This window comes from Pogona vitticeps, chromosome 4 (assembly GCF_051106095.1).
Source record: "Pogona vitticeps strain Pit_001003342236 chromosome 4, PviZW2.1, whole genome shotgun sequence".
Classification (NCBI taxonomy): Eukaryota; Metazoa; Chordata; class Lepidosauria; order Squamata; family Agamidae; genus Pogona; species Pogona vitticeps.
Genome location: NC_135786.1, coordinates 16,293,846 through 16,438,024, shown reverse-complemented (window position 1 = coordinate 16,438,024; position 144,179 = coordinate 16,293,846). Strand labels below are relative to the sequence as shown.

Genomic DNA, 144,179 nt, shown 5'->3' with positions numbered 1-144,179 from the left:
GGGTAAAATCAACTCATGCACAATAGTCCTAAACAGATGCTGAACAGGTCTCTAGAACAGCTTTTCTCAGAGCTAAAGGAGACTAGAGATAAGCTTCCTTGCCTGAGGCCACAGTTGTAACACAAAATAGGAAAAGTTTACAAGGAATAAAACGTTGTGAGGACAGCTGTTCTGCTGACATTTTCAAACAGGCAAAAGCAAAGAATCTTGGATGCTTATCTAAGATGTCTGACTCTATAAAGATAGGTCTTGACTTGCCACCGGTTGACCTAGGTCAACCGTTCTCAGTCAGATACCTGATGAAGAGTCCCCCACCCATGCAAGCATAATAAAGGTGCAGTAATTTCTCAGCTGTACATCTATGGATTTCGTGCAGAGTTGGAAACTTAACCAGATGACATTCTAAGTCCACTCTGAACATGCACAGCATCATGTTGTTTAATGATAGCAGTTTTCCTGGCAGTTTCTTGAGGTATGTGGTTCTTTGGGAGCTGAACAACTCTTAGACATTCCTGGTGTTTGAGAGCAGGATTCTTGTATGTTAAATTCATGCCGGGGCGGAGAAGCATGGATGAGAGGTGTAGTGGCACTCACTGGCAATGCAGGATGTCCTGTTTCTGAAGGCAAGAGACCAGGAACCAACACCACCCCCTCCTATTATTGCTGCCATCCTTTTCTTCTTCCCTGTCCCTCACTCTCCTTGCCTCTCTTCCATGTTACTGCTCAAATACCCTGGGCTGAGAACCCTTCCTCAGATCTAGGCAACAGAGGTGAGGTGGCCCTGGAGATCATTAGTGCTACATGACATGTGAAATCTCCATGGCTGCACTCACAATGCCTTGATCTGAGGAACAATGCCCTTGGACCATTCAGGTGAAACAATTTCAGACTCTTTCTGATGCCAGCACTCGTCTCCTTGACATGCTCTTGACATCTCAGACTGAGAGAACCACCCCTTCTGCTTGCCCTCACAAATCACCTGCCCAACCCTTTGAGGACAATAGGGTTGGACAGGTGACTCTTCAAGTCAAACAGCTGTGGTGGAAACTCAGCATCTGGGGTAGGCCTTTGTTCGGCAGAAGTACAGGATTCACTGCCTCTCCCAATGCACCGTGTGAAGCCGAAAGTCAAATCCACTTCTGGAGAGGGGTAGCCCTGTAGAGAAGGGGAATTGTCCTCCGCATAGGGTTTTAACAGAATATCAGACAAAAGGGAAATACTATTTTATTTAATAAAGACTATTGGTTTTTTAAAAAATGTAACTTTCCTATTGAGGCTCCAGCCTTGTCCAACTTGGGTCCCATCACAGCTGTTAGACTACATTTCCCATCATCCTTGACTACGAGGTGATCGAAACAGTAATCCAAAACTTCTCAAGGGACCAAGCTCTCAATTATCTTCAGGATGAGTTCACTTCTGCGCATGTGCATGTGAGCAATTGGGGTCCCCGCACATCAAATGGAGATCTTCACTCCCTTCAGTCAATAACAAACTGGATAGGAACAGCTTGTTTATTTTACCCTCTTTTTTTTGATTCCCATCAGCAGATATCCTTTAATTCAGTCACTTCAGCCCTGTCTTTAGAGGTAGTCGCTGTGTTTGTTTCTGTCGGCATACTGCATACTCATTACTGACCCGGAGGTAGTAATTTCTTTTTTTTAAAAAAAAACAAATAAACAAATCTTAGTGCTTTCCAGCGTCTCTGTTGTGGATTTTCTAAAGTTTACAAGAGGAACCTTGCTCTTGTCCTTTCATCTCCTGGGAAGAAACCCGCAGCAGCTGCAAATGTTATGTACTTTAAAGATAAGACAGGGCTTGCAGGTCATCAGTAGTCAAAATATTGTGCAACCCATAAAACATAACTCAGTAGAACCTGGGGCAAAAGCAGTAAGTGCGATAGGCCTATGTTGAATCATATCTTGAAGGATCTATCCATCTCTTAGATCCATATGGAGCATTCCTTTATTAGCACACCAAAAAAGCACAGAGAAGAAGCAATATAAGGTGGCCAAGATGGCACTGCTCCCAACTTATCTTGCTAAATATACATGTTGTTGTCCAGTTGAGCTCCTTGGTCATTATAAAACAGTGATAAATAACCAGAATAGTCAGAGTCCATCCAGATTCATAGGGCAGGGTGGCCAATGGCACAATCAATAGTGGAGGTGGCTTACCAGTTCTGGGTTTTGTTTCCTTCCTCTTACCTGCAATGACACTACATCCTTAACATTTAACATAAGAGTTCCACACAATCATATCTGAGTCTATGCTGTGTCATCTCTGCCACCCTTTTTAGTCATCAGATGGGGAAGTACCCCACTTTCCCTGATGAACCATCCTCCAAAATTGTATTATATTATTTTATTTATGTTTGCTTACCATTCTTCCAATAAAGGAACCCAAGACAGATTTTAAAATGATTTTTTTAAAAAACAGATGACATCCAAAAACCACACTATGTTAATTAAACATTTCATCCAGTGTCCTATCAATGGGATTTACAAAAGTATTGGTAACCTAATCACCAATTGATTCAATGGGTCTACTGTTAGTTGGGGCTAACCATAGGAGTGTAGTCAATATTATATTAAAACTGCTGAAGACTTGAAACAGTTAAAAAGTGCATCAGAAGAAACCGAAAACTACAGAATCCTCCATTATAAGACAGTTCTTAGTAGCTTGTCGCCAAAAGCCTGTCTAAAGATAAAGGTTTGAATGTACATGGAATGACAAAGGGAAGACAACAATCTGCTTCCTTTGGTAGGGTGTTCCACAGCCTGGATGTACCTACCAAAAGCACCATCCCTCATGTCCTCAACAGGTATGCCTATGAGGATGGTAAGACCAAGATAAGTACTCTCTGGAAGACTGTAAAAACTGGCAAGGCTCAGACAGGGAGATGCAGACTTTCAGCTATCTTGAAACCTAGCCACATTGGTCTTTATAGTTCATAACTAGTGCTTTGTGATATGTGAAGGATTATACAGTGGTGCCTCGCTTAACGATTACCTCGTTAAACGACGAAGCTGCTTTATGATGAAGTTTTTGTGATCACTATTGCGATTGCAAAATGATGTTCCTATGGGGAGAATTCGCTTAACGATGATCGGTTCCCTGCTTTGGGAACCGATTTTTTGCTAGATGACGATTTTAAAACCGCTGATCTGCAGCTCTAAAATAGCTGCCTGCAATGCAAAATGGCTCCCCGCTGTGCTTTAGGACGAATTCCTCGCTTTACAGGCACTGGAAAATGGCCGCCCTATGGAGGATCTTGGCAAAAAGAACAGGTATTTCACCCATTGGAACTCATTGAACCAGTTTTCAATGCATTTCAATGGGCTTTTTAATTTCGCTTGACGAGGATTTCGCTTAACAGCGATTTGAACGGAACGCATTATCCTCATCAAGTGAGGCACCACTGTATGTAAGAAGAGGTTCGAGCATTTGTCAAGTTCCATACTTCTCCCAACAGCTCTACAACCATTAGTTCCATGTACGGTAATCCTAGCAAGACCCTGGCCACAGGCCTTTAGCCTGCTGTTTGGTCCATTGCAAGGATGGATTGATTCATTTCTAAAGACAGTGACAAGACACCGTCTTTGCTGGAGTGAAACAGTCCACGCTCAGAACATTCCTACTCACTACTTTCTGAGCCTTTGTCAGGGGCTTCTACCTTCTTGGTGCAGGCAAGATCACTCTCTTTTGGTCCATGTCTAGCTCTTGTGATTATGGAAACCAAAAAGTCTTCCTTTCTACCAGTATTGTGAAGTGGCTTAATAGAGCCACTACTGGCTAATTAAATACTTCCTCTGCTCCTCAGCAGAGGAAGTGAAAAAAAATGTTATCCTCCATTAGAGCAGCAAAAAGGCACTGCACCACTTACTTAAAACAATTTACAAAAATATTTTCCCATAGCAGTTTCTTGAATAGCTGTTGAAGAAAAGGGAAAGGAGTGCATTTGTGTATTAGATATTGTGTAACAGGCTGAGGCAGGATTGATGGGACACAAACAAAATACACTTCTTTCAAGGATCACTTGTAATATACCTACCTTAGAGGCATGTACTTTAAAAAGTGAACTAAATAGGATTGCTTTAGGTCCATATGACATTTGGGTGCAAAGAAAGCACCGACTGCTGCTCAGTGGTTTGTATATTTGTCTGCGGAGACAGAGGTTGGGAATTCAATTCCCCACCGCACATCCTTGACAGAGACTCAACTTGATGATCCATAGGGTCCCTTCCAGCTCTGCAGTTCTAGGATGATGATGATGATGTATTCTCGAAGGCACAACAACCCACAACAACCATCATGATGATGATGATTAAATTGCATACCAGACCTACAAGGGACCCTATTAAGCCCACTCCAGCCCATCCTGGTAAAATAATTCATTCTAATGCAATTTACTTGTTTTTAATTACTTTTCTAATTACGGTACCTATAAACTCCCAAGTTAGGTGTGCTTTGTACTGCTGGCCAGCCTTACAGCATACTGTTTCTTTAAGTAACTAGTATCTGTTTTGTTATTTCTGAATCACAAGAAAACAAAGACGTCTCAAAACAGCAGCCTAAATCTTGTTCATTTCATACACTGGCACAAATGCCTTGGTATATATTTTAGCAGCAAATTCCTTCAAGTTGAGGAGGCAGCATAGGCATATTCTTTTGCACACCAGTGCATGACAGGAAATGCCTGCACTCCTGTCTTAACTTGCAGCAATTCACCACTGACAGTTAAGCTGACAGAGTTAAACTGGTGTAAATATGCAATGGGATTCTGGCCTAGAAGTATAATGGCAACTAACTACTTTCTGGGGACTGGCACTGTAACAAATCACCTTTTAAAAAATACCCTTCCTAACTCTTTCCTTGCTTGTCATCATCACGTAAGTAAAGCCAGAGACATTAAATATAACATGTAGATTGACCCCTAGAGAGCACACCATGCAGAAAACAGAGCTTTGAAAAGTTACCTTTTTGGACTACAGCTTTGAGAATCTCTAAACCAGCATAGTTTAGGATTGGAAGTCCAAAAATGTAACTAAGCTAGAGAAGAACTGTCCTGTTTCAGCCAAGAACAGGATAGAGGCTGACTCCACCCAGAGACAATGGAGAATAGCACTTTATTTGGCCCACAGACTGCCATGAGTCTCCAGACATGAGGACAGACATTCAGGCGCTTTCTGTTTCCAGAGTCCATTCATACCAGTGCCATTTCAACATTTTGGCATAATTACAGTTGATTTGACAGTCACACTGTCAGAGCATATGATATAGTGCTTTGGATGTTTCTTCTGCAGCTAGCAATTTGCAAAATGACAGTAATTCATACCATCTATCTTAGTGGCATTTGTGGCTTGCCAAAGGAGGATACTTCATCCAGGCTTTTCAGCAGCGTCTATATATAACGCTACGGCTGCATCAAAATTACACTTGCATCACCGTATTCTGATGCCAATATGAACATGTTCAAGTAAATAGATTAATAAAGACTGAAAGGAAACTGGAGGGAGATGGCTTGTTAAGCACAGAGAGAAGCCCAAGGTGGGACAATCCAGATAAGGGAGAACAGACCTCTTCTTTCGATTAATTTCTTTGAAATGAAGCCCAAAGCATAAGATAATCAGATAAACTGGGGAACTTGGAGGAAATTTCTTTTCTCGACTACAACCCCCAGAATCCCTCAGTCTAAGTTCTGTTTTTCCAGGTTCCAGTAAACTACTCGGACCGCTTAAGACTAGCCTCTACCCTATCACAGAGCTCCAGAGCCTTGTGAGTTAGGCCCCACTGGGAAGAATCACAGAATGCTCTGGTGCTTATCACTGAATTAATCACGCAGTTGTTAAAGAACCGTGAAGAAGAATGACAGCTCAGGGATTAGCAAAATAATTGATAACTGTCCCATTCAGGTAAGAGGAAAGCCTCAACCAAAGTCACAACATGAGTGTGCGAAGAAATGGTATTTAATGGTGACAGCACCAGAACGCTTCTCTCCAACACACTGGTTTTCTACATGCAGGTAAGTCTGAATGGATGGTGCATTCTTCCAGTTTGAGACCCACTGTGGTGCAATAGCTAGAATACTATGGTGGGCCAGATAGGTGGGGTATAAATCAAATAAATAAATAAGAAAATATGCACAGAACCGAGAAATACAAATCTGTACTTAGACAATAAATTAGCTAGGTGATTTTAGCCTGGTCGCTGTATTTCACATTAACCTACCTGACTGGATAGTGATAAAATGGGTTAATTTCCTATGGATATTGCCCACAACTACAATACAACAGGGCAAAATACATACAGTATTTCATCAATAACTTAGTGGCGGAAATCCTGCTGCACAACTTTACACCAAGTATGACATTATCGGTTGCAACATGGACAGCTGATTATGTCATCCTCATTGTGACTAGGTTACTGAGGGTATTTCCTGTGATTCTTCCAAATTTATGGTTGTATGGTTTGTAGGTTATGTAAACCACTTCAAGATGGTCCAGATAGAGTCTTGTTCTGGTGGAAGACATTCTTCAGCATCCAACTATTCAGCACAGCGTGTTCTTTTTGTTCTCCATAGGTTTAATCGATTGACGGAGTGTGGAAATTCAAAAGTGACTTAAAAATGCAGCAGATAAAAATTTAGGGACCTACAGAGCTGAATTAGAAATATCAACAACCTCAGATATGCAGATGATACCACTCTGATGGCAGAAAGTGAGGAGAAATTAAAGAACCTCTTAAGGAGGGTGAAAGAGGAGAGTGCAAAAAATGGTCAGAAGCTGAACATCAAAAAAAAAACCCTTAAAATCATGGCCACTGGTCCCAGCACCTCTTGGCAAATATATGGAGGCAGTGAGAGATTTTACTTTCTTGGGCTCCATGATCACTGCAGGTGGTGACAGCAGCCACGAAATTAAAAGATGCCTGCTTCTTGGGAGGAAAGCGATGACAAACCTTGACAGCGTCTTAAAAAGCAGAGACATCACCTTGCCAACAAAAGTCCGCATCGTCAAAGCTATGGTTTTCCCTGTAGTGATGTATGGAAGTGAGAGCTGGACCATAAAGAACGCTGGCCGCTGAAGAATGGATGCTTTTGAATTGTGGTGCTGGAGGACACTCCTGAAAGTCCCCTGGACTGCAAAGAGAACAAACCTATCCATTTTGAAATAAATCAACCCTGAGTGCTAACTGGAAGGACAGATCCTGAAGCTGTCTTAATAACTCACTCAGAGACACTAGTAAGAGAGAAGAACTTTTAAAAGCTTCCATTTACTCACAGTTCTTCATAGATCAAGACAAACAGCACTTTGTAAAAAAAAGTTAACTGATTGCATGAACAGAGCTAAATTGGTTAACTTGCTTCATAACTATCTAAATCACTTGCCAACATTACATAGTTCTAACTCTCCACAGATTGTCTGACCAAAAAAAGCTGCAAAATAAGACTTGAGTACAGAGGCATGGCCCTCTTCAAAATTCTGAGGCAGAGAGTGAACAATTGGCTGCTAACAGACTGGTTGACATTCACCTCAGTCCAGAAAGGTCCCTCCCAACCAAAGGCATCCTAATGAGGGTGTAATAATTCCAACATAATATTCTGGCTTAATATTTAGCATTTGAGATGTGTACAGAAAATGTTTCCTCAATTTTAGCCAACATCCGGGAGGTTAGTGTCCAAGAAATGTATTGTTTTGGTGCTGTATTGTCATTTCATTTGTGATTTGCCAATACCTCCCAGCCTATTTCCGGAGGGGCAATGCCAGCTGGATAATAGACGTTTTCAGCAGGGATAGGTTTCAGTCAGCCAGTAATAATCCTGCAAGATTCATTAAGGGCTAGATCCTCATGCTTAGCAAGTACTAATTTGTACTATATGACATGAACGTATTGTGCTATGGGGCAGCACAGGGACAAAGCTATTGTTTTTATTGTTTGTGAGCATGCACTCCAGTCTGACCTAACCTGTTTCCTAAGCAGGTTAGTTCCGGCAGCAACTTTACGTTATGTTATAATTGGGCAGTATAAATATATGTGCACAAAATATGTGACTATGCTTTCATGTATGAAGTTTTGAATGGCTTTCTGACTGTTATATGGCCATGAGTTAGTTACCAACTGGATTTGGTGAAATTTGAGCATATGGTCTAGAGAAATAGGAAGCTCCATTCATGTCAGTTGGCTTCATTCTCTCTGCAACTTTGCTTCCCATGAGATCGCTACTGGTGGTTTGGTGGTTTTCCCAAAGAAAGCAAAAGGTTTCATTCTCCAGCTTCTTGGATAAGTGGTCAAACCACAACGTTTTCAGAAAGCAGCACAGCTTATAAGTGTACTATAACCACACCAATGTTTTGGATTCCCCACATTGTCCAAAGATTTGGAAAACTACTCTGATAGTGGAAGGTATTGTCAACCTGATGAAAATGTGAGTGTGGAAAGATAGTTGTTGTTGTTGTTAAAAAGCACCAGGGACAGTCAATCAAAAATATTTTAAAAAATTGACAGGTATTACTGTATATAACAGATACAAATTTTAAGCAAAGTATCTGTTAAATAGCGGCAGTATGTATGCTGTTCCTAATATTGCCATTTTTGTAGCTCTGATAGTGTTATTTCTGAGATCTGCAACTGCTTATGGTACTGCATGAAATTTCTTGATATTGTTCCCAAAGCCCCGATGACTATGGGGCCACTGAAGTGTCTTTTATCCACAAGCAAGATGTTTCAATTGCCAGGTCTCTGTATTTTGATAGCTTTTCCAATTCTTTATTTTCACCTCTGGCATCCCCTGGAATTGCAATATCAATGATCCAGACATTTCTTTGTTCTGTTACTATTATGTCTGGTGTGTTATGTTCAAGGTGTCTGTCCGTTTGGATCCAGAAATCCCGCAAGATCTTGACTTCTTCATTTTCTGACATCTTCTCTACCTGATGTTCCCACATGTTTTCGGAAGACAGCAAGTTATATATTTTGCATACTGACCAGTGCACTAACTTTGCCACTCTATCATGTCTAATTTTATAATCTGTTTGTGCAGTCTTTGGACATTCACAGATGAGGTGTGACACAGTTTCATATTTTTCTTGGCAGAGTCTACATAAGCAGCTCATAGATTTCTGGTGTTCCTCTGAGCCTGGTTCATTACAGAGGAATCAACATTAAGCAATTCCTTGCTCTTGAAGGATTTCTTAATGCCCTCTGTTAGTTTGCTAGGATGCAGTTGCATTTGAAAAAACTATACATATTTTGGGAAATAACTAATGTTAACAACTTGTAAAAGGTGGGTAAACAGGTGATAGGTCAATAATATTTAGGAATGGAACAACTGGCAGATATATAAAGGATTATTCCTTGTGTGAAGATTTCTGGAATAAGATCTGGATTGCCAAGGGCTTTGGTAACAAATTTAGTCACGTGTGAGTGGGTTGAGAGGGACGTGGTGGCTTAAGTTAATTCTTTCCACCAGAAGTTACGGATCCCATCCACTTTGGGTTTTATTTCTTCTCTACTGCCTGATATACATCCCTATCTTTTATTTCACAGAAAACCGTAGGCAGGGGGCAGTAAGTTTCACGTTTATTTTGACACCAGGGGCATTTAATTTGTGTCTTGTGACACCAAACCGCAAGTTTGTCCAGTACTTCTCAGACCCTACCTCAGATGGTATAGTAGCTTTTGACTTTTCTCCTTTAAGGGACAAGCTGTGATAAAACTGTTTCTGGTACATTCATAATATAAAATACTGCAGCTTCCTTTGGTGGCCTTCACATACCTCAATAACTGGATCACTTTTGTCTTAAAATTCTATTTAAGTGACTCAAGATAGTCCATCAAATATAGAATGTTATGTTTTATTCATCTATGGTATTTCAAATTTGAAGTTAAGTTTTTTCAATACAGGACTTGTGTCCTTTCTAAAATTGTACTCCCTTTCATCACAGACAAAAAAATGTTTTTTTCCCCCCGGTTTGGCCTTGAATATCTTTTATATCTTGCTCTAATCTTAATTACCAGGTAGGCTTACCAGGCAGGCTTGTCATATGTTTTTCTTTCTCTCTTTCGTTTTGTGTTCCAGGATCATAATGGAACCTGTAACAATTCCAAGATGCTGGCTGCCGAGCTGTAAACTGTTAAGTGAATTGAACAAATTGCATTCTTTTCATACCAAAAATTGCTCAAAATCTGATTTATATTTGGAATTATATTATAAACATACTTGTTAGTACTTATTTTAGGGGGGAAACGGGTGTGGGTTGGCATGGATCTATCAACATTTGCAAGGCTGCTACAGAACACGTCTCTTATTTTCTGCAAAAAAAAATTTCCTCTATATGCAGTATAAACTGCATATAGTTTTTGCCTCCATTCACCATCTTTCTAGGTCCTAAAAGTCTTTAAAATAAAACAGGCATATTCTCCTCACTATTTTCTTCTGGTTCTTGTACCCTGTTATTTTCTTACTTATTCCTTGCATCACAATCATCATCTTCTTGGAACTCCTGACTCTGAACACAAACTTTCTCTTGAGTCTTGTTTCAGCCCACAGTCCCAGAAGATGGGTTTGCTCACAGGGAGAATGTCACTGACTCCATGGACCACCTCCTAAACCATAAACATGGCCCTTGTTAACCCAGGTGACAGATGAGCTGGTTTAAAAATTCATTTGAGACTCAACACTCATTCTGAAATACATTGCATAAGCAACTTGCCTTCTATTACAGTACCTATATTAAGTATTGTGATTGGTTGCTCTTAATCTGGGGACAGACAGAGATGGAAACTGCTCAGTCCAGGTCAGACATTGCCAGTACAGTAGTTTTCTGTTGGGATTGATGAACAGGTATTGTGAATAGTCTCCACCTTCAGCCCTTTCACAAATGTCTTCAGCCTGTGCTTCTCAGAATACCCAACTCGAGTGGCCATATTTCTGGAGCAATGCAAAAAATGAAAACTCCCTTTTGGACTACAGTTTTCGGAAACCTGTGGCCAGCACGACCGGGCCGGCTGGTGATTTTAGGAGTAGGAATTTAAAAAAACGTTTCTCCATCTCTGTTCTTGTTACCCAATCCACAGTTACGTTGTAATGTTTTGGACAGAGATACACATCTTCCATTCCTGCTGTTTGAGCCCCTGCTGTTGGTTCAAGACATTCTTCGCTTTCAATCCAAGATGGCTGCCATAATATGCTTGCCCTTTGTTTGTTTTCCAACTTTTAAATTTTGTTGTTGTTTTTTTTTTAATCTAGATATGCTCTACCATTTCTGTGCGGAATGAGCAATGGTCACTGCCCGCAGTTTGTTGTTGTTATTGTTTAAAAATCCCACCAAGCAGAAAATATGTCAATAATAATTCATTTAAAATATATATTTGGAAACAAATATGCTACGGTTGCATGATCCACTGAAACTCATAAGAGACAAATTGATTCCATCCCACACCACATGCAGCATAAACGGCAAAAATAAATGTTTGATAGCTCAAATTCATGGGCTGAGATCCAAGGGAATCCAATCTCTCCTCATCCACCCACTTCCCCCCCTTTCCAAAATAAAGATATAAATCTCAGAAAATAAATGTTTGCAATGGCAGTGCTGACAGAAAGTTAACTACAGCTTCTTAAACCCAGATGCCCTAACAGTATTTAAACATTCTCTGTATGGTATGTGAATGTTTTTCTTCGCCTTTTCTACAGTTGAATTCTTGGTAGTAATGTGAAACCAAAATAATGCATATGTTTGCCCCCACCTCACATAAGAAGGGGCACATTCTGTCATCTGCAACTTAACATGTTGTTTCGCTTTTTGTTTTCATGAAAATTTATTGTGGAAGAACTAAATTAAGTGAATTAAATGGCACCTTACACGTGCCACTCAGGCAATGCAGAGGAAGTCAGACTGGATGTTGTCATTTCAGTGGAATCCTTTCACAACGTGTTTTACAACAAACACGTTTTAAAATGTGGTTTCAACTAAAATAGGGTGAGCCAGATGAGGACTGTTCTGCTAGCAGAGAACATGGGCACTTAAAATATCAGCAAAATGGAGAATATACATTACCCACTGCAAAAAAAAAAAGAAGACACAAGAAGAAACCAATTTTCATAATATTATCTGTTAGGATGTTTTTCTGCTCGTACCCTTATTGCTAGTGTCAACTAGCGTAGCCCTGCTGAATGGGAACACTGTAGCTATTGGATGTGACAGCTGAAATTCAGCTTACTTTCAAGAAGATGCATGTTTTTGCATGGTGAAGAGTAGAGAAAGAGGACTTCCTCAGGTTTCCTAGACCCTCCTCAACCTTAGATTTCTATTTTTAGGGTTGTTGATGTCACTTCCTTTCTCTCACGCATCCCTCTTCTTTGTTGAAGGTGGAGACAACTTGCCTGTATTCTCTAGAAATAACAGGGGCAGCTGTGGTTTCTGACATCTTCAATATAGCTACCGTATTCCCCAAAAATAAGACTGGGTCTTATATTAATTTTTGCTCCAAAATACACGTTAGGGCTTATTTTCAGGGGAATTTTTTTTCATGTACAACAAACTACATTTATTCAAATACCGCCATGTCATCTTCAGGTTGCTGCACAATGGTGGAGGGCGGGGTTTCACCTAACTGGGGCTTATTGGGGGGGGGGCTTATATTACGCGCATCCTGGAAAATCATACTAGGGCTTATTTTCAGGTTAGGTCTTATTTTCATGGAAACGGAGTATAAAACAAAGATTTCTATTGCTGTTCTAATCTCAGACATATTTCTCTAATAAACACAAGCTATCTTTTTTTAAAAGAAAGAAAGAAAGAAAGAAAGAAAGAAAGAAAGAAAGAAAGAAAGAAAGAAAGAAAGAAAGAAAGAAAGAAAGAAAGAAAGAAAGAAAGAAAGAAAGAAAGAAAGAAGGGTGGACATGAAACAGGAGACAGCCCACTGTCACTCCCAGACCTCTTCAAACCTGGATCTTTGCATTGACACAGTCAGTCAGTAAAGTCATAACAACCAGAAGAACAATGCTCCTCAACTTCATAGAAGGCAATATAGGTCAACTGACCTAATCTCAGACCTAAATCTAGCACTAGTTTATTTGTTTAGTTTAAAACTAAGCATGAAAACAAATCATGGTGCATACAGTGCCAAACAGATCTCCAGTTACAAAGGCACCAGCAAAATGCAGGCCCGGCACTGCCGTTAAGCAGAGTGGTTGTATCTGCTAAATCTCCTATGGGATACAGAGTATGTTGTCTTCTTCCTGACCTGTCCTGCTGCCCTCAGCTGTGATGGAGAGTGCTATTATTCCATTGCCAGTGTTTGTCTGGAAGTCCAGTTAGTGGCTGTATTGTAGCCTTCTTGTTTTGGGCCGGCTTTGCAAAATGGGGTTTCCATTTGAATCTCTTCTGCATTCCTGCAACAGCTGGTCCATTACGGCAAATAGGCTATTGCCCCGCCTCCACCACCCTTGACCACTTTTGCCTTCCTCCTTATCAGAGGATCGCAGTCTCAACTAGGTCTCACCCACTCACTGAACTCCCAGCCCTTACTCTCTACCTGATGTGGGGGCAAGAAAATGAGGACATTTATGTGAAAGAGTAAGCCAACTGCTTTGCTTTGAAGTCAAGCAGAGAGGGAATCTGCCACAGGCAGGAACATTTTAGTTTGCGTATTTCTGTTCCTCAGTTGAACTGTGGATTGCATGCCTCTTTGGTATCATGTGTATTGTGTGAATCCCTGCTGGCTTGCTGGCTTGCTTTCTGCCTCCACGTAGGGGTGACTGTGTGAGCACCCTTTTTTGGCACCTGGTGCTCAGTAGCTTCACACACCTAGGCTACATTTCTACCCCAAGCCAGGGAATGAAGTAGTGAAGGTACCAGCCATCACTACTTCATTCCCATCTCTGACTTGGAGAAAGTTTTTTTTCTCTTTATATACCTCATAATCAGATTGCCTCAGATCCTGATTCATTTGCATTTGAATCAGACCACTTAAAATCAGGGACACTTCAGTTTGTCAAGATGAAATTTGTCCCACTGATCTGAGTAGATCTGCCCTAAGCAAGACAGAATCTGGATTCAGCTAACTGCAGATAATCTTGGGAGTCCATGGAAGACAGAAACGTGGCCTAGACATTTTAAAACAATTCAAACCATCATCTTATTGCCTAAGGCAGTGGTCCCCAACCTTGGGCCTCCAGATGTTCTTGGACTACAACTCCCAGAAGCCTTCACCACCACCTCTGCTGGCCAGGATTTCTGGGAGTTGAAGTCCAAGAACATCTGGAGGCCCAAGGTTGAGGACCACTGGCCTAAGGTCTTTGCTACACTTCTCCCTTGAATGGCGCAGATCTGAGCAGCACAGCTTTGGTGTGATTCCACCCTCACAATAAATAATATTTACATTTCTTCATCTTGGATTTTTGCATGTTCATTGGTTCTATTGTTTTTAAATTTTGTAATGCCTCCCAGAGTAGACTATTTGTCTAGATGGGCAGGGTATAAATAAATAAATAAATAAATAAATAAATAAATAAATAAATAAATAAATACATACATACATACATACATACATACATACATACATACATACACACACACACACACACACACACACACACACACACATACATACATACATACATACATACATACATACATACATACATACATACATACATACATACATACATACATACATACATACATACGGTGCTGCTGACTTGAGAAAGGTGGGCCTCAGACTTACCTGGAGCCCTGTTATTGGCCGTTTGGAGGCCCCCAACCTGATAGTGGTAGCCTGGCTGCCCCCCTCCTCTCATGACAGTACCACATGGCCACTGAGAAGGATGCTGGGGCATGCCAGGGAGACTGATGGGGGGCCAGAGGAGGTGTGTGTGTGTGTGTGTGTGTGTGTGTGTGTGTGTGTGTGTGTGTGTGTGTGAGAGAGAGAGAGAGAGAGAGAGAGAGAGAAAACTACACAGGGTACGGCACCCCTAACATCAGCATGGTTGAAGGAAGAAGTGTATATGTATTTGTTTACTTTGAGCAAATAAATACTGGTAATCTGAATGGAACTCTATTTTCTCAGTGCAATATTGTTTAGGATTGGGGCAACTATTACATCAGACACCCATGTGCTGGAGTGAAGAGGGCAAATGGTTTCAGTTGCAAAAGAACAGGGAGACAACGTAGCTGAGCTTTGACCCTTGGTAACTCATTCCAGACGCAGCATCTTTCCACTTTCACATAGTTTATGTGAAGTCATCCAAGGAACTTGACACATCAGTAGCACATTACATAGAGATAAATCCACCATCATTGAATCGTTTCCCCTCATTAGGCCAGGCCAAAGTTCATATCAGAGCCAGATAGCTTAGTTATTGGGTTAAAGGTGCTGTCGAAGAGAAACCTGGTCAAATATTCCCCAACATCAGCACTATGATAAGGTGAGCTTCCCTGTTTTCTGTGCTGGGCTCCTCATGCACCAAGTTGGAGCATTTTATTCCCTCTTGGTTCATCCAGACAGACCAGTTTTCCTTCCCACTTTGTGCTGGTCGGTACCACTTAATACCACTTAAGCACAGATCTCACTAGGATTCCAGTCTACCCTATCTCTGCTTATTTTCTTTCTTCAGAAAGAAGTCTCTCTTAAGAAATAGATCAAAACTCTTTCAAAAAGCTTGAAGAACCCCTCTATAACTTCTAAATGATCTTATCTGCTTTAGTAGATCCAGTGGCAGTTGACAAGCATTGTTAACTGACCTCAGAAATTAGCTACCTTCAAAAACCACTGTTTCCAAAATCTGGAAAAAACGCTCAAAATAATCTTTTGTGGCCTTTTCATGCTGGATGTTTTACGAGGCTTCTCTAAACAGAATAGTGGTAACTGGAAAGCTTTCTAGGGGAGAAATTTGTGATATCTGAACTTTACCTCTAGTACAAAATGAAGCAAAATTTTAAAACCAAAGCAAAACCTCCTTAAGGTGGTTTTGAAAAAATACAGAAAAGTAGGTGGTTTTGTTCCATGTTCTCACAAATGATACCAGTTTAAGCCTTGTGTCACCTGGAGGCATCAAAAAAATATTGGTATTATCAGCTTACATAAAGTGCAACAAGTCTGGATGTGCTCCGCACGTCACATTTTGCCACTAAACCCATCCATACTGAGCCAAAGCTCCAGAGTAAGCTTTTCTGCAACATTCATTGCCACTTGAAACGCTGAACGCAATAAGCCTATGCTTCAGCTACTTGCCAAAGACAGGTAAAGGTAAAGGTAAAGGTTCCCCTTGACAATTTTTGTCCAGTCGTGTTCGACTCTAGGAGGCGGTGCTCATCCCCGTTTCCAAGCCATAGAGCCAGCGTTTGTCCGAAGACAATCTTCCGTGGTCACATGGCCAGTGCAACTTAGACACAGAACACTGTTACCTTCCCACCAAAGTGGTTCCTATTTATCTACTCGCATTTGCATGCTTTCGAACCGCTAGGTGGCGGGAGCTGGGACAAGCGACGGGAGCTCACTCCGTCGCGTGGATTCGATCTTACGACTGCTTGGTCTTCTGACTCTGCAGCACAGGCTTCTGCGGTTTAGCCCGCAGCGCCACCACGTAGTGGGGATCTATTTTTGAACAGACAGAAAACAACTGGGACAAAAATGATCCCAACAAATCTACTGTGTTTCCTAGTGACATGTACATGTATATACTGTGGTTTTGAGTAGGTTGTCCCCATTCATCAAGTACGCTGGAATTTATATTGGGTTTAGGAGATGCAGGAAGTGTCAATAAACCACTAACCCTGACCCTAAACTTAATTTTATTGCTTGGCAGAGTAAGCCATGGTCAGGAGTTTGCAAGAGCTGAGCTGGGCTGTTAATGATAGAGGGAGACTGCAGCCAAGAAATCAGAAGAAGGCTGAGATTCTGAAGGGCAGCAATGAAGAAAGAAATTAGAAAAGACCATCAACAAGTGTAAGGATTTCTCACTGGAGACCAAGACTAAGATCACCTTATTCATGTGTTTCCAATCACCATGTACAGGTGTGAAAGCTGGACAGTAAAGAAAGCTGACAGGGGGGAAAAACACCTTTTGATAGAATACTTTTAGAAACTAAAGAAAAACATATTAAAACAATATACAACTTTTTACTAGAGAATGAAACATAAGAGATAAAAGACTGTATGATAAAGTGGGCTCAAAATAGAGGGTATAATATCACTATGGAACAATGGGAATCGATATGGAAATGTAATATAAAACTTACTAAATCAACAAACTTTAAAGAAAATATTTATAAAGTGTTCTACAGATGGTATGTAAATCCAACTAAATTAGCAAAAATGAACCAGAATTTCTCAAATGGGTGTTGGAAATGTAAGATCAATGAAGGCTTGTTTTATGTGGTGGACGTGTAAATCTCCTATATGGAGAATTAGCGCAGGGAAAGAACCCCAGACCCTGGCTGCGATACAAGGATATCTGCAAGCAGGATCTGAAAGTTGTTGTATATTTCTGTGAGGGTTTTTTAAATTTTATGTCACGCCCTCCCCCCCCGTTAGGCAGTCACCGGCGCTCCCCCCCTTCTCCACTTCTTCGTCCTGCTACTGGTGGTGGTGGTGGTAGTGAAGAAGGAGCCGGTGGGGGTCGTGGCTGGCGACAAGGGCTCACACGCCCCTGCTCCTCCTCCTCGGAGCCCCAGCCGGGCTAAGGAAACTCCTGGGCGGCTTCCCCGGGCTCTTGCTCTGCTTGGTGGAAAATCTGATGCAGCCCAGCCTCACCCAGATTCTGCCTCCAACAGCCCCCAGGTAAATTGAGTTTGAGACCCCTGACTTAAAGGAAGCTACATCTTTGAATCTGCAAGTGCTGAGCAGACCTGTTGAGGACAGGACATTTTGGAGATATCTCACTGTAAGTTGAAGGTGACTTGATGGTATATTACAACTGTAAGACAATAATACAATTATAATTGTATGCTGTCAGTCAATTAAAATTAATAACTGCTCTTTCCAGGGTTTTCTAGTTATGAAGTAGTGAGAGGTGGTTTAACATATCTTTCTTTTGGGGACATCCTGGGACTGTTTCCTAATGTTACTCAGGCTGGCTCTTCTCGTGGGAGACACAGCAGTGAATCAAACTCTCAGCCTCTTGTGCTGCAGCTAGATACCTAACTCACTAAAAAATAAAATACTGTAATCCCAATGGAGTGAGAGGCTACACTTCATAATATAACTGTGAGCTGTATTCTACAAGTTTATGCCAAACATGTTTGGTTAGAAAAATGGCATAGGGTATTTTTGTTGTTGTTGTTTTTCTGGCTCTTTGGCCGTGTTCTGAAGGTTGTTCTTCCTAACGTTTCGCCAGTCTCTGTGGCCGGCCATCTTCAGAGGACAGCACTCTGTGCTCTGGTGTAGTTGGCTAGGGAGTGCAGTATTTATGGCTGGGAGATAGGCTTTTGTCTTTTTCTGTAGATGGGTGATTAGTGTGTCTTGTGAGTCTATTGTTGTGCTAGGGAGAAGAGATTATCTGTCATTGTGATTGATGGGTGTCATTAGCTGGTCTTTTGTGTGTAGTGATCCCCTGTCCTTGTGGCTGGGTGGAGTTTGTTGACCTTTTGCACGCTGTATTTTTGAGAGCTGAGGGCCAAGTTTTGTTGAGCTTCACAGTTTCCTCTTTTTTGTTGAAGTTCTGCTGGTGCTTGTGGATTTCAATGGCTTCCCTGTGCAGTCTGACGTCATGATTGCTGGTGTTGTCCAGTATTTCAGTATTTTGAAATAGAATTTTATGTCCAGTTTGTTTTAGAGCATGTTCAGCTACTGCAGATTTTTCTGGTTGTTTTAGTCTGCAGTGCCTCTCATGTTCTTTGATTCTGGTGTGGATGCTTCGTTTTGTGGTTCCAATATATACCTGGCCACAACTGCAAGGTATACTCTTCCAGTGGTGAGGGGGTCCCTTCTGTCCATTGCTGACTGTAACATTTGTTGTATTTTTGTGGTGGCTTGAATACTGTTTGTAGGTTGTGTTTTTCAAAAGTTTCCCTATGCGGTCCGTGACCTCTTTGATGTATGGCAGAAATACTTTATTTGTGGGTGGCTGTTTTTCTTCTTCAGTTTGGTGTTGTTTTCTTGGTTTGATGGCTCTTGTGATTTCATTTTTGGAGTAGCCGTTTGCCTGTAGGGCCCAATTCAGATGGTTGAGTTCAGTGCTGAGAAACTGAGCTGCAGAGTTCTGATTTGCATAGTCTACCAGTGTTTTGATTACGCCTCTTTTTTGCTGTGGGTGGTGGTTGGAGTTTTTGTGTAGGTATCGGTCTGTGTGGGTGGGTTTTCCGTAGACCTTGTGTCCCAGTCGGAGGTCGGTATTTTTTTCTGCTGCAGACCTCTTATTTGTAGGTTTTGTTCTGCGTGGATTTTGCAACAAGAGGTATATCAGGAGAGTAAAATGTCCCAATGTACTGCATGAATGTCACATTGCCACATGACTCTATGCTCTTTAGGTTTAAGACACCTAACCCTGTTCCAGAAAGAGCAGTACATGTTCTGCGTGCTCACAGCGAAAAAAAAGGAATCAGTTTATTTTGATCTGTACCCAATGAGCTGCTGCAGCTGCAATAAAAGCTTCTTGCAAATGTAGACTTTTTTCTTTTGCTCCTATATCATATCCACTGTCCTTAAAAAAGGAGTGACTTCTCCAAAAATATATTATATCTACCTAAAGCAGTAAAAGGCATCAACTTCCTGCCTGAGGTTTCTCCAATGTTTTTTTTCCCTTCCCCATACATCTTTTCCCTTTTTTGTGCCTCTGTGATTTTACTGGAATGACTAAATCTTTGAGCTATGTCAGCAGTAAACAGAATTAATTCATCTCCTACTTCTTTGAAACAGCTGCTGACAGCTGTGCTCTAATCAACTGGGCATCTCTGTGTGGCTGCCAGCAGAGAATTCCCATGTTTCTCCACAGCTAACCCCCTCCTCAGCAAATTCCTACCTTTAGATTTATGTAGTTGCTGTGAATGTGGACCAGTAACCATCACAGAAAATCTGACAAGTTTGGAATAAGGTGTTATAAGCCGAAAGATGGGTAGGAGGAGGAGGTGGGCTAAGAGAGAGAATCTAAGGTGATCCATTAGGTAGATCTAGAGGCCAACAGATCCAAGCAGCAGGGAGAGCATTGAAAGTCTACTATCTGGCTGGCATTGCCCTTCCAGAAGTATGTCAAGAGGTGCTACCCTGTTTCCCCGAAAATAAGACCTAACCTGAAAATAAGCCCTATTTCCAGGATGCTCGTAATATAAGCCGTGCTCTAAAAATAAGCCCCAGTGAAGTGAAACCCCACCCTCCACCATTGTGCAGCAACCAGAAGAAGATGACATGCCTATATTTGAATAAATGTAGTTTGTTGTACATGAAAAAAAAAACACGTCCCCTGAAAATAAGCCCTAATGTGTGGGGTTTTTTTGTTTTTGTTTTTTGTTTTGTTTTGTTTTGTTTTGAAAAAAAATTAATATAAGACCCTATCTTATTTTCGGGGAAATACAGTAGCAAATAATGAACAAAAAAAAGATAATAGAGCACCAAACCCATCCACTCCATGGACACTAACCCTTTAAGACGATGGTCCAAAAGGCTTTTAAGAATTACAACTGAATCCCTGAACCCCATTTCAGCAGAAATTTTAATCTTCTTAATGCTTTCATGTTTTAATCTTTTAATTGTATTTTAAATCGTATATTGTTTATCTTTTAATATTTAACTTATGTTTTTAAATTATGTGAATTTTAATGTTTTTTAATTATTTATTTTTTAAATTTCCAAAACAAAAACAAATACAAAAATAAAAAATACTTACTAATACAATCTAAACCACAGTGCTCCCCCCCATACCCACGGGACCCTTTGGAACAATACTTTTAATACAAACTTCCTTTCCAAAATTGAATTGATTGTTGTTTAGAGGCTTTCCCCTTTCCTTTCACTAATACAAATTCAACAACTCTACCCCAAATAGCATAAAAATATTTGAACTTATTTCCCCTCTTTGCATCTTAAATTCAGTAGTCAATTGTATCATTTAATTCAATGTCCCATACTTCATTATACCAATCTTTTAATTTAATATCATTTTTATCTTTCCAGAATATAGCTATTAATATTCTAGCACTTGTCATAAAATTGGAAAGTTAAATACACTGGTGCCCCGGATAGCGATGATAATCCGTTCCGGATATATCGTCGCTATACGAAACATCGCTATACGGAAATAAAAACCCCATAGGAACGCATTAAACTCCATTTAATGCGTTCCTATGGGGGATAAACTCACCGCTAAGTGGGAATCCTCCATAAGGCTGCCATTTTCACTGGCTCGGTAAGCGAGGAATCCGCATGAAAACGCTGTGGGTGGCCATTTTGTTGATCTGGCATCCATTTTGGAAACACCGATCAGCTGTTTATGAAACATCACAATTCGATTTTCGGCCACCTAAACATCACTTTTGCGATCGCAAAATCCGCATCGCTATGCGGATTCGTCGTTAAACGGGGCGCTCGCTATGCAAGGCACCACTGTACTTAAGTGTTTTTTTGGCATAGTTCAGGGGAGACATTATGCAGCAAGGGAGTTTACCCTGATGAATGGGATGAGCTTTACAGTGGGCACAGGATCCTACAAAAGGGGACAGAGGAGTCTTTTATGAGCGGCACATTCTGTTATCTGTACAGCCCTTATATCCTGCAGTGCTTACATTTTTGAAGGGTAACTTATGACAGACCCCAAGAGCTACTGTAGAGCTCCTTAGGGACATCTGTAAAAAAGGCATGAAAATGTAGGTAGCTGCACCAATTCATTTTGAACCAACAGATCTACCATTTTTCATCTGTTCCAAGGTAGCAAATTATATTGTATATATACCTGAACCTCAGGACCACCATGCATCTGAAGTACTGGCCTATAGTCTGTGAAAGTTCAGAGTGATTCCTCTGCACAGAATTCTCTTGTCCCTACAGAACCACAGCCAGAGTCTCATAAATTTGTAGTTATTTGTGTTATTTGACTAAATTTGTCAAATTTGTGTTATTTGACCAAATGTGGAACAAGATCAAATTTTAAAAAGATTTTTTAATTTGCAGCCAAGGAGCCTGAAAAACTCACAAAAACAACTATCAGATCCCAGTCATGAAAGCCTTTGAGAATATAAAAAAAAGATTTAGCGTATTTTTCTGTGTATAAACTGACACATTTCCCTAAAATAATTAAAGGGAAAATTGAGGGTCATTTTATACTTGGAAGTAAGGGGGGAGGGATCAAAGCGCTTTAATACCTGCTTTTCCCCTCCAGATTTTGCAAAGGAAATGGAGGGGGAAAGCGATTTCTGCTTTCCTCCTACATTTTCGTTGCAAAAAGCAGTTTTTCCCCTCCCCCTCCATTTTCTTTGCGAAATGTGGAGGGGGAAAGCTGCTTTTTGCAACAAAAATGTAGGGGGAAAGCAGAAATCACTTTCCCCTTCCATTTTCTTGCAAAGTAAGCAATTTTGGGTTAGAAAATTGGGGGTCTTATACATGGAAAAATATGGTATTTTTTTGCTCCACTATTTTTAAGTAAGTATTTGGTTGATGCTTTTATATATCTATATTAATGTTGGTTATAGAGCTGACATTCTGTTCATACATATTTGAAAGTAATCCTCCATGATTGGGGGAGTTATTCCTAAGCAAATATGAAAGAAACTGGGATGCACAAAATAAAGAAGATAAAAGAAAGGCATCAGGCCACATTAAGACACAGAACAAGTAGGGTTTTTTTTAAAACCAAGTAAAACTGCAATGATTTATTTGATTTATTTATACAAACAACCATCTAAAAACAACTGCTCTAAGGGGAGGGGACCCAAAATGTATATTCCTTTTTGTAACCAACAGTTGTTAATAAATACTTTATTAAATAAGGAAACAACATGTGTTCAAAGGAGAGATGAACAGGATTTTCTTCCTGAAAGTGATTGAGAAAACGGGAAATACGAAGGCTGAAATAAATAATTTTGTTCTGCTTTTGCAAAAACTATTTACACAAACATGTACAAACAGTGGACCTTACACAGAGGTTAGTAGAAGTTCTGCCATTTATTTAGTATGTGTAGGGGTGGGTGGGGGTAGAACATAAGTAACCCCGAAAACAATAACCCCGTAGAACATTTCAAACAGTTTATGAAGTGTATCCTATCATATACAGAACAGCCACCACTACAGTCAGGAACACAAGGCACTAGAATTGATCCATACATCTTACTCACAGAGACTCAGGAGATGTCTCATATGTTACCTTTAAAAGGTATCTGAGTTCCCTAAGGAATACTCACTGAACCCCTAAAAATATACAATATCATAGTGGATTTTGTGTAACTACATAACAGATTAACTGTGCCACAGGTTTGAAGGTTCATTTTTGGACTACAACTCCCAGAATCCCCTAATCAGCATTGGCAATAACTCCCAAAGTAACTTTTCACATGTTCCTACAGGTGATTGGTACTATCCATGCAAACGTGCAGCAACCTAATAGCTGTGGCCACACTAGCTGGGGGATTCTGGAAGCTGTAGTCTAAACAAGATGTTTCCCCCCTCAGCTCTGGATTGTTCACCTTCTAATCCAGTGATTCCCAACCTCAGATCCCCAAATGTTCCTGCACTACCAATGCCAGTAATCATGGCCAGCACTCCTAGTGGTGAAGGCTTCTGGGAGTTTTAGACCGAGAACATCTGGGGACACAAGATTGGGAACCACTGTTGTAATCTGTGCTTCACTGGCTGAAGCAGGGGAGGTACCATCACAAAGTAGATTGGGAAGGAAGACTACAAACCACCAGTTCAAGGTCTTGGGAAGACCTTGGTGGGTCCTTCCATTCTTCTGACTGGATGCCAAATCCTCCCACCACACTGCCCAGAACACCGGACATGTCAATTGCTCTCCCTACTGGCATTTGAATGAGCATGAAGGATTATCCTGCCTACCTTCTGACCAGTCAGATAGGGAGAATGTACTTTTCTAACACTCAGGAAGGGTGTTGTGGGTTTTTCAGGCTCTTTGGCCATTTTCTGAAGGTTGTTCTTCCTAACGTTTCGCCAGTCTCTGTGGCCGGCATCTTCAGAGGACAGCACTCTCAGTACTCCACTCCCAAGCCAACTACACCAGAGCACAGAGTGCTGTCCTCTGAAGATGCCGGCCACAGAGACTGGTGAAACATTAGGAAGAACAACTTTTAGAAATGGCCAAAGAGCCTGTAAAACCCACAACAACCATTAGATCCCGGCCGTGAAAGCCTTCGTGAATACTCAGGAAGGTCTTACTCTTAAAAGAGGACTGGGCCTCCCCTCTGCACCAATCTGCCCAGAAGTGAACAGGTCAGCCGCTGAAGGTGCCATATCCTTGGTGATAAATTGAAAGCATACTTGACTATATCACATATGTTTTTGCCTGGGCACAAAATTTGAAAAGCCCACTATCAAGAATATGGGATAAATCCCTTTCAGTGCAGCCTTATAGTTCAACAGCTTTCTTCTACCCTCTCCATTACAGTATCTGCTTATTTACAGTCCTAAACTATAAATGAGAGTTTATTGGGGCAATACTGCCTGTCTCCAAACCAGAGTTTGGGGGGGGAAATAACTTTTTCTTAAATTACAGCTCCCAGGCTCTCCTAGCCAATGGCCACGATGGCTAGGAGATTCTGGGCACTCAACCAAACAAGCTGCATGTTCTGCTCAAAACATTCTCTCACGCATTGACAACTTCCTAATTATAAATATTAATGTTGCATTTAAGGTGTTTCAAGCAATTTTGTCTCAGAAAACATGGACATTCTAAAACCAACATATGGCCTCTCAACCCCTCTTTCTCACCAGGCCTGAGAAGTGGTAGGAAATTATTTGATACGGGTGAGCCTATTATATGCAAAGAGGATTTTTGTTCCAAGGGCCACTGCAATGGCATACAACCAGAGAGGGCTGCCATAGTTTCGCATCAGTATGCATATGCAACCAAATTACATAGCACAGATGAATTTTGAATGTTGACAACCACGTGTCCTACAGAAGTTGCTTCAGCTATTTCTGGCTGCAGAACAGATCAGCCGCTGTTGAGCAGTTGATACACAAAGTTTAGAAGATTTAGGTTCAAATAATTTCCTAAGACATAAATCTCTCACAACAATTTAGGGCATGTCACTGTTCTCTTAGATCAGCCGTTCTCCAGCCATTCTTCCTGGCACATTTGAAGAGGGCCATGGACTGGCAACAAATTTTCACACACTACCTTATAAGGTTCATTATGTAACGTACACAACCCTGATTCGGCCTATATTTCTTTCATATGGTGTTGATGGTTGAGAATGGCAGCTCTGGACTATTCTGTCTTCCAAATGGAATGACTCTGTATGACTTAAACTGCAGCCTAAAACTACTTAGTATGACTTTGTTTTCTAATACAGAAGAGAAGTAGCCATAAAAGGCAGTGGAGCCCTGTCCACAACCAGCGATAACGTTGTTCAACCACATCTTCAACACCTAGGATTTCAATAAACAATCTGTGTGCCATACTGTATTCCGAAGCTCTTCAGCTGCAAAATTGTTCATTTGAACCTCACCAATATACATAGGTGTGGAATGTTAAGTCTCCACTATTTTAACCATTTCTAAAAGCCATCTAATGATCATGAATTTATCTTCTGGCAATGAGTCCTATATACTAATGATATGCTGTGTGAAGAGGTACATTCAGTGTCCTCTCCAGAATCTACTAGAACTCAACTTCTTCAGGTGACTTCATTCTAATATTAAGAAAAGAAAGATCTCTTCCCAGGGCACAGAGAGGTTTCTATGAATACACTGTCAAATTTCCTATTTGTCATGCTTTTCCCTCTTAATAAAAAGACCCAAATGCTCTAGTGTCTTCTTGTAAGAAACATGTTCTTTTCAGTTAACCATTTTAATTGCTTTCCTTCCACCCTACAAATTTCCAGCTTCACAACAGCCTTCTTGAGGAGAAGCAACCAGAACTATGCAGTGCTAAAAATGTGGTCTCAGCAAAGATTCATATAATGACACATCAAACTTTCTGATTTATATTCAATCCCTAACAATATTGGAGGGACGACAATTCATTTCCTTTAGCCTTTCCCGAAAGTTGCCTTTGTAGCTTTCCCCCTCAAAGAATTTCCTTTGTGTCAAACCATTTTTGAACAAGTGTGGACACAACCACATTCAGCTCAAGAGCACTAATACATCTCAAAACTTAGAAAGCATTTCCCTTGTTCATGCAAACTAAGTGATATTGGACTGAATATCAATTTGCCAATTCATATTCAGTTTTATCCACTATAGCTCCCAAGACTGTTTGTCAATCACCAATTTCCCACCACTTGGAGAATATTGGGTCTTCTGAATTTAATTCCTTCCCTAGGTCAAAGTTCTAGATGAATGCTCTGTCTTCAGGGTTGCAATTCCTCTCAATTTAGTATCGTAATTATTTTTTTAACAAGCACCTTTTCCCATTGCTCACAACAGCAAGATATTTAGCTCCATGCCATTGCAGAGAGCCTTCTAATTAGACAGTATTAGTGCACAGTTCAGCCTTTCATTTGCAGTATTACTGCAGTTTTCCCCATGGCAGAGAGGATCCAAATCAGCACAACGGAACCAAAGGAACTAAGGAGGCAGTTGGGCTGCTATCCAGAAAGGTACAACCACTATTCACGTACAGTGGTGCCTCACAAGACGATTGCCTTGCAGGACAATTAATCCGCAAGATGATTAGTTTTTGCAATCGCTATGGTGGCTTGCAAGACGTTTTTTTCTCTATGGCCGTACTTCGCAAGACAGTTTTTCCCCGAGACCGATGCCTCACAAGACGACTAAATTTCATTCATCTTTCGATGTTCCTATAGGGAACATCACAAGACCATGATTTTCGCAGAACGAATTGAAATCGTCTTGTGAGGCACCACTGTACAGTTCTTCCAGATAGTAAAACACCTTAACTATTTCATATGATTGGACGTTCCTCTTCTTTACAGAGTGAATTTTATTTTTAAAAAAGAAAGGAGAAAAACTACAGTTGAGAGTAAGATTGATTTTCCTATTTTTCAGAATTAGACCCGCTTCTCTGCTGCAGCAGCTAAGTGTTGAGGACAGGAAACAAGTTTGCCTTTTCTTTTTCTTCTTTTCTGTCAATTTGCAGGAAGGTTGTATTGTCCAGAAAACAAAGGGTGCCTCAAAACATAAAGTGGTGACCTAAGTGTCCAAGCAGTTGGACAGCATAGAATTGTATGGAAGACGTGAACCTATGAGTCATATTATCCACATACGTAGTTTATATTGCCGTTCGGTTTGCTTGGATGGGAACCGGCTGCCCAGTTAAGTAGAATGTGTGTGTTCTGTACTGTTGAAATTCTTGGCTCTCTCCTGCTGCCTGTGCATTTTACAAAAAAATATACACATTGTGCTCAACAACTGGGATCTGTTTTCAAATAACGGCAAAGCTGCTTTGGCAGCGAAGTGTCCCAAACATGTGCAGTTGTGAGGAAGACAAGAATACACAGGATTTTTTTATGAAAAAAAAATGTCAGGATCCATATATCCCTAGTAATATCAGCAGAATCTGTTTCATTCAGGCAGGTTCATTGACACATTTTAATTCAAACAACTAGTTTCTCTAAAAGTAACTTTTATAAATCTGTGCATCTGTGTGGACAACACATACAGACACATACAAATTTGTTTCTCACCACAGAGATGACTATTTGTTTAAAACAGTTTGTTCCCCTTAACAAAGCACTTTCAGACAGATGGTCCTCGCCTTACGGAAGTATGGTCCCATCTGCAAAACTGGTCTCTCCTTGGTCTCTACCTTCACAGTCTGCAGGATGATGCTCATTTGCCAGCAAAAGACAAACATGGCAATGCCATTTGTATCTGGAAGTCTTTCTTGACTCAACGGCCCCTTTGGAAAGATTGATCCTAAGAACCGTGGTGTGATTTCAAGGGTGCTTCCGCTTCTCTGTAGCGATCTGTATCTTCAAGCACAGGAACAAAAATATTATCCACATCTTTTACAAGCTACCTGTCTTGCTTTCCCAATGGGGATGTTTAATGGCAGCCGCAAGCTCGAACCACCATGTTTCGATATTTCTTCAAAATAACATTGGAGCTATCGTCAAAGTAGAGGACTGAGATGGCGTTTAGCTGCGTTGGAGCACAGCAAGGCTTCGGAACAACATTTGGGTTTATAAAGTGAACCTGGTGGGGAAAACAGAAGGCATTAGGACATTTACATGGATTGATTTTAGGGAAATCTTTATACCTATCACATATTTACCAAATACCATCAGTATTAACATACAGCAATTCTGAAGAACATTTTCATTCTACAGTGGTGCCTTGAAAGACGAGCGCTCCATTTTACGACGAAATCGCATAATGATGAAGTTTTTGCAAAAGCGATCACAAAACGATGTTTCCTATGGGGGAATTATCACAAAATGATAATTTTCCTACAGCTGATTGGCGGTTTCAAAATGGCCACCGGGTAAAAAAAATGACCGCCCGCTGTTTTCTGGGACGGATTTCTCGCTGCATGGGCAGTGAAAATGGCCACGCTATGGAGGATCTTCGCTGGACGGTGAGTTTCAAGCCCATAGGAACGCATTAATCGGGTTTTAATGCGTTTCTATGGGCTTTTTAATTTCGTTTTACGACGTTTTCGTTCTACAGTGATTTCGCTGGAATGAATTAACATCGTAATGCAAGGCACCACTATACTCCAGAACTGGTACATATTAATGCATAAGCAATGTGGGTTTGTGATCTAACCATATCCAGACTATACAAACTTGGAAGTAACTAATTATAAATAACTACAGTGGTGCCTCGCATAGCGAGGTTAATCCGTTCCGGATTAACCGTCACTATGGCGAAACATCGCTGTACGGAATAGAAAAACCCATTGGAACACATTAAACTTCATTTAATGCATTCCAATAGGCCCCAAACTCACCGTTCAGTGAAGTAGCTTCATAGCGCAGGCATTTTCGCACCCTCGGTAAGCGAAGGCAGGGCGTGAAAATGGTTGTGCCGGCCATTTTGGAGCGGCCGATCAGCTGGCCAAAAATGGGGCCGGCGTTCAGGCAGGAGGACGGGGAAAGGCTCCCCCACCCTCCTCCCGAGCGCATGCCGGCTTTTTCGGCCAGCGGACCGGCTGGCGCTTGGCCAGAAGGGTGGGGGAAGGCTCCCCCACCCTCCTCCCGAGCGTGCGCCAGCTTTTCTCCAGGAAACACTTCTCCGGGAGAAGCCGAAATGCCAGCCTCTCAGCTCTTCTGAGAGGCCGGCTACCCCAGGCATGGTCGGACTCCTGAGAGTCTGACCATGCCTTGGGTAGCTGGCTGCGGGGCGGATCCAAGCCCAGATTCCTCCCACCCTACCCCTGCCGCCGGGATCCACACTGGATTCCTCCCACCCTGCCCCCGCCGCCGGGATCCAAGCGGCGGCGGGGGGGGGGGATCCAGAAGGCTTCCAGTGCTTTGCCTGGAAGCCATCCGGATCCACCATACCCTGCCCCCGCCACTGCTGAGAGCCTTCCGAGCTGTCAAAGGGCTTTCTCCAATGTCGGAGGGGGACCCTTTGAGAGCTCGGAAGGCAAATGTCAGCGGTGGGCGGTGGCTTCGGGGTCCTTCCAAGGGCGCTACCCACCGCCGACATTTTCCCCCAGCTGAGCGGCGGGGCTCCCGCTCAGCTCGGGGAAAATGCCCCCTCAAAAGCGGAATGCCTGCGGTGGCCTTGGAAGGACCCTTCGAAAGGGTCCTTCGGAGATCACCACAGGCATTTTCCCCCAGCTGAGCGGGAGCTCCCGCTGCTCAGCTGGGGGAAAATGGGGCCTATGGGGAAAAAATGGCACAGTCCCTACCCGTGTCAGAAGAATGGTGAACAGATGTTTGGCTGCTGTTCATTGTTCTGAGACTGTGACCAACCCTCAGTATCGAGGTAGCCAGCTCAGTCAGCCCTCCACTCTAAATCTGGTGCTGATGAATGCCAGGTCTGTATCCAATAAACCCCAGTTGATCTTATTCTGGAGGAGGATGCAGACCTGGCATGCATAACCGAGACGTGGATTAGTGGGGAGGGTGCCCCTCCCCTGGCTCTCATCTGCCCGCCCGGTTATGCTGTCCAGCACCAGGGTAGACTGGAGGGGCAGGGAGGGGGAGTAGCCATTGTTTACAAATCCACCTTAGAGGTTACTAGGCGCTCCTCAGTGGTAAAGCCAGGCCTAGAGGCACTCCACGTGTCGATTGGGGCCAGGGATGGTATTGGGATTTTGCTGGGTTACCGCGCTCCCCGTGCCCCAGCCATTTCCCTACCAGAGCTGGCCGACTTTGTCTCCGCGGCATTGTTGGGGTCCCCGAGGCTTTTGGTCTTGGGTGACTTCAACGTGCACGCGGGGGCAGAGACCACTGGGCCAGCTCTTGAGTTCTTGGAAACCATGGCTTCCTTGAACATGTCCCAACATGTTATCGGCCCCACCCACGTGGGTGGCCATACGTTAGACCTGGTCTTTACCACTACATGGAACGAGCGTGATCTGATGGTGACTGACCTCGTGTCGGTCCCCTTGTCATGGTCAGATCACCACCTAATAAAATGTAACCTCTCAGTGGCACTTCCCCGTCCCAGGGAGCAGGGACCTATTTCTATGGTCCGCCCTTGAAGGCTACTGGATCCGGCCGGATTCCAGGATGCCATGAGAGGTGTTACGGCTGACCTGGCCAGCGCCCCTGTCGAGGCTCTGGTTGACAGATGATCCACTGCTGCCACCAGGGCCGTAGACATGATCACGCCTAAGCGCCCTCTCCGCCGCCGAACTCTCACGGCGCCTTGGTTCAACCAGGAGCTTCGAGCAATGAAGCGATATAGGAGAAGGCTAGAGCGTAGGTGGAGGAAGAACCCGACGGATTTTAATTGGATAGCTGTCAGGGTCGCAACTAACCTTTACCTGACTAAGGTAAAGGCTGCATGTCGATCATTCTTCGCTAACCGGATAAGCGAAGCATCAAATCAGCAGGCGGAGTTGTTCCGTATAGTGCGCGACCTATCCGGAACTGGTTCGGGTGACAGGCCTCCCCCTAGTTTTTCGCCTGACCAATTTGCAGCCTTTTTTAAAGCTAAAGTGGAGGCCATCCGCCGGGACCTCTCTCCGTTTTCAAATACAGTGAGTCGAGCAGAGATGTCCAGCGCTCCGTCTTGCCCGGTGACCTTTGACTCCTTTCAGCCTGTCATCGCTGACACTGTGGCCAAGGTGCTTGATCGCTGTCGTGCCACCACCTCCTCCTTGGACACTTGCCCGGCCTGGCTAATCAAAGCAGCCAGGCCGATAACAACTGAATGGGCCACTGCAATTATAAATGGGTCTTTCCTTGAGGGCAGGTTTCCCTCTGCCCTCAAGGAGACACTCATTAGGCCCATAAGAAAGAAACCTAGTTTGGCGGCGGATGAAATTGGCAATTATAGGCCCATCGCCAATGTTTCTTTCATGAGCAAAGTGGTGGAGAGGGTGGTGGCCGACCAGCTTCAGGCATACTTGGATGAAACAGATGCCTTGGATCCATTCCAGTCGGGCTTCAGGCCGCGCCACGGTACAGAGACGGCATTGGTCGCCCTGTATGATGACCTGTTGAGGGAGGCCGACAGGGAAAAAGTGTCTCTGTTGGTCCTCCTCGACATCTCAGCGGCCTTTGATACCGTTGACCACGGTATCCTCCTGGGGAGGCTCTCCGAGTTGGGAATTGGTGGCTCGGCTCTTGCCTGGCTCCGTTCCTTCTTGGAGGACCGTCCCCAGAGAGTCCAGCTTGGGGAGAGTGTCTCAGCCCCATGGAGTCTCAATTGTGGGGTTCCACAGGGGTCGATCATCTCCCCAATGCTGTTTAACATCTATATGAGGCCGCTGGATGGGGTCATCCAGGGATGTGGGGCTTTGTGTCACCAATATGCTGATGACACCCAGCTCTACATCTCCTTTTCACCTGATGCAGGTGATGCCGTCCTGTCCCTTCAGCGCTGCCTGGAGACCATACTGGGATGGATGCAGGAGAATGGGCTGAGGCTGAACCCGGACAAGACGGAAGTTCTGAGGGTGGGTGGCCCCGTGGTTAGCGGCTTGGGGGACTCTCTCACATTTGGGGGGGCGACGCTGGCCGCGAAGAGTGGGGTCCGCAGTTTGGGCATACATCTGGACCCAACCCTCACCATGGAAACACAGGTGGCGTCGGTAGTCCGTACCGCCTTTTTCCATCTTTAGCGGATTGCCCGGCTGCGGCCCTATCTCGACACGGGGGCACTCACTACCTTGGTGCATGCACTCGTAATCTCAAGATTAGACCACTGTAACGCGCTCTATGTAGGGCTGCCTTTGAGGCTGATGCGGAAACTTCAGGTGGTGCAGAATGCTGCGGCCAGACTCCTTACCGGAGTGAGAAAATACCAACACATTTCTCCAGCGCTGGCCGCATTGCATTGGCTGCCCATCCATTTCCGCATCGACTTCAAAGTTCTAATGCTTACTTATAAGGCCCTAAACGGTTTAGGACTTCTATACTTGGCGGAACGCCTGCTCCCACCTAGGTCTACCTGGATCACCCGCGCGAGTCTGGAGGTGAGGCTGAGGAGCCTGATGCCGAGAGAGGCCCGGAAGGAGAAGACACGAAACCGGGCCTTCTCGGCGGTGGCTCCTCACCTCTGGAACAACCTTCCTCCAGAGATTCGTGCGGCCCCTACGCTGGGTGTTTTTAAAACTCAGTTAAAAACATGGTTATACATCCAGGCCTTCCCTCCAATCAATTCCTGATTCCTTTTCTAATTTCCCTTATATTCCTTTTCATATGTTGTGATTGTAATTATTATTTATGTTTATGCACATTTTGTTTTTTAATTGTATTTTATTCTTATTATATGTTGGAAGCCGCCTAGAGTGGACTTATAGTCCAGATAGGCGGGATATAAATAAATAAATAAATAAATAAATAAATAAACAAACAAACAAACAAACAAATAAATAAAAATTGCAAAGCGATTTTTCTCCATAGGCAACATCGCAATGCGATCACAAAAGCGATTGCAAAATCTGCATCGGTATGTGGATTCATCGTTAAACGGGGCACTTGTTATACAAGGCACCACTGTAGTTGGGAATAGTCGGCTAACGACTAAACAACAACAAGTTGGGAATAACTAGTTACTTGTACAGTAATATTTTTTTCAATAACTAAAGCATGACTAACATCACAGCAATACAGTAATGAGGAATAACAAGACTCTTTTTGTTATTTAATCATAACTTTGGGGACAGGGGGATGCCTCACAAAACGGTGGAGGAAGAAGAAGCCACATGTTTCAATTGCCGGATCCTCTTATGAATCATGTTGCTGGATGTTAGGACAAAAATAAACTACAGTGGTGCCTCGCTTGATGACGTTAATTTGTTCCAGCGAAATTGCTGTAGAGCGAAAATGTTGTCAAGTGAAATAAAAAGGCCCATTGAAATGCATTGAAAACTGTTCAATGCGTTCCAATGGGCTGAAAACCTGCTCGTTCAGCGAAGATCCTCCATATGGCGGCCATTTTCGGGTGCCTCTTAAGCAAAAAATGCCTCCTAAAAACAGCGGGGAGCCATTTTGAGCAGCCAGTGGCCATTTTGAAAACCCAACGATCAGCTATTTTGATCCTCGTAATGGGAAGAATCGGTTCCCGAAGCAGGGAACCAATCGTCGCAAAGTGAAAAACCCCCATTAAAACATCATTTTGCAATCGCAACTGTGATTGCAAAAACATCGTCGTGAAGCGGATTTGTCGTTATACGGGGTAATCGTTAAGCGGGGCATGCCTGTAGTTGGGAGGAGAATGTGTTCTGTGCAATGGGCCAGCGGGTTGTAGAATTCAACAACTGTTCCTCAAAGTATGTAAAATGCAACTACAGTGGTGCCTCGCTTAGCGAGGTTAATCCGTTCCGGATTAACCCTCGCTCAGCGAATCCATCGTTAAGTGAAACAAAAAAGCCCATAGGAACGTATTAAAACTGATTTAATACGTTCCTATGGACTTAAAACTCACCGTTCTGCGAGTTTCCTCCATTGCGGCGGCCATTTTGGATGCCTTGTTAGCGAGGCAAAACAGCAGTCGCCATTTTGTTTTAGCGGCGGCCATTTTGGAACCGCCTATCAGCTGTTCGCTATGCTTTGATCGCATCCGCGCGATCATCGCATAGCGAAAAAAGCCCATAGGGACCATCGCTGAGCGAACGCTCCAGCGATGGCCCGGGACCCCTCGTTGTGCGGTTTCATCGCATAGCGAAGCGTTCGCTATGCGAGGCACCACTGTATTTGCTTTTGTGAAATGGAAACAGAGGTATCTTTAAGCATTGGAACTGCAATAGTAATGGACAGATTGAGGGTCTTGAAACTGTAATTTTGCCCTGTTGCTTTTTTAAAGTAACTGTCAAAACTACTGTATCATCTGCATCACTGCCAGTCTCTTCTTGTTGTTTGTGTGTGTGTTTTTTCTTTTTTATGTCTCTGGCTGTGGAGCCAGAGGTTGGGAGTTCAGTTCCTCTCTGTGGCTCCTTGACATGGGCTTAACTCAATGATCCATAGGGCCCCTTCCAGCTCTGCATTTCTAGGATTATGGATAATGTTGTCATCGTTATTTATCTGCCTGTTCCCACCCAAGCACCAGAACAGGAGATGCTGCATCATTAACTGACAAAATGTCCGAAATCCTTCTCTGGGTTTCACCAGGCTCGGTTTAGTCTTTGTAAAAATTACCAGCTTTTCAAAGAGGTCTGAAACACGCAGATATACAGACACAAATGCATGATACACATACAATAATGTGTTTCTCTGCCCAGTGTTATACAAAATTCTAAGTACTTCCTCTCCTGTCAAAATTTCCTGCCGATGAAGGCTAGTAAAGTTAATTTTAGCATCTGTTACTGTGAAGACTGATGCACCCAGATAAGGTATATTAGACCTCCAGAGTAATACTTGATGTAGAATCCCCAGAGAACGAGATCTATTAGGTAAGTGGCATTCCATGGTATTCTTAGCTGAAGAGTTGTAATCAGTGTCCCAGATTTCTGACATTTGCCATGTACATTTTTGTTTGGTGTTTACAAGAAAAAAGGGGGAGACAGCAAAAAGTGGCCCAAGACATCTACTGGTATTTTTGTTTTTCCCATTCTGGTACTTTTATTGTCCCAACTAGGGACAAAGAATGTCCCATGTCATTTTTTTGGTGTGATGCCAAGAAACAGGAGTGGTGTGATAGCTGGATTTATGTTGCACGCGTGTGACAACATCAGCAGTGGAAAATTAACACCGATTAAAAGTAATTTTGGGATGCACATGACTTGTACACAACGCGACAAAAGTCATGTGCACCCAAAAATTAGGAATCTGTTAATCCGTGACATTTTGCCACTGCTGCTGCTGTCATCACTGTCACCCCCATTGTGCACGGAGAGCTGTGCAACAGGATTTCAAATGTTTGGGTGTTGGTAGGTCATCACATTCAGTGGGGGACATTGGCATTCTCACTTGGTTCACAAAATGCAAGAGATCCATGTATAACCCTAATCAAGCTGCTAATGTCATAGCACTGGAAATAGATTAGAATTCATTCAATAGCCAAAATCCTGTTGGCATTTATGTAAGGTTTCCATAACTTGTTGTAGTAACTGACAAAGTGGTGGTGCAAATCTCTGTTGCACAACTCGGTAAAGAGCCAAGCATGTAACTGAGACATACATGGGCACCTCATCAATTAGCTGCAATTGACCACAGCAAATTATACAAACCTCTTTGGGAACTTCTTGCAGTTCTTTTAAAAAGTGGAACAACATTGCTCATATCTAGCAAAGGGCTTACCAGTGTTTGCACAATTGCATGGTTTGTAGCATTCATATAAGAGTTCAGTGGGAAAGCACATTCTCCTTCGCAGTAATACGCAGCATAACCTTCTGGAGCAATGATCCAGTCCTGGATTAGATTGGACAAAGCAAGAAAGAGGATTTTGTAAACTGCATGGTGGAACTATTTACTCTCACCTCTTCTTAGCTAGCTCAGTATACAGGACACTAAGAGAGATTCTTACAAAAAGGGATTCATCTTACTCATCCTGACATTTTTGGACACACAGCGCATGGCCAATAAATCCAGAGCTATGCCAGGAGTCATGGGCCAAACCAGTACTCAGAATTTACGAGGAAATTAGAACCAAAGGACAAGCGAGCCAGGTATCACACCTGAGACGTGAGAGAAATACAGGAACACAGAGAGTCCCAAAAGGTCTGCTTAGCTTCTGAAATCAGACAGGATTCTGGGAGTTCAGAGTAGTGTGCTGGTAACAACTAAGAAGGTGGTGGTTCTGTGCGGTTCCTGTTCATTTCTCTGAGTCTTATTCTGGATGACGGCTGTGTCATCTATGCATTGCTGTCCATTTTTGCAACATGGAAAAAAATATGGCACTTGGAAGTTTGGCTTCAGGCACAAAAAAGCTTTGGGCTAGCCCTGATTTAGGTATTTGTAAACCAGCCTTTACTCCGGCAGGTGGGTGGAAGGACAGGCATCTGAAGCAATAAAGTCTGCTGAAAACAGTTTGCAGCAACAAGCTTTACAGACCACTGAGCCACTTGTGGCTTTTACTGCACTAGATTGCTTGCTCTCTCACTCTCCCCCACTCCACAAGTTCTAAAACCAAAGGCTCAGAAACCAGTGTTTCCCTTGGTATGAAAGATGGTATGTAAGATTATATGCTTCACCACCCCACACAAAGGGCCCTAAAATGAAGCAAACAAGTCTCCTGCAGGCCAAGAATGGACATTTTTATCTCAGTAGCTGCTGCTCATCAGGGATCTGTGGTACTTCAAATGTTTTTGGGGTGTGTGACCCCCCCTTCACCACTAGCTAGCATGGCCAATGGCAAGGGATTATTACTCCAGTCCAACCACATCTGGAATAACTCATTAAATCATCGTTTTCTTTAAATCATTACATTTTAGATACTATAATTCATAGAACTTTTCTTCAACAGATTTAAAATCTGTCAAATTACTGTATTTACCATTTCTTGTTACATCAGCAATTCTAAGTGTTCAATATTTTAACTTAATCCATTCATTTTCAGCAATCCCAAGTGACACCTGAAGGTTTAGCAGGTTTAAAAAATACAGTGGTGCCTCGCATTACGATGTTAATTCGTTCCAGCAAAATCACTGTAGAACGAAAACATCGTAAAGCGAAATTAAAAAGCCCATAGAAACGCATTAAAACCCGATTAATGCATTCCTATGGGCTTGAAACTCACCGCCCAGCGAAGATCCTCCATAGCGCATCCATTTTCGCTGCCCGTGCAGAGAGGAATCCGTCCCAGAAAACAGCGGGCGGCCGTTGTTTTTAACCCGGCGGCCATTTTGAAACTGCCGATCAGCTGTAGGAAAATCGTCGTTTTGCGAGAATCGGTTCCCGAAGCAGGCAACCGATCATTGGAAAGTGAAATCCCCCATTAGGAAACATCGTTTTGCGATCACTTTTGTGATGACCAAACTTCATCGTTATGCGATTTCGTCATAAAACGGAGAGCCCGTTAAGCGAGGCACCACTGTACTTTAAAAAATTAGATGTAAGAATATTGGTTTTGCAAGTACATCTCTGTTAGGTGTACTTTCTCATTTCATATTCTTTACACCTGACTCTATTTGGCATTCCCAGTTAAAACAAACCTATCAGCTGAAATCCTGTTGATTTGCACAAGCAGTGGGAAGCATTTTTGCCAGCCCTGTGATGCACACCTGGCTGTCTGATTGTGCAAAAGGCCACTTCTACAATTTTTCTTTTATATGCTTCTTTCTACAGCAGGAATTCAGCCGAGTCAATGGGATTACTTCAGTGTTAATTCACCATTCTGTAACCAGGTTCACGGCCCACTCGAAGTGGGACTAGAGACTTTCCCAACTCCACTGTATGAAGGCTTTAGTTCCAGTGAATTAATCCCCCACACGTAAACACCAATGTATTAGTGCTGTCCGTAAAATTTCTGAATTCTGTTCTGGAGAGCCACATATTCCCTTGTCCTGCCAGAAAACAAACCATTTCCATGCAGCTGGGAGCCTGTAGAGTTGCAAACCTCCACCTGTCTGGATGGCTTTAGCCTTTGCACTTTCAAAAGGAGACCAGGTCATGGGGTTGACATTACCACTGCAGTTAACAAAGAGCTAAAATACACCACAGATTTCAAATTCCAAGCACAGAAATGAAGTTACCTGCCAGCCAAGATCTCTGAAACTAACGTAGAGCTCATGTTTCTTACAAGCTTGCCTCTGATCACTGCTGCTGTTCTCTGACGTTGGAGAGTGTTGGGTAGAAAGGGGAAGAAAAGCAAGGCATCAACATGTTAGTTCATGTTGTTCAGCATGCACCAGTCAACATCTCATTATAAAATTATACTTTTTAAAAACTTCTACACAAACAAAAGAAGAAGCAAGCTGTTGCTCCATAAGACTTGTCGGTGTATTGTCCTATAAGCTTCAATGATATTAAGAGTATTTGACTCAATAAACATAAAACACTCTGCTTGTCTCTGGTGCAAAACCTTAAGAAACCACTTTTAACTCTACATTTATTTCTATTTTATCTAATTTTGCTTCTAGGCGTCTTCAGGTCCACATGCAGACATCTCCAGTTATAAAAGCAAGTTTTCTTCTTGGATTCAGACAAGTGAGAAAGTACAGAAAAGGAAGCAATGCTTCTGCCTTTACACAACCACAACTTTTATTTATTCAAATGCTTTCTTGTCCAAAGCTGTTTTATCTGTTAGATGGAGTAGAGCAACAATTACATTTCAGATATCAGCCAAGCTTTCTCCTCTCTCCCGAGACTGCTTGCTTGCTTACTTATTTATTTAGCAAAGTAGAGAGTACTGCTTACATACCGCCCCATAGCGCTTATAGCACTTTCTTGGCAGTTTACAATTCAATTATACAGGCTACACATTGCCCAGCCCCTGTACTCAGTTTACCAACCATGGAAAGAAGGAAAGCTGAATCAATCTTGAGACAGCTACCTGAGCCCAGGATTGAACTAATCTGCAGTCTTCACTGCAGTAGTGCAGTTTAACCACTGCATCACAAGGCTTTTACATATTTCCTCCTTCCTTCCCAATTTAAGCCCATGAGACAGCTTACAAAATGGCAGCAGGGGAAGATACATACACAATTTATTTTTTTAAATGCAGCTAAATTTCTAGGCTAGACTACCTCCAGAATTCTACAATATATTTTCAGTGAAGCATCTTGTAGCAACGAATTACTGTAAATTAAGCAGAGTAGGCATTTTCTATCATACTTTGAGCCACATGTTTGGTGTGTGATTGCAAATGCTTCCACTTAACTTGTAGCAATTCACTGCTGAAAGTTAATAGGATTCCAGTTGTAATAATATTAAATAAGATTAATAGGATTAATAGGATTTTGGCAATAATAATATTAATAATATTAACAGATGACCAAATTTATGGAACATTGTGTATACCACACAACTGCATGCCTCATGCAAGGCATATGACCTTGGTATGCTCCTTGGTACCCAACCCTAATTAAGAAGCCAAGACCATATGGTCTTTAATGACCTTTGAGATCAAGGTGAGCCACTCTAGTGAACTGGAATACCATACTGATGAGGCTGGACCACCTCCAGAATGCTTTGCTAGAGAGCTCTAGTGCACTGCATTCCCCAGAACCACAGCAAAAAATCCCAACTACTTTATCAAAATATAAATTCTAAAGTCTGTAGGATGCAGCCATGACAGTTATAGTGGTATCCAATTACCCCTCCTCAAGTCACAAAGGATGCTCTTGTCCTTAGTAGGATGCTGATCATTGTGCATAGAGCTAAAACCAGAGACGCTGTCATTATATTCCCCACTCTGTTAGTTTTATGGAAAGCACACACCTAATGTCTGCATACCTCCAAGGTTTGACACCCGAAAGGCTTCTTGGTTCTTTGGTGTCTTCGAACGGTTCTGGTTTCGCTGTTTACCTCCCGCAGAGCGGATACTACGGAGGTGAACTTCAGTAGCTTTGAAGAAGGCCACTGTGAAGGGCTGTTTGTTTTGTGGGCCATGCCTGCCAATAAGACCGGCTAATGTGGGGTTGATGCTCTGCCCTAAGAAAAGGAAAGAGAAGGAGAAAATACACAAAGACAAATTATTTCCAGAAAGGAATTTTATCTGCTTTCCATTTATACCAGGGATGTTGTTGTTGTTGTTTAGTCGTTAAATCGTGTCCGACTCTTTGTGACCCCATGGACCAGAGCACGCCAGGCTCTCCTGTCTTCCACTGCGTCCTGGAGTTGGGTCAAATTCATGCTGGTAGCTTCGATGACACTGTCCAACCATCTCATCCTCTGTCGTCCCTTTCTCCTCTTGCCGTCACACTTTCCCAACATCAGCGTCTTTTCCAGGGAGCCTTCTCTTCTCCTGAGATGGCCAAAGTATTGGAGCCTCAACTTCAGGATCTGTCCTTCCAGTGAGCACTCAGGGTTGATTTCCTTCAGAATGGATAGGTTTGTTCTCCTTGCAGTCCAGGGGACTCTCAAGAGCCTCCTCCAGTACCAGAATTCAAAAGCATCAATTCTTCAGCGGTCAGCCTTCTTTATGGTCCAGCTCTCAATTCCATACAGGAAAAGAAGATGGCATGAAACTAGAGATGGGCACAAAACGGTTCATTCCAGTTTGTAAGCACAGCGGTACAGGTGCTGCTGCTCCCCTCTCCCGCCTTCTCATCAGGCCCAGGTTGCTTGTTTTTTCCACCTCCTCAGCTAATCTCCCAGTCATGAGAAGCACAGATTTCTCGGTCCCGCCTTTTTGCCTGAGTGGCAGATAAGACAAGAAGGCGGGGCAGAGAAGCCTGAGATGTTGCTGGGATTGGAAGATCAGTTGAGAAGGTACAGGAAACTATCAGGCTGGACCTGGTGAGTGGCCGCTTGAGTCAGAGGAGGTGGGGGAGGGGAGAAGCAGTACCTATGCTGTCACCTTTACGAAACTGGGACAAACTGGTTCCCACTTGTTTCTACACGAAACCTTGCTATACATTAATGACAGAGCCTTGAAAAGTTCCTTTTTTGGACTAAAACTCCCCCAAACTACTAACCAGCATGCTGTTCGGGGATCTGAGGAGTTTTTTGCAAAGGGATTTAGGGCCTTTCAATCCAAAAAAAGCAACTTATAAAGGCTCTGTTTCAAAGAGAGCTTCATCACAGGGTCCTTAAACTAACAAGGCCACTCTTGCAAGGAATGGCTCAACATAGCAAACTTCATTTTACACGGCTGAAACAAATGCTTCAAACTGAAAGTTACATCACACCAGGTCAGCTTCGATATTAGATTTCCCTGTGCTTTCTTTCTTTCTTTTAAGAGGGGTTTCTTTGAGTTCACCTACCTATAAGTTGATGTGATCTTGTAAAAAGGCACCATAAAACCAAGCCCAGTGGAACACTAAATTTTCATTGGAAGGTTATTAGCTGAAAATAAAAATGCCTCATCTTAAGTAAAGGCGGATGCCGTTCCAGATTGATTGCATGTGAGTGCCAGCAATGGCTTTGGGCTTCTGGGAGACTTTGCTTATTGATGCAATCTTTCATATTTGATGGGCGACAGAAATTTAGTCAGGCACACACATCTAGAACTTGGTTTCTTCATAAAACAAGGCTTTGGGTGTGTGTGAGAGTGGCACAATAACCTGGACACGGCAGCTACAGCTAAGAAGTGACAAAATGCTCCCGTCATGAGCAGCCTATGGGAGGGAGCGTCTGAGGTGACGTCCAGCAGAAAGGCATCCCTATTTTGTGGCCCTGCTCTTGGCTAGTCAGAATCCTAGTATTCCTACATGCATCCATTACTCCTATATGCATCCTAGTATTCATGCATCCATTGAATTGTTAAAGCAAATGCATGTGCAGGAGGCATATGACAGCCTTGCCGATCCCCCCTCATCCTTGCTCTGCACAAGCAGAAAGCAGGAGTCTGCAAAATAAGGCATCCTGCAAGCACAGAGGCTCTCTATGCAACAGGAAACTCATTCACAATTCTTGGCTCCTCCTGCAGTAAAAAGGTACTCTTTTCCAACTTATCACTCTTCTTCTGAGGGCAGCTACAACAGAATGGCTGGAGCACCCTTCCCCTCACAGATGTCCACTTTGAATGACTGACTGGGGCTTACCAAGACTAGAATAGGCAATACAGAGCAGGGCCCAGTTATTAATGGGGGCAGGGGTGCTAATAAGAGGGGTTTCCTCCAATACATACTATAATCTCATCCCCTCCACATATACACTATCTTCCTTCATCTCCCCTTAATTGCTGTGACCGCCTGATTTTTATTTATAGCCAGACATGCTAGCAGAGAGTATATGTTTTACTCTGTGTGTGTTGAACATGTATTCCCAAATATTTCGGGCCTGAAAATACTGCCAGCAACACCGGCTGCCAAAGACGCAGGGATCAGTGTTCCTGATTATTAACAGTGCTTTGTGCCTCTCTCCCGCCTAAGCAAATAAAATCGTGAGGCTTGCACTTCTTGAAAGAGCATTATCACACAGGAAATCAAAAATATCCCTATGGCTCAATCAACAAATTCTAGTTTAGATGCTATCTGTTCTGGGGCAATAATTCAACGTTACGTATGTGGTTTGTTTGGGTTTTCAATTTGGTGCCACCAAATTTCATGAGGTCTGAAAAGCAGGCACTCAAGAGGAAGCAAAATAAAAGTTTCTTGTCAAGGAGCTCTTACCGTTTCACCTCAGTTGCCTGCCTCAACATAGTAAGAGGGTTGCAGCATAGACTCAGCACCTCCTGGAACTCCAGGCCCTGGTAAACTGGACCCTCCTCTACCTGCCCCATGTTTGGGCCCTGATCCAAAAATTTCTTACTGCCTACCAACTTTAATAGGTGAGCTTATACTTCCCCATTTCAATTCTTAGGCAGATTTGCTGGGAAATACTCTGCTACCAGTCACACGTCAGGCTACTGCTGAGATTAGCTTTGAAGCTTTGAGTGCTGTTCGCTTAAAACACTGCTCAGCCCCATGGAAACGTGTTTGCCTATGGATATGATGTTTAGAAGTCCTTTTCCAGAGGTCCTTGCCATCTTCTCAGGTGAGGTGGCCAATAAAGAAAGGGCCTTTTCTGTTGTGGCCCACTGTTCTGCAGAACCTCACTAGAAGAGAGGCAGAAATCGCCACCGGCCACACATGACCTTCCACGAATCTCCATCATGGCACCACTCTTTGTGTGTGTGTGTGTGTGTGTGTGTGTGTGTGTGTGTGTGTGTGTGTGTGTGTGTGTGTGTGTGTGTGTGTGTGTGTGTGTGTGTGTGTGTGTGTGTGTGCATTACTCCACACCTTGTTTTACCACAGATATATACACACAAAAACACAGGTGCTCTGAGGTGACCATGCCTGTCCTAAAGAGAGATGCCTAGTGCTGTGTTTGCTTGTGTGTGTGTCTGTGTCTGTGTGTCTGTGGCCTTGGAAGTAAATTCTACAAAAGTCATTGCCTAATAATCACTATAGGCTCATGGAAGTAAGATGGGTGTTTTCTCTCTTCCATAACAAGGTAGACAGAATATGAAGCAGTACATAAGACACCAAGTAAACACGATAAAGTCAGCCATTGCTCAGATATTTTTGTCAGGGAAGAAAGCATTTGAGAGCTTGGAAGATAAAGTGCCCACAGTAAAGAAATTATTTCAGCCTCTTCTGTATTGCTTCACTGCATCCAATCTTTCAAAGAGTAAGCAAAAAGCCTTTAAATTCCCTTTTCTTTGCTTGTCTTGTTAGATCTAGCTGGCAGTAAGAAACAGGGATTGATATTATTTACAAACTAATATTTTAGATATACTTTTAAGCAGCAACATTTCCAGTCACATCAGCCTAGCTTGATCCACATCTTCATGAGACAACTGAGATGGCTAACAGAGGCTGTTCTTGGTAGAGTTTTATTTGCAACCTTGCATACTATCTGAGTGACTAAGAGGGACTTTCCTGGGCTGTATATCTACGTATCCGGCGCTAACCAATTATTTCTTCCAGCCTTTCATTTCAAAGAGAGCCCCACCTCTCTTTGTATTCTTCTTTCCCTCTCTTTCCTCAGTTGGTGGCAGCTGTTTGTTGCTGTTGACCTGGCTGGTTACTTGCTAGTATGTGTGCAGTAAAGAAAGCAGTGTACACAAGTCCATACAGTAATTTCAAGCAATTGTAAGTAAAGCAAATTTTTAAATTATTTTTCCTGCAAATGTTTCAGAGTAAGTTACTGAGACTTTTAAGTACCAGCTAACGAGAAAGGAGAAGGCTCTGGGGAACTTATAGTTATTCTCCTCTGTTGATCTCTGTACTTCTACTGTGTAGCAAAAAGAGAATTTTACCAGAAATTCAAAATTCTGCAACAGTTCTCATGTTGGTCCCTGGCCTAAGGTATTACCCTATATAACAATGCTTCCTGTTCCTTCTGAATTCAGTCTGTCTAACAGAAGGATGGCGTAAAGGAAGTACATTCAGATATTTAAAAGCTAGCTTCAAACCCTCTGTTGTCATACTCCTCATGCAAAAGTGACATTTCTGAAAAGGAGACCTTGTTCTATCCACTTGCTCTACTCCTGAGCCAAAACACTGTTTTGCCCCCCACCATCACCACCACCACATTATTGACATGAGTATAGCTCACATAGATACAACTGGCTTTCTTCTTAAAGGACATCCTTTTTGTGTGCAGAAAGTGAGGAAGTGTGAGAGGGGGGTCTAGTTGCACTCCCATCCGTCAGTGTGAAATTGTTACTGTTTTTTAGTCGTTTAGTCGTGTCCGACTCTTCGTCACCCCATGGACCAGAGCACGCCAGTGTGAAATACATCTACCTTATTAACATCTGAACAGGGCAGCAATGGATACCCAGTGTGGCCTAGTGGATAGAGTAACAGACTAGGACTCAGGAGGTCCGGGTTCAAATCCCCACTCAGCCATGGAAACTCACTAGCAATGTGGAACTTGTAAAGTCACTCCTTAAATATCACACTTACCTAGAAAGCCCTATTAGGGTCTTTATAAGCTGGTTTCCACTTGACAACACATAACAACAGGACAGCAATATTCCCTAAATCAGAGCTTGGAAAAAGCATGTTTCTAGAGTACAGTCCCCAAAATCTCCAGAGTGAAAGTTTTTCACATGTTTTATAAAAATGAGGCTATGACATTCAGATTATACCTTCCCAGAGAATTGTATCCACTTTAAAATAAGATTTCTAAACTATTCTTACTGTTCTAAACAATTTCTTTGCCAAAGGGTTTGGCTGATTTTGCTTTACTGCTTCAGTTGCCTTTATCATGTGTACATTTTTAATGCTTTTGTTATATTAATATATAACAGTGGCCTTTAGTTGACATTTTTCTCGAAAGGTAGGATATAATTTTGGTCAAAATTTTAAAAAAAAACCTAGGCTCAGAAATTGCCTACAAAATAATTACAAAAGACTTCTAATATATGAAAGGATTAATTAAAAGAAAGTTTAATGAAAGGTCATATCCCTTCAGAGAATTTTTAAAAGCTAAAAAAAAAAAAAGTTTAAATAAAATGCAATCCAAAAACTAAATGAAGGCCTGAACAAGTGCTAATGGATGCCAGGATGGTTAAAGAACAAAGCTATTGTGAGTGAAGAGAAAGTAGATTTCTAGCTTCTGTTTGGTAAAACCCAAAGGTCCATCAGCCAGATCCTGGTGCCAGCAGTGGCTCAGAAAAGAGGACACATGCCATATATCCTTTTCATTACCTTAGTTCAGAAGAAATAACTTTTCATTGATGGGATTGTTTTTTAAAAAAATGCACATGCCTTCATTGATGCACACATTAAGGTCTGAGTGTTTCAAGAAAGCTGAGAACGATACCGTCAAGAAGTTGAGTTCTGTTATGACTTTTGAGTTGAAACTCCTAGCAGAGTCACCCAAGATGGAGTGGTCAACGCTGAGATAGCAAATTGTGGAAACTTACCATCTATGCTCTCCACCGATAGCTGCAAGCCAAGATTGTGTTGTGGATTTACCACCCAGTGATTACTAGTCGCAGTAATATCAAACACCAGCCAGCCTTCTTCTGCCGCCCAAATTGTCCGAGTGTCAAGTAAGAACAAATCCGACTCTCTGGAAAGACAAAGGGAAATGGAAGTGGGCAGAAAACAGCTTTCAACATGGTCACAATTTCCACATAAAATGAAGAGGACCTCACATTTTAAGCAAAAGGGCCGCAGTTAACAATATACAAACAGGCAAGAAAGATGCAATTCTTATAAATAAGAATTTATTCAATTATGTTTAAATGTACTAAGTTTTGTGAGGTTTTTTTTTTAAAAAAATAAGACTGCTCATAATAAAAATAGAAAAATAATATAAAGCAAAAATTTAAACAAAACTGATGTGAGCTCAGTGTTTTCCTTATCCCAGAGGCTACAATTACTGTCGGGGGGGGGGGGAACAAAATTAAAAAAATATCTATCAAGGTAGCTATGCTGCAGCACTATCAAAACTTGAAAAAGACATTGTCCCTACATAGTGAATCAAGTTCACTCCCAAACATCTGGAAGGCGTGGTTTCCATCCTTACATGGAATCAGCTCCCTTCTTCTTGTCAGAAAAGGCCTGTTAAATTGGGCCATTTCCCCCCCCCCCAAGTCTTCCAATAATAATGATGATGTGCCATCAAGTTGCTTCTGAATGTGAGCAACCTCTTCTGTGGTTTCCCATGTACTCAGAGGTGGTTTGCCATTCCCTTCTTCTGGGTCTATGCAGCTTCCCCAAAGCTACCCAGGCTGGCTCTTCACAATTTGCCGCATGGAGCAACTTTTTTGTTTTTCATAGTTTGAAGGGGAGAGACCAGCAACTCCTGATGGTTTATGGAAGGCTAAAAATGGTACCTGGACCATCAAAGGTTGCCTCCCCCCTCCCTCAGCACACACACTTTAAAGACTTTGCAGTGAAAGTGGGAAATTATTCTGCAAGCCAACAGGTGATGTACATGTGGATGTGAGTATGAAATTATAAGGTGACCTTTCTTCTTCATTCTTTAAGGCAACCCCTCTTTCTCCCACCTGAGATTATGAAACTGTAATTTCAGTCAGACAAAAGAAAACCTTCTCTCTCTCTCTCTCAGCAACTAAGGCAGTACATTTCCAAGGACAAGGCTTAAGGATGAACACAAGAATTTTTAGTATGTGTACATTACTGAAACAGCGACGTGTACATTGGCTTGGGCATGTCATGAGAATGGCTGATGGTTGGATTCCAAAAGATCTCCTGTATGGAGAATTAGTGCAGGGAAATCACCCCAGAGGGAGACCCCAGCTGCAATACAAGGATATCTGCAAGCAAGATCTGAAGGCCTTAGGAATGGACCTCAACAGATGGGAAACCTTGACATCTGAACGTTCAGCCTGGAGACAGGCAGTGCATCACGGCCTCTCCCAATTTGAAGAGACCCTTGTCCAGCAGGCCGAAGCAAAGAGGCAGTCCCAAAAGCAGCAAAATCAGGGAGCTGGACAGGGGACAGATTGGATTTGTCTTCAGTGTGGAAGGGATTGTCACTCTCGAATTGGCCTTCGAGACGCTGTTCCAACTCCTCCATTACCATAGTCTCTAGAGACTGAAGGATGCCTACGGTAATGTTTTGAAGAGACATGCCATGGCTAACCGATGTAATACCAGGGCATGTCTCAGTTGCATGCTGGGTCACACATGTTATTGCACTGAGATGCACCCCAGCAGTCTGTCAATTTGCAGCAATTAGCTGCAGCAAATTATACAAGCTGACATTAGCATCCTTAGGATTCTAATGAGGGAAGGAAAAGTGAATATCCTTGAATGTAATGTGAGCATCCTAGGTACCAACAGAAGAAGCAAGGCAGCCGCATAACATCTAGACACGTAACCACTTGTTCTAACTTTGAAAAATCTGTTCTTTCTAACCCTAAAATGTACCCATGTCCATCAGATACTGTTTATAGACAACGTATGCCATGTACGTATAAACATAGATATTGTGGTTGTTTGTGGAAGCTTGATAATTGAGTATGCAAATGTGCCAGCATCATTTGCAGACCTGTTACGCTGACTTGCATGTATCATCTTGTCAAACATCTTGTGAATGTTTTGCATAGACATTTGCATAACTAATTGCTCTGGATTTGTCCCAGCAAAGATAAGGCATTCTATGTGGTCATGAAACATGTGTCTCTGTGTTCCTGGTGAACTTTTGTACACCTTACCACTAATAATAATACTGCAAATCTGTGCAGAACATAAAAAACACTGCCTAGCTGATGTACTAAATCTAAATTAAGTCAATTGGTTTTACACTCTAATTGAGAGACTAGCGAAACTTGTTTTAAACAAAAGGATTAAAGTAAGAGCTGGAGGGGAAAAAGATAAACAAACCTACGTATTTATTTAAAATAATTTTTATTCATATTGGTAGAACAGTCTTCGTAAGATCTCCGAGAATAGGCAATCCTATTAACGTGGATATGAGTTTTGGGAATAGGAAGGCTACATATATAATAAATAGACAATATAACATAGCCCTATGCAGGAGTTTGTCCAAACATGTGAAGGGCTACCTTCATGGTGGGAAAATGAGTGTGCAAATAAGCCACTCCGTGCAGAGGACAGCTAGATCTTTGCCCATGGAACACAACGGTCTAAACAGGCCTGCGTAAGTGCATTCCTGATCACAGGATTTCTTTGTGCACATTTAGCGAAAGCTCCAACAGTATATTCTTCAGATCTTTGGGATCAATGCTCAAAGGCCTGTGCAGATAACCACTGTAGCTATCAAGACAACAGCTGCTATAGTCACCCAAGACCTTCTAAGGTACATCCATAATTCCTGTGTGAATTAGCTCTGCAGATCTACAGAGAGGTCAGTTAGCAAGCGTTTTAATCCAGAACTGCCATCATCAGTATCAATGGATTCAAGTAGGGTTGTACAAAAATCACTTTATTTGGTTTGGGACTTGATTCAGTGACTCATATTTAGGCCTGATTTGGTATGCACCAAGTCAAACCAAATCCTATCCCATTTGGAACCCAAAACTGAATCAAAATTCATAAATCCAAACCTGAGACTGATTTGTATTGGGAAATTAATACAGTTGAATCTCTTTTCAGCGACTTGAAAGTTAAGGAGGTGATAGCTCTCTCAGAATGGATTATTCTGACCAAATTCCAGACAAACAGATCCAGTCATTTTTATGCCAGCCCCTTTTAGACAAACTGTGGTTCCCTAATAACCAGTTTATTTCACTGTGAGCTTTTGAAGATTACTGTCCATTTCACTGTACACATGGCTCCAAGGTGTGAGGAAATGGATTGTAATCCATGAGATCCCACACTGAAATAAATCTCTTTTGTCTTTAAGGTGCCATAATACTTTTGCTTTAACTTTGGTTATATATGTGAGTATCAATAGATTGGATTTTTCTTTTGACTTTTTACATCCTTCCAACACAACAGCTGTCAGTTTCTACTTCCTGCTTTCCATCCTTTCTCCAATTACATACTGCTAAAGAACCTAATGCAGAGAAGCAGCAGGGTATGAGGAGAAGAAAGCACCTAAAGCTTTCATTTCCAAACTACCTCTCCAGGGTTCGCCGTTTGCAAACATACATCTGGAATCCCATGGGTGAGAAGAAACTTCATCGCTATGGGATGGTCATCATTTCATTTTTCACCTGCAGTGCCTAGTGTGTCCCTCTCTATCTACCAGAACAAGGCTGGGGAATGTGTGGCCTTGACTACAAATCTCATAATCCCTCACTATGGGTTACGCAGGTTACCGCTCATGTGAAGAGCAATCTGACAACATCCGGAGTGCTGCATGTCCCACATCCCCACAACCAAAGGACATCAGACTCGTGATCTTTGGGAACCCTCTTTGTAGCTACTGGCGAGCCCCTGGACATCTGGTCTGGAACCCCGAAGTACTACAGCGGATTCTGGGACTGGCTCATTGGAAAGATGAAGTAAGGTTCGAGGGGTTGTGCTTCAGTCCTCCCGCCTTCAATTAGCACGTCGTAGAATACACTGTACACCACCTGTAGTTGGGCACTGAGATAGCCGTCTCTCTTCCAGGGAAATGTCAGCAGAAGCAGACCCATTATGGCACCACTGCAGGCTTGGAACAGAAGCAGCTACGTCCATGCTGGCTTGCCTCCTTTTCTCAGATGCAGGACAGGGTCCCCACGCTACGTTTCCCTCTTGATGATCCGTCAGCCTCCTCACACTTTGTCAGAAGAGTGCCAGATTTGAAACCACACAGAAAGGGATGCAAATAGCAAGCAGGGACTTTTCTAAATTGGGGGAGGCAAGAAGGGTGCATTTCTCTTGTGGACTGAATGAATTGGGTGGGGTGGATTGGGGTGAGGCAGTGCCTATGTTTAAGTGTGCCAGGCTTTATGTGTATCTGTATGTCTGCAGGCATCCTTGTACAGGCCTACCTGCTTTTGTACAATTCCACAAACAATTGCCTGCCGTGCATTCCAGAAGCCACAGCAGACTCCAGCCACCACTAGGCAACATGTCTGCCCTTACCGATTTTTTAAATTGGGTTATCCCTGGTAAAGTACTGATTCTAGGCAAAGGTTGTTGGCTTTTTCTTTGGATGCTTTGTTTTCTTTGAATGTATACGTTTCTGTGTTGTAAGTTGTTGTTCATAATGAAGGAAACCGTATAAAAATTTTAATTTATATTGAACCCTGAGCTGAAGAGTAAGACTCAATTCAAATCAGAGGTGAACACTTTGATGCTGAATTTCACACAATCAAACCTTAGCACCTTTAGTTAAGTACCTCATAAAACCATAGAAGGATTGAGTTGGAAGTAGCCTATAAGGCCATGGAGGCTAAACTCCAGCTCAACGCAGGAGTCCAAATCAGAGCAGATCCGGCAGATGGCTGTCCAGTTCTCTCTTGAACGCCTCTGGCACTGGAGTGCTCACCGTCTCCTGAGGTAAATTGGTTCCCTTGTTGTACTCTTTTGTTAGGAAGGTTGTTCCTGATATTCAGCTGAAGTCAGGCTTCCTGTAACCTGAGCCTGTTATTGCATGCCCTGCTGTCTGGGATGATCAAGAACAGATACTGCCCTCCTGTGTGATTGAAAGATGTTTGAAAGGTGCTATCATATCTCCTCTCAGTTCTTTCAGTCTTTTTTTTTTTCACAGGGCTTGGCTTCCGGGCCCCTGATCATCCTTGTTGCCCTCCTCTGAACTTGCACCAGTTTGTTGACATCCTTCTTGAAGTGTGGTGTCCAGAACTTGGCACAGTACTCTAGTAGATGAGGCCTAACCAGGGCTGAGCAGAGGGGGAACTAGTACCTCACAGGATTTCCAAACTATACTTCTGTTAATGCAACCTAAAATAGCATTCACCTTTTTTGCAGCCACATTGCACTGGCACCTCATACTCAGCTTTTTATCTATAGCAATGACCAAAATACTTCTCACTCATAGTACTACTGAGCCAAGTATCCCCCATCTTCTCCCTGTGCATTTCTTTTTCTTTCTAAGTGTAGAATCTCCGGATTATAATGATGGGAAAGGCTTCTGCTTTGTATGAAATGAGAAATGTACGACCATGCTTGAAGAATTCACAATGTGCCTCTAGGGGGCAACAGAGATAGACCGAGCCGGTCTGGCTACCCTGGAACACATCCCTCGTTTGTCAGGTCTACTCTGTTGCTTTCTCACCTACAGAAGGATGTTCTTCCACTTGATTCCCACCCACCTCATCCTTTCTCTCTTCCTCTCAAGTCATGTGGCCAGTGACATTTTTTATCTCACCCAGACCATGTCATTTATTTTATAAAATCTCTGAGAACAGTCTTTTCCTACACACATGGTGAGGGGTTACTATCATGAACTGCCCTCCAGATACTTTGGGGACTTTCCACAACCCCTGAGCAACAGCCATGGTGGCTAAGGGTGACAAGTGTTGTAATAATAATTTTTTTTAAAACCTAGTAGGCATCAAGCGACCCAGTCTTGGAAGAGACAATACTGGACTTAAAGTGTCCAGCTTGGCACGAGACAATGATAGCTCAGTGGTTTAGATCAGTGGTTCTTAACCTGGGGTTACTCAGGTGTTTTTGGACTGCAACTCCCAGAAGCCTTCACCACCAGCTGTGCTGGCTGGGGTTTCTGGGAACTGCAGTTCAAAAAGACCTGAGTGACTCAAGGTTAAGAACCACTGGTTTAGATATCTGGCTGTGGAACCAGAGGTTGAGAGTTCAGGTCCTCACTGTGCCTCCTTGAGGCTGGACTCAGTATTCCGTAGGGTCCCTTCCAACTCTGCAGTTCTAAAATGATGATGATGACGACGATGACAACCTTGCTCACCATTCCAAAGCCAGGGCATCAGACTGCCTTCCCCTGGCCTCTACTGGTTTGCATCAAGAGACCGCACAGCTCGTTTGCCAGGTTTCTGCGACTGAAACTCTTTACAGGACTTCCAAGTTGCAACCAAAATGTGACCGAGCAACTCCCACAGGAAACACAAAGCTGAGAAAGCAGGCCCACAGACCAACATCTGATGTGGGATTCCCAGAGGTAAAAGACTCCCTTTACTGCTTGACTCAACGGTCTTCCTTCACCCTCAAACCACAGTTCATGAAAGATTTTTCTTTTCTTTTTTTAAAGAGCAGAAGTGAAGCAACTACTTCTTAAAAGCTATTGTTTTTATTATTATTACCCTTACTGAGGAAAAGACAGCTTTAAAAAAAGAAAAACCCAAATGAATGTGTGACACATCCCATTGCAAGCCATGAGTCAGAGCCGGGGAACTATATAACGCATTTGTTTTCCTGTAGTTAGTTACACTCCCGTGCAAACAACCGGTCTGGAAGGGAAACCCCCTCCAGCAAAAGAGATCAAACAGAGTCCTCCTTCCCACACATTTCTGGAACTTTCCTACCCTAATGTCCAATAATTTATGCTACAGCAATAACGAAGTACTGTACTCCCTGTTCTAGCCTCGAACAAGTGCTGGAATACAATACTGGAAGAGGAGCATCCATGCACAGGGACCTCATGCTGAACTAAACAACTCATTCATTCCATCATCCTTTTCTCTTTTTAACTGGAAAAAAAGGGGCTTGATTCATGACTAACTCATAAACATGGAAAACACAGCAGGAAATAAAATCAAAGGGGATGCAAGTCAGTAAATCATACCACAAGAAAAAACCCTGATTAATTCACAAATGAAGAAATGTGTCATAAGAACATAAGAAGAGCCCTGCTGGATTAGGCCAAGGGCCCAGTTAGTCCAGCTTCCTGTATCTCACAGTGGCCCCACCAGATGCCTCTGGGAGCACATAAGACAACTAGGTACCTGTCTCCTGATACCCCTCCCCTGCATCTGGCATTTTGAAGTACCTTCCTTTGAAGCCCAGAGATTATACATCCCCATCATGGCTTGTAACCTATAATGGATTTTTCCTCCAGGAATCTATCCAATCCCCTTTTAAAGGCATCTCAGCTAGATGTCATCACCACATCCTGTGGCAAGGAGTCCCACAGATTAACAGCACACTGGGTACATAAATATTTTTGTCTCTTCTCACTCTCCCAACACTCATTTTGAGTGGATGTCCCCTGGTTCTTTTGCTCCTGGAGGCTTCAATAAGTGACCATTTTATTGTTAGGGAAAACCACTTTTTGTTTAGTGGGATAGGAGAATCACAGAGTTCAACCTGTACACGGATACCACTGGAGGCTGCTACCATCTAGTGAGTTAATTGCACCGTGAAGCGATCATCTCAATATGTGCAACAGATCAAGCCATGCAAACAGAGTTTTAATGCACATTGCATCAACTTAAATACAGTTAGGGTTCAGGGGAAAAAATCATTTTACAGATTCAAGTAAGTGACAATGTACCTACAAGGGAATCTAAAACCAGTTTTCCCAGCCAACAGTGCATTCAATATGGCTGTAATGCCTCTTACTTTTCGATTATCAACTAAGACTGGAGCATCCTCAACAGCCACTCACCTTCCTGGGTGTTCCTGCAGGACTTGGTACACACTGATCTGGAACGTTTCATTATCAAAGCGTTCCCTGATGTAGTCTTTGTAAATCCGAAACTCAGCAGCAGTCACAGCTTCGCCCTCAGGGATGCGGGAGAGGTCGAATCGGAATTCGCGGTGGTGGCTGCGCTGGTGGAAGAACTCCTTGTCATGTTCCACTGCCAAAGGGGGAAAAAAAAACATGCTTCAGGATTTTATTTCATCTTTTGTTGACCATCCATAAGTTATCATCTGCTAGAGCTGGACTTCTGTGTGTGGACACAGACCATGCAGGAGAGGACTTCATAAGTTTCTACCAATGATAGAGACCCACTAACATTTCAGAAAACCATTTAAAAGAGGGTATGTTTGGTAATCCTGGAACCACACTGGCTCAATTGGAAGGAAAGTGCATTCTACTACCCTACCATCTGTTGCTGAGTGTCTAGATAAGAATACGGTGTCCTCTGAAACTAATCTGTAAAGTGAAACCAGGGGACATCTGTCCCTCCAGAGGTTTTGAACTTCATCTCCCATCAACCCTAGCAAACATGGTCAGTGATAAGTGACTTGGGGGAGTGGGGTTTTTTTCTGGGGTCAGATGATCCTCATCTGTGCACTATTAGAATGAAGCTGGAAGAGTTGAACTCAGAGAAGACAGAGCAATTTTCTAAGGCCAACTAGTCTTTATGTGAGACCTGAACTGGGGAATTTCTTGATCCATCTTAGATACCAGTTACCATAGTTCTCCATCTACATATTTTTGGCTCGGTTTACAGAATACCATATTTTTCACTCCATAAGACGCACCAATTTTTTAGGAGAAGAAAACAGGAAAACATAATCTGTTTTCTTTGCTCCATAAGACGCACAGACTTTCCACCCCCGTTTTGTGGGGGGAAAGTGCGTCTTATGGTGCGAAAAATACGGTACTCCTTAGGAAAAGATTTGTGGTTTTAATCCACCAAATGTCAATAGAAACAAGAGATACTCAAAACACACCTTGCATGCCAGAACTTGTTTAGGTGCCTTAGCTCTCTGTAATGAAATAAACTCAACCTAGTGTCATACATTTGAAGCTCCTATGGTATTTTTAAGGACAAAACAACAAGCTGGGCTCTAATTTGTTCCCCTCTTTACATACATAGTCTCCTCTCCCTCATACCATATTTTTCACCACTTCCAAGGACGTTCTAAGAACCAGGAATAATCAGGAGGATAGTTGCAGAAGGGAAGGTGTGGGTGGGAAGCCTTATTCTTAACCTCTGTTCCATATTTAATTTTAAAGAGTTCTTCATCCCTATTTGACACTGTGGTCATCAAGGCAGAAACCATCAGGCTTTGGAAATAAAATTCAGCAATACAAAACCAAATGTTATTAAGCCACAATCATAAACAAAAAGGACACCTAATTAAAACAGAAGAGGAAGAAATCCCAATGTCTCCACTCAATTCCAGAGTCCAAATACTACTAAACAACAATCAATGAGACAATGATAAATCAACTTTTTTGTACATCTCATTTATTCAGTGGGTCTACTTAAGTTGGGATTTTTTGTTGTTATTTAGTTGTTAAGTCGTGTCCAACTGTTTGTGAGCCCATGGACCAGAGCACGTCAGGCCATCTGGTCGTCCACTGCTTCCCGGAGTTGAGTCCAATTCATGTTGGTACTGTAGCTTCGATGACACTGTCCAACCATCTCGTTCTCTGTTGTCCCCTTCTCCTCTTTCCTTAACACTTTCCCAACATCAGGGTCTTTTCCAGGGAGTCTTCTCTTCTCATGAGATGGCCAAAGTATAAGTTAAATAAGCAGGGAGACAATATAAAGCCTTGTCATACTCCTTTCCTAATGTTGAACCAATCAGTGGTTCCATATCCAGTTCTAACTGTTGCTTCTTGTCCCACATATAGGTTTTTCAGGAGCTAGATAACATGGTCAGGCACTCCCATTTCTTTAAAAACTTGCCATAGTTTGCTGTGGTACACACAGTCAAAGGCTTTTGCGTAGTCAATGCAGCAGAAGTAGATGTTTTTCTGGAACTCTCTGGCTTGCTCCATAATCCAGCGCATGTTAGCAATTTGGTCTCTAGTTCCTCTGCCCCTTCGGAATCCAGCGTGTGCTTCTGGGAATTCTGAAGCCTACCTTGTAGGAATTTGAGCATAACCTTGCTAGCATGTGAAATGAGTGCAATTGTACGGTAGTTGGAGCATTCTTTGGCACTGCCCTTCTTTGGGATTGGGATGGAGACTGATCTTTTCCAATCCTCTGGCCACTGCTGAGTTTTCCAAATTTGCTGGCATATTGAATGTAGCACCTTAACAGTGTCATCTTTTAAGATTTTAAATAGTTCCACTAGAATGCCATCACCTCCACTGGCCTTGTTGTTAGCCATGCTTTCTAAGGCCCACTTGACTTCACTCTCCAGGATGTCCGGCTCAAGGTCAGCAACCACACTATCTGTGATAATCACAGTCATATGGGCAATTTCATAGATTCTCATCTTAGGTCCTGTAGGGATTTGCAGCTCCAAACCAGCACTTTTATTTGTGCCCAGAAACAATCTGAAAGTCCACCAGAAGCTGCTTGTCAATGGAACACCCAAATGTTAGTATGTTGGCACCCACACATCTCTGGTCATGAGCTGCCCCTGAAGCCAGTACACCTTTTTTCAGCAACAGTGAAGTATGTTCTCTGCAGGGGACTCTACTTAACAACCTGAACTCTACAACACAGACTGCGACCAGGCAACCTGAATAGCTGCTGAGTATGCTGTTCAGGTACTGCTGAGTCTGGATGGGTAACTTCTAGGTCCCTGATCTCCTTTCTCGTGGTTCTTTTTCTTTTAATCAGAGATGGACTGAACAGTCCCTCTAGCAGAAGACACCTTCACAAGGAGGGTTGTTTTCTGACAGCCTAGTCCTCAAATGGAGGACTGTCCTCTCTAAAACTGGAGAAGTGTTCGTTCTCTGCAGGGTTGCACCTAACATTCCTAGGCTGTGGAATGGATCCTTAAGTGGGAGTTGCAGCCACCTCAAGAGCAGGAAAAACACAACTGGCCTGGTCAAAATGTACCACATAACATGAGAACTTCCAGACTGCCTGCACTGAATTTCAGTTTGTTCCTTTATCTACTCAAGTACTAAACCAAGAGACCTATGAGTAAGAATTACTCGCTGACTTTTGAATATCTTATCCCTATAACTGTTTCCTCCCTCTTTAAAAAAAAACCCTTGATGAGACACAAGTGAGGCACTCATTTGTGGCAGGCTAGACAGTGTACTGATGTAAGGAAATGAGTGTGAAGTACAAAACCAAATACATGCCCACTGCTACTGGGCTGTCCGCATGTCCTCTATGACTCATGTGCACCATGAGTGCTATAATACTTGAGCCGTGGTAAATCTGTAGGGTGTGTTATGGATCTTAGCAATTCCTTTGATTCACCTAAAATTGGCTGCGTGGCTGTCTACAGTCTATCCTCTGCAGAGGATACTTGAACAGAAAAGTTATGATTATTGTTTGTTTGCTTCCTTGCGTGTTTAAAGCAAAGCCTTCCTGGTATTCAAATATACTTAAAATGGTAATGTTTATTTCTGGGATTGGTCTCTGATGACAGGGAGTTACAGACCAACAACATCTGGAATGACTGCAAGTTAATCACACCTTCAAGGCTGTATGTGGTAAATATGCCATAGAGTGTATCTACACCAACACATTTTAGTTAGAATTCTAGAGGGTTTTTTTTTAAAAAATAAATTTCAGTGATGATTACTTTGTGCAGCTTGCTTCTTCCATAAGTCCTCCTTCTAAACAATAAAAAACAACTTCTCCCTCTTGTAAGAATATATTTTCCCCTTTAAACAATAGTGATTAATTTACTGTTGATGTCTCTCTTTGATCACTCCAGATATGCAGACAAACAATCATATTTTGGTTTATTAAAGCACTCATACTCAGGCTTCCTACTGAAAAAACAGATTCCCTTCCCCTTGCAAGCCAACAGAAAAGTAAACCAAAAAAAAACACAAAATCTCACCGTCCTGAGGACCGATAAAAAACAGCAACAAATTCAAAACAGCCTGTGAATACTCCATGGATGGGGGAAAGAGAACAACTGTCCGTTCAGGTGTGTGTCCAAAACACAAGGGATTACGGGAGTTGTGATCTGGAAAATAAACTTTTCCAATCTCTTCTCTTACACAAAGATATGCAGATCAACTTTAAAAAGAAAAGGTCAGAAACAACTGTGGTAATGCTTTTCCAGATCATCCTTTAAAAAAAAAATGAAACTAGTTGTTACCCATATGTTATGTGGAAGATCCAGATGTTCTTTCTTTGTGATGTGCTTGATTGCATTTTCACACTTTGAACTGCAGTGCTTCATCCCTGAGATAATACCCCTTTCTTCCTCTCCCCTCCACCAACACGCCTACAACAGAAACTGTGACTCTATGCAATCTAGCGGTGTGTCACTTCAGCACCACTGAGTTACCTCCAAATCCCTTGATCTATGTAACACTTTCCTAAGCATGTTAATGGTGTCATGGGAAGCATTAACAGGGATGCACTCAAAGCAGAAAGAAGAAAAAAGTAACAGGGATACATTAGAAGTGGCTGCCACAGTATTTGTGTATTTCAACACACTAAGATCTGGGGTTAAGAGGAATTAAGAGCAAAAGGCATATGCAACTGAGAAATTTGCTCTCATAAGCCGACTTTCCTAATAGTCCTTCAACCCAGGTACCTTTTTCTGAAGAATTTATTCTTTCAGTACTGCATGCCAGGTGCTTTGAGGCTAGTTTACAAAGGAGTTAACCAGGAGAATGGAGACTCTGCCATCCTACCACCACTGCATCTACGTCTTATTTTGTTCTTGAAAGCAGACCCAGACATACATGACTGTCATCTGCTTTTGGCCAACGGTTCAAAACGATCCATGATTTGGACAATTCAGACTTTGGAAAACCAACCCATTGATCCCCATTTGTCCCTTACTCAGTAAATCTAGATGTGTGTGTTTTGACATACTGTTCACCATGCTTGATGCTTTACTTTAAAAAAAAAAAAAAGGATACACACAGCATACTTTTTATTTAGTTATAGACTGAGATCAAGAAAAATGCAGGGTGACACCAAATGCTGAGGGGGAAAAACAAACAAACTAAAGACTTCAGCAAGCTCTGTGGTACCACCACATGAATGTCTAGATCTCCTGGTTGTAACATCGTACAGGCGGTGCATCATGGCCTCTCCCAGTGGTTCTTAACCTTTGTTACTCGGATGCTTTTGAACTGCAACTCCCAGAAACCCCAGTCAGGACAGCTGGTGGTGAAGGCTGTCCAAAACTCCTGAGTAACCCAAGGTTAAGAACCAGTGGTCTCTCCCAATTTGAAGAGACAATTGTACAGCAGGCCGAGGCAAAGAGGCAGTCCCAAAACAAGCAAAACCAGGGAGCTGGACAGGGGACAGATTGGATTTGTCTTCAATGTGGAAGAGATTGTCACTCTCGAATTGGCCTTTTCAGCCACACTAGACGCTGTTCCAAGACCTCCATACAGAGCACGCTACCATAGTCTCTCGAGACTGAAGGATGCCTACTATGAATCTTAAAAAGTAGCTGTCCTGTGTTCTACACCAGACATTCATTTGGTTTGGTCCAGTAGGGCTCTTACCATCAATAAGTTCTTACATTCTTCAGTAATTAAAGAATGCCAACCTTAACTATGTGGCGTAAGAACAGCATGGAACAAGCTACTCACATATTAAAATGATGCAACTATTTTACATGAACATAATCTATGCAAATGGTAATAAGAGGAAAGTCACTACGGCTCTAGTAACACTTTTGTTCCCTCCACCCAACACCCGTCCACTAACCCTGTGTTCTTTAACTTGGCTCAGCTCATACTTCTCATAGATGATACATGAACCAACCCTGACTTTTGAACACTCACATGCCCACAGGAAAGCTTTCTGATCATTATTATGCCAGCTTTCTCATCTGCTAAAGCAGTAATACCACTTTACAGGTTGGGCTGGGAAAATTCATTATGAAAGCCTTTGAAGATTAAATGGGCTATGTAGGATGCAAGCAGATCTGTATTCAAAGTGAAATAGCCCCACCAGTTTCCTTCCAAAAGCCCTGGCAAAAACACACGAATGCCCCAGAGCTAAATTGACAAAGGAAACTGCCTTATACCAGGTTAATTTATGCATCTAGCTCACTATTAGTTACTGCAACTGACAGCTGCTCTTTAGCATCTCGGATAGAAGGCTTTCACACCAGCTGCAGCAACTGGACCGGCTGGACGCTGAACCTGTGTTCTTCTACATGAAGAGCAGGTTTTCTAACACTGAGCTATGCACATCCCAAAGCACAGCACGGAAGTAACCCGTTCCAAGCAATGATGTTACCACAACACTGCTAGCCTCACCTAGAGTACACACACTAAACCAACTGCTGAAGGATAAGTCAACTCTTATGTAAATCCCATTGATTCAATAGATAAGACTAGTAAATGGATCCAGGCCAATGTGTATTTTTTAAAAGTATTTAATCACTTATAAGATTATCATGTTTTTGTTAACGCATACTTTCCAATCTCTCTCTCTCTCTCTCTCTCTCTCTCTTGTATATACTGTATATATATTTTTAAGTACCTAAAAAATTAGATGTTGGGAACATTGTTGTTGTTTAGTTGTTAAGTCGTGTCCGACTCTTCCTGGCCCCATGGACCAGAGCACGTCAGGCCCTCCTGTCTTCGCAACATACCACTCTTCAAATAACAAATAATTCTAGCAGGTTGCTTTTTAAAACTAACAAGCAACAAATGAGAAACAACTTTTTCAAAGATAGTACAGTGGTGCCTCGCTAGATGATTACGTCACAAAACAGTTTATTCGCAAGACGATGAGTTTTTGCAATCGCTATAGTGCTTCGCAAAACGGTTTTCCCTATGGGTGATTTTCGCTAGATGATGTTTTGGACCGTGCTTCGTAAAATGGGTGTTTTGGGGACAGTTTTTCGCAAGACAGCAATTTTGACAGCTGATCCGTGCTTTGCAAAATGGTTTCTCTATGGGCGATTTTCGCAAGACGACAACTATTTTCCCCATTGGAACGCATTAAATAGATTTCAATGCATTCCAATGGGAAAACGCATTTCACAAGACGATGTTTTCACAAAACAGCAATTTTCGTGGAACGAATTAACATCGTCTTGCGAGGCACCACCGTATTACAGATTTTGTCCTAAACACAAGCTGGTTTCAGGTCCAGAGCAATTTGTTAGATGACCAATAGTAAGGAAGGTATAAATACGGGATTATTTTAACAGGGGGCTCTTAATAAGCAGCTACTGGATGACAGTGACTCATTTTCACCTCCTGAACTTTGTTTTTTATCTTAAGATAATCAACAATATTTGTACCTTTCAAAGTTCTATTCCCCCACACCGCCTCCAACTGTAAACACATATTTGTCTACCCAGGTTCAACTGATGTAGTAGGCTATAGTCCAGAAAAGCTTACGTTAAATAAAATGTGTTATTTTGTAAGATTCCACTAGACTTTTTTTTCTTAATCTTAAAGCTTTTTTTTTTTACTATTTTTGGTTGCCTTCAGTGCTATTTGTAGTAGGAAGGCATGGCATAAATGTCAGATGCAGAAAAACAAATAAAATAATATGCACTCTTTCACTGTGATAAATGTAAGGGGAGACAAAAACTATACCTGGCTTAACAGAGTTTGGCTCTCTTTAGTTGTATAAAGAAAAGTGAACTTAAGGCAAATGTTTTTAATTGTTTTGCACACTAATTCTAAACACTTATCCTGCCCGGGCTACTAGTGACACACATTGTACATTAAATAGGAACATCAATATGAAAAGCCTCTGTGTACTCATACACATGTATACTCTATAACAGCACAGGTATAATAGGTCAATTTTCCTCTCATCAGTTTTCACCATGCAAGCTTCTATTTAAAATCAGTGCCATTTAAAATATGGATTACAAAGAGGGCTGTGCGCTCTCCCTTCATTTGGTTCATGTTCAATACTCCCTGCATCCTTTTGGGACTCTCCTACCCAGTCTTTGTCCATGTCCATATTTTTGCATTAACAAATCTCCAGGAAAAACCCTATTTTCACACTTGGGAATATTCAAATTACTATAATTTGGTGGTGAGTGGGTACAGGATTCTTTCTGGCAGAATTATTTGCCCACTTCCGCCCCAGATGGGGGGGCGGGGAATGAAACAGTAGACACCTATTGTGGACTTTGACTATGATATCACAATAGAACAAAGAAAGAAAAAAGAAGGTGATAGGATTGTTCTGACCTCACCACTCAAAGCTCATAACAAGAATGCCAGCATTCAGAAAAAGAGAGGCAGGGGGTTGGAGAGAGGAAGGGAGAAAGGGAAGAGAGACAGAGAATCCTAGTAATATAATTTGCGAAGAGGGAATCCTTTTACTCTGTCTCAGCATGTTAGCAAAATAAAGAGCGGAAAAGAAAAACAACTCTTAGCAGTTTTATGACAGCTATGTCTGCTGGCATACCATTTATCAGCCTGCAATCTCAAATAATTAAGAGTCTGATGTTCCCATTGCTGTGTTAACACAGTGTTGCCATGGTATCTGCATCCTCGCTTATTCATGACACCTACCACCAATGGAGTACTGATAAATTTAAGAGAATGACGTGGGTCTGAAGAAGTGCATTGTCATCCACTAAAGCTCACAATGAAATAAATCTGCTACTTAAGGAAGGCAGGCAGGCAGATTCCTAATGAGCACTCATAGTTTTCCCCCTGTAACAGTGGTCCCCAACCCTGGGCCTCCAGATGTTCTTGGACTTCAGCTCCCAGAAATCCTGGCTGGCAGATGTGGCGGTGAAGGCTTCTGGGAGTGGCAGTCTGAGAACATCTGGAGGCCCAAGGCTGGGGACCACTGCCCTATAATTTTCACCATGCAAGCTGCTACTCTGTGGTATAGTGATGAATTTCGAACTGCAGGTATCTGTCGAAACAACCCTCAAAAATGTATTCCCACTGATGCTCTAAAATGCAGGTAATAGCATTTTAATTCTCCACTAAGAGCAGGCCTTTTATAAAGCTAGTCGGCCTTCATTGCCCGTTTACGACCAAGCTATCCACATAAAACAGCACATGGTTGGATGGGACAATCGGTTTCCTTCGGCCACCCCTCCATTCCCGAAAATTGCTGCTTAGCTCCAGGGGAATGAGAAGCTCTAGGACAGTAACCACCACCACCCACTTGCCACCATGGGGTTCACCACCGCCAGCCCATGGCCACCACGGCATAATTACACAGTTTTAATATTATATATTTCAAATTCTTTATAGCTCTTAACACTGTTTTTAATATTGCAAGCTTCCTTGGGTCCTTCCAGGAGAAAGGTTGAGCATAAATATTTTAAATGAATAAATAAAAATGAGAAGGGGAGGACAAAGTAGAAGAAGAGGAGGGTGGCAGAGGTGGTAGCGATAACAGCAGCCATGATAGCCTGGTGGGACGCGCAGCCATGCTCCAAAGGCAACCAGGCAGCCAGTGGTGGTAGAAACAGCTCACCACTGCCATGGGTGCGGCCACTATCCTTTCTTTCCTTCCCCTTCTTGCCCCGGTAACTGTTCCCATACAGTTTCAACATGGGGACACAAGCAGTGGGAGGTGGCAAAGAGAGGGGTAGCAGGGAGAAGTGGTGGTGCTTCTCCTCCCAGCTTGGGCAGACGTTGACAATGACAGTGTAGTTCATCTCAAGAACATTGTTCAAGCACGTCACTAGAGGTACCTTGCTTGTTTACTACAGTTTTGTAACTCTCAGGGACAGGGCACTTAATGAAATATAGTCATGTTACAGTGTAGAAATGTGGTAGTTTTTTTTTTAAGATACCGTACAGAGTCCAATAGCCAGAAAGTCTACTAATTCCCTAATGCCTTGTAGCTCCCACAGAGTTTAGCCCCTCACAGCCACGTATTTCTTCTTCCTCATAGGCAGATAATGGCTGTCAGAGTCTTCATTCTCCACCTGTATTTAACTGAAAACTCCTGTGAAGACTTTCATTTCTTGGTTAAAATTCCCCAGAATTCTGGCTGGGGGAACCCCTGGTGAATTCCAAGTGTCTGAGGTCTGAGGCTCATGAAACTCCCATGCCTATCTTGTTCTTCTGATTATGAACTTCCTTTTGCATACATCCACACCCAGAAACTTGATTATTTTGAGCTTTGGACCACATACTGTACTTGCTTTCCCAGGTTGGACGCACTTCCTCACAGAAGATTGATTGAGGGAGCTGGGTACATTTATATTGAAGACTGAGAGATGATGTGTCTAATTGGGTTGCTGGTAGTTAATTAACTTTCCTTGGATGGCTGCCTGTTCCAAGGAGTGCATATTCAAAACTTCAATAGGAGATGAGGAAGAATTCCTTGACAGTGGAGTGGAATGGACAGCTTCAGAAGGTGATGAATTCTTCTTCCTTGTAGTCTTTTAAACGGAAGTTGGATAACCAACTGTCAGAGACACATTAGCTGTGGACTTCCTGCTTTGGCAAGGGATCAGACTCCATGACCCTTAAGATCTCTTCCACATCTACAGTTCTACGATTCTACAATTCTCATCAACTTAAACAGGCAGCCAGCATCTCATCCTCTTTTCCCACTGCACCCGTAAGGCCCTGATTGCCTAGCTTTTACTCCTGGATGAAGATGGCTATGGAGAAGATTCGAATTCTAATCTATTAACTGAAATAATGGAGATTTTGTGTTAGGAGGTTTGCAGTGACTCTTAGTGGACTCTTGTCAACATTCTGTTTTCCAAATAAGAACCTTCCGGGATACCTTACTTCTGAGACACACAATAAAAAGACACAGTGAGGCACGGTTGAGGTCAAAGCCCACTAATCCATCAGTAATGAGGATGTAAGTGGATATGAAAAAACACACAAAGAAGAGGAGGCAGGGAAAGGCCTGGGGGATGTGAACGGCTTTGAAACAAAAGCAATTACTTCGAGAATAATCCTGCAAGTTTGAGAATAGGAGAAAAAAAAGAAGTCGAAAGGTGTTTGAAGGCAAGCGTCAGCTTTCAAACATCTTTAGTTATAGGGCACAATACTATGTTTAGGTATACAACAAAGAATACACTAAGGCCCTGCCAGCTAAATTTAATGGTTCCTCCTCTCTATATTCCCCCTCACTCCCGGGATGTATTTACTGACCCAGAAGTAACCAATCCTTTCAGAATGAATCTATGAGAAACACTGACCCTCAATCAGCACTGGTTAGGTGACAGCAGTACATCTTATAGTATAATTAAATGCTAAAAGAAAACTATTCTGTGAGAATGCCAAGGCACCCTGTGAACATGACACGTAGGCTCTCCAACTGCCCTGAATTTATATTGCTCTGTTCAGGCATTTTGACAAAAAGGAAATGCTTAGACACACAACCACACACTCTGTTTGGTAAGCTTAGCAAAGCCGTAACAAATCCGTCCGCTGCCATGCTCCAATCCCAACTTCAGCATGTGAGGCGTGACGGAAGTTTTAAATTTGTTCACATAACAAACAAGAAAGTCTTTCATCAGTGTGTACAGACTAGAGCACTCGGTGATGAAATCAGTGGGTATGAGAGCTGATGAAAAGATATCTTAATTCCTTCTTATTCACTCCCATTTCATAAATGACTGGAAAGACCAAAGCTGTAGCAGTAGCTTGTGTCACCAAGACCAGCACGCCCACTGGCTGTGCCCTCGCAACTCCCACATTTTAAAAATGTTTGCAAGATAAAAAATGAATTAATTAGAGATCCTTTTTAGTCAATCTGAATGTGTTTTGTGGCAAATAATCTATATTTGATCAAGTCAACATAGAAGCCCTTGAAATAAGTAAAATTTTGATATATGTTGGAAAAAAGCTAGTTCTGTACTATTTGCTGAGATGAATGGGACTTGTTAGCAGGTACGGTATTTTTCCGTGTATAAGACACCCCCACTTTTCTAATCCAAAATTAAGAAATCTAAGTAGGGATCTAAGAAATCTAAGAAAGAGATCAAAGCCCTACAGGATCACTTTGATCTCTGCTTCCCCCTCCACTTGTTTTTGTTCTCTCCTCAGCTTACTTCTGTGTATAAGACGACCCTCAATTTTTAGTCTAAAGGTTCTAGAAAAAAGTATAGTCTTATACACAGAAAAATACGGTATGTTTGCAAGTCCTTGGGTCTGAATTCCAAGTCCTTGGTACCAAGTTCTCAGTCCCAAGCTCCTATTAAAAACAAGCTTTTTCTCCCCAGAAAAAGGAAGGGGTGGGTGAATTCCAAGTCGCAAGTCAAGTCCGAGTCATTGGAAAAAAGAACCAAGTCAAGTCCAAGTCAAGTCATTGATGTGACTTAAGTCCAACTTGACAGCGAGTCCCATGACTTGAGTCCCCATCCCTGCCTGTTAGTCACCAATTATATCAGTGATTTCCACGGTTCTACTTTAGTTGGGGTGAACATTGGCATTAGCCAACACTCTGCAGCACATTATCTACCTAAATCAGTGTGTCCCAAACGTTTGATGGCTCACATGTATTTACCAGCTACATTGGTTTTTTTCTGAGTTCAAACTATGGTCTTGTTTCTCTCTTTGACCAAACAAAGATGCAGGAAAATAAGAATAAATACATGCCCTCAAGTTGGCTCTGGTGTATTGTAATGCTTTCCAGGGTGTTCTAGGGATAGAAGAGTCAAAAGCAGTTTTATCATTCTCTTCTTCTGTGCTCTGTGCTGCTTGCCCAAGGCTGGCTCTTCTACCAGTGGAAAATAGGACACCCATCCTCCGGCTCCACAGCCAGGGACCCAACTTGCAGAGCTATCCAAACTGCCTTGAAAAGATCCAAGACACCTCATAATTTCTCTCAATTGTTATCCTTCACAAATTCTCAGGGTAGCAAGATACTCAAGCACAGAGTGCTGTCCTCTGTAGATGCCAGCCACAGAGACTGGCAAAACGTTAGGAAGAACAACCTTCAGAACACAGCCAAAGAGCCCGAAAAACCCACAACCATTAGATCCCGGCTGTGAAACCCTTCGCGAATACATAGATGGTTGTACATGAAAAAAAAACATCCCTAAAAATAAGCCCTAATGTGTTTTTGGAGCAAAAATTAATATAAGACCTTATCTTATTTTTTGGGGGGAAAACATGGTCACTTTCCTTGTTGTTACATTCTATCAAGTCACTTCTGCTTACTGGCAACCCTATGAATTAGCAACCTCCAAAATATCCTATGGTTTATTGTACTAAAGGTCATGCCTTGCTTTGTTAAGTCAAGCCATCTTCTTTTAAGTCTTTCACTTTTTTTCTGCCTTCCTCTTTTCCTAGCATTACTGTCTTTTCCAGTAAGGCTTGTCTTCTCATATGTCCAAAGTACAATAGACTTGATTTAGACATTTGCCTGCCTTATCCAAACTAAAAATAATAGTTACCAGTCCACATCCCACTAGCTATTTCCTTAGGAAAAACTAGGCAACAGTCCAAAGCAGAGGTACAATTACATTGCTTGGAGCCCACAGGGCCTGCCACAGACCACTCATCTCCAGTCTCTCCATTGCACATGCTATTGTCACAAAGACTTACAGCAACCCTATGAATCAGTGACCACCAAAGTGTTCTATTCTTAACAGCCCTACTCAGGCCTTGCAAACTCAAGACTGTGGCTTTCCTTACCGAGTCAACCCATCTCCTATCTGGTCTTCCTCTTATCCTCCTGCCTTCAAGTCTTGTTAGTACTGTGCAGAAGATGGCAATGGTAAACCACTTCTGAATATTTTATTTTTTAAAGTCCTATGACTAGGCAACTAATTCCTTTTCATGAGTCACAATACACCATACATTCACCCCCAAATCAAAACCACCCTAGGAACAGCTCATTCTTTATAGCTTATTCTTCCCAGTGTGCTTATCAACAGATTCAGAGTTATAGCCTACATCTAATCACTAGTTTCTAACTAGAATAGATCGCTGAATCACTTGTTCAGTGGTGAATAAACCCAGCAGCAGCAGCAGCAGCAACAAATCATCATCCTCATAGAACTGCAGAGCTGGAAGGGATCCTGTGGATCATTGATCCCAGACCCTTGTCAAGGATGGACAGTGGGGAATCGAACTCCCAACTTATGGCTCCACAGACCTCAAAACCACTGAGCTATCCAAATTCATTTGATTCAGTAGGTCTCAGCTACTTGACTGAATTCAGACCCCCATCTCTTCTTCCCCCTTCCCTTTTGGCACTGTGTATGTGCATCCCTCCAATCTGTATACCTTACAGCAAAACAACAACAACAACAACAACTATGACTGGCATTTCAGGAAGATGTGACCTGGTACCATTTAGAAGTGCATGTCCCACATCAGCTATTTTTGATCTATATACTATGGTCTATAAGATCATATAGTATATAGATACATATATCATCACAGGCTCTCATTACTGTATCATTTTGTGAAAATAAAATTGTAAGTCTCAGGGCTGTGTAAAGCATGCAGTCAGCAGCATGCCCACTTAGGACAACAAGAACTGGCATGCAACTGGGTCACATTTAAATATGATACATGACACATGGAATTCTAACTTCCTCCTCATCATAATGAATAAACAATTTCACTAATCAATAGGAAGCAATTTTAGAGAGAGATGGACACCACCCTAGAATCTCATTTGATTAAATGTAATGTATAAATGTTTTAAAAAAAGAAGATGGGTTAAGGGCTTTAATGATGGCCCTGTTTTGGCCTCTGAACTGGGAGGTAACAAGAAAGAAAACAGACTCTTATAACAACTTGAGTCCCTTCCTAAATAACTCAATAATTAATCATCTATTCACAACTTAAATGCTTGCCTTATGCCCTACATGTGTTTGTTTGGCTTTAGCTTCTGTCCCTTGATCCCACTTACACTTCCTGTGCTGTCGATTAACAATTAACCCTGGGAAGCAACACATACATTTAGGACAAATCCCCCACTTGACCTTCTTGTTTGAGTAGTTAAACCTTAAAAAGCCATATTGATGGGTTTGCTTCCCAGAGCATGCTTGCAGAGTAATTTTTGTTTGAATGAGTTCTGTTTAAGGCCAGTCTTGTGTGCCAAGAAGAAAAGATCTTACTGACAGAAAACAAAGCAATACACTTTTAAGCTATTTCTCGGATCAAAGCAACCAGAATCCTATTGTAAATTTATTATTATATAAGGGCAACAGTGTAAGCCTTGGCAGCAAACTGGTATTCATTAATGAGTTGCTGGTTGCATTCCTGAATGTGCAAGCCCACCCAGAAGCCCAAACAGCACCTCATTAATGAGGAACAATTTGCTGTCAAGTCTTACATCTTTGACCTTATCCAAGTGCAAAGCAATAATGTACAATAAGTTACTACTGCACAGATTGCTGCTGAAGTGCCATGTGGTGTGTTCTCCATGAGATATCAAGTACAAACATATCAGAGGATAACCTCATGGAAGAATTCCATTGACAAAGAAATACATCCGAATCAATATATAACCTTTGAACATGATGGCCAGTACCCTACTGAGTTTTTGCATAAAGTCCAGCCAGTGTTGATAGCACAAGATCCTACTGCTTACACAAGCACAGCCATGCACAGTGGTGATCTCCATCAACCCACTCTCTATTTGTAAAGTGGTGTTTGATCTTGCATTACTACATTGACAGGACATTCCACTTACCAGAAGTTCAGCAGGATAGGTTGGCCTTTTAGGTAGTATTTTTTTAATATTCTCTATTGCTCCAAAATTCCTTTAGATGTTAAAGCTGGGTGTTGAATGCAGTAACTGCTGGATATTGTGAATTTCATTGTATGTGTATATACTTAAAATGACAATAAATTATTATATTATTATTATATTATCTGCACATAGCCATGAAGTACTAAGTGAACTTTGCCCATTACCAATCCTCAGCCTAAGAACTTCAGGAAGCTGCTGTGAGGATAAAACAGTGGGGGCGGGAAAATTTGCATCAGTGGTTCTAAAGAAGGGTTATATGTATCACTGGTAAAACACACAAATAGTTTAGGAGGGACACAGAATTTCATACAGTGAAATTATGGAATCATTTTTATTTGCTTTTTAGTTGTAGCGATAACATGTAATCCCAAGAAGACTACTGCAATTTTTGTTTGCTGTCTTTATAAATAAATACAATGGTGCCTCGCTAGACGATGATAATCCGTTCCACTGAAATCGCTGTTTAGCGAAATCATTGTCTAGCGAAAAGCATTTCTCCATTGGAATGCATTGAAACCTGTTTAATGCGTTCCAATGGGGAAGAATTGTCGTTGTCTAGTGAAGATCGGCCATAGGAAAGTTGCTCTGCGAACCTCTGATCAGTTGTTTAAATTGCTGTCTTGCGAAGCTTAGGTCCCGAAAACACCTGTTTTGTGAGCGCGGAGGGAGCTGTCAAAATCATCGTCAAGCGTAGATCGGTTTGCAAAGCAGGGACCAAACATTGTCCAGCGAAATTCCCCCATAGGAATCACTGTGTCGTGAATCACTATAGCAATCGCAAAAAGTCAATGTCTAGCGAAAAAACTGTCATGCGGGGTAACTGTCTAGCGAGGCACCACTGTATTGCAAAATTATACTCAGTAGTATTATTGCAATTTCAACTATTAATGGAATTTTTGCTTTGTTTGTATTTATTTCCCACAATACTGTTATCAAGGTGAGATACAGCTTATTTGACAAAGGGATTTTTAACTTTAAAAATTTCAGCATATTACCTCAAGCTCTTTGGGGGGAAAGGTGGGATATAATTAAAATCTAAATCTTTCCTAAATTCCCAACAAAGTATTTTTCCCCAAGATCTTACCCACTCAATCAGTTTTGAAAGATCTCCCAATATTTTTTGACATAATGTTCATTGAAATAACAGTGTTTTTGATGTGTTTTGGGAGGATCTTCGTCATTCATCATGCGTAGCTGACAAACCAAAGGGAAAAGCTAGTGGAAATAACGTAACTGATGTTTATTTCAAAATGACTAGTGGAAGTCAGAGAGCGAGTTCCGTGTAGCAGATAGAGTGCTGGACTAGAAATCAAGAGAACTGGGTTCACGTCCCTAACTGGTCATAGGAAACTAGCTGGTGAGTGTCAGTGATAAATCATTCCTTGAACATCTAACATATCTCTTCATCCTACTAGGGTTGCCATAAGTTAGAACTGGCATAAGACCGTGCAAGACTAACTTAGTCTTTTTCTAACCAATGTTTCCAACCAATTTCATTTTATTCTCACTGTTCTGTTTTCTCAGCACTGCATGCTGCTTTGGGCATAACATCTGTGAGAAAGTGACATACAAATTTCTTTGTAACAATTTCATCTTTCAGTCTTTGATTCCAGATACGTAGGCTCAAAGTACTTAGAACTTGATTGAAACCCAATAATCAAGAACTCTAGCTCTCTCTACCAGGTTTTGTACTGGCCATGTATTGCAATAGGCCGACTTTCCAAATACTTTCAGATCACTTAATAAGAGAGTACTGTACTGAAGAGCAGCACATCATGACCTAACCAGTTTGACTGCACCCCTCAGTAATTGGATATTTTTTCTCACTTCTCATGCCAACAATGCAGCTGCAGTGGGAATTGCAAACAAAGATCTTTCCTCTTTATGCATGAACAGCCACCTGACATGTGGGAACCATGCACCAGTACCATTCCCAGGATTGCTATTTAGTGAGCCAAACCCCAGCTCATTCTACTGGCAGTAAGATTTAGGGTATGGCCACCGGTGGTTAAAGTGAAGCAGAGTTAAAGAACTGGATACTCATCAAGACATGGCTATTGCAAATCTAACTCCAGAACTGGTGGCCAGTGTTATGGAAAGCATGTGTTTTTACTGTTGTTTGTACTAGTCTTGGTAACTGGTTATTTTTCTGTACAGTGGTGCCTCGCTTAGCAATCGCTTCATTGAGCGATGAAATAGCTTTGTGATGGACTTTTGGCCATCGCTGGAGCTATCGCTTAGCGATGTCCCCTATGGCTAAAATTCGCTTTGCGATGATCACAGGGAAGCAATCATGGCAAAGCAAACTTTTTTAAACAGCTGATCGCTGGTTCCAAAATGGCCACCGCAAAAACAAAATGGCCGCCACTGTTTTGCCTCACTTTAGAGGCACCCAAAATGGCCACTGCTATGGAGGAATTTCGCTTTAAGGTAAGTTTTTAGCCCATATGAATGTATTACAGTGGGGTCTCTACTTAAGAACTTAATCCGTATTGGAAGGTGGTTCTCAAGTTGAAAAGTTCTTATGTTGAATCTGCATTTCCCATAGGAATGCATTGAAAACCATTTAATCCGTATCTGCTCTTTTCCGTCCATAGAAACTACAGTGGAACCTCTACTTAAGAACTTAATCCGTTTTGGAATTGTGTTCTTAAGTTGAAACGTTCTTAAGTTGAAGCAAAATTTCCCATAGGAATGGACTGAAAACCAATTAATCCGTTCTGGCTGTTTTTTTGTTATGTAGAGGTGTGTTCGTACACTGAAGCATTAGTTCCCATAGGAACTAATGCAAAGCTGGTTAATAAGTACTCTACCACTAGGGGGAGAATTTTTTTTAACCTAAGATGACCTAAGGTTAAAAAAAGAGCAGGAAAGTTTTTTTTTCCTGTTCTTATCTTGGATTTCTGTTCTCAAGTAGAAGCAAAATTTAGCAAATGGAGCTGTTCTTAAGTTGGATTGTTCTTAAGTAGAGACGTTCTTAAGTAGAGACCCCACTGTAAACGCATTTTAATACGTTCCTATGGGCTTTTTAATATCGCTTAGCAATTAAATCACTTAGCGATGTTTTTTTCCGGAACGGATTAACATCGCTAAGTGAGGCACCACTGTACTTCCATAACAGCAATCAGGGCTGTAGTGGCGACAGGGCTCACAGAGTCAAAGCCATGCAACCTTTTGAGTATCAGAAACTATCACATCATCTGCCACATCCCTCAGGCTTCCCTGTTCCTTCTAATCTTAACAGCAATCCTCAGAATAGCTGGGACGAGATACTGATTTTCCCAGGAACACCAAGGTATCCTTTTTGTAGTGGTTTAGCCTCAAACGGGCAATAAACTTTACAAAAGATCTGCCCCTCTCTTGTTGATAGGAACCAAGTAAACAGTATGCATTATGGGATTCTCCTTATGGAGAGGACAAAGGAGTGACATGATGTGCATGGACAATGTGTTTGTATTCACTAGAGGTGGTTATTTAAACCTCTTGCAGCAAACACAACTTTTTCTAGTAGCCACCATGGCTTCGTTTTCTAGCGCCCAGCTTCCCAGAGAAAAATAAATGCAGCCCTTTTGTGGTTTTTGGAAGACGGGACAGGAAGTGTATTCAGAACAATTCTTCCCCTTCCATCGAGCACACCCAGGGCTACATTTCAGTTCAAGTCACAGTAGTAGTCGGAATAGCAGATGACGTCCTACCTCTGTGAACAAATAGTTTCCTATTCATCCTGTTGATGCTGCTTTCCCCCAAAATGTGCTACTCCTGCAATAGAATATACCAGAGTCTTTCCCTGCTAAGTTGCTAGAGTTAAATCCCAACCATATTTACAGAGTTGTGGGGCAAGGCATTGCAACTCCTTGTTGCTGAGATCGATGAGCCAGAGAGATCTCAGTGGAAGACAATGTCAATGTTTAGTGTTGCTTTGTATTAAAAGCACTAACTGGATAGCGCTGGGGAGGAAAAACTGCGTGCAAGCCAATGTCTGAGTGGATTGGCAACATCCCGCCTCTGCACTTAGCGTAAGCACTTAGGTATGAAGCCAACGCGCCAGCACTTAGCCTTACAACTTCACAAGGGTGTAGGGATAAATTGGGGGGGGGGACCATGTACACAAGTGGTTAGCAAGAAGGGTTACACATACAATTGGAAGGGTGCAGAAATACTTTGGGTGGAACACAGGATTTCATACTATGAAATCGTAGAATTTCTTTGTTTTCAGTGAGCTTAGAAACATTGTCTCCTCCCACCCTTTTTGGTCTCAGCAATAGCTTCTGGAGCTGTGATAATAATTGTGGCTTCCCATTCCCTTCTTCTGGTGGCGCCCTAGGACTGTGCAGCTTGCCCAAAGCCACACAGGCTGGCTCTACTCACAGGAGGGCACGATGGGGAATCAATCTCCCAGTCTCTGGCTCTGCAGCCAGATGCCTAAACCACCGAGCAATCCTGTCTAAAGGAAGGAAGTACTGTATACTGGCTGGGGGGACAGTACAAGTTGTAATCTGAAGCAGAGAGAGGCAGAGAGAGAAAGAGAGAGATTTCTGAGTTTTGAGTGAGCTGCTGATATGGGCATGGGATTCCCCATCTTTCTTCCACCAGCTGCATTTTTTCTTGTTGCAAACTACAAAGTTTTAAGGACTCATTGTAAGTTTGGTTCAGTTAAAAGTTATAATTCTGTAATCTAACCAACACCCACTAAATTCCTTCCTTCCTTCCTTCCTTCCTTCCTTCCTTCCTTCCTTCCTTCCTTCCTTCCTTCCTTCCTTCCTTCCTTCCTTCCTTCCTTCCTTCCTTCCTTCCTTCCTTCCTTCCTTCCTTCCTTCCTTCCTTTCTTAAGTGCTTATTGTTTCCCTTAAGATTGTAGTCTTTAAAACTGTTTTGCCAGATAGTGCTCAATTAGATGCTAATGTTACACTTCTGTTGACATCTGGTCTGGATGGAATGCCCGTTTGGCAGTCACCCTCAAACAGCAATAGGCAAGTTCTGAGCATTCAGGTACATTTTCCCCAATCTGAGAAACACTACATTTTGAACGTAGTGTTGATGCAAAGTCATACAAAACATTGCTTTAAAAAGATTAGACGCATCAGTTTCCTTGTCCTCTTGTTTAACTCAAAAATGAATGAATTTAGGTATTAACATCAGTGCATTTCCAAGTAATAAGTTTGATCAATGGTTACTGGTCTCAAAGGATGTTTGGAATCTCCTATTAGTTAAGAGCCTAGATCACCCTTCTCTAAACTTGGTGGCCCTCCCAAGTATGTCAGATTCCAATCCCCTTTATCTTTCAGCAGATGTACATTTCTCTAGGACACCAGAGCTGAAAAGGTTGGCCAATCTGAGTACTCAAAAGACTAGTAAAATTCTAACTTATCCAACCACCTAAGGCTGCATTCATCTATGTATCTGTCTAACATGTCCTGTTAAACTAAATGGGGATTTACTACTGGGTAAATATATAGACAGAGGACTGCACTACCAGTAACTTTCATTGCTATTTCATATTGGCTGAAATCCTGTTGCACAGTTACACAAACAGCAGAACTTTTGGATGTGAATTGCCATAAGTTAAGAAACCTCTGTCGAGGTTATCAGTTGCAACATACAATGCCTATGCAGATTTCTTAAGGTATGGCTATGTGTGTCTGTTCGAGCAATAGGATTTCACCCACTAATTTATGGTACAGCCCCAGTACACACTTAGGCACTGTAGGTATAGAACAGATCTGGCCAAAGTGCGGCCCGAGGGCCACATGGAGCCTGCAAGCCACCCCTCTCTGGCCCGCAGACAGTTTTGAACATCAAAACTATTTATAGCTTTTTGTCTAAAGTTGATCAGTTGCTTATCTTTAACATACTGCAAAAAGCCTCTTTAGTATTTGTGAAGATTAACAAGTTTAAAATAAAAACAATCATAACGTCACTGTTTCATTTTATTTTTAAGTAAAGTTCGTTTGGCCCCCAAACACAGTTCAGATTTTTCATGTGGCCCCCCTACAGAAATTAATTGCCCACCCCTGGTATAGAAGACACAGTTTTGTACTGAGATTTATCCTGCAGTTTTATACCAAGCCAGGCTATTAGTCCTCCTTATCCAGTATCATCAATGTTGATTGGCAGCCACTTTCCAGGATTTTTAAGCTAGCCCTAGCCTTATCTCAAGATCTGTGGTATTTTGTGATCTGAGTATTGACCAAGCCTGATCCTGTTCAGCTTTCGAAATCATTTTCAATCAAGATAATCCCCCCCCCCGCCTCGCTCAGGATAGTTTAGTATTGATAACCGTCAGGCATCTCTCATACCACTTTAGGGCTGGCCTGATCTTGAGATTGCAACAATGAATGTTACTTAGTGGTGTAGTGGGGAGGAAGAGGAAGATTGTCACTGTAGCCCAACAGACTCTGGAATTCCTTGCCACAGATGACCAGGCTACCCTACTTCTTACTGTCCTTCCACAGTTGTGGAACGGTACTATGATCCACTGGGGACAGAACACAACATGAACAGGCAATCCTGAAAGCCTACCTCTTCTGCTGTCCTTTGTCAATACAGATTGCTACAGCTGATCCTGTGTGGTAAAATAAATGAGAAATGAAGGGCACAAGAGAGAAGAACATACAGCCGAAAGGACCCGGAAGGCTGGTTTGAATACAAGAAAAGATCACTGTTTAGAGCTGCGGTGTCTAAAGTCAGTAGAGTCACAATGATGTTCAACCTCCAGTAGGAAAGCAAGAGGAGGAAGAGAAGCACAAATTCAGAATATTTGGAGGAAACTTGTTGTCATTGTTTAGTCATTAAGTCATGTCCAACTTTTCATGGCTCCATGGACCAGAGCACATCAGGCCCTCCTGTCTTCCAGAGTTTGGTCAAATTCATGTTGGTCACTTCGATGACACTGTCCAACCATCTCATCCTCTGTTGTCCCCTTCTCCTCTTGCCTTCACACTTTCCCAACATCAGCGTTTTTTCCAGGGAGTCTTCTCTTCTCATGAGATGGCCAAAGTATTGGAGCCTCAGCTTCAGGATCTGTCCTTCCAGTGAGCACTTAGGATTGATTTCCTTCAAGACGGATAGGTTTGTTCTCCTTGCAGTCCAGGGGACTCTCAAGAGTCACCTCCAACACCACAATTCAAAAGCATCAATTCTTCAGCGGTCAGCCTTCTTTATGGTCCAGCTCTCACTTCCATGCATCACTACTAGAAAAACCATAGCTTTGACTATGCGGATCTTTGTCGGCAAGGTGATGTCTCTGCTTTTTAAGATGCTGTCTAGGTTTGTCATCGCTTTCCTCCCAAGAAGCAGGCGTCTTTTAATTTCGTGGCTGCTGTCACCATCTGCAGTGATCATGGAGCCCAAGAAAGTAAAATCTGTCACTGCGTCCATATCGTCCCCTTCTATTTGCCAGGAGGTGATGGGGCCAGTGGCCATGATCTTAGGTTTTTTATCTTGATTGGAGGGAACTACCTTGCTTTAATCTTGGTACAGGCAACATGGATCTAACTGGACCAACAGTTATTCTGTATTACGGTAGTACCTTGTTTTCTTAAAAGGGGCACCTGGCAGGAACAAGACAGATAAAGGTTTCAGAGGCCACACCAGATCTTGAGAATCACTACCTCAGGAGATTCACCTTAACCTCTTTTAGATGGCATTCCACAGGAGAAATCAAAACCTTAATTCCTCACTTGGCTTTTCACTTAGACCTCAGCAGGTTTTAACTGGACATACAGTATTATATTGCTTGTAGATAAGGTGAGTATGGTATTTGTTTTTCAATGGTTCATTTCTCAAGTGAGCTAATCTCACAGCATTTTCCAAAAGATACTTTGGTTTGTATTTTGAGGTTGCTGGTTTGTTTGCTTTTTACACTAGCTGCCTTGAGCAAATTTTCTGTTGGAAAGGCCATGAATATTCCAGACCAATAAATATATAAATAATACATGTGATTCTCTCTTCCCACCCCACAGAAGAAGCAAGGGTGGAGTTGCCTTGAGGAACAATTCCTTCTTTCGAATTCACAGAGTAACTCAACAAAAAGGAAGGGACAAGTAAAAGCTGTGTGCCAACAGGAATGTGCATTTAAATGCCTGTAACTTATCTCCTTCTCCAAAAGGGCCATATGGGATTTGTGAAGGTCTTTTAATCTCCGCCTTGAGTAAAAGGTCTTGAATTCCTGAGGTGAAAAGATAAGTGAAGAGAAAGTAGATTCCTAAAGATAAAACAGTGTTCCCTAGAAATGAGGCACACAACATGCACAAATACTATCAGCCGGTGTGTATTGCACTTCGCCCCACCTCACTTGAATAAGCAATCCAGTGGAAGAAAAGAAGATCCTTCCATTTTGTGTTGTCCATGGAATCCCTGGAAAAACTGAGAACGAAACAGAACTACACCTATCAGCCATGCTCCTCAAAGATGGCTCCCAGTTCTGACCACTGTCCTTCATATGTACATGAAGTCTTTGGTCTTTGCAGAGCTGTTCGAACTATGAATCCAACCTGAGGTTCAAGGCCACGGGTGTTCAGAGTATACCCCTCTGGATGTTGTTTGATTACAACTCCTAGCAGCTGTTCCTGATATAAGGCAGCTTCCTTAAAAATGCTCCCATGCTTGGTTAAAAAGATGCAACCACATGAGATGGACAAAAATTATTTGGAAGGATTTCACATACTGGAACTCTGTTGCTTCAGAGTTGGAAAAATTAGAACAGGAGTGGCAAAGGATGGCCATGGGGTGACACAGAACCCCTTCTGTCGACTGCTTTTGTTACCCCCTGGCTCCCCCAGGGCATGTCAGAAGAAATGGCTTTCCCTTGCAAGGGAAATGAACTGTGGTAATAGGCCCCAGGCAATAAGAAATGGACTTCCAACTTCACTCTTTGTACTACTAATACGTAATGCAGGATTCCTGAACAGAAAACAAGCCCACACAATCCAATAAAGCTGCCCACCTCTGAACCAAAAGAAACCAACTTAGCCAAAAAGCCAATGAGCTTTAAATCACCACACTGGACTCTGTTCATAAAATGGTGGAATGGGGAATGTGTTAAGACTAGGACACAGAGGACTTGGATTCAACTCTCCAGCATTGGACTAGTCACATACTTAGCGTTACCTCTCTCAGAGGGTTGTTGTGAGGATAAAGTGGGGGTGGAGAGGCGAGCCATGTTCATGTACACCACTTTCAGTTTGCTGAAGGGAAAGTGGAATATAAATGTAATAAATAAATAAACAAATAATAAAAGTGTTATTTCTCAAAGGGAACTCTGTAAGAGTATTATAGTTTCAGCAGCCCAGGTGTTCTCCATTTTATGTTAAACTACAGCTCCCATCATCCCCAGCCATTATGTCACACACATCTGGAGAGCACCACATTAGGGAAGGCTTATTTCATGCATCGACAGGTGGAGTATGCAATGCAATTTTATGAGCCACATAAGGGCTGATCCTCTGGACTGATCAATATATCCTTTAAGCTTTCATCACCAGATCAAAATTATACACCAAAGTCATCTATCCTAGAACGGCACAGGGAGCCTGTTGGATTCTTCCACCAAACACATGATCCTTGCTTACACAAATAAATAAAACAAAGAGAGCTGTAATACTGGTGCAGTGTATCACATCTGCAGCAAGAAGGGAAAGAAGAAATGCCCCCATCCCCCCGCCTCCCACTGAATGGAATGAGGGAAGACATTTTCCATCTGTTCATGTATAAGCATTGGCTATTATTTTGTCAACAAATCCCCTTAATACAAACCATTTCTTATCATATACAGATGTTGAAGAAAACAGAATAGCAAAGTACAAGATTAAACATGTTACAAGTCAACATGTGTGCCATGAACAATGGTACCATTGTGTAGGCATCAAGAAGGCAGAGCTGAAAGGAAGATGGATTCAATTATCTCTTGTGCTGCCATATGTTCTTTTCAAATGGAATAAAACCCCAGAAAAGTAGTAGGCTGTGGAAGCCTGAGATAGCTATTCTCATATTCACCATCATCAAAGCACTGTATTTGCAGGACCATGCATTTCCAAATTTACAACAGAAGGATCATGTTGAACCCATTCACATGTCTCAGAGCATCTCTCCTTTGGAAAAAGAAGCGATGAGGTTGCGCAAAGTGGGAAAACACCACATCCTGCTATTCCATATCCTGCTGAGGAAGTCTATCTATACAATAATTTTTATAGTTGAGCAGGAAAAGCATGGGTAAGCTAACAAAGAACATTGTGGACACACAAGGCCAACTTCAGTTTGGATCACATCTGCTTGGGCAAGATGATACAAATAGCGTTCAGTCTTTGGTCCTTTAGATATGTTGGACTTCAATTTCTAGAAACCCCAGCTAGCATGGCCAATTGTCAGAGATTCATGGAAACTGCACCCAAAACATCTGGAGAGCCAAAGACTAAGAACAATTCCTATAGGAACAGAGTCAAATATATCAGTGGATGGAAAGGTAATTAATAAACACTTCTAATAAATAAAAATGAATTAAATGAAAAAGGTGGAAAGAGATGCACATTTACTGCAACTCAGAAAACAGTACACAAATAAATCAGGAAATGCAGGCAGAAGATATTATGCCTAAAGGGGCATTAACAAATTCCACTTTTGCATAGGAAGTATCAGCATATGGAAAATTGTAGATAACATGCACTGATTAGGTCTTAAGTAAAGTCTCTGGTCCAAGTTGAAGTACTCTATTTTAAGACAGCCCAAGAAAGCATTCCGAAGAAAGATGATAAACAGGCTCAAAATAGAGCTGGAAAGACTGAGCTAAGCAAATGTATGAATACCACTTTAGCCCTTAAAGCCCATGCAAAAGGGACATGAGGTCTTAGCCTCCTGGAGTCACGTCCTGCTGAAGAATCCATACAGAACTAAGCCTACAACAGTGCCATCCCATGACAGTGGGCAAAATCCTGTTTGTGCAAGCATAAAGGTATTCCTGGCAAAAAAGAAACTGTTCTATTTGACTGTACAATCAGTTGTGCAGTTGTCATTGTTGCTGCTGGCAATACACTGGTGGAAGTGGTTTGTCGATAGCACTTCTACCGTGCAGCTCTTGTAGCTACTGTGGGTGTAACTTGATGGCACATCTATGGTAGTAAAGCAAGAGGATTTTGCCCACTGTGTCCTAAAGAGGCATTAAGAATGCCCTAAGCTTGAGCCACTCACTATGTCCATTGTTGTTTTTATACACAAGAAAGTACTGGGACAAAAAAAGTCCCCCATTAAATATTTCTGTTTTTACCAATGGGGTGCATTTTTCCCTAAGCCAATGCAACATATTGGGACAAAGCAATATCTCAAGACCTTGGTGCCAAGAAGCAGAAGATATATACGCCTGTTGTCAGTAGAATCAGTGTCCAAAATCCTGCTGCACAGTTTTGCAAAGTAGTAACTTTTAGTGGCACATTGCCATAAATTAAGAAGTCTCTTTAGGTATTGCCTGTTGAATACTGAGTAACACAATTTGCCACTACAAGTTACACCTTCTCCATTATTGTGTAACAGTATTTCAGACATTGAATCACAGAACTGGAGAACTGGAGGAACCCCAAGAATAATAGAGTCCAGGCCTCTGTCAAACCAGGAAATCAACAACTTAAGCATCACTAAGAGGTGGCAATCTACAGTAATTGTTTAAAACAGTGATCCCCAACCTTTTTAACCCTGTGGACCTGTTGGGGAAGGTGGGGGTACCCCTACACTCATACACATGTGCGAAGGGTGGTGCGGCACTTGGGGGCACTCGTGCGCATACGTGAAGGGGTGGGGGAGTGTTTGTGCAGGCACAGGCGCACAGGAGCAAACAGGCTGTGCAGGGAGGAATGTGCAGGGGTGGGGGAAGGTGTGTCTCCACGGACTGGTCCTGCTCAGGCCACGGACCAGCACCAGGCCACGGACCGAGGGTTGGAGACCTCTGGTTTAAAACCCTCCAGTGCAATAGACACAACTATATACCAAAGCTGTCCATTCCACCATGAAACAACTTTCCCTGTTAGGAAGTTCCTCCTAATGTTCAGGTGAAATCTCCTTTCTTGTAACTTGAGTCCTTTACTTTGGATCCTACCCTATGGAGCTGCAGAAAACAAGCTTGCTCTATTGCACATGGTAAAGGCAAAGGTAAAGGTTCCCCTTGACAATTTTTGTCCAGTCGTGTTCGACTCTAGGGGGTGGTGCTCATCCCCTTTTCCAAGCCATAGAGCCAGCGTTTTGTCCAAAGACAATCTTCCATGGCCAGTGCGACTTAGACACGGAACGCTGTTACATTCCCACCGAGGTGGTCCCTATTTATCTACTCACATTTGTACTTTCAAACTGCTAGGTTGGTGAGGAGCTGGGACAAAGCGACAGGAGCTCACTCCGTCACGTGGATTCGATCTTACGACTGCTGGTATTCTGACCCTGCAGCACAGGCTTCTACGGTTTAGCCCACAGCGCCACCACATCCCTTGCACATGACAGACCTTTAAACATTTATAAAAATGTTGATAATTCACCCAACAGAGAATCCTGTGGCACCCACTTGTCACTTCTCCCTAAGATGATGTGGAACCATTCATGACTCTTTGGGTCACCCAGCTATAGATCCACCAAACAGTAGTAAATGTTAGCACCTTGGCTGCTAGAAAATAATGAGGGACCTTGCAAAAAGTCTTGCATTCCCCTCATTTACCAAGCTTGTGGCTCGGGGGAGGGGGGGAGAGATAAAATCAATTCGGCATTATCTATTTCTTGAGAAACTCATGCTGCATCTTGGCGGCACAGTGTTATTTTCTGAGTACTCACAGACAATGTTGTAGCATCTCTGTTGGTATTGATGTCAAACTGACGGGTGGATAGCTGCCTGCATCTTCTCCCACTCTCCCCTTTTGAAGATGGGGATGACCTTTGTTCACCTCTAGCCCTCAGAGACCTCACCTGTTCTTCAAGAATTCAGAAAGGCTAGAGACAGGCTCCTGAATAGAGATGGGCACTTACTGCACTTCGGCACAGTTCAGCCAATCAGGCCCACAGCTGGTTGCACAGGAGCCCCAGATTCCACACCCCACTTCCTCCTGCAGACACTCCGTCAGAAGAAGCACTGCGAGCTTCCCTGCACCATCTCCTCCTCTTGAGTGGCCACCCAATGCAAGCTTCCTTGCCCTGCCTCCCCCACTGAGTGGGCGCCCGCAGGAGGAGGCAGGGTGCAGAATCTGGGGTGCCCACACAGCACCTGTGGGCCTGATCAGCTGAACCATGCCAAACTGCTGAACCATGGTAAGTGTCCATCTCTGCTCCTGAAATTACAAGAGCAAGTTCCTTCAATACCCTGGGATGCAGTTTTCAGTGGGTTCAGGAAAGTCTATGTTAAGCCCAACCTGCTACTGCTACTGCTATAATCCTAGTGGAATTCTCATAAGGTTGGCAAAACCCCACAACTCAACAAATGCCATTGTTTGGTTGTTTTTGTTTTATGGTGGATAAGGGTTAGGGAAAGGGAGAGCATCTTGCATGTTGCTTTCATACTGGGGAGGAAAAGGAAATGATTGGTCTAAGCTCCAGAAAGGCAAGATTTGACTAGAAATGTGAAAGCTCTTTTTATTTTTAACAATCACCTGAAAGTGTCTTACTCCGAGGGAGTCAATGTACTTTTTTAGTAAAAAAAAAATGAAAGATTGAAGACAGCTGCCCGTTAAGAAAAAGAGTTTTAAGACTTATATTTATACAAAAATATACTGCTTTGGGTGGGTGTGCCTAACTAAAGTGTCAGCAGGAGGGGATAAGGCTGAGTGCACAAAATAATTTCTGCTGGTTTTATCTGTGTAGTCAGTGTCATACTTTCTGAGGAAATTTGGATTTCACACACACACACACACACACACACACACACACACACACACACACACACACACACACACACAGTTATTTCCTTTGTATCCATATTCAGCCGTATATCTGTGGGGTCCAGTTTTATGGATATTTTTACGGGCAAAATCACCAGCTTCTAGGACCTTTTTTGATTTTGCCCGCGCTGGCCCTGGGGGGGGGGAGCGGCGCAAGGGTCCGAGTGAGCCTTCCAGGACCCTTGCACTGCTCCCCCCACAGGGCCACGTGGACGAAATCGCCAGCTTCTGGGACTCTTTTGAGGCTTGGGAAGCCTCAGAAGAGTCCCAGAAGGGAGCGATTTCGCCCCCTCTGACCCCCGGGGGGGGGCAGGGTGAGTCTTTAAAGGGTCCTAGGGTGTGTTCCAGAAGACGGACCTCTCCATAAGGCTCACCAATTCATAGGAGAAGAAAACAGATTATTTTTATACGGTATATTTTTGAATGTTTCAGGATTCTGGGAGTTTTAGTCAAACTCAAACAACAACAACAACAGCCAGAATTCTTTTACTTGTGTATGCTATCATAAGTCAAATGGCATAAATCACAGCAGTAAACTGCTGCTAGTGAAGATGTCAACACTTCTATTCCACACTACAGAACAAGTCAACCAACTGGTGCGCAACAAGGAATATAAGCATCAAACTCTTCACTTAGCAGCAATTCATCATCATAGTTTATGCTGTTTGACCTACCCTGGCATTCATGAGTATTAGGATTCTGGCTGTTTTTTCCCTCCTCTAAGTTTGGGTCACAGAGCATTTTGGTACAGATGTGCAGTCCAATCTTATACATCTCTAGCCCAAAGTAAATAAGTGCCATCAGGTTTAATGGGACATCTTCCAAGTAAGAGTGCTTACCAAACTGGACCCTTACAAATGTTCTTGTGAAAGCAGCATTTACCATAACAGTTTTCCAGTGCAAAAGTCAGGGAAACATTCTTTGCTAAGAAAGCTTATCAACATTAAAATATTTCTTCTCCTCTTTATCTTCCGAATTTGCAATAATTGGACATTCACATACATGCCAGGAGAGGCTCAAAAGTAATTTAAAATTAACATCACATGGAAAATTCCCCTTCTCTGGTTTCTCAGATGCCTATGAGAACAAGCCTGAAGGCATATTATTTTATTTTTCTTCAGATGTTTATTTCATCTTCAAAAAGACACAGGAGAAGAGGAGAGAAACATTCACTTGTAAGGTGATTGCTTTTAAATTCATGTAAGCTTAATTTATCTTTCCAGTCAATTTTACCCCTCTTCAAATTTACCTTCTGTTCTTTATTACTATGTGCATATAAGAAAGTTAAAGTTACAAATGCAACAGACCAGCGGGCCTTTGCAAAAAGCAGTCTGGAAAGGCCAACTTGAATCCAGACAGGTACAGCTGGTTTAAAGCATTTCAGAAGTAAATGAAATCAAATGAGAATTTATAATCCTTCCTGAGGTCTGGATTCCATCAAACTAAACTCATTAGGTGTTAAGGTTGCAGGTGCAGCTAAATAAAGGGTTGTTCTGTTTCCCTTAATACCATAAGATCCACATCTTGAGTTCAGAATAAAAGTCCTTCAAAAGCACAAGCATATAGAAAACATTCATCCATCAACTGGCAACACTTAAAGGAAAGGAAAGCGATTAGGTACTGGAATCTTCTAATGGTTTATTGCTATCAGTGGAATGTGGTCTTTCCCAAAACTGATGTTGACTAGATAAGTAGTCTTAGGAAAAATTAGGTCCTTTAGCAGCTTACAGAAAGTTTCTTAATGTAATTTTTGTAGGGTATCCTTGTTGACCTCTGAACCTTTAAACACCTGCTTTGTTCCACAAAAAGTCCAGTACCGCTTCCTCTAATTCTGTCTTGGCCAGTCTAGTACAACCTCTATTATTCTCAGACAGCACAGGCAGCAGTGATGCTGGCCAGGGATGATAGGAATTGTACTCTAATACAGTGGTCCTCAACCTTGGGCCTCCAGATGTTCTTGGACTTCAACTCCCAGAAATCCTGGCCAGCAGAGGTGGTGGTGAAGGCTTCTGGGATTTATAGTCCAAGAATATCTGGAGGCCCAAGGTTGGGGACCATTGCTCTAATACATCTGGTGAGCAGCAAAGGGGATATTTCTGGCATACCACTTTGTTGTCTTGGTAGCCTTCTCATCACTGTCTTTCTGACTCCGTACAGACTACACATGATGCAGCAGAGCTAACTTTAATCTCCCAACATTGCTGCAACTTTTAAAAATAATTCTAACATTCAAATGAGTTTAGAATTTAATCTGGAGTAGACAGAGGGCCCCTTAGCCCTTTCCCTTAGAGCTAATTTTTTTTTTAAAAAAATCAAAATCACTGTCTCTCCCATGAGTAAAAGAGTAGAAGGAGAGTTGTTTTGGCTGCAACAGTAGGCGCATATGCAATTCTCATCAAAAACAGAGTCCCCAGTTACTGTATCTGAAGATGCAAAAACTAGTCCAAATCTCAAGAACCTGATTGTGTAGTTCTCCCATTACACATAATTTGACTTTCATCAGGATCCAGTTTATGAGGGAAGTATGCAGTCAAAAGCTATACACCAGTTAGTATCTCTTCCACATGGTTTGTGGTTAGGGTGTCCCTAAAAGACCAACTAACCTTGAATTTGCCCATCCACCATTAGCAAGACATAGACATCAGAATCTACAGACACCTAGATCACCTTTTTATAGTCTTCCCCAATCAGACCCATCACAATAAGAGTGTTTAGCATGCTGTCACATCCTCATGACCAAGTCTCCCTGAAATAGCCTAGTTTCTCAGTCACTGAGAGTTTAATTCAGCAACATTTTCCATTCACCCAGATAGATAGATAGATAGATAGATAGATAGATAGATAGATAGATAGATAGATAGATAGATAGATAGATAGATAGATAGATAGATAGATAGATAGAAAGAAAGAAAGAAAGAAAGAAAGAAAGAAAGAAAGAAAGAAAGAAAGAAAGAAAGAAAGAAAGAAAGAAAGAAAGAAAGAAAGAAAGAAAACTTGTGAGTTCTCTTTCATGAACATTCTCATTTTTCCTTCATGATTGAGATGACAGACCTCATCGTTGCTATGATGTTATTAAATCAATGGATAGCATGCAGGCCATCAGATCACAAATAACAAACCCCAGAATTTACTTGTAGCTTGTTGGGCTCAAATGATGTTTGCCATATCCAGCTTAGCAAGTCTAAGGGTTCCAAAGTCCTTTCTTGGGTTATGTTCAAAACACTTGAGTGGCATAATTTTATTGCCTCTGCTCTCTGACACAGACCCCTGAAGCTCCAAAGCAGGTGTTCCATCAACTGAAGTAAAAGATCCTTCTAACATCCTGCCCCATCTCATTTTCAACATAAAACCTTCCCTCTTGGGAAAAGGTCTCTGCTTCCATGCACTTAGCACAAGCAAACAATTAAATGTCTTGCATGGCATGGGAGGACATCAGGCAGAGGTGGTTGGTAGCCACATGATCAATTAATGAGGATTATTAATCTCCGTTATGCTTCCTTCTGAGATATCAGTTAAAGCAGTGGTTCTTAACCTTGGGTTATTCAGGTGTTTTCGGACTTCAACTCCCAGAAGCCTTCACCACCAGCTGTGCTGGCTGGGGTTTCTGGGAGCTGCAGTTCAAAAACACCTGGGAAACCCAAGGTTAAGAACCACTGCTTTAACTGATATCTCAGAAGGAAGCATAACGGAGATAGATCTTGGCTGAAGACAGGGCAACAAGCAACCAGTTAGAATAAGACAGCAAGGAAATTGGCTTGACTGAGGCTTCTTTTGTGGCTCCCCCGTGTCCCTAATACCCAGTATTTTTTATTGGGCAGTAGTTGTGCACACTGCAAATAAAAGTACAGGTATCAATCTGTCCCACCCTTTCCTTTCTCCAAGATGTCCCTTGTGGGCCCAAAGAAATTTATAGGAAAGGTAAAGGTTCGCCTTGACAATTTGTCCAGCCGTGTCCGACTCTAGGGGGCAGTGCTCATCTCCATTTCCAACCCATAGAGCCAGTGTTTGTCCGAAGACAATATTCCGTGGTCACGTGGGCAGCGGGACTAGACACAGAATGCCGTTACCTTCCCATCGTGGTAGGACACGGTTTGATGGGATACTGATGGGAGGGAATATGTGCATGGACATGCTAGACATGTTGCCTTGGAGTTTTGTAAGGGAGATTCCTTCTATGTGCCTTTGCGTGTGTGCTGCAAATACAACTCCAAAATAATACTGCAGAGCTGAAGCAGCTCCATTACAAAGAAAGGCAAAAAGATTGGAAAGGTTTGTGGTTATGAATAAAAGGCATTCCCGGGCCAGCTGAGATGACATTTGTTGGTTTTGTGCCATCAAGTTGGAACCAACTAATAGTGACCCTAATGGGACTTTCAAGGTAAGTGAGATATTTAATGAGTGGTTTTACCAGTTCCACTCCCTCAGTGAATTTCCATGGCTGAGTGGGGATTCGAACCCTGTTCTCCAGAGTCCTAGTCCAATACTCTATCCACCACACCACACTGGGAGCCTCAGAGGACATTGGGTAAGATGAAACAATCCTGAATACAACTCCCTCTCCACCTCGAACATAGGGATGTTCTTAAAAAGGAATCTCTAAAGGCACAATTATGAACAATTCCAACAAGAAAAAAAAAGGTAGAAGATCTTATAGGTTCCTTCCAACTTCATTATTCTTTGATTCTATTATACTATCACTTCGGAATACCTTCAAACTGTCCACATTTTTGCTGGCATTGTGAATATGTCCCTTGGCTGGAGGACAGCTGGAGCAGGTGTAAATCTCTGTCACCATCCTTTCCCACCCCTTTTCAGCTCTTCTTCCTATAGATCTTAGGCAGCAGAACAGTTCTGTTGGAAGTTCCCTCTGTTGTCAGATTTTTCACGATCAGTCAGCCGAAGGGCATTTCTGGAGATCAAGCCAAATCCCACCTCATGCAGCCTATTCATTATTGAGCTAGAACTGCACATTTGTAAGTATCATGGTAGACATCCATGAAATTACGTGTGGTGGAGAGAAAGGTGGAGACTGGTAAGGTTTTGCTACTGGGACTTCAACCCAGGGTGCCATAATTTGGGCAGCTGAAAAATACCTATACCAGTGGTTTTAAAAGAGATTCTCCCCAGACAGAACCATCTCCAATCCTGTCTGGCAGGCGCTCCTCAGCTTGGACCCTCCTATCTGCTCCTTTGCTCCTATACCCCGGGGTGGGTGACTAAAGCAAAAGCAGTTGACTTCTGCAGGGGTGTCCAGGATCAAACATTACGTCTATGTCAAACTGCCACTGTTGCTTGCACTGTTGCAACTTGAGGGATGCGTCCTCGCCTAGAAAACGAGACAAGCTGGAGGGGTGTTGCAGGGCATAAGAGCTCTCCTGGAGTAACAGCTGCTCTGCCTCCTCTTCAGTGGCATGCAAAGGTTGCCAGAGTCGTTATCAATATCACTGCTATCTTCTCCACCACTGGTGCTGTTCCCTGGTGCCCACTTCCTCTTCCTCCTCTGAATGAGGAAGGTGGCAAGCAACCCACACTATAGAAAGTGGGAAGCCTTTCACCACTGTGTTAAAGACTAACAAGTCTACAAAAAGCCAGGAAACCCTTATGCCAAATAACACATACTAGTCTTTAAAGTGCCAGAAGACTTTGTGAAGCAACAGCTCACTGTGACAAATTGCAGCAGCTTCCGTTACTTGCCCTGGACACCAAAACGGCTAATTACAGCTTTGGAACTTACTGTCAGAAGATGAGGTAATGGCTGCCAATGTAGATGGTCTCAAAGAGAGATGACACAACATTTTTGTGGTTGCATAGTAAACAAAAGATGGTTCCTGGCCTAACATATAGTTTATGGGCTTCCCATAAGCACCTTTAAGCCAATCCACTCTGGAAACAGAATATAGAAGTCGCTGTACTTTTGGCCTCCTCATGTTCTTAAAGTTCTTAAATATGAACGTTGGTGGTCTCCAAACAAGTTAATCGAAAGAGTGGTTTCAGTAACCACAATGTTTATGAATCTTTGGTAAAACAGACTCATGTACTGTGGGTTAGTGCATTAGACTACATTCTCAAATATTTCTGGACTCCTTTCTCTACAGCTTATTACATGTATACGAGTGTAATTAGAGGATCCAGTGGTAATGTAGTTAAAATACAAGTGGGTGAATTTATAGTTTCCTCCAAAAGGAAACAACCAACCACTACCAGTTTAAGTTTTTCCTGCTTCAAATAAACATTTATTACTCCATGTACTTAACAGATCATGGAAGCAAAGTTACATTTTCCCTCTTTAAATAACTCCAGCCACTTTTCAGCAATATTTTTTTCACTCATAATCAAAAGGAGGAACATAAACTCCAATGTAAATGTTTATAGGGCCACATTGAGGTCAGAAAAAGTGATGGGCAAGATATATACAATATTAATCCCTGGGAAGTCCCCCTGGGCTTATAACTTTATAGTTTTAAACTATTTTATAGATTAAAACAAAATGAAGGAAAGTGTGTAATCATATAGTACTCTGGGGATAATTTTTTGAACATGACCCTCCCCCCCCACAACAAAAGCAATAAAAATAATTAATTTTAAACATATTTGGATACAAGGCTTCTTCCACCCAACAGGGTCATTTCTAGAAGGGTGTTCATTTGTCATGTACTGCAGCAAAAACAACAAAGATGCCTGTTGGATCATAAAGATTAACCAGTTGTACTTGGCATAGGTTTCCATGGACTGTAGCCCACTTTTTCAGATATATCATGGGCAGTTTCAAATGAGCCAACGTGCTACTGCAGGTACTATGTTCCAAATCAACTGGAAAATTGCTACTTCCGAGTTCTTCTAAAAACTCAGCAATTGTCTTCCCCCAAAGCCAACACCAAAATACTCTCTCTTTATCATGGGTACAGCTCACCAAGAGAGAGGGAACCAAATTCTCTTCCATTGTTTCCAGGAAAATATAATTTCCACTCTTTTTTTAAAAACTGGAATGAGAGTTACGCTTTTTCTAGAAACATGACGTTCTAATGTACATGAAGTTCATGAGAGCTGAGTGTGGGTCCAGGACTCAACCTTTAATTTTGTTTCCAAAGCTGCAACAATCTTGAGTCCATTAAATGGATGTTTATAAACCAGAAATAAACAAATTGGTTGTTGTGGGTTTTTCGGGCTCTTTGGCCGTGTTCTGAAGGTTGTTCTTCCTAACATTTCGCCAGTCTCTGTGGCCGGCATCTTCAGAGGACAGCAACCTGTGGCCGGCATCACCAGAGTACAGGTTGCTCTCCTCTGAAGATGCCGGCCACAGAGACTGGCGAAACGTCAGGAAGAACAACCTTCAGAACACGGCCAAAGAGCCCGAAAAACCCAGAACAACCATTAGATCCCGGCCGTGAAAGCCTTCACGAATATATTAAGAATACAGTGGTGCCTCGCACAGCGAGGTTAACCCGTTCCGGATTAACCCTCGCTGTGTAAAACATCACTCAACGGAAAGTAAAAAGCCATTGGAACACATTAAACATGGTTTAATGCGTTCCAATTCGGCCGAATACTCACCGTTGTGCGATGTTCCGGGATGGCCGGCAGCCATTTTCGCGCCCTCCCCTCGCTGAATGAGGGGGCGAAAACGCTGCGATCAGCTGTCTGGCGGGTCCAAAATGGCCGCTGGAACAGCCGAAATGGCCGGCTGCAGCGTTTTCGTGCCCTTGGTAAGCGAGGGGAGGGCGCGAAAACGCTGCGCGCGGCCATTTCGGCTGTTCCGGCAGCGTTTTCGCGCCCTCCCCTTGCTTACCAAGGGTGCGAAAACGCTGCACCCTGCCCTTTCGGCTGTTCCGGCAGCCATTTTGAAGCCGCGGAACAGCTGATCGGCGGGTCACAAAGCGAAGGTCGGTAAGCGAACCGCTTACCGACCTTCGCTCTGAATTTTCCCCTATCTAGGTGCCGTTTTGCGATCGCAAATGGCATCGTTGCGCGGATTCGTCGCTCTACGGAGCGACCGTTGCGCGAGGCACCACTGTACTATATTTCCTTACTCAGACAAGTAGCAGTAACAAGTTTATTAGTGTAACACACTAAATGATATACTTTGAGTGTACTATATGTTAGTTAGTGTAGGGCAAAATCATTGTCAGACATAGATTTAAACATCCAAACTGATACAGAGTCTTAAGCATGCACAGAGTTCCTTTTCTTCTAGCTAAAAAAACACAACCATCTTCGAGGAGTTTCTGACTGGTATGACAGACTTCCTGATGCGGCTGAGGACTATTCAAAATTACCCAGTGTATCATCCTTAGTACAAACAATCTGTACAATCTCTTGATGCTTCTGTGAGCTAATCCTCACTGGAATCTTATATTCACAAGTACAGTACAGTAAAAGTATTTTGGGTTTGTTTTTTGTGGGTGGGTGTTTTTAACAGGGAGCTCTAATTTGTCCCAAAAAAACATGTCGTCCATGATCTCTGGCATTTTACAGGCTTTCCTTTTAATTGCAAAATTTGTGGTACAGTATATAAAACTGAGCTACCGATACAGACGAGAATGCTTCACCTTCTTAGTTGCTATACTGTACTTTTACTGTCAGTTGGCAAGGACATCGGCTACATTTTCTGGTACTGAAAATTGTCAGAGAAAAGTGAAATAAATCAACAGTGCAGTACATAAGCTGTTCTAGAGAGGTAAGTGGCAAATTAGCACATATAAAGACCATCACAATGGATAGCTCCATGAATAATTTGTTTCAGAGTTGCTTCAATGTAATAAATACATTTGCCTTATACTTTTTATGTCATGGTTAGCAACTCTGGTCTGCCTAGGCTTGCCCAGGTCTGGCCTAAGGCACCGAATATTTCCACCCTACACCCATGGTGGCCTACACTAGGCCCAGAAACCAGTGGATTTGATTTAAATCAAATCAATTTAAAACACAATTTAAACTACACCTTTAATCATGATTTAAATCACAATTAAAATCACAGATAAGAAAGCATTTTTTTAAAAAAATCTGATTTGAAGCAATATATATATTAAAAATCCACTTTAAATTTTAAAAATCCAATTTAAAAAAATTAGTCGGAATTTTAAATAAAATGCTTACTGAGTAGTGATTTAAATTGTGATTTAAATCAAACCCTCCCTGCCAGAAACATCAAGACATGTTTTTAAAATTAAAAAAATAAGAACAAAAAGCACCTGGACATCCACGTCCAATATCGGTGCTATGGGAGGGGGGATGAGAGGAATCCCCAATACCAGTGGTATATTTGAAAAACACTGCTTCTGGAAACTTCTAAAAGCACAAAAATATGTTTTTCTGTCAAAAATGGGGGCAAATCTACAGACAGACTATAGGTCACATGTTGCCCACCCCGTCAGAGCACTAGAAAAGAAGGTGTGTGTGTGTGTGTGTGTGAGTGAAGAAGGTGTGTGTGTGTGTGTGTGTGTGTGTGTGTGAGAGAGAGAGAGAGAGAGAGAGAGAGAGAGAGAGAGAGAGAGAGAGAGAGAATATAAAGTAATGGAGCAGAACTAATGCACGACAGATCCTGGCTGTAACTTGTAGAACTTGCAGGTTGAAGTCTTAATAAATATGCAAAATCTCATTTTATATTCAGAGGGGATAAATGAGCCTTCATTCATGTACACAAGATATAACAGTTGGGCAACTACCTATTCCAAATCAGGTTAAGGATGAATTTTTGCGGCCTCCTGGGAAGAGCAAAGGGTATCACATCTTTGCTGACAGAAGCATAATATTCTGGTCCTCTTACGCATTTGACACACAGGTAAAAGTCCTGTTCGTTGCAGGAGTGATCAAAGTAGGGCCCTCCCATTTGCTGGTGCAACCCCCATCAACCCCAGCCAACATAACCAATGGTGAGAGGATGTGAGCAGGACAGCTGCAGTTTAAAGGAGAAGTACAATCACTATAAATCTATCTGTTTGAAGACTGGTCATTAAAGTGCTTCAACCAAAGCCACGCTGAAGAGGGGAGGGTACTGGACATTGTTTACAAAGTTTTAAAGAATTTCCTGTAACAATAAAACTAAGTGGATTTTTTCCATTTTTAAAAAGGCAGCTTAGTTTCCCAAGTCAAACAGACCTGATACTGTAGGCTGTACATGGGAACAAGGGAAGAATAACCTCAATCTCATCTCTTAGGCACTTTAATTGAGAAGTGTTTCCAGACATATTGACTCAAATATGCAAGGCTGGATCGGTAGTAGTGGCTGTTTTGTTTCAATACTCAGCACTGTTTGTCTATAGTTTTGAAATCACCTCTCCCTCTTTTTTAAGGCTATGAAACCTTTGGTGTGGTTTGATTTGGTTTTTATCTTTTTAAAAAATAACCAGGACAGGCTATCCACTCATCCACTGTTGAATGAAATGAGGATGTGGAGGGGGGTCTTCCCTGTGGTTGCCCCCCCCATTGCTGTGGAACTTCCTTCCAAAGGAGATTAGGATGGTCCCTCCCTGTTTTCCTTTCACTTGTAAGGGAAAGAAAGACCTTCTTTAACCCTTCTTCCAGCAACTGAGAAACTAGCTTTTAATGGGGGAGTGCTGTACTCTTTTCAATTTATGTTCTTTCAAAACTGTTTTTAACCCAACTATTGTTTTAATATGATAATCTGTTTGCATCTTAACAACAAAATAATTTACTGTATTTCTAATTTTTTTATATACTGTGAGCTGCTTCGAGTCCTACACATGGGAGAAAAGCAGGATCTAAAATAAATAATAAATAAATAAATATGCACAGAATGCCCAGCCCTGTAAATCTGTGCTGCCCTTATTTTATTCAGCATTGCTAAAAGTGTAAATTCTTCCATCTCCCTCATCTGCATCCTAATTTTGCATTATATTGAACGCATCCGAACAGTGGAAAAAGATGTTACTTGAAATCTACTATGAGAAGATGTTTTTTAAAAAGTAGACAACAGAAACTTAATACTCTATGGAGAAATTTCCTTTTTTTAGCCTCACCCTGCCTCTCCACCAACCTCCACACAACATAGTTTGGAAATATTTGAAGGCAATTTACTAGAAGCCCTGAGTGACAAAGCTCATTACTTAAAGTGCCTTTCTTCCATCAGGCACTCTCTGCATTCTTTCATTGCTTAGCTCTCAGGAGGCTTTTAAATCCATTGAACCAAAACAGTACTCTGTTTGCTGGCTTAGAAAGGCATTGGCACAGATGGCAGGCAACTACACCTGTTCCAATAAAACAAGAGATTCAAAACCACTTGGTGTCATTAGCTACATGAAACCTAAAGCAGCCTGTACTTGAACACTTTCTTGAGAGAAAGGAAAACTGGTTTGAACAAAGCTATTGTTCATGTCACACTAGGTTTCCTGTGTGAAGCGATGTATTGATCCAACAGGCTTTCCCTCAGAGTCCACACTTCCCCGAAACAGAACATGGACCATCACACTGTCACCTTTGTAATTCTTCTAAAAATATGTAAGCAACTTTGATTCCTTAACCTACATACGTGAAGATGTAAAAAAGAACCCAAACCCTCAAATATATTGGTCCAAATCCTGTTAAGTAAATTATGCTTATGTAAGGGTGATGATATCACTGGCAAGGGGGAATTATTTCAATTCCAGGGCTCACTTGCCTCACCTGCAACTCACCCATCATCAGTTTTACTGTGGTCAAGTTAACCAGACCCCAGGACAGAAGTCTGAACTCTTTAATTATCAACAAATTCTACTGATGACATCATCACTATTATGCAGTCCTAACTTACTCAATAGGATCTGGAGCTCCATGTGAGTTGTATGGTGTTTTGACCTTAGTGAGAATACCAGTGTGTTGTTCATACAGTTAGCTTTGTAGGATCAGTAAACAATGCGCCCTTCTTGTAGTGTATTTCATGATACCATGTCCAGTGACCTCCACAATAATATTTTGTTTTCCCCTGAATGGGGCCAAGTTAGTCTAGGCAATTTTGATGGATCACAAGAGTCGCATCTGGAAAGCCACAGGTTGGCTCAGCCACCAGGCCCTAGGATAAGCAATCATTTATAAAGGGCTAAAGTCACATCTACAGTATATGGATTCTTTGAAATCCCAAGACTTCCTTCTGGGGAAGAAAGAAAGATTCCTAAACCAATTTAAACTTATAAAGAAGGTATACCTTCTGTATGAGGTAATATACTGTATAAAACATTACAGTTGATGGTTAAAAGAGCTATTATGGAAAAAGCAGCAACACCTGTATTTTATTCATTATGCATAATATTAAAAAAAAGATGGAAGGGAGAAGGGAGAAGTGTAGTGTAAAAACTGCACAGGCAGTAATGGACAAGATTCCATATATTATAAATGGGGCTAATTAGCTTCTTTGTCTCAGCTAAGTATATTTTCAAGCAACACATCCTACATGTGGGAAAGACACCTTTTTTTTTTTTTTTTTTTTTTTTTTTTACATTTCAAAGATTCCAACTTTACTGAACAAAGATCAAGAGAACCCACCCATTTTAAGTCCTCCTGAGCTGCCGGTCAAGATACAGCAGCCCAAGGGGAAGGCTGTGGACAGAAGGCAAAAACCTGCAACCCTTGCAGGGAGAATTTGGGATGAGCAGGGAAAATTCCTTCTCAGCTCCAATTCAGGCAACCGGCTGAGCCTGCACTGCCCAGTTAAAAGCTGGGTGGGCAAGCCTAGAATCCTCTCTTTGGAAGGCAAAGAAAGGTTTGTAGATCAATGCCCACTCTGTCTCTTGCCAACCATGTGTCCCCTTCCACTCAGGTTTGAAAAGGAGAGAGAGAGAGAGAGACCATGAGCCTGTGGGAAAGGAGTTTGTTTACCTGGGGGCCCATGGCTGAGTCACAATGGTTCCTGGAAAGACACCTTTTCTGTGTGAATGTGCCAAAATATACATCATACACAAAAACATCACTGTGCATATGGAGGAAAGATCCATGCCCAAAGCATCTCCTAAGACACATGAAGAATATATCGCAACAAGTACAAAGAAGTATCTAAAACTTCATAAAAATGCATTGGTATAAGTCATGAATTAAAATACAATATGGAACAAATGTCCCACTGGTGGTGGGAGGCAAGTTCCTTCTAAGGCTGAAGTCCTTACAATACAATGAAATTTACTATCAGGTGAACACAGTCAAGCGCCTTTGCTTCAGTCTGGAACATGTAGAACAGCAGATATTTTTTACTACTTCTTTGTTAAATGACTAAATATAATCATTTTTTTGTTTAATTATTCATTCACACTGGAGATACACTTCATAAAATCTTGTCCAAGTGAAGAACCATAGCAATTTTGTACAGCATCCTGTCTGCACTTAACACTCCAAGTATTAGGTAGAAAAACTAGTGGGTGCAGCCAAGAGATCTCCCCCAAGTATCATTTAACATTGGCAGCCTCGCATTGCAAAGCCATTTACATAAAACGATGGTTGGCAGTGCTTGCTTTTCCATGGGAACAAATTAACATTGGCATTTCAAACACAGGAAAGTAAGGAAATTAGAAACACAGTTGAGATTTGGCCAGCACTTTGAAATACTGTACCATGTGCTACTGATGTCAACTAATGAAAAGCAGCGATTTTGCTGATGGGGTCTGGTTTGAAAACACATTAACACACATTCAGCATGTTTGCACAGGAACTAGATTATAAACATCTTGCTTCCAAAATAATAAGGCAATTACACTGGAACTTGACGTCTCAGAGTTCAGCACACTCAGACCTGATCAACATGTTGAGAAACTTCTGGGATTCTAGTACAGTATCACAAACTGGAGCCAGGGAGAGTCCCAAGTTGGAATTGTTCCACACTAGAGATGGGCACTTCGTGCTTAATACAGCTTCCTACAAAGCACAAAGCATGGCACCCACAGGTGGTGCTGAGTTTCATCTCTCTCCCCCCAGACCAGCTAGTCCATTTACCGGCCTTTGTGCACTGCTCAGATCCCAGCCAGCCTTTCCCCACCTCCTCAAGCAACCAACCACTCTGGCGAGGAGTGTCCCTGCACAACCAATGAGCAAGTTCAGTGCTGGGCATCTTAAGTTAGAAGGACTTCAGGTAGGAGAATCTGCCTGAAACTCTGGATGGTAGCAGCTCTAAGTCAGCGATAGAAGGATTTATGAACGATGACTCCTTTGATTCCTCTAATATTGGCTATGCTTGCTGGGGCTGACAGGAGTTGCAAGCCAACTAATAGCTGTGCTCTACAACAGTGGTTTCCAACCTTGGGTAACCCAGGTGTTCTTAGGTTGCAATTCCCAGAAGCCTTCACCACCAGCTGTGCTGACGAGGCTTTCTGGGAGTTGCAGTCCACAGACCCCTGGGTTACCCAAGTTTGGGAATCACTGCTCTCAGACAAAGGTAGATGGTATTTGGACTACAGCTCCCAGAATTCTATAGCTAGCACAGTCAAAGGCCATGATGACTGAGAGATTCTGGGAGTTTCCAAAAACAAGCATATTTCTCATATAATATATTAACCAGGGATGTGGCAGGCTCCTATTTTTCTTAAACAGACAAAGACCTATTACCAACACAAAGCATACCACTACAACAACCTATTTCCCTGACAGATTGTGGAATAGAGGTGAATGTAGACTCTTGATAGCTGTATCAGCAGAATGCAGACTGTCAGGTTCTACCAAGCTGGCAGGGATTTTTGAGTAGGGCCCTCATGGAAGACAGCGTGTCTGCCATTTGAGCACTGGCTGTGTACCCTTGCTACACTCATCAAGTTTTGCCCCTGAGACAATGAATGGGTCACAGTAATTATGAACACGGCAGCACAAAGTAGTTGCAATTTCCACTGGTTAAGGAATTCCACCCACCTTTAAATCATGTGGCTTTCAAGATACCCCTAAAGGTAAAGGTAAAGGTTCCCCTTGACAATTTTTGTCCAGTCGTGTTCGACTCTAGGGGGCAGTGCTCATCCCCATTTCAAAGCCATAGAGCCAGCGTTTTGTCCAAAGACAATCTTCCGTGGTCACATGGCCAGTGCGATTTAGACACGGAACGCTGTTACCTTCCCACCGAAGTGGTCCCTATTGATCTACTCGCATTTACATGCTTTCGAACCGCTAGGTTGGCGGGAGCTGGGACAAGCGACGGGAGCTCACTCCGTTGCGTGGATTCGATCTTACGACTGCTTGGTCTTATGACCCTGCAGCACAGGCTTCTGCGCCACCACGTCCCTTTTTCAAGATACACCTACATTGCAGTACTGTATTCTGAAACTGCATGAACTCAAGAAAAATGTATAAAATAATTATTCTAAATATATAGATTAGCCCTCTGTTTAGATTTTTTACTGCACTCTATTTTTTACTGCACTCTACATAAAGACAGTGGTGGGATTCAGCAGGTTCGCACCAGTTCTACAGAACCGGTAGCTAATGTATTATTGGTTCTGCAGAACCGTTTGTTGGTCTGCTGAATCCCACCACTGATCCTGGCCAGTGGTGGGATTCAGCAGGTTCGCACCAGTTCTACAGATCCGGTAGCTAATGTATTATTGATTCTGCAGAACCGTTTGTTGGCCTGCTGAATCCCACCACTGCATAAAGATATCACAAAAGCCAGAAAGGGCAATGTGGAGTTGAGCCTATGCTGGTCTCCAAAGTAAGGACGAGTGGTTTAAAAAAGAAAAATAGAAGGGCAAGTCCTCACAGTTGCCAAGAACTGTGACTCACACCTAGAAGCCCAGCCTCCTGACTCCTAAAATGCAGGGACTGGCTTATGGGAACTGTATCCCTTGCTCAGGAAACACACTGTTCTGATTAGAAGAAGGTTTCGCAAGCAACAGTTCCGACAAAAGTTGAATTTCAACACAATATACTAAGATCCCACCACAGATCTGGGAGTAAATCCATCATATCAGACAACATTACGACATGCACAGAAAGGTTTGCCATTACCAGGCACATGAAATTATTGTTCACCCAGGGACTGCAAATTTCCGTAGGGTGGTAGCGGCCGGTCCAAACTGGCTTAACAAGACCTACAAAGAAAACTCTTAAAATATTTGGATAATTTATACAATGCCTTTATAATTTTCAATGTGGCCATCTACAAAAACCAAATTAACACTTTTTTAAAAACTACAAATGAAACCCTAAACATCTAGATTGAACAGCACCACGCTCTCAACTTCTCAAGCTAGGAATTAATAATTCTATAAGGTTCTTTCTCTTCAGTGATGCTGAGTTTCTCTGGAAATGATGCTGTCTGGGAATAGACTTAAAAGGACAAGAATGTGTAGTGATTCTCCTTGATATCCTCAGAAAATGGGAGACTTGTCTCCTCATTCCACAATCCCACACCACTGGGGAGTACTACTGGAACTAGATTGTGTGCGGCCTCACCTTCGAATGGGAAGGTTATGGATCTGTGGGATATAGGTGAATGGCTGCCAATCAGAATGCCCTATGTTGTGAAATAACTTGAGGAATAATGTTGTGATTTATACTTATGTGACTAAAGTCAAAGCCATTCTCCCCACCCCCACGTTACAACCCAATGAACCTGCTTTCGGACATGTTTGACCAACTTTCAGCAAGTAGAGATGGGGACGACTTGCCATTTTGGCAAGTCGTCCTGCTTCACGAGTTGTCAAAAGTTGACAACAAAAGTTGACAACTCACGAAGCTGCCCCCATGAACCGACAAAGGATGAATTTATTTGTTGATTCATGGGGGGTTTCCTAAAAACACTGCCCCCGTGCCACCACACCCCACCCCCTCCACCGATGCCCCGCCACCCCCACCAACACCCACCAACACCATATTTGCCGCCACTGCTGAGGTCTCTATCTGGCCTCCGCAGCCACGGCATGTAAAAAGGGAGACTGGCTGCCCTTTGCAAAGATGGCAGTTGCATCTTCATTTAGGGTCGCTGCTCAGGCCAGATGGAGACCTTGGCGGCAGCGGTGATTACAGTGAGGGGGGTCAGTGGGGGGGCTAAGGTATGGAGAGGGAGGTGTGAGGGATAGGCTGTGGGGGTGGGTGGCTGCCTATCGGCCCACCGATCAGCTGATTGGCGGCTGGTAGGCAGAATGGAAAAGCTATACGATGACACTTTTTTTCTTCATATGGGGGACAAATAAAAATGGGGACATATTCATCCCTTTGCATTTGTTGGGGGTCTCTGTAACTCACGAATATGAAGGGACAAATATTTAACCAATCAGTGATTTCTGATGAATATCGTGGTTTGTTTGTTTTTATCCATCCCCATGTCTATCAGCAAGTTTAGGGAAGTTAAGTAACCATTGAAGAATACTCTACTACAGTCTGCTACAGTCACATCACTGGTGGCCTTTCCCAGAACTTGGGGAGTTTTCTTTTCTGGACTATAGTTTCCAAAGCCTCCATCCAACATGAACTGACCATTAACAGATTGTGGGATATGAAGTAACCTGACCTTTCAAGTTATTGTCTACTTGCCCACATAAAGAGCAAAAAAACTGACCCAGCCTCTCCTATATTGTACGTTTTCAAAGTAGTCCCTTCTTTTATTCTTTTTAGTGTGTTTTTAGAACTGTTTTTATCTAACAGTCTTAATATTCTATCTATTTAAGTATTTTAATTCTATAGTAGTTCATTGTTTTATTACCTTTAATACCATTTGAATTTTATAATCTGCCTTGGATCCCCTTAAGTAGGGAAGTGGGATATACATAAATAAACATATACACCTATGCATCCATGTGATTTCCAAGCTGGATACAACTCAGTTGGTTCTAAACGCACATAAAGAGAGATACTGTGGTTGTCAAACACATAGCTCAATGGCAGAGTAGATGCCTGAATACCAAAAGGCCCATGTTAAGTCCCTGGGCCCAGCGTCGCCAGGGCTATGAAAGAATCCTGCCTGATACGCAGGCCAACTATTGTCAGTCAGTACTGAGTATGATAGAGCATGGTCCTGACTCAATAAAAGGCAGTTCCCTGTGTTCCAACTTACTCGCTAAGCGATTCTGTCTCACTGTTCTTAAGCAAACTCCCTTATTAAATGGCTGAGCTGATTTCAATCAATCATCTCCACTCCTCTTGGGCATTCATTGCATTAGAACTGCTGAGCTGTGTAAAAACTAAACATGTTATCATTTTAACCGCAAATTAACAGTTTCTGTGTAAATATTAGCATTTCCTCACCGCGGTTCAAGGAGAGAAGCCATAACAGCTCTAACAGCATATTTTATTTCGACTAATTAAAAACAAAGGCCCTTGCAATTTAATATATTGATTCTAGCAGTGGGACTGAAATCCTACCGCCTTTCCTTTAAATAATAAGTGCACACAGCTGCACCGCTCACCCCCTTTTAAACCTAATCCCCACATTCCTCCTGACAATAACATGACAGGATCCACACATCTCTGTATTAGCCTTAACCCCGGTGACACTGCCAGAGTGTATTAAACTAAAGCATAACAGTGTCCTATTTAAAAAGAAATCTGTCAATGGCCCCCTGGCTAAGCCTTAATCGTTATAAGCTTTTAAAAATATATTAATCTTTCCAGCCATTTTCACTCTAAACTTCTCCCTTTTACCCCAAATATGTCTAAAACTGAGTGAATTTGTTATTAAGAAAAATGAAGGGAGGGGTGTGTGTGTGTGTGTGTGTGTGTGTGTGTGTGTGTGTTTTATAACAGCTGAATAAACAACAAGCAAGTAAAGTTCAGAGCAGCCAAGCCAAAACTTGAGGGTGTAGGAAATAATAATAATAATAATAATAATAATAATAATAATAATAATAATAATAATAATAATAATAATAATAATAATAATAATAATAATCAATCATCATCATCATCATCATCATCATCATCATCAACAACAACAACAACAACAACAACCCTGCGTAGTAGTAGTAGTAGTAGTAGTAGTAGTAGTAGTAGTAGTAGTAGTAGTAGTAGTGTGCTGTCAAGACAAATCAAACTTACAGCAATTCCTTCCAAGTTTTTTTTGGCACAGAGTACTCAAAGTGGTTTACCGCTGCATTCTTCTGGGGGCACTCGGGGACTGTGCAGTTTGCCCAAGGCCGCCCAGACTGACTCTTCTCATGGGAAGCAGAGTGGGGGACAGAACCCCCAACCTCTGATTATGCAAGGGAGCTCTTGCAAGGGTAAAGTTGCTGCTTTGCAAAAGGTTTTTTCCAGAGTGCATCTTCCGAAAAACAAGTGTACAGCAGCCACTTCACCCCTACAAGAACTCCCCATTCTTCTAGCATCTGGCAGTAAATTCAAATGATACAGGGTGACTATATTATTAATGTACTCCCCCTGCTGCCAAAATAGTAGCACCCCATCAACAAACCTGGTCTTTGTGGGACAATCACACAAAAGTGAAGAACCTGTCATGCTCCAGATGTTCTTGGATTCCAGTTGCAACCAGCACTGGCAGCCTGGTCTATGATGAAGGATGACAGCACTAGTAGTAGTCCATCAACATCTAAAGATCATAACTTTTTTATCCCTGAAACATGTTATGGGTTTCCAGAGATATTTCTCTTTTTTTAACACCATTTTACAAGCTTTCCTTTCATATGTCTGTCTCAAAAGATCCTGGCAGAACTTCTACTCCCAACACTTTTGGGCTTCAGGAAATCTAGCAGAATCAAGCTGATTCATATTTTTTAGGAATGTGCTTCAGAATTCCCCTTGGTCAAGTCAGATTGTTTAATTATAATGCAGGAACAAGTCCTCTGGGACTGGAACTACTGAAGAAGAATTCATTGGGCTGTGATTCTATACTCACTTCCCTGGAAATAAGTCCAAATAAATTCACAACAGTCACACGTAAGATGGCACCACTAAAACTTCTTTTATATACAATTCGAATTCCAACAAATAAACTCTTCAGCTTCACAGAAGATGAAAAGGGGAAGAAAGAGTCATGTGATGCTTGCCCAAAACTGATTTTGGGGGAATAAAAAAATGAAAGTCTGTGTAAAATCTAAAAAAATCAGTGACTGTTAATACCTTTATTGGACCATTAAATATTAAGCTCATGTATTTAAAATATTTGAATCTGTTTGTGGTCACTATAAAAAATTAATGTTTCGCTTTTGTTCTTTGGGTGAAAATATATGAAGCCAAGACCAAGCATTCCATGTGACCATTCTGAGGCATTCTTGGAGTTGTAGTACTACTACTACTACTACTACTACAACAACAACACATTTTTCCGAGCCCTGTGTGATTTCTTTGCTGCCTTTAACTATCACTGTCTAATCGAAAAGGGCAGTTTTCTCCCAGTTCATCAGAAAATTTGGGTAACTTTTCTTCATGTTCTACACCAGGCAACCTGGTGTTTTTTCATAAATGGCACCACCAACAAGGATCACAGCTACATCTTTGGAAAGAATGAAGAATACCAACATCTGTCACATCTCTAAGCTTTGGAAGGAAAAGTAAGAAAGGCACCAAGGCAAGATTAAGGAGAAAACACACTTCAAAGGAGCAAAAATCCCAAAGTATTTCAAGGCTGTCAGATTTTTTGCAACTGGTTGAATCTATACAGCCCCTTCACTGATTGGTGCCTTGTTGTGGCCAAGAGGCTTGAGTAATTCAGAGAAGCTATGGGCTATGTCGTGACGACTATGTCCAAGACGGACAGGTCATAGTGGAGAGTTATAACTAAACGCAATCCACCTGGAGTAGGAACTGGCAAGCCACCCCAGTATCTTTGCCAAGAAAACTCCATGGACAAAAGGCTAAAAGATATGATGCTGGAAGATGAGCCCCTCAGGTCAGAAGGTGTCCAACATGTTACCGAGGAAGAGCGGAGGACAAGTACAAGTAGCTCCAGAGCTAAACAAGTGGTTGGGCCAAGGCCGAAAGGATGCTCAGCTGCAGTCGCGACTGGAAGTGAAAGTAAAGTCCGATGCTGCAAAGAAAAATACTGCATAGGAACCTGGAATGTAAGATCTATGAACCTTGATAAGCCAGATGTAGTCAAACAGGAGATGGCAAGAATAAACATTGACATCCTGGGTGTCAGTGAACTAAAATGGACAGGAACGGGCGAATTCAATTCAGACAATTACCATATCTACTATTGTGGGCAAGAACCCGTAGAAGAAATGGAGTAGCCCTCATAGTCAACAAAAGAGTGGGAAAAGCTGGGATACAAGGTCAAAAATGATAGACTGATTTCAATACGAATCTAAGGCAGAGAGGAGAAGGGAAACAAAATGCAAGGGAGATAGGGAAAGTTACAGAAGATTGAATACAGACTTCCAAAGAATAGCAAGGAGAGACAAGAGGGCCTCCTTAAATGAACAGTGCAAAGATATAGAGGAAAATAATAGAAAGGGAAAAACCAGAGATCTGTTCAAGAATATTGGAGATATTAAAGGAACACTTTGTGCAAAGATGGACATGATAAAGGACAAAAATGGGAGGGACCTAACAGAAGCAGAAGACATCAAGAAGAGGTGGCAGGAATATAGAGCGGAATTATACCAGAAAGATCTGGATGTCCCTGATAACCCAGATAGTGTGGTTGCTGACCATGAGCCAGACATCCTGGAGAGTGAAGTCAAGTGGGCCTTAGAAAGCATGGCTAACAACAAGGCCAATGGAAGTGATGGCATTCCAGTTGAACTATTTAAAATGTTAAAAGATGATGCTGTTAAGGTACTACACTCTGTATGCCCGCAAGTTTGGAAAACTCAGCAATACCCAGAGGATTGGAAAAGATCAGTCTACATCCCAATCCCAAAGAAGAGAAGCGCCAAAGAATGCTCCAACTACCATACAATTGCACTCATTTTACACCCTAGCAAGGTTATGTTCAAATACCTACAAGGTAGGCTTCAGAACTCCCAGATGTACAAGCTGGATTTCGAAGGGGCAGAGGAACTAGAGACCAAATTGCTAACATGCACTGGATTATGGAGAAAGCTAGAGAGTTCCAGAAAAACATCTACTTCTGCTTCATTGACTACGCAAAAGCCTTTGACTGTGTGGACCACAGCAAACTATGGCAAATCCTTAAAGAAATGGGAGTGCCTGACCACCTTCTCTACCTCCTGAGAAATCTATATGTAAGACACGAAGCAACAGTTAGAACTGGATATGGAACAACTGATTGGTTCAAAACTGGAAAAGGAGTATGACAAGGCTGTACTCCTTTCCCAATTTTGTATATTGTCTCCTTACTAATTTAACTTAGATGCAGAATACATCACGCAAAAGGCTGGATTGGAGGAATTGCCAAATGGAATTAAGATTACCAGAAGAAATATCAGCAACCTCAGATATACAGATGATACCACTCTGATGGCAGAAAGTGAGGAGGAATTAAAGAACCTCTTAATGAGCTAGAAAGAGGAGAGCTCAAAAGTGGTCCGAATCTCAACATCAAAAAAACTAAGATCATGGCTACTGGTCCCTTCACCTCCTAGCAAATAGAAGGGGAACATATGGAAGCAGTGACAGATTTTACTTTCTTGGGCTCTATGATCACTGCAGATGGTGACAGCAGCCCCAAAATTAAAAGATGCCTGCTTTTTGGGAGGAAAGCGATGACAAACCTAGACAGCACCACCTTGCCGACAAAGGTCCACATAGTCAAAGCTATGGTTTTTCCAGTAGTGATGCATGGAAGTGAGAGCTGGACCATAAAGAAGGCTGGCCGCAGAAGAATTGATGCTTTTGAATTGTAGTGCTGGAGGTGACTCTTGAGAGTCCCCTGGATTGCAAGGAGAACAAACCTATCAGTTCTGAAGGAAATCAATCCTCAGCGCTCACTAGAAGGACAGATCCTAAAACTGAGGGTCCAATACTTTGGCCATCTGATAAGAACAGAAGACTCCCTGGAAAAGCTTCTGATGTTGGGAAAGTTTGAAGGCAAGAGGAGAAGGGGATGTCAGAGGACAAGATGGCTGGACAGTGTCATCGAAGTGACCAACATGACTTTGACCAAACTCCGGGAGCCACTGGAAAACAGCAGGGCCTGGCGTGCTCTAGTCCATGAGGTCACGAAGAGTCAGACACGACTTGACTAAAGAACAACAAAATATAGAGGATAATTCCCTCAGTTGTCCTCTGAATAACAGATCAAATTCTGGTGTCCTGAAATTACCTCAAAGCTTGATAGTATAAAAACGACCTTGCTGCTTTCTGCGTCCCACCAGTATACAGGTCTGTGAGCTCAGATGTCACAGAAACAGTTTTTCATTTTCTCTACAATGAAGGACCAGATGTTTCTACCTTTCCTGCAAGCCTATGGGCTACTCCAAGTGAAACCTAACACTGACATATCACCTGAGAAGCCCCCTATTGCAGAACCTCCTTTCTCCATTATTTCTTAGAACATTGCAAACTAGAAAACTTAAAAATTGTTTACTGGTGATATCTTGACTAATAAAGCAATTTAGAGATTTCACAAAACATTGAAAATATTTTGCTTCTGTTGTTTGGCTTTATAAAAGCATTACTGCGCTATTCATAGTTGACAAGGCTAGAATAGAGGCAGGCTTCAATCAGCCTGTAAATGGATTAAACCAATTGCTCTTGGCTGGAGAGAAATCAAGATTTGAAAGATATTGCGCCAAATTTCAAATGCCCCTTTGAGGTTTTCTCTTTCCTTTTCTTTCCATTCCTGCTCAAGGAGAGGGTGTTTTGTTGTTGTTGTTGTTGTTGTTGTTGTTGTTGTTGTTGTTGTTGTTGTTGTTGTTGTTGTTGTTGTTGTTTTGCAAATTCATACCAGGGGGCTTGACAGGGTAATATCTAACTAGGTCAAAAAGGTTACCTTCCTGTAATGAACTACTCCTCTTTCTCATGTAAACAGCTCTGCCTAGAAGAACACTCACTCCTGATAAAGGAACTTTTTTTGTTTTCTTTTTTTTTTGTCTTTTCCCTTTATTCTTCTTTCCCTTTTGTAGTATAATCAATGGTTATTAGGAACATTTCAGCAACCATTCACACCTCTCTTAGAGCCATTAACACGTCATTAACATGTCACAAGCAGTCACCATTCCTCTAAGACATTGAATAGAGGGACTACCAAAAGAGGTCTGGAGGAGAAGTCTTCAAACACAGGGGTGAAGAATTCAGAAGGTACAAAAATTAACTTGAGTATGAAGAACCACAGACCATCAAGGGTTGAAGTTGTTCCTTAACAACTCATCTTGTACATGCCAGATAAATGAAGGATTGCAAGTACTGTATTGCTTTCTTCATCTTGTATACTCCAGACTATACCGAAGATTTGGGCAGGGGGACTGCTCCACTCTAACCAATAAGGCTGCCATTTAATATATTTGCTGCATATCTTGCCTTCTCTAGAGTAAAAAGAATAGGTAGCCCATTGCTAGGGCAGTGGTGCATCCCCCTCGGAAAAAAAAACCTGATGTGACGTGAACACATACTGTATATACTCAGTCCTGATATGAAGACAACTTAATCATAAAACATCTCACAAAAATATTTTATCTGCTCATCATGCAGGGCAAATGTCCCTCCAGATGAAAGTACAGCAAAGTAAAGGTAACTGCTCAAAGAAAACAGTACATCCACTCAACTAGTACCCTACTGTGTAGAGTGCCTAGCTTCATGGTTAAGGTGGTGTACACTTCAGTTAAGGTGGTGTACAAAACCTGAAGCTGAGGCTCCAATGCTTTGGCCATCTCAGGAGAAGAGGAGATTCCCTGGAAAAGACCCTGATGTTGGGAAAGTGTGAGGGCAAAAGGAGAAGGGGACGACAGAGGATGAGATGGTTGGACAGTATCATCGAAGCTACCAACATGAATTTGACCCAACTCCGGGAGGCAGTGGAAGACAGGAGGGCCTGGTGTGCTCTGGTCCATGGGATCACAAAGAGTTGGACACAACTTAACAACTAAACAACAGCAACACTTCAGCTGAGTCAAGTGAGCAAACATCTCATGGCACACTGTGAGCATCTTCAGCTCAGTCACAACAGGGGGCACAATTCAATGTATTTATTTTATTTATTATTTCTTTAATTTATATACCGCCTCATTAGTGTGATGTACTACTCTGGGCAGTGTACAACAAAGTAAAATAAAACAAACAACAATAACATCGTAAGATAAAATTAAAAAGTAATGCAGAAAAAGTAATCTAATGTAGAGTGCATCCTACATACGCCAAATGCCTCAAGTTCCACTCTCAGCATCTCTAGACAGGTCTAGGAAATATCCCTGTCTTACACTCTGAAAAGCCACTACTGGTCAGTGAAGTAGGCAGTGCTGAGCAAAACATGCCAGTAGTCTGACTTGGGTACCCCATTGTTCTGATACAGAAATACAGAATTTTGTCTGAAGGATTTTGACAAGCAGACAACTATAACAATATGTGCACGTATGCAAGTGTACCCAGGTACTGTGCTGGAGGATAGGCGGTGCAACCAGGAGCAGGTGCTAATTCGGACCACATTAGCAGCAGAGAAACAGCAGTGGGTCGGGCAAGAGGACTGCATACCTTTCTCAACAGATTAGCTTTTGTTGTATATCAAGCATAGATATTTCAAACATATAAGCAAAGACCTGAGATGCAGAGCCAGAGCTCAAAGAAGTTAATAATTTTTCAGATTACATGTCTTAAATTCTGGGCGTTGTACGCCGCCACCCTTGCAACCCACATAATCCTACTACTGTATTTCCAACCTCTGTATACCAGAAAGCAAAGTACTGTAAAAGAGGAAGTCTGGAGATAAACTGGAGGCACAGTCACATTCTGAGAATGTCCTGCAAATAGTTAAGATATAATACATATACACATGAACACGATGGACCACAACCCATCGACATGTGCACAGCCCATTTTTCTTTTTGACCTCTACTTCACACTAATGACACATTTGTATAGATGTCCTCAATGTCCATGTACAGTTTCTCCACCTGAAACATGATCAGTGACAGCTATCACAGTTCTGTGACAGAAAGCTGGTCCACAAATTCAGAAAGCACACATAGAACAGGATGGCTGTATTTAAAATCAAAACAAGATTGAACCCACCCCCCTCTGTGTTCCACAACACTTAGGTAGATGACTAAGCCCACAGTCAGTCTGTCTTTCAGTTATTTATACAAACTGTATATTCATCACAGTTGTACACCCCTTTCATTCATTATATGCCTCTTCCTCTGTTATAGTTAGAACATGAAAGTGTGTCCACATCTGCATCATCCTGCTTATGTACCATAAAGTTGATTCCAACTCCTTCCAGGGTTTTCTAGGCAAAAAGTATTTAGAACTGGCTTAACCAGTTTTTCCTCCGGAGCTACTCTGGGACTGTGAAGCTTGCCCAAGGCTACAGCAGCCAGCTATTCTTGCGGGAGGCACACTGGGGAACTGAACTTCCCAACCCAGGACTCCACAACTAGGTACCCAACTCGCTGAGCTATCTGGACAGCTGAAATCATGTTTACTCAAGTCCAATTTAAGAGATACCATTTTGAGATGTAGTTTTAGAATAGTGATACAGCCGGTGCTGTATGGGATTACACTCCCACTGAAAAAAAACAGGTGTGCAGCTTGGGTGTGTTCCTAGATTCATCTCTGAACTTGGATGCCCAGGTCTTAGCAGAGGCCAGGAGTGCATTTGCACAATTAAAACTTGTGTCAGCGACCTCAGTTTCTTAAGAGATCTGATCCGGCCACCGTGATACACGCCCTAGTTACTTCCCGGCTGGATTACTGCAATGTGCTCTATGTGGGGCTGCAGATGGAATGTGTCTCTCGGTCCCACCAGCTTCACGGATGTTTCTGATGGGGTCACAGGAGAAAGCCTTCTCTACTGCTGCTTCTAGACTCTGGAACCCCCTCCCACAGGAGGCCAGACTGGCCTCATCTTTGCTATCCTTCCACAAGCAGGCAAAGACTTTTCTCTTCAGGCAGGCCTTCCCTCAGTAACCAGCTACCTGTGTGTGAATTTTAAATAGACTGCAATGCATTACTGCTTTGACTGGATTTTTACTACTACTTGTTTTCCATTTTTGTGTTTTCAATTTCTCAGTGACTTTTTTTTTAAAAAATGTATATTTATTGATCTTTGCCTTCATATTACCTGTTAATGATGTAAGATGTCTCCTTATTCATTGTTTGTAGTATTAAATATTGTCTTTTCATGATGGTAACCACTATTGTATACTCATTGCTTTCAACTTTAAATATTGCCTTTCATTGTTGCAAGCCGCCTTGGCTCCTTTTCAAGGAGAAAGGTGGAGTTTAAATATTTAATAAACCTGTACTAACACAACAGGCAAAAATAAAACTGATATAAAAAATAAAGACAAAAACATTGCGCCTTAAAAACTATGGTGGTAAGTATTTTAATGCGAGCTTCTCTCTCTTCTTTATTTCTTATATTTCTTTTGTTTTTGCCTGATTTCAGATGTTCATCTACATATACCACACAATGATTTAAAACAAAGAAAAAGTTAAACAAAGTAAAGTAGCCTCCCTCAAATGTCATGATTCTCCTTATTATGTGCCATTGAGTCACTTCCAACTTAAGGGTGACCCTGTGAATTAATGACCTCCTGCTCCTGTCTTGCAAAAAAAAAAAAAAAAAAAAAAGGCCACAGACTGCCTTTCTTGAATCAAGCCATCTCATATTTAGTCTTCCTCCTGTCCTGCTGCTTTCCACTATTCTCAGCATTTTTGTCTTTTCCAATGAATCTCCACTTCTCATGGTCTGCCTGAAGCCTGATCCCCTCAGTTTAGTTATTTTTGCTACTAGAGAAGGTGCAGGCTTGATTCAATCTCTTACTCACTTATGGAAGGTTTGGGTTATATTGTTCCTCTTCTAAGAGCATGTAAGCAATAGTGTTGAAACAAGGTACAAGTCCTTTCGATAAAAGGACTAGCTGAAAACTCCCTGGGAAACCCTCACCCAGATCATGATACATTTTCACAGTCAGGATATTTTTGACGTAAACGTATATAGCTTCCTGCTCATTTTTTCCCTTCAGCAATTTGACTGAAAGTTACGAAGTCAGGGAAACCAGCGGGTGGCACATATCCCATTTTTAGCACAGAACACTGAGTTCAAAAAAAGTTTCTTCATTCCTACCAAGGTTTTCTTTGGATAGTCCAAAAAGAGCTGCAATTTTTAATGTCATCATCAATATGAAGCAAGTCAAATAATCTTTAATATGTCAAAAACTAGTTGTGGCATTCATTCTGCTCCACTCTATGCCATTCCTATGACCTCTCTAAAGTCTTTTTTATTTATTTATTTATTTATTTATTTATTTATTTATTTATTTATTTATTTATTTGATTTGATTTGATTTGATTTGATTTGATTTGATTTGATTTGATTTGATTTGTATCCCGCCCATCTGGTCTATGTGACCACTCTGAGCGGAGTCTAGAACTGACACCCACATATAGATACCAATATGAACAAGCTCCATGACTCTCATCTATGATTTTTTCCCATCAACATAATGCTATACAGGTCCACACAGATGTAAGTCCAATTAGGTTCAGGAGTACAGTGGTGCCCCGCATAACGGGCGCCCCATTTAACGACGAATCCACATAGCGATTAAGTTTTTGCGATCGCAAAAGCGATTGCAATGCGATGTTTTAAATGGTAAAACATCACTTTGCGACGATCGGTAAGCTGTTTCGCTTACCGATTTTTGCATAGTGATGTTTCTAGAACAGCTGATCGGCAGTTCCAAAATGGCCGCCGGGTAAAAAAAATGGCCACCCGCTGTGTTTTCACGCCCATTCCTCGCTTACCGTATGGAGGATTTTCGCATAATGGTGAGTTTTAGCACATAGGAAAGCATTAAAAGTGTTTTAATGCATTCCTATGGGCTTTTTTGTTCTGGATAGCGACGAATCCACATAGCGACGATTTTTCTGGAACAGATTATTGTTGCTATGTGGGGTACCACTGTACTTACTTCCACCTAAGTATCCAAAGGATTGTAGGTAAAGGCAAAGGTTCCCCTTAACATTTTGTCCAGTTGTGTCCAACTCTAGGGGATGGTGGTCATCTCCATTTCCAACCCATAGAGCTAGCGTTTGTCTGCAGAAAATCGTCCATGGTCACGTAGCCAACGTGACTAGACATGGAACGCCATTAACTTCCCACCGTGGCGGTACCTATTTATCTACTCACACTTTGCATTTTGCATGCTTTCGAAGCACTAGGTTGGCAGGAGCCGGGACAAGCGACGGGGGCTCACTCCGTCATGTGGATTTGATCTTATGACTGCAGGTCTTCTCACCTTGCAGCACAGAGGCTTCTGCGGTTTAACCCGCAGCGCCACTATGTCCCCTCCAAAGGATTGTACCGGAAGTGTAATAAAAGGCATGCCAAGAAGCAGGGTTTTTTTAAAAAAAACTCTTTGACATTCAAAACAAATACATTCTAAGAAGACTCTAATTTGATTGTAAACCTGCCCCAATGAACTTCTTCTGCTAAAGAAACTAGCCTTAAATAAAGGGCAATGTATCAAAATTTACTAGTTTAGACTACAACACTCAACATCATGGCAGTTGTAGTCCAGGGAAGTGAATTTTCCAACCACTAAAATGAAAATGGCCTCTATCAGGAAAAATGCACATCACAAGCATTATATATAGGACCCAGGTTATGTGCTTGCTGTGCTGCAAGATTTCAATAGCCTTGCTTTTAAACAGTTTGGATGGGCACTTAAGTAGCACAAACACAGTCTGAATGTGTCCCAATCCAGACAGTCACATTTGAAAATTCCCTGAGGGAAGCATAACATGTATATTGAAAGCCTAACTAAAGCATAAAGATCCCAAAAACCATCACCAACCACCATCATCTCCCAATGCAGCTGTGTATTTCAGTGTTCAGTCATGCGTTTTCCCTTTAATCCTCTCAAATATTATATTATGTTTCAATTTTGTTGAAAAATTTCACATCACTTGAATTTGAGATAGTTCATGGGATAGTTTATGGGATAGCACTCAACCCTGAGTGCTCACTGGAAGGACAGATCCTGAAGCTGAGGCTCCAATACTTTGGCCATCTCAGGAGAAGAGAAGACTCCCTGGAAAAGCCCCTGATGTTAGGAAAGTGTGAGGGCAAGAGAAGAAGGGGACGGCAGAGGACAAGATGGCTTGACAGTGTCATCAAAGCTACCAACATGACTTTGACCCAACTCCGGGAGGCAGTGGAAGACAGGAGGGCCTGGCGTGCTCTGGTTCATGGGGTCACAAAGAGTCGGAGATGATTTAACGACTAAACAACAACAACAACAATGGGATGGTTTTATAACTATGGATAGTTTTATATTACTGTATACTGTACTAGCACCCAATCTAAGACTTGCTTCAATGTCTAGGTTGTATCTATAGCTCTGTAATGCTATTGGTTTGACCTGAGGATCAAAGGCAGAAAGTACAGTATGTGTACATATGTGTGCATGAGAAAGAGTTTTAAACTGCAACATCTTACACATCATACACACACACAGTGGAGAGCCTGGAAAAATCATTTTTTGGCATTTTGATGCTTTGATGAGCAGAAAGATAAGCTTATTCTGTTATTGAAACATTTTACACATTCATATAAAATAAAAGAATATCAGTTCATTCGTTATGACGAATGCACAAATCCGTTTAAAGACCGGCTCACTAACAATGGTAGTCAAAATTGTACTAGCCTCCCTTCAGTACTGGCTTAAAAGAAACTTCCAGTTACAGGAAATTGTCCTCTAGGAGTAGTAACTTGTTACTACTCCTAGAGGACAATTTCCAATCAAGCTGGTTAAAAGCGGTCCTAAATAAATTGCAAGTAATAGGCTCTCCTCAAGCAATATTAAGCATGCAATGGGATGAAGCAAAATCAGCCCTTAAACAGAGAATAATGGATATGGAGAGACAGGTAGATCTCAGTAGATGCCCCAATTTTAGAGCAATAGACATGCATAAATATCGTCCGCTCCCTATGGCCTACCTATCACAGCTTGAGACATATAAATTTAGGAAAGCCTTTACTCTGGCTAGATGCGAGGCTTTCCCTTCTGCGGTGTTGGAAGGCAGATTTAAGAAAATCCCGAGGGAACAGAGATTCTGCCCATGTGGCTCTGGCGAGATAGAATCTATCGAGCACATGATGCTCAGGTGTAACAGGCATAATAAGATTCGAGGAAAATATATTACACCTCTCTTAAAATATATGGCAGGTCAATCGGATTCAGACTACTGTAATCAATTGTTAACCGACCAAAATAGGATTACTACAGAACTGGTAGCGAAATTTTGGGCGGCATGCTATAACAGACAGAACAGACAGCTAAAACCTTAGACCTTGGTCTTACATTGCTATATTTGCTGTTTTAGATATTTTACCTTTTGTATGTCTGGTATGGCTCTTTGTAGTGCATACCAGTCTTTGAAATTTTGTATTCAATTTTGTATGGCTTGATGCCGTAACAATAAAGTATGTAGGAATATCAGTTCATATTTCTTAATGTTCTTAATATTGTCACACAAATATATATTTTTTTCATATGCATGCAATTTTGCCTTCAGCCTCTGTGTGGTTTATAAATCTCACCATATAATGATCCCATGTACACTCTTTTAAAAACAGCCAGAGTATCTTTACAGGACTGCTGGGAGCGTTGGGGGCGGGGGGGGGAGAGAGATGTGTTTACACTCATGTATGGACCCCATCATGTGATCCTGGACAGACCTTTCCAGGGCCACGATTTAATCTGCTTTGTTTCAAGTGGGAAATACCGGGAGATCAAATAAGTTCAAATACAGGTCAAATATCCTTCAAGAAATTCTTTTGATTTATACAAGCAGGAAAATGAAGTTTAAGAAGTGTGATTATGAAAGGGTTACTACAAACACAGCTGTACTCACACTCTTATATCTGAAGCTCTCCAAAGTGGGGGGTGGTTTGCGGGGGGGGGGAGAGAGAAAGTTTGCGACATCTATATTAACCTTTGGCTGCACACCAAGGAAGGCCTGTAGCGAGATGGAATGTAAAGCGGCCTTTCCAAATTTTAACACAAGCCAGGTTACAGCTGCAAATGTCTGCCCCCCCTTGCATTCACTTTGCAAAGTAATTCCCAAAGGATGGTTCTTCCCCCCCCGCACACCCTGCTTCTTCCCTTTCAAACTATTATAGAAGGAAGACGCTAATACCCCACAGAGCTAAAAGCTTGTTATTAAAGGGGGTAAAAAGATGGATTTTCTGATCGCAAACACTTGTGAAAGGGGGGGGGGTGTTGGTGGGGGAGGAAGTGCCGGCCAGATGGTGTGAAGTAAACTGAAGCTCAAGGTCTCCTTCAACATCTTCGTTTACATGAACCCCAAGCCACTTTTGTGCACTCTTTCCAAGAATGACTAATTTTCCTATTTCTCTCCGTCTCTGCTTTTTCCTTAGTTTGTCAAACCTCTGACCACAATTTTAGGGTTGTCAATGAAGCAACGAGAGCTGACAGCCTTTTTCACTCAGTGGAGAACACATTTGGGGTGGGGTGAGGGGGCAGAGAGAGAGAGAGAGAGAGAGAGAGAACTGGGCCCAGTCTTAGCAGCAAATATTTTCAGCAAAAAGCCAGAAGAAGGTGGGAGGTGGACATCCCAAGCTTCTGTTTGTGGAAGCCTTGCTCAATTGAAGTCCATGCTGACTACAGTTACTCCTGGGAGATGAGACAGCTGCCATTTTGATCCTCTTTCAATCCATATGAAAAGAAACACCACCACCCCGTCCAAAAAAAAAAGCCAAACAAGCCCAAAAGGTAAGATGATGGCAGTGTCTGCTAGAAGAATGCCCAAAATATAACTTTACTGCAAGAAAGTCCATGCTAGGATCTTAACTTATATGCAGAATACATCATGCGAAAGGCTGGACTGGAGGAATACCAAACCAGAATTAAGATTGCCAGAAGAAATATCAAGAACCTCCGATATGCAGATGATACCACTCTGATGGCAGAAAATGAGGAGGAACCTCTTAATGAGAACCTCTTAATGAGGGTGTAAGAGGAGAGTGCAAAAATGGTCTGAAGCTCAACATCAAAAAAACTACGATCATGGCTACTGATCCCATCACCTCCTGGCGAACAGAAGGGGAAGATATGGAGGCAGTGACAGATTTTACTTTCTTGGGCTCCATAATCACTGCAGATGGTGGCAGCAGCCACAAAATTAAAAGACACCTGCTTCTTGGGAGGCAAGTGATGACAAACCTAGACAGCATCTTAAAAAACGGAGACATCACCTTGCTGACAAAGGTCCGCATAGTCAAAGCTATGGTTTTTCCAGTAGCAATGTATGGAAGTGAGAGCTGGACCATAAAGAAGGCGGACCACTGAAGAATTGATGCTTTTGAATTGTGGTGCTGGAGGAGGCTCTTGAGAGTCCCCTGGACTGCAAGGAGAACAAACCTATCCATTTTGAAGGAAATCAACCCTGAGTGCTCATTGGAAGGACAGACCCTGAAGCTGAGGCTCCAAAACTTTGGCCATCTCATGAGAAGAGAAGACTCCCTGGAAAAGAACCTGATGTTAGGAAAGTTTGAAGGCAAGAGGAGAAGGGGACAACAGAGGATGAGATGGTTGGATAGTGTCATTGAAGCTATCAACATGACTTTGACCCAACTCCGGGAGGCAGTGGAAGACAGGAGGGCCTGGCGTGCTCTGGTTCATGGGGTCACAATGAGTCGGACATGATTTAACAACTAAACAACAACACAACAAGGATCTTATCACTGCTTTACCATACAAACCGCCCATCACTGGAAACGGTCATGCCTCTGTACTTTTTTTTTAACTTGTGAAAATGTCATACTTACCAGAGAAGGTCCTCTCCTGCGTCCCCACCAAGCATACCTGTGAGGATGGTGGAACTGAGAGAAAGGCCTCTCCTGATGATCTTAATGCACAGGAAGCCTCATAAAGAGTCTTTTAACCAAAGCATGTCCAACTTCTGTTTGATGTTTCCACTACTACAAGTACTACAGTCATGCCCCGCTGGACAATTACCCTGCTCTACGACGAATCTGCATTACGTTGACGTTTTTGCGATTGCTTTTGCGATCACAAAATGATGTTTTAAATGGGGGAATTTCGCTTCACGTTGATCGGTTCCGTCTTTCGGGAACCGATTTTTCGCTTTATGATGATCAGCAAACAGCAGATCGTTGGGTTTCAAAATGGCCGCGGGCTTTCAAAATGGCCCCCGCTGTTTTCTAGGACGGATTCCTCGCTATACAGGCACCTAAAATGGCCGCCGTATGGAGGATCTTCGCTGGACGGTGAGTTTTTCAGCCCATTGAAAATGGGTTTTCAATGCATTTCAATGGGATATTTTCGTTTCGTTTGACAATGTTTTCACTCTACAATGATTTCGCTGGAACGAATTAACATCGTCAAGCGAGGCACCACTGTATTTGGATGTCCAAAATCAGTGAGTTCTATCTGCACGATGGGACTGATGTCACCAGTCCTGGCAAACTGCCTCTAATTAGAGAAGTTATTTTACCTCAGTCAATGAACAATGAATTCTTATCATTAATGTAAGAAACACTTAACACTGCTGTGTTCAATTCGCTCAATTTCAGATTGAAGCTGATCATCTTGTTTAATTTGGTATTCACATCTATTTCTTGTAACTAACAATATTTTTGGGGAAATTGTGTAGGCATTGGTTTGTTGGTTTTACATTTAAGAAACTGACTTTTTTTTCATGGAACAATTAAGCACTGGAGCTTTTTTTCTCTGGAAAATGATACACTCCACATCATTACCTCAAATTGCCTAATGATAGGGACAAACCTGTCAAGAAATGTCTTCTCACAGTTCCCCCCTCACACGTTATTGCATAAGCGTGAAAGGTAAAGAAATACATATCATTCACTCGCTCTTTGCCTTTCAGTGCTTCCTTGGGACCGACAAAGCCTCTCTGTTTCTTTTCATAAAAGGATTGTTTGTTCCAAAGGCAAAATCTTTCAGATCTTCACCCCATCCTTGGAGAAAGTACCTAGCACCTCCCTGAAAATTTGTTCGCTTGCTCCCAATGACCACACATACAAACTGGACAAAAACATCTTGGAGAACTCTGTATAAATTTCAGTTAACTTGTACTGTCTGCTACCACCTTTGAGATTTGCACTTATTTATTTGGTTTATGGTATTTTATTAAACTGTTCTTCTTTTCTTCTCTTTTCTTTCCTTTTCTTTGGGGAAAAGGGTCACTGAAAATACCCTCTCTGGCATAATGACCATTCCTCGCCACAATGGACCTTCTGGCACTATGACACTCCTTTGCTGAACTTGTTCAACTTATGTAACAAAACCCTACCTGGGAAATATAATGCCCACAAGAGTATCTCTTACGGAATGAAGGCATGCAGTTTCATACAGGTTGCAATTTTAAAAGATCACTATAGAAACCCTCCAATTTAAATGACAGAAAACCCACCCCCACAAATAGATCTTCTGTTTTTCACTGTCAATAGAAATCTATATGTCTGAAAACAGGTGCTCTGTTTGCTTACAGAGTCTCGCTAGCGACTGGTCTAATTCATTAAGAGGTCTATAAACAAGCCAGCCTTTGTCCCAGGAAGATGAAAGAGCTGTGACAATAATGGGATGAAAGGTGTGCACAAGGATGAAGAAAGCTATTACGTATCTATGTCGTTTCTTAAACTCGTCCTGGCATGCACTGCTGACAGGGGAACAAAACCACACAGACAAAAACTTTCAGAAGTGTCTTGTTGCCAATAGGTCCACCTGTCTAGGTTAAAACTACTGGATCTTGCCTATCATCTTACTAATGACTGCCAACGCTAACAGTAAGCAAGGACAATAGAACTGCCAAAGAACCACAATTTCTTGAACAGCCTCCATACACATCTTCTGCCATGCCATTTTGGACCAGTTTCAAAACCTACCTTTGGGGACTGTTCTTCCCAGAATCCATCAGTCAACACACATTCTGGGAAATGCAGTCCCCAAGCTCTGAACCATCCACGTAACCAGCACTAGTTCTGGTAATGATACAAGACAGTAACTTTTCTAAAATCCAAACAAAGTACACAGTTAAACCAGGGAAAGGAGGAAAGTAGAATGCTTACCCATCTAAAATAAAAGCCTAAAATCTCTATAAATTCAATCTACCAGTTTTTTTCCTGTCATCCTACATTTCTATCTACAGGGAATTTTAGGAGAATATTCAAATATGCATCCTTTATGGTTCAGCCCACCATGGTTCAAACTGGCCAATATGGTTACAGTTTTCCATTCAGGCCTTCAGGGAGGGTGGCGCAGAAGGGGCCATAATATGCTTCCCTGTCTCTCCTTCTCATGTTCCGGTCCTGAAGGCCTGAAAAGATATTTAGTTTTCTTGAATTTAGAAGGTGCAATCTGAATTCTTTAATTTTGGACGCTGCCTGTGAGCATGCAGGCACAAGCATATACATCCATTTGTGTGCATGTGCTAGTATATTCACACATGCAGCTTAAACAGGTGAACGCAATATTTATTGCATGCCTTGTCACACCATGGGTGTCTATGTTGCACCTAAATCAGCCAGCAATTGTACCACCTACAGCTGGTCTTTTAAAGGAGAAATCACGGAATCATAGAAAAGTGAAGTTGGAAGGGGTCTACAAGGCCATCAACTCCAACCCCCTGCTCAATGCAGAAATACAATCAAGGCATACCTGCCAGGTGATTATCTAAGTTTTTCTTCAATGCCTCCAGTGTTGCAACACTCACCAACTCTCAAGGTAACTGGTTCCACTGTCGTACTACTCTAACAGTTAGGAAGTTTTCCTGGTATTCAACCGAAATCTGGCTTCCTTTAACTTGAGCCCATTGCTGCATGTCCTGCAGTCTGGGATGATCAGGAACAGATCTTTCCCCTCCTCTGTATGACAGCCTTTCAAATATTTGAAAAATGCTATCATATCACCCCTCTGTCTTCTTTTCTCAAAACTAAACATGCCAAATTCTTTTAGCCTTTCCTCATAAAGCTTGGTTTCCAGCCCCCTGATCATCCTCGTTGCCCTCCTCTGAACTTGTTCCAATTTGTTAGCATCCTTCTTGAATTGTGGTATCCAGAACTGGTGTCCAGAAAAGTGGGATAAAAATATTGCAAATAAATAAATAAAAAATAAACTATGTACATACAGTATATCTTCATGTGTATGCATTCAGCTGCCTTGATCTTTCCTTCTACCTTTATTTATTTGGCTTACTCCTGGCTCTTCTTCCAAAACTGAGCCACAAGATGATGATTCAGGATGCAACGGACAACGTCTATAGAGAATTCTTAACTTGAAGCAATTAGCCTCCAAAAGTTTTTTTTTTCATCGCAGTGCAACAGGACTTCAGCTGGTAACTTATAGGCTGAAACCTGTAATGTAGATTTATGCCGTGTAAGTCTGATGATGATGATGTCAGCCATGACCATAATTAAAAGTTTCCTACCCTCATCTCAGGTTCCAAAAACCCCTTAGGATCCTGGGGACCATAGGATAGGAGAGAAGTCCTAAATGCCAAGAAAGCATAACTGCCTTCCCAGAGCCAGCCTCTACCTCTGTGCATGCACTGGCCTATCAACTTAGTGGTGCATGCGTGAGCCCAGGGAGCAGCCAGCTCCTGGAAAAGAAGCCAGGCCTGCTGCCTCTCGGGTGGGCAGTAGCAGCAGGGAAGCCCATCGCTTAGGGACTTGTAACACAGCATGGGAAAACGGTTCCAAGTTGCAAGTCCAAGTCAGCCCTGGAAAACTTCAAATTGGGTCTGAGTTGAGTTGCTGGTGCAACCTGAGTCAGACCCAAAACAAGCTGTGAGCCCCCTATTCCTGGTAAATAAAAATATTACTGAATGAAAAAGAAATTTATGAAGATAGAAAGCAAAAACACACACCAGTCCTTTGCAGAAAGCCAACCTGAATCAAAGGGCCTTTGCCTTGCTAGCAAAAGGATGACAGGAAACGGGCCAGCCTCCTGAAACGGGGGGGGGGGGGGGAGGATTACAGAAATCGTGATACACAACAGAGTGATGCATAGTGTCACAGGTATGCACTGAAAAGGCTTAACTGCTGTTTAACTAGCAAAATGGGTTCCCGTGGACCACAACTCCTAGAATCATACAGCCAGCAAGGCCCTATGATTGTGAGAATCTGGAAGAGGTAGTCCAAAAAAAGCAACATTTCCTATCTATAAGCAACTCATCCAAATAAAGCAACTCCTTCAGAATATTTTCCACACTTTACAGTGGTTTCCCATCAATTGAATTTTTTTCTTTGATGTAATACCAGCTTTTCAAATTTTCACCCAGAAGAGATCCCTTTTTAACCCTTTATGCCCTCATAACCCCATTTAGTAGTCATCCGCTAGAATATTCCCAAAGAACTATTTGGTCATTAGCAACCCCACTCGGGCATCGAGATACTCAGGCAGCCCCAGGCAAGTAGCCTTCGTACAGTACAGTGGACCCTCGACTTACAGACGGCTCCACTTACAGACTTTTCGAGTTACAGACTTCTCTGGCCGCAAAATTTAGGTTCAACTTGCAGCCGGAGAATCGACCTACAGACCGGGGAAAAAACAAAATGGAACAAAAACGGCCGGTTACGGATTAATCGGTTTTTAATGCATTGTAGGTCAATGGAGCCTCAACCTACAGACTTTTCGACCTGCAGCCACCATTCCAATATGGATTAATTTGGTAAATCTAGGGTCCACTGTAATACTAAAGATGAGCCAGGCTGCTGACTTTCACCATTTCCTACTCAAAGGGTGTGTCCCTTTAAGCATTCCTTAAGAATCACTTCTGGTTCAGGCAAATTGAGTAGTGGGTATTGGGGAATTGTTTTAATTTTTTTAAGCTCTCTCTGTTTCGAACTTCTGTTCAGATTTGGTCTGCACTCACAGACATCCAATCTCTACATGTGGTGGTTTTACAGGCCCACGTGACGCGGGCTAAAAACAGACACAGAAAAACGAGTGCCTATAATTATCTATTTTAAATAGAACTTTGTCCCTGAGAGCTTTCTACTCCAAAATCGAACAGTTTCTCCAGATTCCCAGTGAACAAAGAGAAAACTCCATTGGGCTACAGTATCCCATTAAAAAGGCTCAGCCAACCGCAAGCGAAGAAGTGACAAGTTTCATCTCATTTGCATAAACCCATCCACATGTGCTCACCAAAAGAGTACAGGCTGGCAACCCAGACTCAGCTCATTAGAAAGAGCCAGAAAATGAGGATTTACTGAGAACCTTTCTTGGGTCATTAAGGGCAAAATCCCCAATCCACTTAACTACAGAATGTCCCCACGGTTCTGAATGGGATGCCTTTATAGCAGGAGTTTGAGAATGGCACCCAAAGAAGAAAAGAAATCCATGAGCAATTCCCCAGAAAGTTGGCTATTTAAAGCAGCTTAAATGTGCCTCTGTATTTCTTTTTCCTCTGGGACCTCTTCCTTCACAGCAGCTGCGGCAACATCACGATCATTCAAATAATTTGTAAAACAGATTTTATTTGTCATACGCTGCAAACTGTTGCAGCTCACAGACACAGGTTTGAACTAGTTTGGTAGCAAAATACAGGAGAGAAGGAAATGAAGGGAAGCCTCAAAGATGCACATCCCAGCAGAGGTTGGAAACTTTTATTTATGTGTTTGTTTATTGGATTGTACAACCCAGAATCCAGCAAGCTAGCTAAGGGATTCTCAGAATTCTAGCTCAAAAAAGTAACTTTTCCACGCTCTACAGCTGAGCGTTCTTGCTCTGGAAGCTACAAGGAAAACAAAAGGGATTAGGAGAGGAAATAACTTTTGACAAACCACAATGAACATCGCTGAGCAAATTTCCAGACGTGTTCATAAGATCCAACTGTGATTAATTAATTTGTGATAAACAACACCGCATAGATATTCATCATTGTTGCAAAACCAATGGAAACTCTTCTCTTTGTTGCTGATTCTCAACATTTCGTACTGCTTATCCTTAAGCACACTTGAACCATAATTATGTTCACAGTAAAACATCTCTTACTTATTCATTTTAATGCATACACAGTCAATTCTAGATCAAATGAGGTTATGGTATCATAGCATTCCTTCATAACAAAGGCCATGCAATACTTTTATACATGCCCAAAATGGTTTAAAAAGACCTGTGATTTTGCATCTCTACTTTTAATTGGGAAATAAAACAAGTGCAATCAGAAAACATGATCAAGACATCATCACCTCCAGCTTCTCACCCAGTTTTATACACAGCGAGCACAAAAATTGCAACCCACGTAGCTTCTTTCTTGCAAAAAAAATTATATATCTCAGCAGGCCATTGCTGGTTATCTCATCTGGCCTTTGAATATGTCCCAGCTTGTTTCAAACGCCAACCCGATGGTTTTCAAATTAACCTATGACTGTCACTTTGCAGATCCTAAAGGTAAGCTGTGGACAGCTAATGGCCAAGATCTATTGGGTCTGGAAAATATTACAAGTGGATATCTTACAAACATCTGCCAATAAGGAAAGACAACTTTTGAACACCACTTAGCACTGAATAGTTAGCTGGCAATGGAGTGATGCTCACACTGCAGGACAGCCTCCACTCTTGGGAAGCATGAAACACCTTAAAGGGAAGACAAAAAGTTACAGAAAGAGAGAAAAGCACATGGGATCCAGAGGCAGGCAACCCCATTCTTCTTTCATATGTTAAGACATATGGAGAGGTTATGTGACCCCCATAGCATAGAGTCCTCATCAGCTGGCTCTAGGGAGAATTAGATATGTCTTGTTCTAGTCCTCCTTTCAAAAGCCAGTGTTGGCTAAAGACCCCAGTCCACAACCTTTTGCACGTAACGCCAGCAGGTGGCACACACACGGGAGGAGAGCGTGCCATGGACCTGACCATGCTCTGCTGTCCATATGGGTGGTGCTGGGGAATGGCAATGGAAAAGGTAAGGCATGCTAAGTTTTGAGAAACATGGCATTAACCCCTTCCTGTTAAACAGTGGTTCATAATCACATTCAGAAGGTTCAAATATCGCTTCAAATGTGGCTGGCTGTTTTGTCCAAGCAAAGGGTTGATGACTCTGGGTGAAGTGATGGACTCAAATGCCAGCAGAGAACTTGAAGAATGCTCATAAATAACAATCTCGAATAAATGTTTTCAGACCAGCTCATAGAAAGTACAAAACAAGGCTTCTGCACAGCTGGCTCCAAATTTGAAAGGGGCCCCACCAAAGCATGCAATGGTGGGTGCTATCAGTCTGGAAATTTTGTGTGTTTTATGTGCCTTCAAGTCAGGACTGACTTAACAGGGCTTTCAAGGTAAGTGAGATATTTGAGGAATGGTTTTCAAAGTTCTGCCCTTCTCCCATGGGTTTCCATTGCCATGTGGAGATCTGAATTCAGGTCCCCTGAATCCTAAAGTAGTAGTCTATCCACTACTATACACTGGAAATTTTAACTTTCCAACATGCCCCAAAGTGACACATGCAAAGGGCACTGTGGAAGACAGCTACTTCCATTAATCACCACCAGGTAGGCTGATTGTTAGGACCCCAGGGCAGAGATCAGTGCTAATGGGTTGTGACCCACTCTTGGGATCTCTGGAAACTTTCCAAGTGTTTTAAGCACTGACACCTTTCCTTGGCTGTCGGAACCTCCCCCATACAGTGGGTGCACTAGTAAGTACCAGAGTGTGGGAAAGCTGCCTTTTCAGACTGTAACTCCCAGAATCCCCATACATATGGCTAGTGGGCCACTATACACTTCACATCAATGGTAGGGCAAAGTTACATATTGAATTACAAGTCAGACAGCATGGCTGCTGGCAACCGTGGCCAGGGGATTCTGGGCATTGTGATCCCAAGCACAGATCTGGACTGCTGTGACACACACACACACACACACACAGAGAGAGAGAGAGAGAGAGAGAGAGAGAGAAAGAGAGAGAGAGAGAGACTATGATGCTTGTGACCTGGTCCCATCATCTTCTTGGTTCCTTCCGGCTTCCTTCCAGAGATCCAGGAGTGACCTGTCCTCAAATATTTCCTATACACCTTTCCTCAACCCCTCCAACAGAGAGAGAGAGAGAGAGAAAGAGAGAGAGAAAGAGAGACTCACCCATGTTCACGAAGCTCATGACCATATCCGCCTCGGTGAGGAAGTTGCTATCCTGCAAGCTGGCCAGGGGTGGCCCTTGGGTGCTGAAGATGGGCTTGTAAGGGTAGGAGTAGCCCTCGCCCCCGGCGCCGGCCCCGGCCCCTTCCTCCTCCACCGACATGGCATTGTAGAGGTCCAGCATGAACATGGGCGCCGAGTTGTGCTTGCCGTGGAGATGGGGCCTCGGCCGGTGGGGCAAGCCCAGGATGGACAAGATCTCCCGCTGCATCTCCCGCCGCTCTTGGCTCCGGAGCCTCCGGTGGATGAAACTCGAGTGCACCTCGTTCTCCAGCGTGAAGTCCGCCCGGGAGCCCCGAAGCTCCACAGTCCACACCAAGCAGAGCCACAGGAGCCGGGAAGCCGCCGCCGAGCGCTTGAGCCACCCCGCCGCTCGCGGCATCTCCGTCACCGGGGGGGGGGGGCAGACCCACGGAGCCCGCGGCCGGGGAGGAAGAACCCGCCACGAACCAGAAGGGGCGCTCCGCGGAGAGGGGAGTGGGGGGGAGGAAGGACCGATCACTCGGCTGCGGGGCAGCAGCCGCCGCCGTCCTCGCCGCCGCCGCTGCCGCCGCCGCCGCCGCCCGCGCTCCTGCTCCTGCCCCGGGGAACCGACCTGGAGGCGCACATGATCCTCGCCCAGGCGGTCGCGGGGGACGGGAGGGTGGGGTGGGGTGGGGGTGGGGGGGTTCACTTCGCCGAAGCCATCCGGGGCGCAGGAGGAGAGAAGACGGCCGGGACGAGAGAGGGGAGCGATCCGCCGCCCTTCTCTACCGCGCCGCTTCCCTCGCCTCGCCGGCTCAACCCTCTGCTGCTGCGCGGCTCGAGCCCCGAGTCCGGGGCAGCTTCTCTCCCTCCGCGGCGGCGTCTCTTTCCCCCCCCCTCTCTTTTTTTTTTTGCCTCGCTCGCTCGCTCCTATTTGCAAAGTGCGCTCAAGGGAGGGCGGAGTTTGGCGCTGGCACTCGCTCGCTCGCTCGGAAGTGTCCCAAAGAAACTCCTCGGGGCAGGGGGAGTGGTGTGTGGGGGGGTTTGTGTGTGTGTGTGTGTGTTTATTGGAGGGGGGAGTGTTCTCTGGGACGATCAAGCCTCCGGCAGGCTGGAAGAGGGGGGGTTTCAAAGGCTCGGATGGAGTCCAAAGGAAGAAAAGGAAATAAAAACACCCAAACTTGCCTTTCTTCCTGTCCCACCGACGCGCGCTCGGGGAGGCGAATTAAAGGTCTTTTTCAGGCAGCCAAGTTTTTTTTGGGGGGGGGGGGAGAGAAAGAGGTATGAAGGGAAGAAAGTCCGTCGCCATCCAGCGCGCACGGCCTCCTTCCCTCCTTACCTGGCCAAAGGGAAAGAGACGCTTGCTTAGCCGAAGCTTTGCAGGGCATTCCCGGGCATGTCTTCACGGAAGTCGGCCCCCCTCGGGCTCCGGCGTCCCGGGGCCCTATAGGGTTGGCGCCCAGGTAATTGCGGAGGTGGAAGGGGGGGAAGGCGGGCGACCTGGAAGGCAACCCGGGAGGGACTCGGGTCGCAGCCCAGGAGCAGCGCCCGCTGCCCGGCAACCCCTCCTGGGCGGAGGGAAAGAGCGAGCGGAGTGGTGTGTGATTCCCGACGTGCAGCCAGGCACACCTTGGGCGGCGGGGATGAAGTATTAATGCAAAAGAAGCCTTTAAAAGGCTGCTTTAAAAGCAATACATTGGTGGGAAATTATGCTAAGCGTATGCGCTCGGGCGGATTTCACTCTGACAAACGAGGCGCGCTTGGTTTTATCCACAGGAGGCTCGCTCCGGATCCAAGAGCGTCATAATTTTATGCTAAGCATATATCAGAGTATTTCCTTATTCCCCCATTGTTTGCAAGGTGCCTCTACGTCTGTCTTTTCTCTCTCTCTTTGTTTCTGTCTTTCTTTCTTTCCTTCCTTCCTTCCTTTTCTTTTTTTTCTGTTTAATTCTCATTTCCCTTTCCCCGTTAACATTCTTTCAGAGATTTCTATCAGTTTTTAAGCAATTCAAATAATTCTCTAGTTAAAGAGTTCGTTGAATTTCAATAAATCGGGAATTAATGTTGAGAAGTGTACAGATCAGAAATCGTTTTTTAAAAAAATTGACCTCAATTTTTCATGCTTTATCACACAAGTGACTGAATGAGTAGGAAATGGCAAGCCACTCCAGTATCTTTGCCAAGAACGCCCCATGATCAGAAACAAAAGGCTAAAAGATATGACGCTGGAAGATGGGCCCCTCAGGTCGGAAGGCGTCCAACATGCTACTGAGGAAGAGCGGAGGATAAGTACAAGTAGCTCCAGAGCTAATGAAGTGGTTGGGCCAAAGCCGAAAGGACGCTCAGCTGTGGACGTGCCTGGAAGTGAAAGGAAAGTCCAATGCTGTAAAGAAAAATACTGCATAGGAACCTGGAATGTAAGATCTATGAACGTTGGGAAGCTGGAGGTGGTCAAACAGGAGATGGCAAGAATAAACATCGACATCCTGGGCATCAGTGAACTAAAATGGACAGGAATGGGCGAATTCAGCTCAGATGATTATCATATCTACTACTGTGGGCAAGAATCCCGTAGAAGGAATGGAGTAGCCCTCATAGTCAACAAAAGAGTGGGAAAAGCTGTAATGGGATACAATCTCAAAAATGATAGAATGATGTCAATACGAATCCAAGGCAGACCATTCAACATCACAATAATCCAAGTTTATGCACCAACCAGCATTGCTGAGGAGACTGAAATTGAACAATTCTATGAAGATTTACAACACCTTCTAGAACTGACACCAAAGAAAGATGTTCTTCTCATTCTAGGGGACTGGAATGCTAAAGTAGGGAGCCAAGAGATAAAAGGAACAACAGGGAAGTTTGGCCTTGGAGTTCAGAACGAAGCAGGACAAAGGCTAATAGAGTTTTGTCAAGAGAATAAGCTGGTCATCACAAACACTCTTTTCCAACAACACAAGAGGCGACTCTACACATGGAAATCACCAGATGGGCAATATCGAAATCAGATTGATTATATTCTCTGCAGCCAAAGATGGAGAAGCTCTATACAGTCAGCAAAAACAAGACCTGGAGCTGACTGTGGTTCTGATCATCAGCTTCTCATAGCAAAACTCAAGCTTAGACTGAAGAGAGTAGGAAAAACCACTGGGCCACTCAGGTATAATCTAAACCAAATCCCTTATGAATACACAGTGGAAGTAAAGAACAGATTTAAGGAACTAGATTTGGTGGACAGAGTGCCTGAAGAACTTTGGATAGAGGCTCGTAACATTGTCCAGGAGGCAGCAATGAAAACCATCCCAAAGAAAAGGAAATGCAAGAAAGCAAAGTGGCTGTCCAACGAGGCCTTAGAAATAGCAGAGAGGAGAAGGGAAGCAAAATGCAAGGAAGATAGGGAAAGTTACAGAAAATTGAATGCAGACTTCCAGAGAATAGCAAGGAGAGACAAGAGGGCCTTCTTAAATGAACAATGCAAAGAAATAGAGGAAGATAACAGAAAAGGAAAGACCAGAGATCTGTTCAGGAAAATTGGAGATATTAGAGGAACATTTTGCGCAAAGATGAACATGATAAAAGACAAAAATGGGAGGGACCTAACAGAAGCAGAAGATGTCAAGAAGAGGTGGCAAGAATACACAGAGGAATTATATCAGAAAGATTTGGATATCCCGGACAACCCAGACAATGTAGTTGCTGACCTTGAGCCAGACATCCTGGAGAGCGAAGTCAAGTGGGCCTTAGAAAGCCTGGCTAACAACAAGGCCAGTGGAGGTGATGGCATTCCAGTTGAACTATTTAAAATCTTGAAAGATGATGCTGTGAAGGTGCTGCATTCAATATGCCAGCAAGTTTGGAAAACTCAACAGTGGCCAGAGGATTGGAAAAGATCAGTCTACATCCCAATCCCAAAGAAAGGCAGTGCCAAAGAATGCTCCAACTACCGTACAATTGCACTCATTTCGCACGCTAGCAAGGTTATGCTCAAAATCCTCCAAGGTAGGCTTCAGCAGTATGTGGACCGAGAACTCCCAGAAGTACAAGCTGGATTCCGAAGAGGCAGAGGAACTCGAGACCAAATTGCTAACTTGCGCTGGATTATGGAGAAAGCCAGAGAGTTCCAGAAAAATATCTACTTCTGCTTCATTGACTATGCAAAAGCCTTTGACTGTGTGGACCACAGCAAACTATGGCAAGTTCTTAAAGAAATGGGAGTGCCTGATCACTTTATCTGTCTCCTGAGAAACCTATATGTGGGACAGGAAGCAACAGTTAGAACTGGTCATGGAACAACTGAGTGGTTCAAAATTGGGAAAGGAGTACGGCAAGGCTGTATATTGTCCCCCAGCTTATTTAACTTATATGCAGAATACATCATCCGGAAGGCTGGACTGGAAGAAACCCAAGCCGGAATTAAGATTGCCGGAAGAAATATCAACAACCTCCGATATGCAGATGATACCACTCTGATGGCAGAAAGTGAGGAGGAATTAAAGAACCTTGTAATGAGAGTGAAAGAGGAGAGTGCAAAAAACGGTCTGAAACTCAACATCAAAAAAACTAAGATCATGGCCACTGGTCCCATCACCTCCTGGGAAATAGAAGGGGAAGATATGGAGGCAGTGTCAAATTTTATCTTCCTGGGCTCCATGATCACTGCAGATGGAGACAGCAGCCCTGAAATTAAAAGACGCCTTCTTCTTGGGAGGAAAGCGATGACAAATCTTGACAGCATCTTGAAAAGCAGAGACATCACCTTGCCGACAAAAGTCCGAATAGTCAAAGCTATGGTTTTTCCTGTCGTGATGTATGGAAGTGAGAGCTGGACCATAAAGAAAGCAGACCGCCGAAGAATTGATGCCTTTGAATTGTGGTGCTGGAGGAGGCTCTTGAGAATCCCCTGGACTGCAAGGAGAACAAACCTATCAGTTCTAAAGGAAATCAACCCTGAGTGCTCACTGGAAGGACAGATCCTGAAGCTGAGGCTCCAGTACTTTGGCCATCTCATGAGAAGAAAAGAGTCCTTGGAAAAAACCTTGATGTTAGGAAGGTGTGATGGCAAGAGGAGAAGGGGACGACCGAGGATGAGATGGCTGGACAGTGTCTGCGAAGCAACCAACATGAACCTGACACAACTCCGGGAGGCAGTAGAAGACAGGAGGGCCTGGCGTGCTCTGGTCCATGGGGTCACGAAGAGTCGGACACGACTAAACGACTAAACACACACACGACTGAATGAAATGAGTTTACTTTTTTATTTCAGTTCTGTTTAATTTGCTGCATCCTGGCCAAATGGTAGGAGACAGTTCCCATATAAAGTGGTCATCCAAAAAAAGTTCTGGCTGTAAGCAGAAAAGAAAAAGAACTCGTAAAAGAACTCATCAGGTGGTAACCATTTTTCCTGTAGTATTAATAGGATGCAGATGGGGGGGGGACTCATCATCATCATACTGAATTTCTTATTTCTCAGCATTGCTGGTGCATGGGAACAGACCAGACTGAGGTGACACACCTAAAAAATCAAGAGTCTTCTGCTTGTTGTTGTTGTTAAAATCATGATGGAACATACATACACAAACCCACTTACGAAAGATGCAGTTTAAAGTTTAAAAAAATTAAACAGGTTTTGCATCTTTTTAAAGGACAGGTAGGATGCTGTAAATTAGGTTTGGGGAACCTCTGTTCTTCACTGTGTTGTAGGACTAAATCTCTCATTGGCCTTAGCCAACAAGGATGGGCTAAACTATATATAACATATAACCCACCATTAATAGACAGAATTGCTTATTTGCCAAAAGCATCTGCTTGATGCAAATTAAGCTTTTGTCACCTCACATAATTTGCAAATTAGTTTGCTTTGTTTTGTTATTAGTCTTTGGGAACTACCCTGTTTCCATGAAAAAAAGACCTAACCTGAAAATAAGCCCTAGTAGGATTTTTCAGGATGCTTGTAATATAAGCCCTACCCCCCAAAATAAGCCCCAGTTAAGTGAAACCCCACCCTCCACCATTGTGCAGGAACCAGATGATGATGACAGGACTGTATTTGAATAAATGTAGATTGCTGTACATGAAAAAAAAACATCCCCTGAAAATAAGCCCTAATGCATTTTTGGAGCAAAAACTAATATAAGACCCTGTCTTATTTTGGGGGAAACATGGGTAACTTCATTTGCTACTCTGAAGAAGCATGCCAGTATGCCTAAATCATGTCTCTGGAACATTAATGTGATTTCAGCTCTAATGACAGGTCATCCATAACACGGTTTGACCCACAGTATACTCCACACAACCCACCCCAGACCCCCTAGGCTACCCTTCTCACTCATATGTGGTCTCATTGAAAGTAATGATGAAGAAGGTTTCAGTTGGCAATCCTGTTCACTTCTCTTCGTAGGATGGGGAAGGCAGACCATAGTGACCTTCACCATAAGCAGCAAAGTGATACCTGGTGTGGTGTACCACTAGGACATGGGCTTAGGAGGCCTGGGTTCAAATCCCCACTCAGCCATGGAAACACACTTGGGAGTAGAACTGGTAAAGCTACCACTTAAATATCTCACTTACATTGAATGCCCTCTTAGGGTTACTTCAAGTCATTTCTGATGTGATGGCACAGAACAGGCAGCAAAAGGTTATTGGGCCAGTTCTGTCCTAGCAGCATTTTGGCCATGGAGAAAAATTAACCAATAACTCTGATTCAGATGGAGAAACTACAGTCTCTAAGTGTAAAAAAAATAAATCACACTTTATTATCACACTGAAACTACTTTTGAAAATGGGAGAGATTCAAAAGCAGATTTTGGATAAGAACTGTCTTCATGTGCATGGCTAAAAACCAGACAGGGCATGTTTGAGTGTTCCTTGTTCATAGGAATAATTTGGGCTTTCCTAAGTCATGGGAAGATGGATAACTACCATATACTGAATGAGACCCTTGGGTCCATCTCACTCAGTGTCCTCAACCATGACTGGCAGCCCATTTTTGCTTTAAGTAGGTTAGGTCAAGGAGTGAACCTCAGATGTACTGATTCTTCAGAGAACCAGCCCAAAAATAGTCAGCTGCTTCAGGAAAAGGAAAATATGGCTCTCCCTCCACAGTCCAGGTTCAGAAACTAATTAGACTGCCAGTTGAATCTTCAATAGACTAATCTCATCTACCATGCTTGATTTTATGGGGGGGCCTAACAGATTAAGTGGCTCATACGGTTCTGTCCTCTACAAATGAAAACACCAACAGGGGCTTCTTCTGGCCATAACACCTGTTGCTTGAGGCAGTCCTCTTTCACTTTGCTAAGTGGTACAGCCGTGGCTTTTACTGAGCTGTAAGAAAATGTCCAATGTAGAGCCCATTCAGCAGGAGCTGGCAATTTTGGAGATTCCATGAACCATATTCTATCCACAACCCTTGGGTAGAACACCCAAGAAATGAAGGATTAAAAAGAAGTAAGGCCAGATTACTAAAACAGGGTGTAGGGAGTGGCTGGTTTCACAGGAGATTCATGGCCTTAAGGCGTGGTACTATAAAAGAATTGACTTAAAGATATATTTGTGGCTTTTACTATGAAATGAGGACTAGGGGTAGATAGAAACTACAATCTTGAAAGACCTATTGGAGTGGGTATTAGTTGCTTCGAACTTGATGGCTATAACAAAGCAGGTTAGGTTTAAGCCAACAATTCTTAAGCCTTGGTCTTAAGGTTCTTAAGCTTTTAGACCCAGTCAACATGGCCAACATCAGAGATTCTAGAAACTGACATCTTAAACACAAGATCAAAGATTGAGAACCAGTGGTTGAAATAAATATGAGAGCAAGATGAAAAATTTATCTTCTCCCAGACAATTGTGATACATCTGACAGGCAAGCAGAGTACAAACCACAGTCTGAAGGAGACTTTTTCCCCATAATTATATCATAGCTGAAAATCATTTTTCTCTCCAGCAGAGAAAAAATAGGGGTTGGCATCATGACCCATCCAACCCAAGTCAATTTTAGTCTGACATGAAAATACTGAACTGGAGCCAGCTTGTGGTTTGATAGGGAGTGATTTAATTAATCAAGATAGTGAAATAGCTTGATATCAACATTGTTAGCTTATGTCATAGCACAATCTTAACAGTTCCTGATCCACCCTACTCCACCCACATGTGCTTGTTGTGTCTTGTCTTGCATTTTCATACAGACAAAACTAGGGCCAGATTCTGACATGGATTTTGCCAATAGTGACCATTCAAACATACATATTTTTAAAAGGTGGGGATATGCTATTGGCACAAGGCAACTTCTGTACCACGATTTCCTAAATTGGTAAAACCTTGGAATGGCAATTCCCAAATTCTCCCAGGTTTTTTGGGGGGTTTTTTGTTTTTGAGAGCTGTAAACTCAAAAATCATTTCCCCAATGTCTCCTGATTGATCTTGACAGTGGGCACTGCAAGGACCCTTCTTTGAACAGAGCAGAGGTGAGCAATGTGTAGCCTTTGAGCTGCATGTGGGTGTTGGTCAAATTCTCAAACCCCTTTAGTCATGGCTTATGCTTCCAGGCCTGTAACCCTGGAGTGATTCCAGCCATTCAGAGAAGAAAAATGGCCAATCCCTGGCCTAGAAAGAGTCCTTATTCCTTCAGGAGCTCCGGGCAGTCAAAGATACTAGAAAAGCAGGTTCCCACCCGAAGTTAAACTTTTCAGCAGATCAGCTGCTATGGGAACTCTACTCTAGTACCTGAATTGTAGAGTTAACAACACCATCTTTCTGGGGCAGCGTATAATGCTGGCAAGAACAATTCCATATGTGTCATTTAATGTGCCTATTTAGTTACTGAAAATATTCATTTATCACTTCCCTGCTCACCAGGGTTTCCAAAGCATGTACAATAAATATATTAAAGTATTCTTCATTAGTTTTAAAAGTAACAGTTTCACTTCCAAATTCCTTTCTTACTGGTCCTATGGGTGTATTTTGAAGACTAAGGTTTTAAGTTAAATATGCTTTCATCAGAATTTAAAATAATTGGCTATAAAGGAACACAAGGTTGCAATCAGATTTTGACCTGTCTTATTTCAGGAACGGTGTAAAAAAAGTAAAATTTGGCCTTCAGCATCTATGTATTTTTTTTGTCCCCAAAGTTCTGCACATTTCAGAGGATGCCTTTCCTCCTATCAGTTTTTTCCCTCTTTCTGCCTCCCCCGCTGCAGGAAAGCATCAATTTGGTCCCTGTTAATGGGTGCAAGAACCTTAGCCAGTCATCTCATCCATTTCTGTGATTGGTTGGGTTTATTTATTGCAGGCCCATTTCTCTCTCTGATTTCTCTTTCTGCATTCCACTAAAACAGGTTTAAGGAAAGTGTGTTTGATTGTTTTCAGTACAAATATTACGATCTCTATGTGTTGTTGTTTTTTAAAAGAGATGAATGAGTGGAAATTTGGTGACATTCATAAGGTTCTCCTACAAACTTGCCAGCTCTACCACATGCTGGAGTTTACTGTCAGTGAATTTGAGATGATTTTCAGTCCACCCTTGTCGGTTTCAGTGCTAATCACAGCTGCAGGCAGGATGGTAATACCAAGCAGTAGCATTACACATATGGTTAATATGTCACTAACCACATTGTGATGGGATTGCGTCCAAATGTATCTACATATAAATATGAGCCATTATGTGGAGAAGAGTAGTGCAGAAATGTTTTCTTCACCAGGATGTGCGGCATTATTTCAAATGGGGGAATGCAAGCTGGGAGTAGAGATACTAATATGTATTAGATGAACTGGAGCAAGATTCATCAATTATTTTTAAAACAATTGAAAATGTACATGGGGTTTCAGCTCTATTACACACAAACAACAGATTGTGCCCTGAACCAGTGGTTAGTCCTAGCTAAAGTAGATGCACTGAATAAGCGGAAACTTGTAAGTCAACACCTATGTAAATTCCATCAATAAGCTCTACTTTAATTATAAGTAAGAACTGAATTTAGACATATGCAGTAAGCTTCATTTATTTATTTATTTATTTATTTATTTATTTATTTATTTATTTATTTAGTTAGTTAGTTAGTTAGTTAGTTAGTTAGTTAGTTAGTTAGTTAGTTAGTTAGTTAGTTAGTAGTTGTATTTCTATCCCATCTTTCCTTCAAGGAAATCAAAATAATATACCTGGTTCCCCTCTTTTCCACATCATATTCACAAGTTTTATCACATTTTCTTTAGAGGTAGGGAAGTTTGGCCCCAAAGGAGGACTGCAGTTGAATGTTCAGAAGACAAAAATCATGACTACAGAAGAACTGTACAACTTTAGCACTGACAATGGAGACATTGAAATAGTTAGAGATTTTGTATACCTTGGTTCAATCATCAACCCCAATGGAGTCTGCAGCCAAGAAATCAGAAGAAGGCTGAGATTAGGAAGGATAGCAATGAAGGGATTAGAAAAGATCATCAAGTGTAAGGATGTGTCACTATAGATCAAGACCAAGATCATCCACTACATCATATTTCCAATCACCATGTATGGGTGGGAAAGCTGGAGAGATAAGAAAGCTGACAGAAAAAAAAATTGATTTGTTTGAAATAACAATAATGAAGGAGAACTTTGCAGATAGCTTGGACTGCCAGAAAGACAAACAAGAGGATCCTAGGTCAAATCAAGCCTGAACTATATCTGGAGGCAAAAATGATGAAACTGACTCTGTCTTACTTTGGTTACATCCCAAGAACCTTAGATTTTCTGAAAAGACAATGCTGCTAGGAAAGATGGACAGCAGCAGGAGAAGAAGAAGACCAAATACGCGATGGACTCCCTAAAGGAAACCGCAGGCTTGAGTTTGCAAGAGGTGAACAGGACAGCTGAGTGCAGAACATTGAGATCACTCATCCATATGTTTTCCATAGGTTGGAGGTGACTTGATGGCACATAACAACACCAACAGTCTGGCCCATAATCCCAGTGTCCCACAGCCTAGGGAGAAAAATCCATGTACCTGTATTACAGCCAAAACTGGGGTGTAGCATGTGATATAGCTGTTTAGTTACAATCCTGTGCACAATGATGCAGAGGTAAGCTGTACTGAATGCAAGGGAACTTCCAAGTAAGCACATTTAGACTGTTTACTGATTAAGTTTTTAGTCTGACATGGCTTTAACAGCCTGATCCTAATTGTGTTTACGTAGGGCTCCTTTTTATATAAGGGGATTTTTTCATGCCATACTACATATTTGAATTTGCTCTTTCTCTAATGCTACCTGTTTGAATTAATTGGATCTATTGCATATTTGTCTAGAAAGATCATATGTCACACTTAGCTTATGTTTGGAAACAGTTTCTCATAGCAGTGTTTCATGATTCTTGATGTCCTAAACAGTGATTCAATGGCCTGGAATCAGGTCACAGGTGGTACAAGCTCAAGAGTTCATCTGGCATAACAAGCTTGTTATGAAAGTGGATTATGGGAAGCATGGGTGGACCTAATTCTTTTGTCCTCAAACAGTTGTGTGCCATTTTATGCAGATATTTTTATCCCAATTTGTCCCCAAGAGTCTGATCTGTAGATGCACTGACCAAGCATCTTGGTAAAATGTTAACTAAAATTCTGGCAGACAGGAGGGCCACTATAGAGTTTGGAAGAAACAATTTACAGGGAGGAACAAATGTCAAAAAGTTTTGCCGTTTGTCTTTGTTTTAGTCAAGACAGGACATCTCAACATGGCAAGATAGTCTGAAAAGGATTCTCCAACTTCCACAAAAGTTCTCAATGTCAGTGTTAAAAGTGAGACAACAGGTAGTCTTTGCACCATGCTTTAAACATTTTGAACAAAAAGTCTCAGGAAAAATAACTAGTTCCATTTTGATTTGTGAAGCTAAGCACACATACAGCTAGTATAAAGGTATGGGCTGATTGATAAAAAAAAATATAAACAAGCAACCCATCCAGTGCTACTATATTGGCTTACTCATGGAAGAAGGAAACAAAAAAATTTTTGTTAATGCACATTTTACAGAGATATGCCCCCCACAAAGACTTGAAAATGCATTAAAATTATGTTGCTGATTAATCTTCCCATCTCACAGCAAAAACATTTTAAAAACATGTTTTCCTATCTTTCTAATGAGCATAAATCAAGGCAGGATTTAAATTCCTAGTTGCTAGTATCAAGTTACTTTCACGGTGTCAGAAGTAAGGTGATCATTTTATTTCTGAAATAACTCAGTCAGTGGGATTAATGGTTAAAGTTATTTTTAAGGGCATGTTTACTTATTTTTTAACTGGAATTTTCATGCCCTTTTGTTACACTGTCTGCCATCAACTTTTTTTTCATTGAAAAGGGAGCAGAAAGATAACAAAAAGTACCCTGTAATGAGCAATGCAACAAGTTACCTTTTAAACATTGTAATAAATAATGGCAACAAATTACTCATTTACTACAACAATGAGTAACAGAATTAGTGTAAAAAAAGGTAAACTTTTCCACCATAAAACAGGAATTACCACTAATATATTCCTAACTGATTTTGCTGAATATATATACTGTACATATGAGCAGACAAAACATTATGCAGCACATGCAACTGATTTTTTCTTTATCAACTTTTTTCTTTTTTTACAGTTTTGGAGAATACTGATTTGTTTGCTAATAATTTCCCAGTCATTTTAGCAGCTGGCTATACTGATCGTTCAGCCTGGAGGCAGGCAGTACATCACGGCCTCTCCCAATTTGAAGAGACCCTTGTCCAGCAGGCTGAGGCAAAGAGGAAGTCACAAAGGAAGCAAAACCAGGGAGCTGGACAGGGGACAGATTGGATTTGTCTCCAGTGTGGAAGGGATTGTCACTCTCGAATTGGCCTCCTCAGCCACACTAGACGCTGTTCCAAGTCCTCCATACAGAGCACGATACCATAGTCTTTCGAGACTGAAGGATGCCTACTACTACTAATTTCCCAGTCATTTTAGCAGCTGGCTATACTGTACAAGTACTGTAATCACACTAGCACGAGAATTCTCCATTACGGATTTCTGATTACTTCATGAAACAACGAACTCCAGGATTCCATAGGGTGGGATCACTGCAGCTAAAGTGGTATCAAACTCTTATAAGTCCGGAATGTAGCTACAGTCCTAGTTAAGAAGTAAGTCTCAAGTAAGGGGGCACAACTTGGTGGTAGAGCATATGACTTGCAGGAGGAAAGTCCCTTATTTAATCTCTGTTATCACTTGTTAGAAAGATCAAGTCATAGTTTATGAGAAGACCTCCTATGGATCCACGGAGAGTAAGATACTGTCAATTCAAAAATGCAACACTGGGCTAAATAAACTAGCAAACAGATGTGGTGTGTTTTACTAGGACACGTGTAAAAACGAGACTCATTGACAAGCGTGCTGCATTAGGTGACTTGAGATATTTTTTTGTTTTACACTGTTTTACGACACCCTGCTCAGTGAACTATTTTTAAAAATTTGACTTATATCCTGCCTTTGTCCCAAATAACTACCTAAGATGGTTCATAAGAAGATTAAAACAGATTCAGATAAACTCAGGTATAAATGCAGTTAAACAAACTATAATATTAAAACACTGTTGAATTTATGGTAAACAATTTAACATGTAAAACAATGTAAACACATCTATTTAAAAAGAAGAGAAAGCAGCATGCCACAAGTCTATTAGAAGCCTGAGGAAGAGAGGGAACTATTGACTGCTACTGAGTTTATTGCCATTCACCCCAATCCAGAAAAGTCCTTCCCAGCTAAAAAGACCTTTAAAGGCATCATACCTGGGGGCTATTCAGCAGCGGATGCAGGTGAATGGACTGAGGCTGAATCCAGGCAAGATGGTGGTTCTTCGGGTGGGTGGCCCCTCCATTAGTGGTTTGGGAAACTCCCTCTCTTTGGGGGAGTGACTCTCACTGCAAAGAGTGAGGTTTGCAGCTTGGGTGTACATCTGGAGACCCAGGTGTCATCAGTGGTCTGTTCCGCACATTTCCACCTTTGGCAGATTGCCCAGCTGTGTCCCTATCTTGATGTATATATCCAAGAAAATCAGGATAAAATGTAACATAGGTGGAGTGAAACCACACTTGGATACTGAGGATCCAGCTTCATTTTTGAACTTTATGGCTTGGATGAGGTTGTTCCTGATCCTGAACCCTCCCTTTCCTTCTGTGTTTTTTTTAGCAGTAGCTCAAGACAGACGGATGTGTTGTAGCCTTCCATAGCAGCAAAAAAATCAGCAGCTAAATTCCCAGAACATTTCTTCTATATGGATGAACTGTTGGTTCTCCGGATATTTTGGACTTCAGATATTGGAAGACTCAGCTAGTGTGGCCAGTTAATAATAATCCACTTTAGCACAGGTTTTCTCCAGCCCAGCCCTTTGAAATGCAGAGTAATCGTTGTGTTGAAGACCGAAGGTATTTCTAGTAGGTATTTCTTGTGTGACCTCACTCTGATGTGAAGTTAAAGGCCCAGAAACAGCAGAGGAGGGATCCTTGTAAATACTAGATGTACTGTATAAATGCTGTACTGTATAAATCCTTTCCTCAAGACTTCTGTTTATATACAGACTGGTTGATTTAACTCATTTTGCACCTTTTATGTGCTGCATTCAAACATGCAGGAAAACAGTCCCATACTAATGTGGGAAATGCTTCTTACTCACCAACTTCTATGGAATGAAAACAGGTTGCTGGGAATTTTACAAATCCATGATCTCATCTCCAGAACAACAGAGAGGAACCAGTTTTTCTTCTTTTTCAGCTCCCGGCCTCTTTCCTGCAGAGAAGTACACAAACCACGCGGCCAGATGAGCAACTTTTGCCTTTCTCTCTTCCAGAGTCTGATATTTTGGATTCTATGTGCAGGGTTTAAAATTTGTTGGTAGTGTTTTTCTATCATTGGTGTGCTTGAAGAAGATAAAGGCTAGGCCTTTAGAAGAAGGAGGAAGTTCATATTAGCAAAGTAAAAACACACCAATCCTCAATGCAGTTGACTTCTGGGGCATACTGTTGCTGTAAATAGAGGAATGGGATGCCAATGGCTCATTACAGTCATCAGCATTCAAAATTAACTCCAAAGGTAGTGTGTACACCCAAGGATTAGGCAAATTCAAAAGGGGGCACAGTTTCAAAGAAGGTCACAAAAAGATGTATATAAGTGTCTGACAAAACTTCCCCATCCCATTCTTTTAAAAAGTTACATTTCAAGACCACTACAGAGAATTTGAAGAAGCACCAAATGCACCAGATGTTGATGTCAAGTACAGTAGTAATATAGGAGGGGTAAAACTTGGAGGTGTGGCATAGAAAAAAATCAAACAAGAATTCAGCCAAAAAGAAGGATAGAGAATATCAAAGCAAAGTAAAGCTTTTATACCACCTCATAGTGCTTAAAGCACTCTTTGCCTGGTTTGCAATTTGATTATGAAGGCTACACATTGCCCCAACCACAGCAAGCTGGGTACTCATTTTACCAACCTCAGAAGATTGTAAGGCCTGAGTAATCCCAAATCTGTCTTTAATCCTATTATTATTATTATTATTATTATTATTATTATTATTATTATTATTATTATTATTATTATTATTATTATTATTATTATTATTATTATTATTATTATTATTATTATTATTATTATTATTATTATATTGATATTGATATTGATATTAATATTAATATTAATATTGATATTGATATTGATATTGATATTAATACTAATAATACTAATACTAATAATACTAATACTAATACTGATGATGATGATGATGATGATGATGATGATGATGATGGACATGAGACCCAAATCTTCTTATTTCCTCTTTTTTCCAAATGAAACTAAAGCCCCAGTTTGCCTTTGGACTGTTCCTACCTTATAATTATCAAGTGGCTGGCTTTATTGGAAGCATCTTCCTGTAAGAATTCACCTTTATGGCACTGGTTTCTTCGTTCTTCTATGACATCTGTAGTAACCACATAATTATTTTAACAGGTTAATGGTGAAGCCCACTAATTATCACAGAAAAGTATCCTTTCTAACCTGCTGCGCTTTAAGAAGATATAATGTAGGTGCCAACTGATCAGGGACCAACATTTCTCCCCCCCAAAAAAACCGCCCAGCTTGTATTTGAGGCTTCCTTAAGAACTATACAATTTGCAGAATTCAACAATGAACTTTTTGGCAGGAATGCAATCAATATCTTTTGCTAATATTTGCAAATTATTTGTGATTTATTTTCTATCCAAAGCATTTCTTCATTGCCTTTCAGCCCACCAAGATCTATAGCAAAACTGCAACAAGCAAAAACAAATGAAAAACATTCAAGAGAAATTTAAAATACTCAACACACAAATTTGAAAAAATAACAGATTTAAAACATTCACCTAAAGATAATTGGGAGAACAATTCTAGTTTTTCTAAAAGTAACTTAAGGCACAACATTTTCATATGTGAAGTTTTTCTTGGCAGGTAGTCAAGAAAATAAGCTGAAGCAGCTAGTTTCTGTGACTCCATGTTCTCAAAGAATCAGAATACTAACTGGCAACAAATGGAACTTTTCCATATCTCTAACTTTTATTTGGATTTCAAACCAGGCTTGTCCTGAGATGAACTGCAATAGCAATGCAAAACCGTTTCAGTTCCCCTCAGGAAGAGAGAGTAATTAAACAAGTGCCTTTAGGAACATGAATGAAGTTGAGGAAAATCCTACATACTGAAGGAGAACACCCTCACACCTCATTCCACATCTTGACAAGGATCACTGGCCAAGAAATATCAGCTTCCTCAAAGCCATCCAGGGTATGGCTTAACTCAATTATACAACAGATGGTGGTAGATTTGGGACTTGGAGATAAAGGACAGCATTTGTGAGCCTCCTCAGATAAGGAAACTGGCAACCTAAAGGAGGCGGATTATACATGGAGAACCTAGTTTACAAACAAGCAAAGCTTAACTGGTTTACTTGTGAGGAGACAGCTGAAGCCTGAGGGGAAAACATCAGGGTGAAGGTTGGGGAGACAGAAGGGAGTTAAGCCCCCCTTTCCCCACCACCTTTCTCCTCAGCCAGGGCTCTGTTGGGGATACACTGCCTTGTGGGGGCAACTCCTATGGTGTAAACAGATTTTAAAACCCCAGTTAGCTGTACCACTATGTTTTTGAATGCTGCATTATATTTTTTAAAGAATCCCACAGACTACAGAAGGACTACATAACTTTTATGTTGTGTATTTTCAGAAATGCTGTGAACTTCCTCAGATACAAAAAACATTGTAGGTGGCATTTTCTGATGCTCAGCCTAACATAACATTTTTATTGTCAGAAAATGCAGCCTACAGTCTTAGAAGTATGTAGGTTTGTTTGTTTGTTTGTTTATTTTTGGACCATAACTCCCAGAATTCCCCAGGCAGAAATCTGCACACCACTTGTCATTGTTTCAACATATATAGGTATATATATATGTGTGTGTGTGCTAGAGCACTCCCTGAGTGATTTGCAACATAATTATGCAAATAACTTGTTAGAATTGATTCTACATTTCATTCAGTCCTTTCACTGCATGGGTGGACCAGAGTTTGAATATATTTGATGTATATATTGAGAGGACTTAACTAATAATAACTGACTGCACTGCTTCAGGCCCAGACAAGAGATGTTTTTGAATCTTATTTAAAACTTGCATATATTATGCATGTAGACCCACAATGAAAGATACTAATTCAAGCTATGCCAGTTTTCTAGTTGTGGGAGGAGCCTCGGCTTAAGCTTGGGGTTGGGGTTGTTTGTTTGTTTTTATTCAAGGGAAAAAATCTATTTAATCTGTTTAAACAGATTCTGTGGCCTGAAGCAAAACTGTAAGGCTTGGCAGCAAAGTGCTGTTTATTGATGAGGCACTGGTTATATTTATGGGTGCATGTTGAAGAAGGCAATCAGCATCTCAGTAATGAGTGGCTGACTCACATGATTTCCCTCAGACGAGCATAATTCAGCAATAGGATTCTGGCCTATATTTCTGAATGTTCATACATTCAGATGCACACCTTTTTTAAAAAAAAAGAATTCTGTGCAGAAAAATAATAAGCACATCAGAAACATTTATCTCAGTATATAGCCTTCAGTGGGATGTACTAGTTTACCTCATGCAAAAGAGTTGCCATGTGAAAGATTAATAATAAACAAAATTACAAATACCTTCCCCCTCCACATATAACCATCACAGGGGTAGAATTGTTTCATTTCCCTGCTAGTAGACATTAACAAGAGAT

The 144,179-nt window shown here is 42.1% G+C and overlaps 1 protein-coding gene across 2 annotated transcripts; it reads right to left on the bottom strand.

The window, feature by feature from the left end:
- Positions 1-24,625: 24,625 nt before the first annotated feature.
- On the bottom strand, positions 24,626-126,912 carry BMP7 (bone morphogenetic protein 7). 2 transcript variants are annotated; one of them, XM_072996824.2, is made up of 7 exons: positions 125,911-126,912; positions 54,138-54,330; positions 46,093-46,241; positions 40,011-40,223; positions 38,324-38,400; positions 35,931-36,041; positions 24,626-28,263 (listed from the first exon to the last, which is right to left on the bottom strand). In XM_072996824.2, exons 1-7 carry the CDS (start codon positions 126,347-126,349, stop codon positions 28,114-28,116), a joined length of 1,332 nt encoding a protein of 443 aa, XP_072852925.2. In that variant the 5' UTR covers positions 126,350-126,912; the 3' UTR covers positions 24,626-28,113. The 2 variants fall into 2 exon arrangements, with proteins under 2 accessions (XP_072852925.2, XP_020653131.3); XM_020797472.3 differs by having other exon boundaries at positions 40,026-40,223; positions 125,911-126,909.
- Positions 126,913-144,179: the final 17,267 nt, after the last annotated feature.

Excerpts from the sequence above, each read along its gene's own strand:
- BMP7 (XM_072996824.2), bottom strand. The coding sequence starts at position 126,349 with ATGCCGCGAGCGGCGGGGTGGCTCAAGCGCTCGGCGGCGGCTTCCCGG. Across the intron at positions 54,331-125,910 it reads CATGAGCTTCGTGAACATGG|TGGAACATGACAAGGAGTTC; the intron begins GTGAGTCTCTCT and ends CCCCTTTGGCAG. Across the intron at positions 36,042-38,323 it reads TCAGAGATCTTGGCTGGCAG|GACTGGATCATTGCTCCAGA; the intron begins GTAACTTCATTT and ends AATCTAATCCAG.